This window comes from Filicampus tigris, chromosome 12, assembly GCF_054856515.1.
Source record: "Filicampus tigris isolate MCC_2025a chromosome 12, RoL_Ftig_1.0, whole genome shotgun sequence".
NCBI classification, from domain to species: domain Eukaryota; kingdom Metazoa; phylum Chordata; class Actinopteri; order Syngnathiformes; family Syngnathidae; genus Filicampus; species Filicampus tigris.
In genome coordinates this window covers 998,206-1,142,384 of record NC_141228.1, presented here as the reverse complement: position 1 = coordinate 1,142,384, position 144,179 = coordinate 998,206, and the positions used below count along the sequence as shown (strand labels likewise).

At 43.7% G+C, this 144,179-nt stretch overlaps 2 protein-coding genes and 1 non-coding gene across 6 annotated transcripts; 1 reads left to right on the top strand and 2 right to left on the bottom strand.

Moving 5' to 3' along the window:
* Positions 1-77,991: 77,991 nt before the first annotated feature.
* Positions 77,992-83,812, bottom strand: LOC147138017 (uncharacterized). 4 transcript variants are annotated; one of them, XM_086047450.1, is made up of 8 exons: positions 83,464-83,812; positions 82,257-82,732; positions 82,057-82,193; positions 81,844-81,928; positions 81,561-81,746; positions 81,074-81,295; positions 80,698-80,922; positions 77,992-79,864 (listed from the first exon to the last, which is right to left on the bottom strand). In XM_086047450.1, the coding sequence occupies exons 6-8, from the start codon at positions 81,196-81,198 to the stop codon at positions 79,834-79,836; spliced, it is 381 nt and encodes a 126-aa protein (XP_085903576.1). In that variant the 5' UTR covers positions 81,199-81,295; positions 81,561-81,746; positions 81,844-81,928; positions 82,057-82,193; positions 82,257-82,732; positions 83,464-83,812; the 3' UTR covers positions 77,992-79,833. The 4 variants fall into 4 exon arrangements, with proteins under 4 accessions (XP_085903576.1, XP_085903575.1, XP_085903579.1 ...); XM_086047449.1 differs by having other exon boundaries at positions 82,057-82,732; positions 83,370-83,812; XM_086047453.1 differs by lacking the exon at positions 82,257-82,732 and having other exon boundaries at positions 83,370-83,812.
* Positions 83,813-101,076: 17,264 nt separating this feature from the next.
* ntmt2 (N-terminal Xaa-Pro-Lys N-methyltransferase) lies at positions 101,077-139,991 on the bottom strand. The gene is made up of 4 exons (XM_086048050.1): positions 139,796-139,991; positions 125,742-125,914; positions 117,872-118,124; positions 101,077-101,333 (listed from the first exon to the last, which is right to left on the bottom strand). The coding sequence occupies exons 1-4, from the start codon at positions 139,989-139,991 to the stop codon at positions 101,077-101,079; spliced, it is 879 nt and encodes a 292-aa protein (XP_085904176.1).
* On the top strand, positions 137,613-137,685 carry trnav-cac (transfer RNA valine (anticodon CAC)). The gene has a single exon. It is a non-coding gene; the product is annotated as a tRNA-Val (tRNA).
* Positions 139,992-144,179: the final 4,188 nt, after the last annotated feature.

Here is a 144,179-nt window from a genome sequence, read left to right as displayed (position 1 = left end):
GGGGCCCCACAGGGAACTGTCTTGGCTCCCTTCCTGTTCACACTCTACACCTCAGACTTCAACTACAACATCCCTACCTGTCACCTGCAGAAGTTCTCTGACGACTCTGCGATTGTCGGCCTCATCACAGGCGGAGATGATCGGGAGTACAGAGAACTTACTCAGGGTTTTGTGGACTGGTGCCAGCAGAACCGCCTCCTGATCAATGCGGGGAAATCCAAAGAAATGGTGGTGGATTTCGGTAGGCGCCAGCACTCTTCACCTGCACCAGTGAATATCCGGGGAACAGATGTTGAGAGAGTCTCAACTTACAAGTACCTGGGTGTTCATCTGAACAATAAACTGGACTGGTGTGACAACACAGACGCCCTCTATAGGAAGAGTCAGAGCAGACTCTTCCTACTCAGGAGACTGAGGTCTTTTGGGGCTCAGGGGACACTCCTCAGGAACTTTTATGACTCGGTGGTTGCATCGGTCATCTTCCAGGGAGTGGTCACCTGGGCAGGCGGCGTCTCGGCCCGGGACAAGAAGCGGCTGGACAAACTGGTCAGAAGGCTCTGTCCTGGGCTGCTCCCTGGACTCTGTGGACTCGGTGGGGGACAGGAGGATGTTGGCCAAGCTGTCATCAATGCTGGACAACCCGGACCACCCCCTCCAGGGCACCCTAACAGCTCCTTCAGTGACAGACTGTTACACCCTCGCTGTGCAAAGAAGAGATTCCGCCATTCCTTCTTACCTGCTGCTGTCAGACTCTTTAACAAGAACATTGTGTAGTCTCTACAAACTGGCGGACATTAGTGCAATCGTGCAGTCCTGCACCTGAGCTCATATCGTGCAATACCCAATATTCCCCACTACTGTAATACCGTGCAATACTCAACATTCCCCACTACTGTTAGTCTAGTTTTATTTTTATCCAATGCTGTCCCTTACATTTCACTACAGCACTGCAGCACTGTCACTTACTAAGAGTATTTTGAGAGTATGTACAGGTCGAAATGAGTGTTCCTCATACTTTTTATGTAGATGTAGGTTGGTGTGTATATACATGTGTATAGACACATGTTACTGCGTATATTTACATAGGTTTGATCCTAAATGTTTGCCGTCAATGTTATACATTAATGGCCACATTATGCCGCCGTCCCTGTGTGACCTACATCTTTGCTGCTGTAACAATGAAAATTTCCCCACTGTGGGATCAATAAAGGCATTCTTATCTTATCGTAAAGCGTCACTACCGAAACAGTCACAACCGAAACGTTTCTGTAGTGACATAATGGTTTCGGTAGTGACAATATGTGGACCATCGTGCCGCTGGAATACAATAAATATTTTTCTGAAATAAAATACAAATTTCACACATTTTCCAACTCTGAATTTCAACCAATTCAGTAAAATGGCCCATATATAAAATAGTGTAACGAGTGGTACATACACACAGTGGTAGTAATATACACGGCCATATCGCCTGTTAGCCTAACGAGGCTATTCTAATATTGGTAAATAAACCTTAGTACAATGAAATTAGTGATTTTACAAACTAATGGAACATTTTATAATAAGAACCACTACGTTTCTTGCCAGATGCACGTCGTGTTGATGCCAATAAGCAAAAATGAAATGACCGTAATGACAGACCAAAACAGTCCCTTAACCACCTACACCTGCACAATTTGCATTTGAATTTCAATGGAGGGATCATTACATATACTATGTCCCCTAATAATGTTTATTGTAGATGGAATTTGAAGAGACCGTAGGTCAGAGGTGCCCATTACGACGATCGCGATCGACCGGTCGATCGCAAAGGCATCGTGGGTAGATCACCAGCCTATCATCCGTCCTCACTACTGTATTGCTACATTCACACCAACTGCGTTGGGAGCGTTTCTGGCGGTGCGTTTCAATTGGAGTCAATGCAGTTCGCGCGTGCGGGCGCCGTTGCATGCGGGCGCCGTTGCGTGCGGGCGCCGTTGCGTGCGGGGTGGTGCGAATGATGCATTTGAAGCGGTGGGACCCGGAGCAAAGCACCAGAAATCCGCCCATTCACTTCACTAGGCGTGTATAAACAATCAACTTTTTTCGGGTATACTATGTCACACACAGCCACACAGCGTCCTGTTCACTCGGCGACTTTTTTTTTTTTTAACAGTTCTTGAACTTTACCAAGACAGCAATATTAATAGCATTAGCATAGTGTGCAAAAAAGTTGACCTGTTTTCAGTGTTGGGGGTAACGCGGTAAAAAAGTAACGCAGTACAGTAATACATTACATTTAGGCAGTAACTCTGTAATGTAACTTGTTACTCCGACTTTTTTTGTAATATATTACAGTTACTGACTGTGGTTACGCGTTACAAATTTCGGGACTATAATACATATGTTGACATATGAATTTTACATTTAACAAGTAGGTCTGTTCAACATCACTTGATCATACGTTATTACTTCCAGCAATACTTAAATAAAAACTTCCTGTCGCACTTGGAGCTTCACGTAACAACGTGAGTGCGCGAGTCAACTCTATGTCATGCAATTCGATTGTCTTTACACCATTGACAACACCTAAGAGGGCTGAGAAGTTATTGTTTGTGACAATAATCACTGTCACGGTTTCATAAAATAAAATGCAAATCATAGACACAAAATACAAGTAGGAACAAACCTAAGTAAAACGAAGCGAATAAACTGCAAAAAAAATAAGTCACTGTGCTTTTTAGATATGATTTAATTAACTTAGTGCCATCAATTGCCATATGTAAAACGTAGTGATTCTGATTGGCTGTTCACAATCAAAATGCAAATCATCTGCCGGTGACAAATGACGTCACGCTATGGCACCATCAATCGGACAAACTACAATAGACGCCATTATTCGAGTCGGATGCGCTCGTTTCTTATTATACTTTTTTTTTTCAAATCACCTCGAAACGTTGTCTCCATGTAGTAAAAGAAAATTAGAACTGAACTTTCAATTATTATAAATAGAAAAAATAATAATGAAAAAGGAAAAATAACATAGGCGGCACGGTGTTCGACTGGTTAGCACGTCCGCCTCACAGTTCAGAGGTCGTGGGTTCGATCCCGGCTCCGGCCTCCCTGTGTGGAGTTTGCATGTTCTCCCCGTGCCTGCGTGGGTTTCCTCCGGGTACTCCGGTTTCCTCCCACATTCCAAAAACATGCATGGTTGGACTGTCTAAATTGCCCCTAGGTGTGATTGTGAGTGCGGATGTTTGTCTCTGTGTGCCCTGCGATTGGCTGGCAACCAATTCAGTGTGTCCCCCGCCTACTGCCCAAAGACAGCTGGGATAGGCTCCAGCACGCCCGCGACCCTTGTGAGGATAAGCGGTATGGATAATGAATGAATGAATGAAAAAAACATTTTGTCAGGTCACTTTTGACTTCAATACATATTTTTGCTTTTATTACACATGCCCTGTCTATCTATCTATCTATCTATCTATCTATCTATCTATCTATCTATCTATCTATCTATCTATCTATCTATCTATCTATCTATCTATCTATCTATCTATCTATCTATCTATTTATCTATCTATCTATCCATCTATCTATCTATTTATCTATATATACCTTGTTAGACCAATTATCGATTATATGTTATGCATCACTATTATTTGTATGTAAATGGCAAATGGACTGTCACTTGTATAGCGCTTTTCTACCTTTGGTACTCAAAGTGCTTCACACTGTACCTCATCTACCTCCTGATGACGCAGCATCGGGAGCAACTGGGGGTTCAGTATCGTGCTCAAGGATACTTCAACATGGTCACAATGGCCGGCCGGGGATTGAACCCACAACCTGCCGGTTGGGAAAGGACCACTCTACAACTGAGCCATGCCGCCCCCCAGTGTGTAAATTAATTTGAGAATAATGATAATTTCATTTGTGGTTTACAGTCTGTGATTATTTATTTACTGGACAAAATATCAGTTCCAATATTTATATTAAAAAAATAAATCTTATTGATACAAATATTGATCAAAGGGAGTGATGTCCCACCACACCATAGAGTCGAAACATTTAATATTATAGACCACACTATAGAGTTAAATATGCTCATAAATTAACTTTACCAGCTAGAGTATGGCAGCAAATTTTGCACTTTCCTTTTAAGGTCTTGAAATCATCCATCCATCCATTATCTATACCGCTTATCCTCACAAGGGTCGCGGGCCTGCTGGAGCCTATCCCAGCTGTCTTCGGGCAGTAGGCGGGGGACACCCCGAATTGGTTGCGAGCCAATCGCAGGGCACACAGAGACAAACATCCGCACTCACAATCACACCTAAGGGCAATTTAGAGAGTCCAATCAATTTACCATGCATGTTTTTGGAATGTGGGAGGAAACCGGAGTACCCGGAGAAAACCCACGCAGGCACGGGGAGAACATGCAAACTCCACACAGGGAGGCCAGAGCCAAGATCGAACCCACAACCTCTGGTCTTGAAATCATTGTTAAATAAATGAATCCCTGATTTTTGAAAAAGTAACTTAAAAGTAACTTAAACTTGAGTAACGCATTACTCTACAAATAGAGTAATATTGTAAAGAAACTTATTACTTTCACATGCAAGTAACTAGTAATATGTAATTTATTACATTTTGGAAGTAACTTGCCCAACACTGCTTGTTTTATATGCGCCGAATGGAGCAAATGGGCGGATTGTTGTTACTGCAAATTTGCTTGAGGCTGGCTATCAGCAGCTACTTTCTACTTCTTACAAATAGTAAGGAGAGTAAAAACATTTTTTTTGTTGTATTCTGCTATATAGGTTGATGCAGTCATGCAAGTTACACCAGCATATACAGCACATATAAACATAATTCTCAATATATTTATAAATAATGTGTTTTGCATTTTTAGTAGGGTGGTAGATCATTTTGACTCGGTCATGTCATAAGTAACTCTCAGGCTGACGAAGTGTGGGCACCCCTGCCGTAGGTATACCCACCGAATGCGTGCAACCCTTTGCTTCAACGTATAATAGGCTATATCGCATATATGCCTATAAAACCACAATTAATTTTAACACACGTTGTCAAACACGCGTATACAATACAGTACCTTCACAAAGCCAACTTTTGCATGCCCTTTGAGTGCGACGTTTTGTAGCTCAAAAGGTGCTTGCCTGTGGATGTGCTTATGCGTGAAAGTTGTTGTTGCTTTTTTTTTTTTCCAGCGGGACATAAAAAAAATTAAAAAAAAAATCCACTGGCCGAAATAGTCTTCTGCAGGTTAAAAAAAATATATATTTTTTTACTGGCGGGAATGGGCTTCTTCCAAAGTAACAAAAAAAGTTTTGTTTTTTTAACCTGCGGGAATGGGCTTCTTTCATAGAAATTTTTTATTTTTAATTTTTTTTACTGGCGGTTTACTATTTCATTTTATTTTTTTTTACTGGCGGTAATGTGCTTCCATACAAGTGTGTGTATCAACAGTTCTTTTCGATTGAATTGGAAATTGGAGAAGTGAAAACTTATTCAATATTTTAATTGTTGTTAAATCTAACATGAGGAGACTGCACGATTTTTTATATTTTTGGCTCAGATCAAAAATAGGACATTGGCCACAAGACTGAGTTGATATTAATATTTTAATGCTGCATTCGGGGAAGGTGGGAAATTGGGCTTTTCCGATTTCCGACAAGGCAAAGTGCACTAGAACGCCCCTTTGAACTGGGAGGTCTGGGTTGTGAAATCGGCAAAAAAGGACCCCGGTTCCTCCCGTTTACAATCGACTTAAACTCTTGAATTTGACTGGAAAGGATTTTGTTCTCCCCAAAAAAATCACAACGATAAATATTGCCATTACTTTCAAATAAATCCAAAACACAAATTATAACTCTTTCAATCCAGACTTTTTTTTTTGTACAAAGTTGTATTTTTTAATGTAATATTAGTATTGTTCCAAATTATTATTTTATGAAGAGAAAAGTTATACATATGGCATAATTTCCATGATAATGATTTCTTTTCGTCACCACGGTCTCCGCTTTCACTGCTACGCCGATGACGTCCAATTGTACATCTCGACTAAATCCATCACCTCTACTACCCACTCCACTCTGTCCAACTGTATTTCTGATATTAAATCCTGGATGCAAACAAACTTTCTTTTCCTCAACTGCTCCAAATCCCACCTGCTGATAATTGGCCCTAACTCCCTCACACAGACTGCCTCCAACTTCAACCTTACTCTTGACAACTCCACCCTGTCCGCCTCCTCTCACTGCCGGAACCTTGGTGTCCTCTTTGACATTAATCTTTCTTTTGATCAACACATTACCCAAATCACCAAAACCACTTTCTTTCACCTCAAGAACATTTCTTGCCTCCGACCCTCACTTTCCTTCACTGCTGCTCCGACCCTCATCCATGCCTTTATCAGCTCCCGCCTTGACTACTGTAATAGTATCCACTACGGCACAAGCTCCAAACTCCTCAATAAATTACAATACATCCAGAATGCTGCCGCCCGCCTCCTCACTCACACCCGTTCCCGTGATCATATCACTCCCATCCTTAAAAACCTCCACTGGCTCCCCGTTCCCCACCACATCCAATTTAAACTCCTCCTACTCACCTACAAAGCCCTTCTCAACCAGGCCCCCTTCTACCTCTCCGATATTCTCCACTCATACACTCCTCCCGCACCCTCCGCTCCTCAAATGCGAACCTCCTTGCCATCCCCCGACCAAGTACAAAACCTGGGGGGACCGAGCTTTCTCTGTTGCCGCCCCCACCCTCTGGAACTCCCTTCCACAACACATTCGTAACTGCACAGACCTCATATCCTTCAAAACACTCCTCAAGACTCACCTATTCCGCCTTACTTTTTAACATCACTTAATCTTTGCTATTTTTTCTTCTTCTGTTGGTTTTAAAACTGTTTTCGTTTTAACAGCAGGTTTTATTTTACTCACTTATTTTTGCTGTGAAGCGTCTTTGAGTGATATGAAAAGCGCTATACAAATAAAATGTATTATTGTTATTATTATTATTACTATTATTATCATTATAAGGCCTGTTGATGAAACTTTGAAAATTTAAATGTCAACTTTGTAATTATAGACTTCCAACTGTTTTAAATATGTTATGAGGAATAAAATGCCAGAATGACATTGGTTGCTCTCAGAAGTAGGCATTCCGTCCCAGGGATGGAACCATATTTAGTCCATCGGTCCATCTGTCCATCCCCGATGGACGCCCATTTTGGGGATGTAATATCGTCCCTAATCAGGTCAAGTACAGACTGGCCTGTTGTGTTGGGTTCTTTTAAAAAGTAAGACCACTGTTCTGTTCTGCACACACACAGGCATAGTCTGCCCTCATAGGCATACTCATAGGCATAGTCTGCCCTCTAGTGGTTCAACAAATGTAATACCTTGAATTACATCACAGGACGACCATTTCACTGATGAGCAAAAAGGTGAGTAGCAATTTTGTTTCGTTCACTAACTCGTAACATTTACAGTACATACCTTATCCCCTTGCATGCGAACTATGTCCATTTCTGGGACATCTGTAGATCTTAAAAATATCCAAACCGGCATTCATGCTCATGCCAGCATCGCTCTACACTTAAAGCTACGACCCGGAAGTGGAAGTCTTTCGTTCTTCTCCTAAAATAACGTTGTGTTATTTTGCAATAATTATTTTATTTATAACGCAATAAAAACTGAAAACGTTTTGAGTTATGAGGCAAAAGTTTTGCAATAAAACGCAAAAGTATTGCATAAGACACAATCTTAAACATTCTCTTGATGTCCCCTGGCGGGCTCCGTAATCTGGTGAGTGACGGTGGTTGTGTTGTATTGGCAGCTATATGTAATCTTGGTTGACACTTAAATAGCTGTAAACAATTCAATCCACTCATGATACTCCCAGCCGGTAAGTGAATGTGAATAGGTAATTAGCCAGATAATGAGCTTTAAATAATGTTTATGAATTATGAAACCTCTGCCGTTAGCATCTCTCCCAAGATGTCCTGCACGGACGCTTTTTTTTTTTTTCTTGGGGCGGCTGGGGGTATATGGACTGACGGAATGTAAAGACGGAAGTCCTTTAAAAGAATGAGGACGGACGTGGTCGGAGGATGATTATCTATATGAATAAGGACGGAAGGATGACGATGTAAGGGTGCCCAGGTCGCGGACGGAGGATGGACTGGCAAAATAGGTTAAAGTGCCCATCCCTGGTCGTTTCTCCAAGTGCCTCTTGGCCATGTTTTCACTAACAAGTTCATTTTATATATTTTTTGATCAGGAAAATGAAACAACTCTTTTCATTTTCTATTTTATCAATACATTTGGGAGGAATTAGGAAATAAGTGACTCCATGATTAACGCCCCTTGTTAATGAGGAGAATGGCTGCGCCCTCTACTGTTCTATCCTTGTTCGGTCGGAGTCACTGGAGGAACCGATTCCAAACTCTCCATTGGAAATCATTGTACTTTCATTGCTTAAAATGTCCAAAAATGGTGATCAATTGGCACCAAAATTTATGTGGACATCCCTACTCATGCCCACTTCAACATATCAAAAGGATTAACCTCTATGTGGCTGATTTATGAGAATGAGGAAGTGTGGAAGTTAGCAGAGCTACATAGATTTATGATGGGAAGAGCGCACACTGCTTCTTTGCTAAAGAAACCCCAACTCTGCTTCTTTGCTGATCACAGTTAACATGGGCGAGGCATTTAACACCAGTCAGGATATTTACAGAGACTGAAGTGGGAATGAGTGGACGTGCACATTTATTTGGATGAGGAATGGCCACAATTTTTCGACCGACAACACGCCGTCCAATGGAATGTAACAGCCGAAATGGTACGTTCCAATGCGGCCATACTCGGCTGTGGAGTCTGATGCGCACGTTCAAGACACCCCCGGTGTTCGATGAGGTCTTACCTCACTCTGATGCCGCTTCACTCTCGCGGCTGCAAGCGGTGTCGGACAATGCACGTGACTGCTTGGGAGGCAACCCCGCGACATCAAAACGCAGGCTCATGATCACCTCCAAACGCTGCGCGGACAGTAAGGAGCTAATGTTGTTGTGCTAACGCCTTTTGTTTTAACGGCCTGAAGCTAGTTGTTGCTATTAGCTGTACCGTTATTCTACTGTTGGCCGGGAAGGGGAGGCAAGGGGAGGGGGGGAATAAAGATCTATGCTTGCCTGATTGCTTACCCGCTGCCAGTCGCCATCTGCCTCCTGAGAGTTGACATGAGTTTAGCGTCGCTAAATGTCCGAAATATAAGCAGTCGGGGTTCATGTGCACATTCATGCTCTTGTCTGCTTCAGCCTGTGTAAGTGGGGAAGCGATCGCCACGGTATTTTGGACTTTGTGGAGGTGATCATGATGACATCACGTTTTATGTCAATAAATCCAAACTATTGTGCAGTACACTTATACTTTCACAGGTTGAAGTGGACAAGAGTAGTAATGTGCATTTGCATTTTGGTGGCGATCGGTCGCCGTTTTAGACAACAGAACTGACAAAGCGAGCAATATTACCACGCTTGCCTCCCTCCCGTGACGTAGACCGCCGAGAATGAAAAAATAACAAGCCCAGCCCCAAAAAGGGGCAGGGCAATTTGTCGTAAATCTAATCACAAAAAAGCCCTTAAATCACTACAGAGTCTTTTGAGGTGGGCATATTAGTACCGATGTCATTTTTACATGCAAACCTTTTATATAAGTGCCAATGTTAAGCTCATCCAAGTGTCCCTTTAAGGACGTTCATCTAACCTTAGAACAATCGTGCCCGACTTCTGTTCAATTTACAGTTTTGCCTCTGCAGGCAGATTGTTATAGTAGTCAAACGACATTTCCTCTAATTTTGAAATAAAAATAATCCTCACAAATCAAATGACAATGACTCAAAGTTCAATGCTTTTCAATGAGTGGAGAGTTTGTTTTCATCGATTAGTCAGCCATATTGACTTGTAATGTCATTTTGACGTAAGCCTGGAAAATAGGGTTGCCAACCGTCCCTTGAAAAACATCGAATGTGGAAGTGCTGCATGCATACACTCCATTCAATTCACAGCAGCTTTCAGGAAGGACTTTCAGGACAGGATCTCAACCAAAATCCTTCTTTCTGGAAGATATGGTCTTTGGTCCTATTTTGAAAGACAATGTACCGGTGTATGAACGGATGTTAAACATCCTGTTATTGTTTGCTAAATATCTCATCCACAGCTCCGAATGGAGAAAGACAATCCCCCTTTTCTCAGACTTCATGAAGGACCTCACAGACAATCACCTTGTCTCCTTTAAAGTAATTAAAAAGAAAAATGCAATAGCTCTATTCAGTGCATACACCCAGGTGTTCCTGATTACCTCTGACCTTACAAACTTTGGGATGTACGTGTTTTATTATTTTTTTATTTGTTTACTATTTTTTATTTTTCTTGTTTTCATCCTTTTATTTATTTATTTAAAAATCTTTATTATTCATTTCCTTACCACTGATTTGGTATGTTTTGTTCTGTTTTTTTCTGGCTGTGCATGATGGTTGTTCATCTTTACATTTGACATTCTCATGTTCTATTCATTGTGCCAAATTGTTTGTACATTTTGGGAGTTAATAATAAAAAAGAAAGTCCATCGAGTTGTAGAGGGACGGACTTTGTCCTGTAATATCGTGAGAATCAAAAATAATCCATAAAATGTCGATGGAATTAATCAACAACAGTTGCATTTATATGACGATTTAGGGTAATGGTCCTAGGTGTGACCAATGGGCTGACAGCACATTCATGCACGAATATGACAATACAGAATACGATTATCTTATTGGTCGAAGTACTGTTGCTTGCCAAAGCTTTTTTGTTTTTTTTAAATGTTTTTTTTTTAAATTAAACTTCCAAATTCAAAAAAGCATCACAATAATAACAGAATGATAATTAGATAACATAAAATAAATAAATAGTAATAAATACATTAAAAATAAAAGAAGAAAGAAAGGGGATTTTTAGGGGCTTTCAGCAAGGTTTAACTGCTTTACTAATCTACACAATTTCACAGCATTTTACATCATACGTTTCAAGGATGAAAAGTAATGACATAGTTCTTTATGAAAAACATAAAATTTAGATTTGATGCATCTATTTTTATGTATGAAATATTTTCTGAGAATGAAATGTTTTAATTACTAGGTCATGGGATGACTCTGACAGAAATACCATACAAAACATTTTCTTTTGACAGAATAGAAAGATTGGGCAATTTAGGGAACAAGCAGTCATACAAATATTCCCAGAAGGCATTAACAAATTTGCAGTCATAAAATAAGTGTCCAGTGGTTTCAGTGTCCTCATCACAGAATAAACAGTTGTTGTGGTCCAAATTAAAGCGAATCCTTAGAACTTCAGAAGATGGGTATACCCTATTAAGATTTTCCTAATGATTTTCCTTTGCTTTTGGGGGAATGAGAAATTTAAAGAATTTACATTTGAAACTTCTAACTTCTTCTTTTTAGAAGATATGTAGAGTTGAAATTCTGTTTGATGAGAATGAATACAGTTTTTTAACAAAGATTTGTCACATTATGACATTCGGTAGATTGGAATCTGTGATATTGTGTCCATCCACGCAAAACAAAGGAAGTGATGGGTTCACATTACTTTGAAACAAATGACAGAAAGTCCTTGATTTATGAACGAGTTCCATTCTTACGCTGTCGATGTAACCCGAATTCCCGCATAAGTTGTATTTAACCGTTAAAGAAGCACTGGGCAAGATATCGACCTTAATAAAAAATTTCACACTTCTTTTGATGAAACATTTTTTATTGGCACAAACTTTTAGGATGATGGGATCAACCCTGGCACACAAAAAAATCCATACATTATCTATACCGTTTATCCTCACAAGGGTCGCGGGCATGCTGGAGCCGATCCCAGCTGTCATTGGGCAGCAGGCAATTGCAGGGCACACAGAGACAAACAAACAACCACACTTACAATCACACCTAGGGGCAATTTAGAGCGTCCAATCAACCTACCATGCATGTTTTGGGAATGTGGGAGGAAACCGGAGTACCCGGAGAGAACCCACGCAGGCACGGGGAGAACATGCAAACTCCACACAGGAAGGCCGGGGCCGGAATCGAACCCACGACCTCGGAACTGTGAGGCGGACATGCTAACCAGTCGACTGCTGTGCCGCAAAACAAAACAAAAAAAAAATACAAATGTCCTGAATTGCTTTACGGCAGTGTGTTTCAAACTTTTTGGAGTCAAGGCCAAAGCTGGGTACTTGACCATTTTTTGCAGTGGGGCACAGGAGATATAATATCGGTGATAAGTAACTACTTCAACATAGAAACTCCAGCTAGTGCGAATGTTGCAAGAGGCGGAACCAAAGTGGCCAGGTTCAATAGCTGATGCAACATTTGAGAACGAAACATGTGAACGAGCACCAAGAGTTTGCGGCGGCAGCGAGCATTAACAAGGGGAATTGACTGCAACAACAAACCCTGCTCAATTTATATTGAATGCAGCACCTTGTAACTTGCACATTCACGACACTGGTGTGTGGTGACTGTTCAGTATTAGCCATCGCTATTGGCCCAGAGCGGACACTCTTAACCAATGGCGGAGCTGCTTTTTCATGTTGAATGAAAAAAAAAACAGTGGGGTGCATGAGATATAATGTCGGCGATACGGAACTACTTCAACATAGAAACTCCAGCGAGTACAAGAGCTAAGTGCAAAATTTGCGGTGCGAAAGTTGCAAGAGGTGGAACAAAAGTGGCCAGGTTCAATACTTCAAACCTGATAAAACATTTGAAGACGAAACATGTGAACAAGCACCAAGAGCTTGCGGCAGCAGCGGCAGCGAGCATGAACAAGGGTCATGGACCGCAACAACAAACCCTGCTCAATTTTGGATTTTGGAGTTGAACTTGTTGGATTTTTTTACTGCTTGTTTTTGGGTTTTGAAAGTGGATTTGGGAGCGGAAGTTGTTGCGATGGGTCACTAATACTCAAAACAAACTTTTATAATTATGCTTTTGTAATTAATCCGACACAATCTCTCTCAAAGATACCTTGTGTATATTATTTCTTATTTTTTCCTGTTTCACAAAGGTTTTTAAGTCTGACAAAGCCATGATAGCAATGGTTTTACATCCAAGTGAGTATGCAGTTCTTTAGAATTACAAGAAAAAAATGCTCATATATATCTTTTTTTTTTTTTCTAAAGTCTGGTAGCGGTACAGTATCGGCATCAGCCAATACCGCACAGTTGGGTATTGGAATCGGAATCGGGGCCAAAAAATGGCATCGGAACAACATTAGCATATTTCCAGAAGTAGGGAACGCCAGAAGTAGTGCATGAACTCCATTGATGTGGCAGCGTCATCCTTGAGTCAGTGCTGCGCGCTGTGTTCGTTCTTCTTTCAAGAAGGCATCCCATGTTAGTAAAGACTCACACAAGTTGATTGAATTTGCTCATCTATTTCTTTCAATCTCTGAAATACAGGAATCAGACAAGGTCAGATCTGGGCTTCTTTTCTTACCTCTCAAAAACCTACACCTGTGGAAGGCGACGTGAGAAAAGGGCGCTGTCGAAGATGCAACCCTCACATATACAATGTTGTCCTGACAGATAAGTCTAATCAAAAATGTTGGTTCTGATCTTATTCATCTATGGTTTATCACTTCAAGGACCAGGTCGTTTGGCTGCAGACATCCTTGGTTACTACTACCCCTGTCAGATATCCCTCAAAGCCACATTCCATTCTACTAGACAAATTGTATGCGTGCACTTATGTGAAGGCCTGTTGGTGTGTGTCTTACACAAGAAACAAATAGTTTTCTTTCTTCCCTTCCCTTATGTGTTTAGCTATTTGTGTGTGATGACCATAAAGATGTAATGCAATTACCGTCTGATAAACATATGGCTAACATATTGGCAAATATGAAGCCATCCATCTAGAGTACAGGTGTCAAACTCAAGGCCCGGGGGCCAGATCTGGCCCACGACATCATTTTATATGGCCCACGAAGGTAAATCATTTGTGTTGACTTGACATGTTTCTGACTAATTGTCTTCACTTTTTAAACTACATATGAGATATTGCAAGCATTTGTTACCAATCCCACCACAAAATAAATTGAAAAATAGTTGATCAAACTATTTACTGGCAAAACCAGTTAGCAATCAATTTGTTCTGTATATGTGTTAATATAAGGCAATCATACATTTATATGAGTTCGCAGTCGTAACGGCCCTCCGAGGGACACCAAAACTGTAATGTGGCCACCCACAAAAATGAGTTTGACACCCCTGATCTAGAGTCAGTAATTGCCAGCCCGATTCTAATATTGGACAAATCCTTCAATCCCCCTCCTGGGGGCAGTGAAAGAGAAGTTAGCCCGGATGGAGGCCAATAACATTATCGAGGCTGTGACGGAGCCGACGGACTGGTGCGCCCCAATGGTGCCTCTCCCCAAAAAGTCTGGACAAAGCTGAAGAAATGACATCTCAGCTCAACGCTTCCACAGTTTTCTCGTCCCTGGACGCTGCTTCAGGGTTCTGGCAGATTCTGCTGGACAAAGATAGCCAGTGGTTGACCACATTCATTACCCCATATGGACTGTTGGAAAATTTCATCAGGTCACTCACTTGGGATGTAAGCTCAATTGTTAGTTCAAAAACCACAACCATTTTCCAATGTGTGTTCGTTTAATCTTTCAAGCATCCAATGTAAATCAACACTCACACAAGTTGATTGAATTTGCTTGTCCATTTTTTTCAATCTCTGAAACACAGGAATCAGACAAAGTCAGATCTGGGCTTCTTTTCTTACCTTGCGAACACTCAGACCCATGGGGGCGAAGTGAGAAATGGGCGCTGTCTAAGACACAATATATAGTGTTTGTGCTGTCAGATAAGTCTGATCAAAAACATTGGTTCTGATCTTCTCCATCCATGGTTAATCACTTCAAGGACCAGGTCGTCTAGCCTGGAGCCATCCTTGGTCACAAGGACTTCTAGCTCTGTCAGATATCCCTCAAAGCCACATTCCATTACATTAGACAAAGCTTTATGCGTGCAGTGATGTGAAGGCCTGTTGGTGTGTGTGTTATACAAGACACAAATTGTTTTATTTCTTCTTTCTATTGATTGTTATGACTACTTATGTGTAAGGACATTTAGAGGTTTGTGTGTGATAACCAAAAATGTATAATGCAATTAGCGTCTGATCAACATATGGCTAATATTCAGCCATCCATCTTGAGTCAGTAATTACCAGCCTGATGCTAATATTGAACAAATTCTTCAGCCCCCCTCAAGGCCTCATTTACTGAGCCTGGCATAGTTTGAAATTTGGTAATTTGTAATTGTCGCAAAAAAATTATATGTAGAAAAAAACAACTCAGACAAAACGTCTCCCTTTTGGGATCACCAGTGCCCCTGAGATCTTTCAAAGGAAGATGGTTGGGACTCTAGAAGGGTTACAGGGAGTAGCCATCTACATGGCTGACAGTAGTGCACGGCAGAACAATGACTGAATATGATGAGCGGCTGCAGAAGGTAAGGGATGGTCTGGAGGCTTCAGGACTCAAGATGAACACAGAGAAGTGTGTGCTTAGAAAAGGGGACGCTGCACTTCCTTGGTCAGCTGATCAACAAAGATGGTGTGTGGCCCAACCCAGACAAGGTGTCTGCAATCAACAATCTTGGCCAGCCAGAGAAACACCAAGGAGCTGCGAAGCGCGTTAGGCATGATAACTTTCATTCATTCATTATCCATACCGCTTATCCTCACAAGGGTCGCGGGCGTGCTGGAGCCTATCCCAGCTGTCTTTGGGCAGTAGGCAGGGGACACCCTGAATTGGTTGCCAGCCAATCGCAGGGCACACAGAGACAAACATCCGCACTCACAATCACACCTAGGGGCAATTTAGACAGTCCAATCAACTTACCATGCATGTTTTTGGAATGTGGGAGGAAACCGGAGTACCCGGAGGAAACCCACGCAGGCACGGGGAGAACATGCAAACTCCACACAGGGAGGCCGGAGCCGGGATCGAACCCACGACCTCTGAACTGTGAGGCGGACGTGCTAACCAGTCGACCACCGTGCCGCCCGCATGATAACTTATCTAGGTAAATATATCCCAGACATGTCTACTGGCCCAACCCCTGTATGAACTGTTATAATCAGGTGTGGTTGTGGAGCCCAGCACAGCAGACAGCCTTTGACAGAATCAATAAGCTCCTGACAACGTCCTCTACCTTGATGTACTATGATGTCAACAAGAGGACAGCAATTTCAGTGGACGCAAGCAGCTATGGGATTGGTGGTGTCCTGTTGCAGCTCCATGGTGATTACTGGAGAACGGTGGCGTACTGTTCAAGACAGCTGACCGATGCTGAGTCGAGGTACACTGAAAAAAGAGTGCCTGGCCAGCATATGGGCATGTGAGAGGTTTCAGACTTACCTATACAGTAAGTATTCTCTAGTCAGGAATCATATTTGCATTGTTCAATTTTTCCTTATAACAGAATTTCCTTATGTGGGAAATGACTGCGGTACATGTCCTGTATGAATGTGCAAGTATGTTAACAAAATACATGTATAACAACACAACAAATATAATGCGATAAAATATTTCCCCCAAAATTTTTATTAGAGAAAAAATGCACTATAAAGTACAGGTATATGAACAAAATACAGGCAAAATACAAAATACAGTAATATATAGCAAACATGGTCCAAATACTGTTGAAAAAAATACTGTAAATACTGTAACACTAATGCAGTAAAGTACTGTACTTAACTACAGTAAACTGTACTGTACTTTTTCAGACTCTATTTTGAGTTGTTATGTTGGCTTCATTCTTTGCTGTATGAAAATGTTTGTCTGCGTAAAAAAAAGTATATAATTCCCCTTTCGTCAAACTTTTTTGACAGGTCTGTAGTCTGGAAGTAAACCGGACGTGACGTCATTTTGTAGTCCATAAACTCCGCCCTTTGGATGACGTTATTTTGCAGTCTATAAACCCCACCCCTAACCACGCCCCTTTGTAGTCCATAAGCCCCACCCCCTAACCGCGCCCCTTTGTAGTCCATAAGCCCCACCCCTAACCACGCGTCTACATTTATGGTTGCTGACGGTTGGAGGTTCATAAGCAGACCATTTGGGTACGTTCTTCTTAGGTGTGCAACAGAGGAAGGGGACTTTTTTAAAGTTACAAAAAAAAAAACACACCAAGTTACATTGTACGCTCTGTTTACAGACAAGCTAGTGATTAGAGTCCCTTTGTCACTTACCTAATATGTAGGGAACTTGTTACACCTCAGTACTGTTCTGAAAAGAAAAATAATACATATTAATCATTCCGATTTTTTTCAAAAGTGAGTTTATTATTATTCTAGACTAGTTGCCCCTCACCCATCCTAAATGGACACACATTTTGATACACAAAGCTTCTCAAGAAATTGCCGGTAAGCAACCGTTTGTCTACATTCCTCTGATTGACTCCCCCGACTGCATTGCTCACATGTGCTCACACAAACACACACGCAAACGCACTCATACACATGCATATACAACTACGTTCACATGCACACAGCCACACAATCGCACACACACGCCCACGTACACACACACACACACACACTCGCACACGCATCCCCTCAAGGCATCTCCTCAAGGGAGGGCTGCATACACACACACACATGCCTTCAAAAAGCTTGTTGCTAGCTCTGCTGTTTATCAGAGTTTGAGCTACACTGTATTTACTAACTCTACATGGATTGAAATCACTCCCTTTGAAGAACACAGGTCAAACATTTACACGTCATCTCATTACAATACGTGCTATGTGCATATGATCTAACTTGGAGAACTTGGATGTTTACAAATACATCATACCAAAGTATTTTATATAAAAAATATAGATATAGGCATAACTTAGTGTTCTATTTGGCATTTTCATGAATATGCACGAAGACATAGTTACATTTGAAACAGGTATAATGGTTTCACAGATTGTTATTCAGGAATGCATGGATGGCTAAAATCCTAAAACAAATAGATAATAACATAAACTAGTGTTATTCATGAATGCATGGATAGCTAAAATCCTAAAACAATAGCTCACGACAACATGTGCAAGTGTTATTCATGCTCGTTCAGTTAAATGTAAAACATGATCACATTTAGCTGACATAAACTCGTTTTAGTCATGAAACTAGAGGAGTATTTTAAAGTATGTACTTATCGTCCATTTTTTGTGGTCTGTTTGTCTCTGAGTTTCTTTGAGATGGTGCTCTACTAAGATTCTTCTTCTTCTCGTGCCACTCCGTTCATATCGTTCATACCTCTCTGCATTTGACTCTTAATTTATGATTTGAAAGGTCATGGGTTATTTGGAATTTTGGGTTTTCTCACCCATCCTGACGAGATAAAATCTGTATAGGCCTACACCCACACATTTTTCCAAGGCGAAAAGTATAACCACTGATGAACAAAGCACCTCATTGTAAGACTTATCATACGCACACACATTTCTGGGGAGCCCATTGACACCTGAGTGAGGCCTATTTGTCTGAATTTTAAGAAGGCATGCAGGTTCCGAGCACAGGTGAGGGGCAACAGTTTTGTGCTGACACCAGAAAATGTGAAGAGGCCTACGCTTAGACTTTTCACGTTTATGTTGCCTTAATTGTACACTAACCTGATGATTGTATGAAAGATGCTCTAACAAACTGTATTAGAACAATAAGGGTTGCTATTCTCAGTCATTAAAAAACATAACCAAGCATGCACAATAGTGTACAAGTGTAGTTCAGGTGTTTCATAGGTACATGTGTAGATGATGTGGTATTACGCTGAGATGAATTCAATCAGGTGGGCACTTCACGATTGTATGGGGAATGTCCTAACAAGCTGTATTAGAACAATAAGAGTTGCTATTCTCAGTCATTAAAAACATAACCAAGCATGCACAATGGTGTACAGGTGTAGTTCAGGTGTTTCATAGTCAAATGTGAAGATGACTTGGTATTACTCCAATGATTCAGTGGGTGGGTGTTGTCTTCTTTCTAAATAAATCCTTGATTTTTGATTAGCTTTTGATCCACACCCTTTATGAATAGAAATACATGTCCCTCAATCATGATGCACTCAGGTAGATCTGTTTTACTTTCTGTTTTAGTGTGTGTTAATGTGCTGCATATGAGGGGAGGGTCTAAAAACATGTCTACCCCAGGCTATACAATGAGTTTCATGTTACAGGCGGAAGTATGATGTCATCCATGCCCTTATTTGGGCATGCCAGAAAAGATGGCGGCTGCCAAAAACATGTCTGTACATGCCTTGAACGAGGCGGAAGTATGAGGTCATCAAATGCCCATATTTGGGCATGCTGGAAAAGTTGGCGGCTGCCAAAAACATGTCTGTACATGCCTTGAATGAGGCGGAAGCACGCTGTCATCCATACCCATATTTGGGCATGCCGGAAAAGATGGCGGCTGCCAAAAACATGTCTGTACATGCCTTGAACGAGGCGGAAGTATAATGTCAGAGGAAGCCCTTACTTGGGCATGCCGGAAAAGATGGCGGCAGCCTAAAAACATGTCTGTGCATGTCTTGAACGAGGCGGAAGTATGATCTCATCCATGCCCATATTTGGGCATGCCGGAAAAGATGGTGGCAGCCAGGACAGGCCTAGAAACATGTCTGGACTTGCCCGGGGGTGACATCACTGTTCAAAACATGTCTGAACATGCCTTGAACGGAAGCATAATGTCCATATTGGTCATGCCGAAAGGGGGCGTTAATCATAAATGACGTGTTAAAGGGGCGGAGACTAGTAAGTGCCAAAATGGCGGACAGGAAACAAAGCAGGGCTAGGGAGGGGCTTATGGACTACAAAATGACATCATCTAGGCGCGAGGTTAGGGTGAGGCTTATGGACTACAAAGGGGCGTGATTTAAACCGGATATGGTGTCATAAATGGCCGGGGTTTATGGACTAAAAAATGACGTTACGTCCGGTTTACTCCCGGACTACAGACCTGTCAAAAAAGTTTGACAAAAGGGGAATTATATACTTTTTTTGCTTATCATACAGTTTTGTTGCTAATTGCAAGTAACTGTCCCGTTGTGCATACAAAAGCATTTTTGATGCCATAGCTTCCTTGCTGGACGGTGGCTTTACATCAGGACGTTTTCAAAGTCCCGTACATATGAGTTTTTCCGGCTCCTAGTGTCTCCTGGATGTTTTTTACTTTGTGTCCAGCTTGGCTTAATAAGTTGCATTTCATTCTCTTTCTGTGGTCATTACCTTGCTTCTTCGTTTGGATGCCATGATCTACAGACGAAAATGTAAATGGATAAAGTTCAAATCTTTTGCAATTTAAGTAAAACGCATGCCAAAGAGTAACTTACATGTCGCCGTTTTGGATCCGATGATGGCGGAGCGTTCAAAGTTTTTCCGTAGTATCGAGCAGGAACTGCTTGAGTTTGTGCTACTGCGGCCTTCGCTATGGGTTCCGGGTCCCGGATACAGTACCAGAACTTCGTTGTAAGGAATCGATCGTTAATGTAATATAGTAGTAGAAAATTTAATGCATACGTTTTTTTTCCAGATGAGGGAATTTCCATTTGACAGAGGTCCGTAGGTGCGAATACTTACTGTACCGTCTACCACACTAGGATTACCATGGTATATCAACCTACCTAGAACTCCCAGGCCTGGTCATTTAACCAGGAAGGGGTGTGTCGGGGGATAAGATGACCTATTGTTATGTTAAAGTGTATTAGCCCCTGCTTTGCAATGCAATTTTTTTATAAACTGTCGTAAGTTCTTTTTGATTCGCCAGTACTAGAAACCACATGAACATAGTTCCAGACCAGCCATGATGCCTCAAACATCCACGGAAGACCTGAGAATCTGCTTTCACAGGTGACATGCTTATACACTTGTTTTTGGCAGCAAATGATTGTCGTAGGGTGTTATTATTATTGTTATTATCATTGTGGTTATCGATGCTGTCTGTTTGAACATTTTGCAGTCTGTTGTATCAAAGCAGTCTTGAAGAGCAGAGTAGGGCCACACTCTTACCTGCTTCAAAACTGGTTTGGCAACTTCTGTGTGCTGTCATTAGCATAACAGTGATGTGATCAGAGATTCTGATGTGGGGGAGGGGTAATATTTTGTGCAGTTCATTGAGTGTTCTTGTCAGTGTTGCTGGAGTTGAGTTGGAACAGCAACTAGTAGAATCGTGGTAAACTCCCTCAGCAGGTAGAATGGATGGCACCTTTTGATCATGATCTCCGCCACCGGTAAACAGTGTGCGCATACTACCAAAGCATCTCAACACCACACATTATAGATGTAAACAGACTCCACCACCGCAAGTCTTTCCTCCATTTGCATTGACCCTATCCGCTCGATATCATGCTAGCTGCATGTTTGTAGAGTTTGTAGATTTCCTCCAAAGTTGCCATGAGGCTATTCCTCAAGTTAAGGGCCTGAAGATTTTAAATGATTGTTGGAGAATCGTAAGTTATTAAAGAAACTGCCGGATTGGATTGTGCAAAGGTGGAGTCACATTGTTGTTGATGAGATGGACAGAAGACAGGAATATCCTAGCTTTGCTCATTTTAAAGAGTTCATGCAAAGGGAAGACAAAGTAGCCTGCAATCCCATTGCCTCACCATTCTCAATGAATGAAAGAGTTTCAGAGGAAAGATATGTTAAGAGAGCAAGGACTTTCTCAACAACTGTCAAACAAGTCCAACGCCTCTGTAGCCACCTTTAAACCAAAACCACTTTGTTTATTTGCAGAGATGATGTACATGGCATAGTGAAATGTTCCATGTTTGTAGCAAAGACCATGGACGAAAAAACGACATTCATTCGTGAAAATTACCTGTGCTTCGGATGTCTAAGAAAGGGTCACATAAGCAAAGATTGCAAGACCATTCCTGTAGCAAGTGCAACCAACATCACCCTAATTGTCTGCATGTAGAAAAGGTAAAAGAACCAAGGCAAAACGAAAGGGAGATGTCTCACAAAGTGCACGCAATGTGGATGGCACAAATGTAGAAGTACATAAAGTCATGTCTCATGTACTAACAAGGAAATCTTCTGCCACATCCAGCATAGTTCCAGTATTTGTCTCAGCTGTTTCACACCCTCAGAAGGAAATACTTACCTATGTCTTACTTGACACCCAAAGTGACTCCTCTTTTATTTGAGGAGATTTGGCTTCTGAACTGAATGTTGACTCTAAACCAGTGCAGTTGAAATTAAGTACGATAACTTCTCTCTACCCTGTTGTAGCGAGTAAGCTTAATTGCAACTTGAACTTGACGTGGCTATGACTCTAACACCCAAGTCCAAATTGATCGTTTATTCTCGAGAATTTATCCCCGATGACAAGTTTCATATCCCCACCAGAGAAACTGCACTTCAGTGGCCCCACCTGAAATCTCTAACAAACAAAATGAAGCCCTAGATGTGATTACTGGAAATGTTAATGAGCCTTTTGCCAAAAGAACTATTCTGGGATGGAGCATAATTGGGTCAGTAAATCCCCACTTGAACAGACTAGGCAATCAGAGCTATGTTCATCGTGTCACAGTAAAGGAAGTATCCATACCGTTAGCAGCTGATGTGCTTAAAGTTTTGAAGTCAGATTTTAATGACAGAAACTGAGGTATGTGTCTCAAGATGACATTCGCTTCGTACAGCTTCTGAGTGACACAATATTACAAAGACCAGATGGACACTATGAGGTGCCACTCCCTTTCAAGGACACTCTCCCTCCAAAACTTCCAAATAATAAGAGGCTAGCTATTGTCCGACTGCAGCACCTTAAGAAAAGATTAAAGACTGACAAGCAGTACCATGAACTTTATACAGCCTTTATGACAGATGTTATTAGTAATGGTGATGCAGAACTGGCCCCATTTGGAGCTGAAATTGAGACTGTGTGGTACATTCCGCACCATGGGGTGTACCACCCGAAGAAGCCTCGGTTGAGAGTAGTGTTTGATTGCTCAACTAAATTGCTCGGTATCTCATTAAATGATACACTCCTCACCGGCCCTGATATGACTAACTCGTTGGTGGGAGTGCTTTGTCGCTTCAGAAAGGAAGCTGTGGCCATAACGTGTGACATCCAAAGAATGTTCCATCAATTCTTTGTCAGTACAGAGATGCACAACTACTTGTGGTTCCTAAGGTGGGAGAATGGCCAATTAAGTACAAAACCCAAAGAATACAGGATGGCTGTGCACTTGTTTGGTGCCAGTTCTTCTCCAGGTTGTGCAAATTTTGGCCTTAAGTATTTAGCACAACAATATAGATCTGATTACCCCAGAGCTGCAGTTTTTGTGGAAAGGGACTTTTATATTGTTGATGGGCTGACCAGTGTTCCCTCAGTCCAGGAAGCCCAAGAGCTCATTACCGAAGCTCAAGATTTGTGCAAACTTGCAGGTATACGCTTGTGCAACTTCATCTCAAACCATAGTGGTGCGCTTTCTTCTCTGGAGCCCTCAGAACGAGTTGAGGCCACTGAGCCTCTCGACCTTAACTCAAACACAACATCACAAGGATATGTGCTTGGTATCCAGTGGTCAATTGAAGATGATACTTTCAGCTTCAACACCAGCACAAAAGAGCAAACCCCCACTCGCCGAAACATACTATAACGTTATTGTCCCTTGAGAGACCAGCAGTTGTTTTTTTCTTCCGGTTTCTCCCAACTTCTTAGTTACGTTGGATAGTAAACAGCCATTCAGAATTATCCCTACTGTCCAACTCCTGATTGGTTAAGAATTGTGGCACAATTATAACGCCTGAATTGCAAGCGTGAATCAACATGTTGTAAGAGAGAAGAAGCAAGAGTAAAAAAAACTTGTGCGTGCGTGTGGACAGGTTTATACACGCGAAACGCCTTTTTGAACGCACAAAACATGCTTTTTGTACACGCGAAACACTTTTGTATGTGATAATTCACATTACATACATGCGAAACACATTTTTGTATGCGATATTTGACATTACGCTTACATAATTGTGGCATCGATCTAACACCATACTGGCGTCTTTGAAAGTGTGTGTTACACAAGTTTCGCACGGTGTTTGTTGTCGTCAGAAAAAAGGTTTCCAAGGCAACCGAAAAAGTTTTTTTCAAAAATTTCATTGGCTGTTGAATGCGTCAATCACCTGCAAGTTTCGCAGTGTGGTTATCACTGGCACAAATGACGAATCATCGATATGGAGGGGTGGAACTATGTACGCAAAAATTGTTCATTGGCTGCTGTTGAACTGTTGACACAGTAAACATTAGTTTATTGGATCAAGTGAGGTCCATAAAAGTTATGAACAGAATCGGTGACAAAGGGGCAGCCTTGGCGGACTTACTGCTGGCAGTGCGGACCAGGCTCTGACATCAGCGGTACAGGGACCGAACAGCCCTTATAAGGGGGCTCGGTACCCCGTACTCCCGAAGAACCCCCACAGAACTCCCCAAGGGACACAGTCGAACGCCTTCTCCAAGTCCACAAAACACATGTAGACTGGTTGGGCAAACTCCCATGCACCCTTGAGGACCCTGCTGAGGGTGTAGAGTTGGTCCACTGTTCCACGGCCTGGACGAAAACCACATTGAATCCGAGATTTGACCTCCCGACGGACCCTCCTCTCCAGCACCCCTGAATAGACCTTACCAGGGAAGCTGAGGAGTGTGATTCCTCTTTAATTGGAACACACTCTCCGGTCCCCCTTCTAAAAAAGGGGGACCACCACCCCAGTTTGCCAATCCAGAGGCACTGTCCTCAAAGTCCACGCGATGTTGTAGAGGCGTGTCAACCATGACAGCCCCACAACATCCAGAGCCTTTAGGAACTCGGGCGGATCTCATTCAACCCCGGGGCTTTGCCACCGAGGAGCTTTTTAACTACCTCAGTTACTTCAACCCCAGAGATAGGAGAGCCAACATCGGAGTCTCCAGGCTCTGCTTCCTCAGTGGAAGGCGTGTCGGTGGAATTGAGGAGGTCTTTGAAGTATTCTCCCCACCGACCCACAATGTCTCAATTCGGGGTCAGCAGCACCCCAACCCCACTATATACAGTGTTGATGGTGCACTGCTTTCCTCTCCTGAGACGCCAGATGGTGTATCAAAACTTCCTCGAAGCCGTCCAGAAGTCATTTTCCATGGCCTCACCAAACACGTTCCACACCCGAGTTTTTACCTCAGCTTGGCAACCGAAGCTGCATTCGGCTTGGCCAGCCGGTACCTGTCAGCTGCCTCCAGAGTCCCACAGACCCAAAAAGGCCTGATAGGACTCCTTCTTAAACTGGACAGCATCTCTTACCGCTGGTGTCCACCAGCGGGTTCGGGGATTGCCGCCACGACAGGCACCAACCACCTTGCGGCCACAGCTCCAATCGGCTGCCTCAGCAATGGAGGCACGAAACATGGTCCACTCTGACTCAATGTCCCCCGCCTCCCCCGGGACGTGGGCAAAATTCTGCCACAGAAGAACGATGGAATCCCCAGGTGGAGCTGCTCTCCAGCACACCCTCCAAGGACTCCAAAAAGGGTGGGTACTCTGCACTGCTGTTTGGTGCATATGCACAAAAAACAGTTAGGACCCGTCCCCCTACCCTAGCGGAGGGAGGCTACCCTCTCATAAACACCAATGTATAGGCCAAGCCGGGGGGCAATAAGTATGCCCACACCTGCTCTGCGCCTCTCACCCTGGGCAACTCCAGAGAGTGGAAGAGTGTCCAACCCCTATCGAGAGGACTGGTACCAGAGCCCAAGCTGTTTGTGGAGGTGAGCCCGACTACATCTCGTCAGAACTTCTCAGCCTCACACACAAGCTCAGGCTCCTTCCCTGCCAGAGAGGTGACATTCCATGTCCCAAGAGCTAGTTTTTGTTGCCGGGGATGGGACCGCCAAGGTCCCACACGGCACCCGACCCCATTGGCCCCTCCCACAGGTGGTGAGCCCATGGGAAGGGGGACCCACATTTCCTTTTCGGGCTGAGCCCGGCCGGGCCCCATGGGTGCAGGCCCGGCCACCAATGCGCTATATAAATAATATTTTGATGGGGTTGTTTGGTGCATTCAGGCCAGGTGCCCTGCTTGGGACTTCAAGACTAAGGATGGTGCGCTATGAAGCCCACGGACCTAAGGACACTCTCTATCAGTAAGCCTTTTAACCTGAGCCATGGTCTGGTAGGTAGCGCTGAATGTGAGCATGTGGAAGACATGCTCACATTCAGCGCTGCCACCAATTTAACCTTCTCACTGGACATATGGGCATTTAAACATTATTCGAAGTAACCCATAAACCAAAGGACATCTGTGTGTGTAGGTGCCATTGACTCTTGGGTAGGGAGAGCAACCCATTTTGATTGAAAGATCTGTTGTATCTTTGGGTTGCTCTGACTTGAACTGGTAAACTGCAGTTTTGTAAATCTCATTTTCTGTTTCTTCATTTTCAATATAATTCCATTTGAAAATCTGAATTGTTTTTTGTATTTACTGTCTCTTCCCTCTGTTAGCCAAACCTAGATTCTTTTGATACAGCCCACTCACATTACATCTTAGTTGTAGTAATTCTATATTGATAGTGTCAACTAAACAACATGGGCATTCCATTTTTGTGAGAAAACTTCGACCAATGATAGAGTCCTTTAAGACCACCAATTTTAAAAGTGATTTACATTTGTCTTAGTTGTTCCAAACGTTGATATTATTCAAAGTGTCACTATCCTTAGTAATGTGCATGCCTAAATACAGAGATGGTCATTCCGTCCCTGGGATGGACGGACACCCATTTTGTGGATAGACGGATATCAGGCAAGTGAGACATTAGTAAACAATGCACAAAATGAGGAGAGAAGACACTCAACACAATATTGTCATTTTACTTGCGCAAGGAGAGCGAAGGGAACTACCGCAACAGTTCCTAGCAACCCTCTGATAAGCACCTCCGCCTCTTCGCTTTTATTTTCTTAGGAGTCCCTGATTACAAAGGTGTCCCAACTCTAAGGGAAAGGGGGTCGAAAGCAGTTGGGACATTCTGAGTTTGGTTTGTCTATGTGTGTGTGTGTGTGTGTGTGTGAGTCTTCATTATGCATGTCTTAAAGCAATAAGGCACGCAAAGCAAGATGGGCCCAGATCAGAAAAAAAAGGCTAAAGATGAACATCTATTCCTACAAGGCTAGATTAGAACGAGGCTAACGTCTAGACTACAACAAGGCTAAGGCCAGTCATCAAACTTCTATTCTGCATAATTCAAATGTGGGACAGCAAGCATCATAACATACTAATTATTATACATTATTCTTACAATGGAGGACAAGAAGTCTGAAGTACTGAAGTGCGTTTTCATTCGTCGCTCTCAGAGGTGGGTAATCCAGGTCCAGAAAGTAAAAACCCTGCCACAGTTTGGCTTCTAATCAACTGAGCTCGTTTACCTGCCAGTTGAGTGTTGGGTTAAATGTTACCATGTGTTTCAAGTTGAACTGAAACTCTGGTCAGAAGGAAAGATTTTGTCTCTGTGGCCAGTGAGTGTACCTAGCTGGTGGGGATTGTGAATGCCTGCCCGAGCTCTAATTTTAATAAACACTCAACAAAAATATGAACACAACACTATTGTTTTTGCTCCCATTTTTTATAAGATGAACTCAAAAGTCTAAACATTTTTTCACATACACAATATCACCAGGGTGGCACGGTGGTCGACTGGTTAGCACGTCCGCCTCACAGTTCAGAGGTCGTTGGTTCGATCCCGGCTCCGGCCTCCCTGTGTGGAGTTTGCATGTTCTCCCCGTGCCTGCGTGGGCTTTCTCCGGGTACTGCGGTTTCCTCCCACATTCCAAAAACATGCATGGTAAGTTGATTGGACTCTCTAAATTGCCCCTCGGTGTGATTGTGAGTTCGGATGTTTGTCTTTGTGTGCCCTGCGATTGGCTGGCAACCGATTCAGGGTGTCCCCCGCCCACTGCCCGAAGACAGCTGGGACAGGCTCCAGCACGCCAAGCGACCCTTGTGAAGATAAGCGGGATAGATAATGGATGGATGGATGGACAATATCACCATTTCTCTCAAATATTGTTCACAAACCAGTATAAACCTGCGATAGTGAGCACTTCTCCTTTGCCATCCCACCTAACAGGTGTGCCATATCAAGATACTGATTAGACACCATGAATAGTGCACAGGTGTGCCTTAGTCTGCCTACAATAAAAGGCCAAAAGTGCAGTTTTATCACACAGCACAATGCCACCGATGTTGCAAGATTTGAGGGAGTGTGTGATTGGCCTGCTGACAGGAGGAATGTCAACCAGAGCTATTGCTCATGTATTGAATGTTCATTTCTCTTCCATAGGCCGTCTCCATCATAGGCGTTTCAGAAAATTTGGCAGTACAGTGGTACCTCTACCTGCGAACGTCTTTTCTTATGAAATTTTCAAGTTACGATACCCCTCAACAGGAAAATATGGCCTCTTGTTATGAAAGAAATTTCAGGATACCAAAGGTAAAAATACAGTATGGGCTGCTACTCGCATTCCTGAACGCAACATACTCATAGCTGCTCTGCCATTGGCTATTACCTTGCGTCTTCCTGGCATTGGCTAAGATGGACCTCTACCGTATGTGTCTATGTGGATAGATAGATAGATAGATAGATAGATAGATAGATAGATAGATAGATAGATAGATAGATAGATTGTGTCTATGCAGCATCCTCGGGCCATGCGGTGCTCCGATAGTTTTACGTAACTGTATTAACTTTTACAGTATTCGCTATGGACTCCAAGAAAGTGATGGAAGAAGGAAAAGAAGAGTTTTTTGTCCATACAAAGAAAGCAAGAGATAATAGAAAAGTAAGAAAATGGGATGCGTTTGGTTGATCTCACCAAAGAATATGACCGTAATGTATCGACAGTCGCCATGTTGTTAAAGCAAAATAAGGCCATATAGGCAATAAATCCTTCCAAAGGCCTCACTATAATTTCGAAGAGGTCGGTAGTGAACGATGACTCATTCACACTTAAAAAAGCCACACAATTTCACCATTCATTTCCAGTGGACCGGTGTTATTGCCCCTTGGTCTCCCCAGTGCTGCCGCCATCTTGGACAGTGATATGAGCTAGACTGGGGATACTAACCCGGAGGCCTGCCCAGTGCGGCGGCCATCTTGAACAGGGACATTAGCTAGCCTGGGGAAACTCACCCCGAGGTCCCCCCAGTGCGGCAGCCATCTTGGACAGCGACATTAGCTAGACTGGGATACTCACCCCGATGTCTCCAGAGTGCGGCGGCCATTTTGGACAGGGACATTAGCTAGACTGGGCATACTCACCCCGAGGTCTCCCCGGTGCGGCGGCCATCTTGGACAGTGACATTAGCTAGACTGGGGATAGTCACCCCGAGGTCTCCCCAGTGCGGCAGCAAACTTGGAAAGGGACATTAGCTCAACTGGGGATACTCACCCCGAGGTCTCCTCATTGCCATCTTGGGCAATGACATTAGCTAGACCGGGGATACTCACCCCGAGGTCTCCCCAGTGCGGCGGCAATCTTGGGCAATGACATTAGTTAGACTGGGGTAACTCACCCCGAGGTTTCCCCAATGCGGCAGCCATCTTGGACAAGGACATTAGCTAGACTGGGGATACTCACCCTGAGGTCTCCCCAGTGCGGCAGCCATCTGGGACAGGGACATTAGCCAGACTGGGAATACTCACCCCAAGGTCTCCCCAGTGCGGCGGCCATCTTGGGCAATGACATTAGCTAGACTGGGGATACTCACCCCGAGGTGGCCATCTTACACAGGGACATTAGATACTCACCCGTGAGGTCTCCCCGGTGTGGGGACCATCTTGGTCAGGGAGATTCTAGAATGGGGATACTCACCCCGAGGTCTCCCAGGTGCGGCGGCCATCTTTGTGAGGGATATTAGCTAAACTGGGGACAATCATCCCGAGGTCTCTCAGTTGCAGCGGCCATCTTGGTCAGGGACATTAGCTAGACTGGGGTTACTCCCCCCGAGGTCTCCCCGGTGCGGCGGCCATCCTGGACACAGACAATAGCTAGACCGGGGATACCTGCCCAGAGATCTCACCTGTGGGGTAGCCATCTTGGACAAAGACATCAGCTGGACTAGGGATTCTCACCTCGTGGTCTCCGTGGTGCGGCGGCAATCTCTGTCAGGGACATTAGCTACACTAGTTATACTAGCGCAGAGTTCTCCCCGGTGCGGCGGCCATCTTGTTCAGGGACATTTGCTTGACTGAGGATACTCGCCCCGTGGTCTCCCTGGTGCGGCGGCGATCTCTGTCAAGGACATTTGCTCGACTGGGGATACTCGCCCAGAGGTCTCCACGGTGCAGCGGCCATCTTGGTCAGGGATATTAGTTAGACTGGGGTTACTCACCACGAGGTCTCCCCGATGAGGCGGCCATCTTTGACAGGGTCATTAGCTAGACTGGGGATACATGTTCCGAGGTCTCCCCGGTGCTCCGGCCATCTTGGACAGGGACATTATCGAGACTGGGGGTGATCACCCCGAGGTCTCCCTGGTGTGGTGGCCATCTTGTTTGGGGACGTTAGCTAAACTGGGGATACTCACCCCGAGGTCTCCCGGGTGCGGCTGCCATCTCTGTCAGGGACATTAGCTAGACTAGTTATACTAGCGCGGAGTTCTCCCCGGTGCGGCGGCCATCTTGTTCAGGGACATTAGCCTGACTGGGGATACTCGCCCCGTGGTCTCCTTGGTGCAGCGGTGATCTCTGTCAGGGACATTAGCTCGACTGGGGATACTCGCCCCGAGATCTCCCTGGTGTGGCTGCCATCTTTGTCAGGAACATTAGATAGACAGGGTGTACTCACCACTAGGTCTCCCTGGTGTGGCGGTCATCCTGGTCAGGGAAATTAGCTAGACTGGGGTTCCTTAACCCGAGGTCTCCCTGATGAGGCGGCCATCTTTGACAGAGTCATTAGCAAAACTGGGGATACACGCTCTGATGTCCCCCCGGTGCTTCGGCCTTCTTGGACAGGGACATTATCTAGACTGGGGATACTCACCTTGAGGTCTCCCCGGTGTGGCGACCATCTTGGTCAGAGACATTAGCTCAACTGGGGATACTCACCCCGAGGTCTCCACAGTGCAGCGGCCACCTTGGGAAGGGACATTAGTTAGTCCGGGGATACCCACCCCGAGGTCTCCACGGTGCGGCTGTCATCTTGGACAGGGACATTACGACAGTCAGGGACTGGGGATACACGCCCGGAGGTCTGCCTGGTGCGGCGGCCATCTCGGTGAGGGATATTAGCTAGACTGGGGACACTCACCCCGAGGTCTCTCCGTTGCGGCGGCCATCTTGGTCAGGGACATTACCTAGACTGGGATTACTCGCCCCGAGGTTTGCTTGGTGCGGCGGCCATCTTGGTCAGGGATATTAGCTAGACTGGAGATACTAGCTTCAAGGTCTCCTTGGTGCGGCAGCCATCTTGGTCAGGGACATTAGCTAGACTGGGGATACTCGCCTCGTGGTCTCCCTGTTGCGGCCGCAATCTCTGTCAGGGACATTAGGTAGACTTGGGATTCTCGCGCAGAGGTCACCCCGGTGCGGTGGCCATCTTGGTCAGGGACATTAGCTAGACTGGGGATACACGCTTTGATGTCTCCCCGATGCGGCGGCCATCTTGTTTAGGGACATTAACTATACTGCGGATACTCACCCCGAGGTCTGCCCGGTGTGGCGACCATCTTGGTCTGAGACATTAGCTCAACTGGGGATACTCACCCCAAGGTCTCCCCAGTGCAGCGGCAATCTTGGGAGGGGACATTAGCTAGTCCGGGGACACTCACCCCGATGTCTCACCGGTGCGGCTCCAATCTTGGACAGGGACATTATCTAGAGTGGGGATACACGCCCGGAGGTCCGCCCCGGTGCGGCGGTCATCTTGGCGAGGGATATTAGCAAGACTGGGGACACTCGCCCCGAGATCTCTCCGTTGCGGCAGCCATCTTGGACAGGGACAGTATCTAGACTGGGGTTACTCAACCCGGGATCTCCCCGGTGCAGCGGCCATCTTGGAAAAAGACATTCGCTAAACTGGGGATACTCGCCTCGTGTTCTCCCTGGTGCGGCTGCCATCTCTGTCATGGACATTAGCTGGACTGGGGATTCTCGCGCAGAGGTCACCCCGGTGCGGTGGCCATCTTGGTCAGGGACATTAGCTAGACCGGGGATACACGCCCAGATGTCTTCCCGGTGCGGCAGCCATTTTGGTCAGGGACATTAGTTAGACTGGGGATACTCGCCCCGACGTCTCACCAATGCGGCAGCCATCTTGGTCAGAGACATTAGCTAGACTGGGGTTACTAGCCCCAAGGTCTCCCCGTCGCAGTGGCCATCTTGGACAAAGGCATGAGCTAGACTGAGGTTACTCGCCCCAAGTTCTCCCCGTGCAGCGGCCATCTTGGACAGGGACATTAGTTAGACGGGGGATAGTCACCCCGAGGTCTCCCCGGTGTGGCGGCCATCTTGGAAAGGGACATTAGCTAGTCAGGGGATACTAACCCCGAGGTCTCCCGGGTGCGGCTGCCATCTTGGACAGGGACAGTATCTAGACTGGGGCTACACGCACGGAGGTCTGCCCTGTGCGACGGCCATTTTGGTGAGGGATATTAGCTAGGCTGCGGAAACTTGCCCTGAGGTCTCTCCCTTGCGGCGGCCATCTTGGACACGGACGTAAGCTAGACTGGGGATACTTGTCCAGAGGGCTCACTGGTGCGGCGGCCATCTTGGTCAGGGAAATTAGCTAGTCTGGGGATACTGGCCCTGAGGTCTCCTCAGTGGGTCGGCCAACTTGGTCAGGGACATTACCTAGACTGGGGATACTCGCCCCGAGGTCTGCCCGGTGCGCCGGCCATCTTGGACAGGGACATAAAATAGACTGGGAATACTTGTCCAGAGGTCTCACCGGTGCGGCGGCCATCTCTGTCAGGGACATTAGCTAGACTGGGGATACTCGCCCCGAGGTCTCACTAATGCAGCGGCCATCTTGGTCAGGGACATTAGCTAGACTGGAGATACTCAGCCCATGGTCTCCCTGGTGCTGCGGCCATCACTGTCAGGGACATTAGCTTGACTGGGGATACTCGCCCAGAGTTCTCCCCGGTGCGGCGGCCATCTTGGTCAGGGACATTAGCTGGACTGGGAATACGCGTACAGAGGTCTCACCGGTGCGGCGCCCATTTTGGTCAGGGACAGTAGCTAGACTGGGGATACACGCTCCGAGGTCTCCCCGATGAGGCAGCCATCTTGGACAGGGACATTAGCTCTACTGGCGATACGCGCCCTGAAGTCTCCCCGGTGCGGCTGCCAACTTGGTCAGGGATATTAGCTAAACTGGGGATACCCGCCCTGAGGTCTCCCCGGTGCGGAAGCCATCTTGGTAAGGGACATTAGCTCTACTGGGGATACACGCCCCGAGGTCTCTATGTTGCGACAGTCATCTTCGTCAGAGACATTAGCTAGACTGGGGATACTCGCCCCGAGGGCTCACCAATGCGGCGGCTATCTTGGTCAGGGACATTAGCAAGACTGGGGATACTCGCCTCGAGGTCTCCCCGGTGCGGCGGCCATTTTGGTCAGGGATATTAGCTAGACTGGGGTTACTCGCCCCTACGTCTGCCCGGTGCGGTGGCCATCTTGGTCAGGGACATTAGCTAGACTGGGGATACTCCCCCAGAGTACTCCGCACTGCAAAGTCCATCTTGGTCAGGGACATTAGCTAGACTGTGGATACAAGCCCCGAGGTCTCCCTGATGCCCCGGCCATCTTGGTATGAGACATTAGCTAGACTTGGGATACACGCCCCGAGTTCTCCCCGTTGCGGCGACCATCTTGCTCATGGACATAAACTAGACTGGGGATACTCGCCCCGAGGTCTCCCCGGTGCAGCAGCCATCTTGGTCAGGGACATTAGGTAGACTGGGGATACTCCCCTCCCCCGAGTTCTCCGCGGTGCAAAGGCCATCTTGGTCAGGGATATTAGCATCACTGGGGATACACGCACCGAAATCTCCCCGGTGCGGCTGCTAACTTGGTCAGGGACATTAGCTAGACTGGGGATATTCGCCCCGAGGTCTCCCCGGTGCGGAAACTATCTTGGTCAGGGACATTAGCTAGACTGGGGATACACGCGCCAAGGTCTCCACGTTGCGGCGGCCATCTTGGTCAGGGACATTAGCTAGACTGGGAATACTATCCCCGAGGTCTCCCCGGTGCGGCGGCCATCTTGTTCAGGGACATTAGGTAGACTGGAGATGCTCCCCTCCCCCGACGTCTACCCGGTGCGGCGGCCATCTTGGTCAGGGACATTAACTACACTGAGGATACTCGCCCCAAGGTCTTCCCGGTGCGGTGGCAATCATGGACAGGGTAATTAGCTCGACAGGGGATATTCGCCTTGAGGTCTCCCCAGTGCACAAGTCATCTTGGTCAGAGACATTAGCTACACTGGGGATACACGACCCAAGGTCTCCCAAGTGCAGCGGCTATCTTGGAAAGAGACATTAGCTAGACTGGGGATGTACGCCCCGAGGTCTCCCTGCTGCTGCGGTCATCTTGGTCAGGGACATTAGCTAGACTGGGGATACTCGCCCAGAGTACTCCGCAGTGCAAAGTCCATCTTGGTCAAGGACATTAGCTAGACTGTGGATACTTGCCCTGAGGTCTCCCTGATGCGCCGGCCATCTTGGTCTGAGATATTAGCTGGAATTGGTATACAGGCCCAGACTTCTCCCCAGTGCGACGACTATCTTGGTCAGGGACATTAACTAGACTGGGGATATTCGCCCCAAGGTCTCCCCGGTGTGGCGATCACCTTGGTCAGGGACATTAAGGAGACTGGGGATACTCCCCTCCCCCGAGGTGTCCGCGGTGCGAAGGCCATCTTGGTCAGGGACATTACCTAGTATGGGGATACTCGCGACAAGGTCTTCCCAGTAAAGAAGCCATCTTGGTCAGGGACATTAGCTTGACTAGGGTAACTCGCCCCAAGGTCTCCCTGGTGTGGCTGCCATCTTGGACAGGGACATTAGGTCGATTGGGGATACATGCCCCGAGATCTCCCCGGTGCAGCGGCCATCTTAGTCAGGGACATTAGCTAGACTGGGGATACACGCCCGTGGTCTCCACGGTGCGGCGGCGATCTTGGTCAGGGACATTAGCTGGACTGGAGATACTCTCCACGATGTCTCCCAGATGCAGCGGCCATCTCGGTCAGAGACATTAGCTATACTGGGGATACACGCCCCAAGGTCTCCTTGGTGCGCCGGCCTTCTTGGTCAGAGACATTAGCTAGACTGGGGATGCAGGCCCCGAGGTCTCCCCAGTGCGGCGGCCATCTTGATCATGGACATACGCTAGACTAGGGATACTCCCTCTGTGGTCTCCCGGGTGCGGCGGCCATCTTGGAAAGAGACATAAGCTAGACTCTGGATACACACCCCGAGGTCTCCCCAGTACGGCGGCCATCTTGGTCAGGGACATTAGCTGGACTGGATATACTCGCCCCAAGGTCTCACTGGTGCGCCGGGCATCTTGGTCAAAGACATTAGTTAGACTTGGGATACTCGACCCGAGGTCTCCCCGGTGCGGCGGGCATCTTAGTCAGGGACATTAGCTAGACTGGGGATACACGCCCGTTGTTTCGCCGGTGCGGCGGCCAGCTTGGTCAGGGGAATTAGCTAGACTGGGGATACTCGACCCGAGGTCTCCGCGGTGCGGCGGCCATCTTGCTCAGGGACATTAGCTAGACCGGGTATACTCGACCCAAGGTCTTCCAAGTGCAGCGGCCATCTTGGACAGAGACATTAGCTAGACTGGGGATGCACGCCATGAGGTCTCCTCAGTGCGGCGGGCATCTTGGTCAGGGACATACGTTAGACTGGGGATACTCGAACCGAGGCCTCCCCGGTGCGGCGGTCATCTTGGAAAGAGACATTACTCAACATTCAACATTCCCCACTACTGTTAGTCTAGTTTTATTTTTATCCAATGCTGTTCCTTACATTTCACTACAGCACTGCAGCACTGTCACTTAGAGTATTTTTTCCTCTGTACTATGTACAGGCCGAAATGAGTGTTCCTCATATTTTTTATGTAGATGTAGGTTGGTGTGTATACACATGTGTATATACACATGTTACTGCGTATATCTACATAGGTTTGATTCTAAATGTTTGCCGTCAATGTTATACATTAATGGCCACATTATGCCGCCGCCCCTGTGTGACCTATATCTTTGCTACTGTAACAATGAAAATTTCCCCACTGTGGGATCAATAAAGGCATTCTTATTCTTATTCTTATTCTTAGCTAGACTCTGGATACACGCCCCGAGGTCTTCATGGTTCGGCGGCCATCTCGGTCAGGGACATGAGCTAGACTGGTTATACTCGACCCGAGGTCTCCCCGGTGCGGCGGCCATATTGGTCAGGGACATTAGCTAGACTGGGGATATTTGCCCCGAGAACTCCGCAGTGCGGCGGATATTTTGGTCAGGGTTATCAGCTAGACTGGGGATACTCGCCCTGAGTTCTCCCCAGTGCGGCGGCCATCTTGAACAGGGACATTAACTAGACTGGGGATACTCGCGCTGAGGTCTCACCTTTGCAGGGGCCATCTTGGTCAGGGACATTAGCTAGACTGGGGATGAACGCCTAGAGGTCTCCCTGTAGCCGTGGTCATCTTGGTCAGGGACTTTAGCTAAACTGGGGTTACCAGCCCCGAGGTCTCCCCGGTGCGGATGCCATCTTGGACAGGGATATTAACTAGACTGGGGATACACGCCACGAGGTCTCCCTGGTGTGGCGGCCATCTTTGTAAGAGAAATTAGCTAGACTGGTGATACACGCCCCAAGGTCTTCCTGGTGCGCCGGCCATCTTGGTCAGAGACATTAGCTAGACTTGGCATACACGCCCAAAGTTCTCCCTGGTTAGGCGGCCATCTTGGTCAGGGACATTAGCTAGACTGGGGATTCTCGCCCCGAGGTCTCCCCGGTGCGGCTGCCATCTTGGACAGGGACATTAGCTCAATTGGGGATACACGCCCCGAGGTCTCCCCGGTGCGGCGGCCATTTTGGTCAGGGACATTAGCTAGACAGGGGTTACTCGCCCCGAGATCTCTCCGGTGCAGCGGCCATCTTAATCAGGGACATTAGGTAGACTTGGGATACACGCCCCTGGTTTCCACGGTGCGGGTCTATCTTGGTTAGGGACATTAGCTAGACTGGGGATACTCGCCCTGAGTACTAAACGGTACAGAGGCCATCTTGGTCAGGGACATTAGCTAGACTGGGGATCCTCGCCCCAAGGTTTGCTAATTGCGGCGGCCATCTTGGTCAGGGACTCTCGCTAGACTGGCAATACTTGCCCCGAGGTCTCCCCAGTGCGGAGGCCATCTTGGACAGGGACATTAGCTAGACTGGGGATACTCGCCCAGAGGTCTCCCCAGTGCGACGTCCATCTTGGACAGGGACATTAGCTCGACTGGGGATACTCGCGCCGAGGTCTCCCCGGTGCTGCGGCCATTTTGGTCAGAGACATTAGCTAGACTGGGGATGAACGCCCCGAGGTCTCCCTGGTGCGGTGGCCATCTTGGTCACGGACACTAGCTAGACCGGGGATGAACGCCCCGAAGTCTCCCCGGTGCGGTCGGCATCTTGGTCAGGGACATTAGCTAAACTGGGGTTACTAGCCCCGAGGTCTCCACTCTGCGGCTGCCATCTTGGACAGGGACATTAGCTAGACTGGGGTTAGACGCCGCGAGGTCACCCCGGTGTGGCGGCCATTTTTATGATAAACATTAGCTAGACTGGGGATACACGCCCCAAGGTCTCCCTGGTGCGCCGGCCATCTTGGTCAGAGACATTAGCTTGACCTGGGATACACACCCCAAGGTCTCCCTGGTTAGGCGGCCATCTTTAGAGGGACATTAGCTAGACTGGGGATACACGCCCGGAGGTCTCCCCAGTCCGGCGGCCATCTTTGTAAGGAACATTAGCTAGACTGGGGATACTCACCCCGAGGTTTCCACAGTGCGGTGGCCATCTTGGTCAGGCACATTAGCTAGACTGGGAACACTCACCCCTAGGTCTCTCCAATGCGGCGGCCATCTTGTGGGAGGACCCAAAATCAATAAGAAGTGACCCATATTCAACATGAAGTGGCCAAAATCGACCCGGAAAAATTACAGGAAGTGACCCAAATGACCCAGAAATGGACCAGAAGTGACCCAAATGATCCGGAAATGGACCGGAAGTGGTTCCAATGTAATCGATGTGTATCGGGCAATTAACCCCTCGGAAAATATTATACAAGATATGACTCACAGACCAAAACACGCATAGATAAGGTCTATGTGTCCCCAAGTTTTAAGGTACACAATTATGAAATGGTATTGTGTGATTTCTCTGATCACTTATTCGCTCCCCAGCAGCCTCGGTTCCTAAAGGCTACTGGAAACTTAATACCCAGTGCCTTCAAAATGAAGAATTGATAGTGGAATTGAAACAAGAAATACATAAAATTGTTCAATTAAACATATTAACAAATTCAAATATTAAATTATGGGAAGTGTTAAAGAGTAGAGTGAGAGACTTTTTCAAATATACCCGGAAATGAACCGGAATTGACCCAAATGACCCGGAAATGATCCAGAAGTGACCCAAATGACCCGTAAATGAACCGGAAGTGACCCAAATGACCCAGAAATTAATCGGAAATGACCCAACTGATCTGAAAATGAACCGGAAGTGACCCAAATGACCTGGAAATGAACTGGAAGTGACCCAAATTACCCGGAAATGAACCAGAAGTGACCCAAATGACCACTCCGACAGCTGTTGAAAGAATTGGTTTGCATAACCAAAGAATTTTGGCACAAACAATCAGAAACCGTCTCAGGGAAGCTCATCTATATGCTCATCGTCCTCATCGGGGTCTCGACCTGACTCAAGTTCGTCGTCGCAACGAACTTGAGTGGGCAAATGCTCACGTTCGATCGCGTCTGGCGTGTTGGAGAGGTGTTCTCTTCATGGATGAATCCCGGTTTATACTGTTCAGGGCAGATGGCAGATAGAGTGTGTAATAAAACCAAACTGCACCTTTCAGAGTGGCCTTTTATTGTGTGCAGTCTAAAGCACACCTGTATACAAATCATGGTGTCTAATCAGCATCTTGATATGGCACACCTGTGAGGTCGGATGGATTATTTCGGCAAATGAGAAGTTCTCATTATCAAATATTTAGACTGGTTTGTGTACAATATTTGAGAGAAATGATATAGTGAATGTTGAAAATGTTTTAGATCTTTGAGTTCACCTCATAAAAATAGGAGCAAAAACAAAAGTGTTGCAGTTATATTTTTGTTGAGTGTATATAAATCACACCTGAGACGTTGAAGCGACTGCCACAACTGACCAACTGTGGCAACTCAGGAGACCAAAATATTGCTTGTGCTCTCACCAGGGCGATGTGTTGCGGAAACCAATTTGCCCGGAAGTTGCTGTGATGTCTCTGTAACGTTGTGGAGACACAGTAATGTCACAAAGTCGTTGCTTGAAAAAGTCTCTAAAATGTCTCTGAGAAAAATGTTCAAAGCTCGAAATATTTTTTTTTTCTTTGCGGAGCAGTTGACAATCAATGGCTACGTTTACATGGACACATTTATTTGGGTTAAATGCCTGATTGGAATAAAAAACCTTCATGTACACACCCCATTCGGAATATTCTGACCCGATCAAGCCCATTGCGATGAAGATTTTATTCAGAACGAGAGAGTTAGTTTGTTGATTGTGAATCCGATCGGTGCGCATGAGAAAACCTATTCCGACATTTCGGGACAAACCGTCTTTACCACACATGTCTGTGACATCAGTATACGCGTTTTTGTTACTGCAGAGCGACTGTTATATTGTTTGTTATTAGATTCAATAAAGTTTGAAAGAAAAAAGAGACGCAGAGCGAGCAAAGACATGGCGCGTTCAAGACTGAACTGGTACACTTGCAGCTCCGTTAGGAAGTGTTAACTCGACGTAAGAGCGCAAACGGGGAAAAATACGCAAAAAACGTTTAAAGTAGAAATGGATGGAGCAATGTTTTGTTGACACGGAAGTTGCCATGGCTTCTTTTACTGCTACTCCCGGTATATTTTGTCAATCTGCGCATGTCAAAATAATTTGTACCGCTCATAAGTGTGATGCATGAACACGCAAGTCCTAATCGGATCAATATTTTTACTGTCCATGAAAACAGTGTAAAAACATCTGATCATAATTGTAAATCTGAAAATAGCCGCTGACTTAATTTTGGAGCATTTTTTTTTTTCTTGCAGGTTAATCCCGGGGAATTGAAGCAATGGTTTTATTAATTAAACAATAAAAATATGACAGTATAATGAATGAAAAATTGCTTCTTTTTTATAGAATGAACAGTTTTTATTTCTTAAATTCACATTGTGTATAACAGCAGACTTTATTTTCTTGTCTATAAGCAAAGCTAAATTGATTAAAAAAAAAAAAAGCTCTACTGTAATGTAATTTTGAAAACATTTATTGTGCAGACTTCAAAATTCAAAACTCAGGACTCTATTGTGAAAACAAACAAATAAAATTACTAATAAATTAAATATTTCATATTGTCTTTGTATACTTTAACATTTTAGGCCATTGCTCCTGGTTGATGTACCAAGGCGCAGGCAGACAGATTCTGCGTCCTGCTGATACATTATGTGTGGTGGATGTCATCGTATTTCATTCTTAAATATGACAACAGCATGCATCAAACTCTGTGAATCATTGTAGAATTCTATTAATTGAATGCATTATTATTATCTTTATTATATTTATTAAACCCCTCCTGGGCCGTGGCCCAGCTATGCTGGGGGTCTGGTGCTGTCAATCTCATGTGCAGCATTTTGTTTACAGCTGCAGTTGTGCTCTACAAAGAACATTGAGTTGAATTTAGAAATGGACATCAGATCTCTCATGAGGAACTACTGAACTGCTCCACCGTTACAATTATTACTACCCATTCCCACTTGACATTAATACGCTTCCCCCACCTCTCACCCTGATGTGGCTCCACAGGTCATTTCAGTAATGAGCCATGTGGTCACCTCAGGCTCTTTCTAATCAGAGATCCAAGGCCCTAACTGAAACAGCAAAACATACTCTGAACCCAAGAGGTCCCTCCCACATCTGGCATCCATGTTTGGCAATGTCGCCACACTAGCGGAGATGTATGCCCTCCTGAGTTGTTTCACCTTTTAACTTGCTCTTGATTGGACACCAGATGTAAGGAGGCTTATTATTATTATTATTACCATTATTATTATAGTTCATTAGTTTAACTTCTCAGTACTGTAAATTAGTCAGTTAAAAAACAACTATCAATTCAATATTTTGCATGAACGAAAGTAATTGAATTAAAAGGAGTGTGATTATATACACTGATGTATTTCTGGCAAAATCTCATAAAGCATCACCCTTTCCGGTACAGTAATCCCAGGTGCCGTTGATTTGGTCAGTTTTACTTCAGAGAATTTCTATAAATTGTCTACGTTTTGGGTACTTTTTCGGGATTGTAAAGACCTGAAAGTTCGTTTGTGATTGTGGAGCATTTGTGCACACTTCTGCATATTAAGTACAGAGCATGTACACTCTTCGCGGTGTTCATTAAAGACCAAAACATGTTTTCTGGTTGGACAGCATTTAATTCATCCGTGCATTTTCTGTACCACTTACCGTCACGAGGGTTGGGGGTGTGCTGGAGCCCTTCAGGCTGTCTATGGGTGAGAGGCAGGGGTACACCCTGAATTGGTCACCAGCCAATCACAGGGCACTGACAATGCAAAGACGATCCTTGAGGAGACGGTGTGGACGAACGACATCAGCACATGAGGACTACAATTGATCATCAATTGGATCACCAAGAGAGCTCCTCTGATTTAGATTCAGCACCAAGTTGTTCAATGCAGGTACAGTAAACCACGGAATAGTCGGTACGGTAATATGCAGAATGTGGAACTTGTAAAAATACTTGCCAAAATGCGTGAACAATACTTTTTAAAACTCAAGCAAAAATGTATCAATCACAGGTTACTTTCCTGGAGTGGCATTTAAGTTACATCTACATTTAAAGGTCGCAATGGTGTGGCACTTCGAAGGTGACATAGAAGAAAAAAAAACCCTCTTGCGTTCCCTTGGAATAAACTTTCAGAGGTTACGTGTAAGATTTTTACAAAGATGACAATTTGTAAATCCTGTATTGTCTCCAGGATTATTATAGTTTTAGAATTTTAATTATAGTATAGGCTTTGCGTATGTCTGGCAGCTTTAAAACCACATGGGACTACCAATGAGAAGGTAGAACTCTTCATTCTTTCATTATGGCTGATGTAACTTTTTTTTTGACAGAGTGGATTGGACTGCCTGCTAAGTAAGGGTGGGCGGATCTATCCAAATATCGATATTATCGATACTAAGCAAGTACTTGGATCGGATCGATACTATTGCCCTGAGATCGATACTTCGATCCTCCACCAATTTCCTCAAAGCGCCGCAAATAGTCCACCCACCGTCCCCTCTCGCCCAGCGCCTCCTGCTAGTCTCTCTCTCTCTCACACTTTTCGCCCCTCCCCGGCAGAGAGGGCGATGGGAGAGCGAGAGAGCGGCCGGAACCTAAAGCAATAGAGAGCTAAACAAGAAGCGGAACCCGGTGTGGACTTTTTTTTTACAACAACAGAAAAGGACAGTGCCAAGTGTGATTTGTGTAATAAAGTGCTCTGCTACTGTGGTAACACCACAAATTTACACAAACATGAAAAATGCTCACCCTACAGAGAGCAACGAGCTGCAAGCGCAGTTGAGGGAGGAGGAGGAGGGGGGAGAGATCCCCAAGACAGAACACCCCGGCGGGCACAGAGACAACGTACTCTGGCAGAGGCTTTTCAGCTAAAAGAATCAACAATAGTTGTTGTCGTAGAAGTATTTTATTTTTTATCGTGTTAAAGGTTTTTACATTGTAATGCTTACTCTATTTGCACTTTCTGACTATTTTCAAAATATTGTGCAATGGAAGGTATTATAGTTGTCAATTTGACATTGTTATATTTGTATTTTCGTTACATTGCTGCTTTTTTCGGTTTGACTCTCTTGACTTTTGTTCTGAAACAGTTGTAGTAGAAGTATTTTATTTTCACAGGCCCGTATTTCACTTGACACGTCTATTTATTGTTGTCTGCAACAACACAGACAAAGAATAACCTAGCAACTTCATCCAATGCATATCCATTTGTTAACAATATGCCTAAACATCACAATTCACTGTATTAAGAAATTAATCAGCCAAACAATACATACAATACACATTCACACGTTTCATCACTAGAATAGTTAGCATATGAGCCAAAATAATTAACTAGTGTTCATCAATGTGACATCACTCACGATAACATATCTAGGCTATTGTGTACAGCAGTTCCCTGACATGAACCTGAATTATTAAACTCACCTTTTAATATTTACACACAACAACGTGGTGAAACACGGGCAATCTGCAACTACTGAGTTTGCTGGCACGAACAAACTACGAGCTGTGTCGAAGGAGGAAAGAGAAAAAAAAAAGTCACTCACTATCAACACTTAGCGCTCGAATAGCGTTCAATGCCTGTTCACAGTGTGGGACATCTCAGCACGACGTCGAAACTCAATGAATTCATCAAATGCCAACAATTACTAATAATAAAACAACGTGAGATTTCTAACATGAAGTATTTCTAATAAAGTGTGTTTTACTCCAAATAAATTTTCACCACAATCCGATTCTGAAAGCCACGAAAAGTGACGTGAAGTCTTCAGTCAGCATGTAGAACAGCCATGGGGTGGCAAACATTGAAATATATTACAGAAATAGTGTAACGAATTGTGTTATCTGTGTTGTTGTCCAATTTGTGTCATGGCAAATTGCTTTGTTTCCGAGGTTTTTGAATGCATCGTGCGGCTCGCTGGATGGGAGGGCATGCGAGCGAGAGTGGCGGGGGACAAACAGGAGAGCCGTTGCTTTTTTTGGACTGAACGGTTGTCGTACTGTATTGGCATCGGCTGCAGCCCTTATTAGCCGGTTGGACTAATAAAAACATGTTAATTAAACTACGTCTGACGGCGTGTTCTTTGAAGTCGCTACAATATATTTTAAAGCGTGACGTCTTCGGCAGGCGCGAAGGACCCGATCAGATCTGCTACCCACACCGGCTTACTGCGGGCTGCGGGCTGGATCTAATAATAAAGCAATATCATCCCAGGGGCCGTAGAAAACCTTCTAGACTTTGACAAATGTGTGATAACGGAACAAATTTCATTGCAACAGAAAAGGAACTGAAGGAGATTTTAAAGGAATGGAACTTGAACAAAATTGAACAAGCTCTTCAGCAGAAGATCGTGAAGTGGACATTTAATCATCCATATGGAGACCATTTTGGTGCATTATCCATCTATCATCTGCCGCTTATCTGAGGTTGGGTCATGGAGGAAAAAGTTTCAGCAGGGAAGCCTGGACTTCCCTCTCCCCAGCCACATCTTCCAGCTCTCCCGGAGGTATCCCAAAGCGTTCCCAGGCCAGCCGGGAGATATAGTCTCTCCAGCGTGTCCTGGGTCGTCCTCGGGGCCTGCTGCCGGTGGGACATGCCCGGAACCGCTACCAGGGTGGCGTCCAGGAGGCATCCTAATCAGATGCCTGAGCCACCTCAACATGGAGGAGCAGGGGCTCAACTCTGAGTCACTCCGGGATGACCAAATTTCTCACCCTATCTCTAAGGGAGAGCCCGGACACCCAGCGGAGGAAACCCATTTCGGCCGCTTGTATCTGAGATCTTGGTATTTCGGTCTTGACCCACAGCTCATGACCATAGGTGAAGGTAGGTAGGAACATATATCGACCGGTAAATTGAGAGCTTCGCCTTTCAGCTCAGCTCCTTCTTCACCACAACAGATCGATACAGAGTCCGCATCACAGCAGATGCTGCACTGATCCGCCTTGTCATCTCCTCTTCCATCCTACCCTCACTCATAAAACAAGACCCCAAGATACTTGAACTCCTCCACTTGGGGCAGAATGTCATCCACGACCTGGAGAGGGCAGTCCACCCTTTTCCGACTGAGGACCATGGTCTCAGATTTGGAGCTGCTGATTTTCCTCCCAACCGCTTCACACTCGGCTGCGAACTGCTCCAGCAAGAGTTGGAGATTGCGGCTTGAAGAAGCCAACAGTACCACATCATCTGCAAAAAGCAGAGATGCAATACTGACGCCACCAAACCGGACCCTTTCAACCCCTCGGCTGCACCTAAAAATTATGTCCATAAAAGTTAGGAACCAAATCGGTGACAAAGGGCAGCCTTGGCGGTGTCCAACCCTCTCTGGAAACAAATTCGACCTCCTGCCGGCAATGCAGACCAAACTCTGATATCGAAGGTACAAGGACCAAAGGCCCGTATCAGGGGGCTCGGTAACCCGTACTCCCGAAGCACAGAACTCCCCGAGGGACACAGCCTTGAGAAGTCTTGTCTGGACCCTTATCTAGGACCTGTTTGCCATGGGTGACCCTGCCAGCATAAAGCCCCAGACAATGGTAAGGTGACAGCTCATGAAGGGGATTTTGGTGGAATATGGGAAAGATTAATCCATCTGGTCAAGAAAACACTGCTCTCTGTAACTAAACAGTAAATGCTTCGATGATGAAGGCCTTGCAACATTGCGGTCCGTTTATTGCCTACCGCCTACAGCCGGGGTACCCTTACGCCATCCGTCTATCTATCTTTTTGTCCGGCCAGAAAAAGTGGTAATCGCCTATTGGAAGGGCCACCTAAGATTTTAAATGGGCTTACCGTCTCCAACTACAAACTTCGACAAACTCCATCTTAAAGTCAAGCCTATTCTGCCTCCTGGTATATTATACACGCATGATTGTATGCAAGATGCCGCTGGAAGCAAGTCCAGTGATTTATTGTATTCACTATATTCACTGATTTATTGTAGACAAGATGGGTTAAGGAGTATCTTCCGCTTCGCCAAGAGAGACAGAATCGCACCAGAAGGAATTTCAGGAAAGGGGACGTTGTCTTGGTTGTAGATTCAAATGCAACATGTGGATCCTGGCTCATGGCAAGAGTAGTGGAGACCCGCCCTGGAGCTACAAGGTTGGTTCGCAGTGTCCTTCTCAAGACCAAAACAAACACATTGGAAAGACCATTTAGTAAGCTAGTTTGCTAGTTCCTGCCTCGAAGTAAGAAACAGTTAAAGGACGAACAGTTGGTTTAGAATCAAAAGCTGTATTGAATGGAGCATTTTTTGGTGTAGAAATTTGTCTCCAAAGTATATTATTGTTGTATTGTTAATTTTTCATTTATAACAATATGGGCCAGTATGTTGGAGCCAATATTTGTTTGAATATAATTTAAAATGAGCAATTGTGCCACCTACTGGCCAGATTGTGTTCAAGCCAGCACACATTATAGTGTGCACGCAGGCTCGTGAACACCCCCAGTTGATTAGAACAGGTGTGCTCTTTAGGAGAAAAGTTTGAATGAGAAACTTTGTCAACTGTGCCAGTCGGCTAGTTTTTTTTTTTTATGACAGCACTCTATTTAGATTATTAACTTTTAGAGTAATAATCAGAGTAAGAGGGCCATATTCATAAACATTGTCAGGCCCCGCCCCGTTCCGCCCCCCGACCCAAAAAAAAAAATGGCGTTTGTGATTGACGTTGCTGTGGGAGAGACGTTAACGGCGAAGGCGAAGGCCTTCATTCATTCATTCATTCATTATCCATACTGCTTATCCTCACAAGGGTCGCGGGCGTGCTGGAGCCTATCCCAGCTGTCTTCAGGCAGTAGGCGGGGGACACCCTGAATTGGTTGCCAGCCAATCGCAGGGCACACAGTGACAAACATCCGCACTCACAATCACACCGAGGGGCAATTTAAACAGTCCAATCAACTTACCATGCATGTTTTTGGAATGTGGGAGGAAACCGGAGTACCCGGAGGAAACCCACGCAGGCAGGCGAAGGCCTTCATTATTTTTATTCCACTTTTTAACACATTTCTTGGTGTGCGACTCCTTCCACATTTTTCACCCGATTCACATCATTCAAGTTTCAAAACATTCAGAAAATTCATGCCTCCCAGGGTAGTATTTTTTTTCAGTACCCAAATTTACCGTTTCCCCAATATTTTCCACTTTTCACATTTCCCAGTCCATTTTAAAATTCACAAAATTTCATCATTCAACTCATTCAACTCACATTGGTAAAACTTTTCAACACACGCACAATTCCTACTTCCCAAAAATTCAACTTATTCACCCGAAAACCCCCCACAAAATCCCACCATTGATTCCCATTGCTATATTCAACAATTCACATTTACATCATTCCAATTTGAAATTCACAACATTCATCTCATTCAACTCATATTGGTCAACCTTTTCAACACACCCCAAATTCCTATTTAACACACATTCAACTCATTCACCCTTAAAAACCCCACACAAATTCAACTATTGACCAATCATTTCCATTGGCACATTGAACTTTTCACATTTACACCATTCCAATTTCCACAAATTCAAGTCATTCAACTCATTCAGCTCAAATTCAACTTTTCAACGTTCCCCAATTCCTACTTAACACACTTTCAAATCATTCACACTTAAAAAACCCACAAAAATTCAACTATTCACCATTCATTTCCATTGGCAGATTTAACTTTTAGCATTTACACCAATTCAATTTCCACAAATTCAAGTTATTCAACACATTCAGCTAACATTCAGCTTTTCAACACAACCCAAAAATTCCTACTTTCCACACATTCACCCATTCACACTTAAAAAGCCCACAAAAATTCAACTATTCACCATTCATTTCAATTGGAACGTTTAACTTTTGACATATACACCTTCCCAATTTCCACAAATTTAAGTCATCCAACTCATTCGACTCACATTCAGCCTTTCAACACCCCAGAAATTCCTACTTCCCACACATTCAACTCATTCACCCTAAAAAAGCCACACAAATTCACCGTTCATTTCCAGTGGACCAGTGTTATTGCCCCTTGGTCTCCGCAGGGCGGCGGCCATCTTGGGCAGGGACATTAGATAGACTGGGGATACTCACCCCGAGGTTTTCCAAGTGCGGCGGCCATCTTGAACAGGGACATTAGTTAGACTGGGGAAACTCACCACGAGGCTTCCCCAGTGCGGCGGCCATCTTGGGCAGGGACATGAGCAGGATTGGGGATACTCACCCCAAAGTCTCCCCAGTGCGGCGGCCATCTTGGACAGGCGGCCATCTTGGGCAGGGACATTAGCTAGACTGGGGATACTTACCCCGAGGACTCCCCAGTGCGGCGGCCATCTTGGACAGGGATATTAGCTAGACTGGGGAAACTCACCCCGAGGTCTCCACAGTGCAGTGGCCATCTTGGGCAGGGACATTAGCTAGACTGGAGATACTCACCCCGAGGTCTCCCAAGTGCGGTGGCCATCTTGGACAGGCGGCCATCTTGGGCACGGATATTAGCTAGATTGGAGATACGAACCCCGGGGTCTCCCCAGTCCGGCGGCCATCTTGGTCAGGGACATTAGGTAGACTGGGGATACTCACCCCAAGGTCTCCCCAGTGCGGCGGGCATTTTGGACAGGGACATTAACAAGACTGGGGATACTCACCCCGTGGTCTCCCCAGTGCGGCGGCCATCTTGGACAGGGACATTAACAAGACTGGGGATACTCACTCGGAGGTCTCCCCAGTGCGGCGGCCATCTTGGACAGGCTGCCATCTTGGGCAGGGACATTGGCTAGACTGGGGATACTTACCCCGAGGACTCCCCAGTGCGGCGGCCATCTTGGACAGGGATATTAGCTAGACTGGGGATACTCGCCCCGAGGTCTCCCCGGTGCGGCGGCCATCTTGGACATGTATATTATTTAGAGTGGGGATTCTGACCCAGAGGTCTCCCCGGTGCGGCGGCCATCTTGGACAAGTATATTATTTAGAGTGGGGATTCTGACCCAGAGGTCTCCCCGGTGCAGCGGCCTTCTTGGACAGGGACATTTGCTAGACTGGGGATACTCGCCCCGAGGTCTCCCCGGTGCAGCGGCCATCTTGGGCAGAGACATTAGCTGGATGGGGATACTCACCCCAAGGTCTCCACATTGCGGCAACCATCTTGGGCAGGGACATTAGCTAGACTGGGCATACTCACCCTGAGGTCTCATCAATGGGCCGGCCATCTTGGGCAGGGAAATTAGCTAGATTGGGGAGACTCTCCCCGAGGTCTCACCGGTGCGGCAGCCATCTTGGGCAGGGATATTAGCTAGACTGGGGATAGTCACCCCGAGGTCTCGCCAGTGCGGCGGCCATCTTGGGCAGGGACATTAACTAGACTTGGGATACTCACCCCGTGGTCTCCCCGGTGCGGCGGCCATCTTGGACATGTATATTATTTACAGTGGGGATACTGACCCAGAGGTCTCCCCGGTGCGGCGGCCATCTTGGACAGGGACATTTGCTAGACTGGGGATACTCGCCCCGAGGTCTCCCCGGTGCAGCGGCCATCTTGGGCAGGGACATTAGCTGGATGGGGATACTCACCCCAAGGTCTGACTGGTGGGGCGGCTATCTCGCACAGGGACATTAGCTAGACTGGTGATATTCACCGCGAGAACTCCCCGGTGCAGCGCCCATCTTGGAAAGCGACATTAAATAGACTGGGGATACTCACCCCGAGGTCTCCCTGGTGCGGCGGCCATCTTGGTCTCGGAAATTAGATAGACTGAGGATACTCACCCCATGGTCTCCCCGGTGCAGCGGCCATCTTGGAAAGCGACATTAGCTAGACTGGGGATACTCACCCCGAGGTCTCCCCGGTGCGGCGGCCATCTTGGACAGGGACATTAGCTAGACTGGCTATATTCACCGCGAGGTCTCCCCGATGCGGCGGCCATCTTGGAAAGCGACATTAGCTAGACTGGGGATACTCACCCTAAGGTCTTCCCGGTGCGGTGGCCATTTTGGACAGTGACATTAGCGAGACCGGGCAAACTCACCCCGAGGTCTCCCTTGTGCGGCGGCCATCTTGGACAGGGACATTAGCTAGAGTGGGCATACTCACCCAGAGGTCTCCCCATTGCGGCGACCATCTTGGGCAGGGACATTAGCTAGACTGGGGATACTCTCCCTGAGGTCTCCCCAGTGCTGCAGCCATCTTGGGCAGGGACATCAGCTAGACTGGGGATACTCAACATTTAATCATGTAATTAAATTATTATAATGATTACAATGATAGCATTGATAAATGTAGCTCTGAATAAACGCCCCCCCCCCAAAAAAAAAAAAAAAAAAAAAACATAAGTATTGTTGGCTGCATCATAAGTATTGTTGGCGTCAAGAAAAGAAAATGAATTCGTCTTAGGTTGCTTTATGATAGGAAAAAAACCAAATATTTCAAAAATCAAAGATGTTGAAACACAGTAATATTTAAAAATATAATACAGGCCCCTATACAGGTGCCTTCTGCAATTTCATTTTGAAAAATGTACCTGTGCATGTATGTGACAAATTTGAAAACAAGGTGGAGGCCTGATTATTTTTCACAAATCCATTAAAATCTTCAATACAGAAATACTGACAGTTAATGAAAACAGTTCTGTACACTTCAGCATTGTAAACTGGTTCATTTTCATTGCTATCAGACAGTAGTCTCTATTAATTTTGCATCAGCACTTATTTGCTATATGTACTGTATATGTTCTCTCTTGGATGATGGCAGCTGTAAGTGGATGACCGCGTGTGTGTGTGCGCGTGTGTGCATGTGTGTTACTAGATTTTAGTTGTTGCCTCTTTTCTGAATGGCTTTCGATCGATTATCTTGTGTTAAGTGCTTCATAAATACTGCTGAGTTGAGTTGAGTTGATACTTCTGCTGAGAAGGTGCAACGACATGTCTCCCTCTTTTTGATTTGAAAACCACATCTTTGGGGAACCGAAACAGGCTCACGCCGTCCTCCCGTTGGTTCAAACAAAACCCAGCAACGCTACCAGGGAGCATTACCCAAGTGAAACAAAAAAACGAAACGAATCAGAAGGCAAACTGTCTTGTTAGTTTGTGACTCTGGCCGAACTATATTTGCAGGAGGCATCAGGAGGAAGGACACACACGGCGGAGTATTATTGCGCACCTGTTTATTTGCCCCGTGTACAACCGGTCCCGATGCAAGGTTCCTACCCACCAATGTGACCTAATACTACATCCCCCTTTCTGAAGAAGGAATCTTTCTCGGGAAGATGCATGCACACATAGCCATAGCTATTATACAGTGCCAGTAACCAAACTCAAAACAGTACTGTATTCTATCAATTAGCTGAGGAACACCTTTCAGCGTACAAACACATTGTAACTCAGTATATGCCTTTAACAACCAGCAAACATTGATTTGTCGGTGTACTCTACAGTAGTAACACAACAAATAACCCTCTTGAGAAAAATACAAAAAGTCAATTACTCATTCAGTAAGTATTCTCTAGTAAGGAATCATATTTGCATTGTCCAATCTTTCCTTATAACTGAATTTCCTTATGTGGGGAACAACTACGGTACATGTCCTGTAGAACGTGCAAGTATGTTAACAAAATACATGTGTAACAAGTTAACACCAGCAATATAATGCAAAAAAATATTTTCCCCCAAATTTCAATTAAAATTTGTACAGTATAACAAACATGGTCCAAATACTGTCGAAAAAAAAAACTGTAACACCAACGCAGTACAGTACTGTGCTTAACCACAGTAAACTGTACTGTATTTGAATGTTGATTTTTCTCAGACTTAGGAAAAAATGAGTCTATTTTGAGTTGTTGTGTTGGCTTCATTCTTTGCTGTATGAAAATGCTTGTGTATCATACAGTTTTGTTGCTAATTGCAAGTAACTGTCCCGTTGATCGTCACTGATGTCTGGATGTCTAGTGATTCTTGTGCATGCAAAATGCACGTTCATTTACGCCACTGTACTTCGTCCGTCGAGCGGCAAACAATTTCCTCTGAGCAGACAAACTGCCGGAATTGTACTGAGCCAGAATCGATTCCTTGTTTTTCAAAGTCTCGTAGATTTGAGTTTTTCCGCCTCCAAGTGTCTCCTGGATGTTTTTTACTTTGTGTCCAGCTTCGCTTAATCGGATGCATTTCACTCTCTTGTCCACCGTTCTTCGTCATTTGGATGCCATGATCTACAGATGAAAATGTAAATGAATACATTTTAAATCTTTCGCAATTTCAGTAAAACGCACGCCAAAGAAGTAACTTACACGTCGCCGTTTTGGATCCGATGATGGCGGAGTGGTCAAAATGTTTCCGTAGTATAGACCGGGAACTGCTAGAGTTTCCGCTACTGCGGGATTTGCTATTGGTTCTGGATACAGCACCGGAACTTCCGTTGTAAGGAATTGATCGTTAATTTAAGATAGTAGTAGAAAATTTAATGCATACGGTTTTTTTTCCCGGGTGAGGGAATTTCCGTTTGACAGAGGTCCACAGGTGGGAATACTTACTGTATCGTCTATGGGGTAGACTGCCCAAACCCTCCAACTGAGTGTGAGGATTATTTTCCCCCATTCTCACTCAGCTCCTATAGCTATGAGCAAACAAAGTCTTTCAAGTATGCAGGAGCCGTCCGCACTCTTGTGGGAAAACGCTTTTGCTGGGCATTGTTGCAGACTATGTCTCTTCGCATCACCGCATCGTTTGCATTGTGTCTGTTTGTCCTTTGGTGCTTTGTACTGTCCCTCCATATTGCCGCTGCGTTTGTTTAGGCCGCACACCACCACGGTGCCGCGCATGCACGCTGTCAAGCTTAGTGTTGGCGATGTCAACTTTAAAGTTAGACTTTAACATTTCCTGTTGCTTCTTGATGAGCTCACTTTGACAAGCTCTGTTAATTGATTTCTCCAGTGTTAATTCTGGGTCCATCTGCAGTTGTTCTGATAAATGTTTATCTCTCAAGCCAACAACAAATCTGTCTCTCACCATTTTGTCATGAAGAGCTCCGTATCCACAATACTCCGCGAGACAATGTAGTGCCATGTGAAAGCCATTTGCTGACTCTCCCTCTTCTTGTTGCCGCATATTAAACTTTGCTCTCTCGAAGATGACATTTCTCTCTCCCGGTCAGTCAATCCGAAACAGTGTACTGTTCCTTTAAAAGGCGCCGGTCAGCAATCCGAAACAGTGTACTGTTCCTTTAAAAGGCGCCGTGCCTGGCAGTGCGCTCCGCGTAGGCAGAGGGAAACGGCTGGCAGCAGGGGACTGAATCTACAAAGTTGTTTTGAGTAACACTATTGACTTTATATTTTACTTTAATTTAATCCACCTTGAAACATGAAGCATCGTAGTAATTCAGCCAAGTTTCAGATAGATTCATTTTTTAGGCACGGTTAAGATGTGACGTCATGGTTAGTGATGTCTCCATGAAATGAGATATTAAAGCCTCTCCTCATAATTTCCCCCAAATACTGTATTTATTTCTACCTGCGACGTAATCGCTTGATTGTATAAATGCCCCAACACGCTGGACCACATTTACATGCGCAAACACAACGTCGGTGTGATGTCGTCTTCGTCGTTCTTCTGCGCATGCGGGCCACTTTGACGACACATGTGTTCATACAGCAGACAAGACAGAGGTCACATTCATAATGTAATATGAACGCTTACACAAAAAAATCAGATTTTTTCAAAAAATTGGAATAGAGCATTAAGACCTGCGGTGTGAACCTAGCCATGGAAACATTCTAGATGGTCGGTGATAAATAAAAGACTTATTTAATCGATCAATGACCATTTTGGTGAGTTTAAAGTTATCACACCATAACTTTCTTGTAATGCTACATGTGTGGATGTTAGCTCAATGTTACCATCGTAGCTCGGTGGAAATGATGTGTACTAAGCGCACAATTTTATTAATTTGATTTATATGGACACATTTATTTGCGTTACGCGACAGAGACAACTTGGATTCCGAGAGGGGGTGAAGGGGAGGTGGGGCTTATACTCCGGTGCGACTTATATATGTTTTTATTATGCATGTATTATGCCTTTTATGAATGGCGCGACTTGTACTCCGGAGCGACGTATAGTCCAGAAAATACGGTACCCAACAAACTGATGGATAGTTTTGAACTAGTTTTGAAATCAAAAAGCCACTGCAAACTGTTTTTCAATGTATTTTAAAGAAGGGATTTGTAACAAATTCTTGCATTAGCTCATATGTTGTGCTAACAGTAAAGACAATTTCAAAGAAACTCATCAAGTCAATACACATGATTTGCCTTCGCGGGCCACATAAAAAGATGTTGCGGGCCAGATCTGGCCCCCGGGCCTTGAGTTTGACACCTGTGTTTTAGAGGGTGATTCTATAGTCACCCATAGGTTTTGGGGAGCTGTTGAGCCAGGCACTTTTGGCATTAATGGATTAATAACATTTCGAAACATTAATAGTTCTTCAGAACTATGAATAAGGCCTTGTCTACACGTAGCCGGGGTTTTTTAACAACCGTATATCCCCCCCCCCGCCTGAGTTGGAATACACATTAAAAAAAGGCATCCACACGTAATCACAGGAGTGCGTTTTCAAACGCACGCCAAGCCTCTAGGTGACAGTAGTTAGGCAAATACTGTCCATTCAGAAGAACCTCCGTCTTTTGACGTCACTTCGACGAAACCAAAACCACGACGCCAAACTCGTTTGGGAGAACCGACAAGAGGTAAGAATTGCTTGCTAATTGCTAATGAAAACACAAGTCGCGCAAGTGACGTCAAAGCATTGTTGTCGCACGGTGATGAGGTAAATCTCTGGCTATACCCGTCCAGACGAAAACGCGGATCAGGAGATGTCCGGATATATCCGCAAATCTCCACTCCGGCCGGAGTTTTGCGTTTTCACTGAAAAAACTCCAGGGGCGTGTGGATGATAGGTCTAACCTCAGGCTTATATCTTTTTAAAAACCCCGGCTACGTGTAGACAGGGCCTAAGAATGGTGACCCGGTCCTCTCTCTCAACTCCCTGGTATGTTGCATACTCCTCAGTATGTCTACATGAGTAATGATGTCTCACTTCTTGAGCACCGCAACTCTCTCTGTGCATTCAAGGCATGTTGGGGTGCCCCTGTGCTCAACATAAAAAGTATTTCATCTCCTTTCCATTTTTCTTGAAATTGGATATTCTCATCGCCAAACTTTCTCTTTATGGCAGGTTTTGAAAAAGACATGAGCGGGACTGGGTGACAGGATATATTTTCCTTCCACTTAGTGCCACTTCAGAATTATGTTTCGCCAAAAGCTGACATGAGTTTGAGCTATGATAAGTCAGAGGTGTCAAATTCAAGGCCTGGATGCCAGATCTGGCCTACCACATCATTTTATCTAGCCTGCAAAAGCCGATTATGCTATCAACTTCATGTTTCTTGCTAAAACAACAAAATTGCAAATTGTCTTCACTTTTAAAAGCATCGAGCTATTGCAAGCATTGTTTGAGACCAAGATCCCTTTTAAAATAATTATATAATATTTGAACAAACAGTTTTTCTGGCATCTGATTTCAAAACTAGTATTCATCGATTTGTCGTGTAAATGTAAAGGACCACGGGAGGTGTGACAGGGTCTACAGATCATTACCAACTATAGAGGCTGTGAGATAACACCAGGAGACCTGAGTGTGTCGCTAGCGGAGGAGCTGAACTGCTTCTTTGCCCATTTTGACTGACCTCAACCGACCACGATGTTTGTCTCTGTGTGCCCTGCGATTGGTTGTCAACCAATTCGGGGTGTCCCCCGCCTACTGCCCGAAGACAGCTGGGATAGGCTCCAGCACTCCCCGCGACCCTTGTGAGGATAAGTGGTGTAGATAATGGCTGGATGGAAGTAAAATAGAAACATAACAAAATAAAAGAAGTGACATGAGACCTGTCACAGCAAGACACACAGGCAGGACTGGGGGCTTACTAGGACAGCGGTAACAAAAAAGGGGGAGGATCCAAAATACACAGCACCAGTGACGCAGCAAACAAAATGAGTTCACAAAAAGAATCATCACCAGGAAACTGCTGCCCTATCGGGGCCCCCCAGCACCTGTCGGACAACCCAAAAACGAAAATGAACGAAATAACGAAAACTAAAATTAAAAGGAAGGTGGGGCCGGTCGCCATGTTTTCACTAACAAGTTATTTTTTGATCAGGAAAATGAAAAGAGTTGTCATTTTATCAATACATTTGGGAGAAATTAGGAAATAAGTGACTCCATGAATAATGCCTCTTGTTAATGAGGAAAATGGCCGCGCCCCCTTGCGTTCTATCCCTGTTCGGCCGGAGTCACAGGAATAACCGATTCCAAACCCTCCATTGGAAATCATTGTACTTTCATTGTTTGTAACGTCAAAAACGGCGCTCAATTGGCAGCAACATTTATGTGGAGATCTCTACTAATGCCCACTTCAACATATCAAAAGGAGTAACCTCTCTGTGGCTGATTTATATGAGAATGAGGAAATGTGGAAGTGAGCGAGGCTACATAGATTTATGCTGGGACGAGCGCACACTGCTTCTTTGCTTAACAAAAATAAAAATAAAAACACTGCTTCTTTGCTGATCACGGTTAGGATGAGCGCGGCATTTAACACCTGGCAGGATATTTACAGACACTGAAGTGGAAATGAGTAGACATGCACATTTATTTGGATGAGGAATGGCCCCATTTTTTCGACCAAACACGCCGTCCAATTTGGAATGTAAACAGCCGAAAAGGTACGTTCCAATGCGGCCACACTCGGTTGGCACTTTTTGTTTGATGAGGGCTTACCACTAGAACGCCCAGAAGGCGGTCATTTGACTACTTATGCTTTACATTTGACGATGTCACCCCGCCACATCACCTGCTATTTTGGCAAGGAATGGTCAATTTACAAATTAAAGTCATCTACTTGTAGCCAGCAGAATTGTTTGTCAAATATCACCCAAATTTTTCGTTCAATAGTTGTTTCAAAAAAAGTTGTAAAAACCCCTGGCCGTGCTGCAAGCCGGCGTCTCTCTCCTGAGAGTTGACACAAATTTAGCGTCGCTAAATGTCCGAAATTTAACCAGTCGGGGTTCGTGTGCGCATTCATGCTCTTGTCCGCTTCAGCTTGTGAAAGTGGAGGAGCAATCGCCACGGTATTTTTGATTTTGTGGAAGTGATCATGATGAGATCACGTTTTATGTCAATAAATCCTAGCTATTGTGCAGAACACTTTTATACTTTCACAGGTTGAAGTGGACAACAATGTTATTATCGTAAACAAAAACGAACGAACTAACGAAAACTAAAATTAAAAAAACATTTTCGTTTACGAAATAAAATAAAAACGAAATGTTTTTTGAAAAACGATAACTAAAACGACATTGTCTGCTCACAAGACTAACTAAAACGAACGATAATCGTAGCAAAAATACCATTCATTTTTGTCTTTTTAAGCTTTTGTGATAATTTAAAATGTAAAACACCGCGCTGACGGTTTTACGACAGTTTTACAGCCGTACAGCACCTCGACGTTTGAAGTGACGTAATGCGTTTACAATTAGGTCTGATGGGTATAAAACAAAACTAAAACATAATGCCGAAAGTTGGGAGAAAACGACAGAGCCCCATTTGGGATTATTTTGATTATGATTGTCATGTCATGTCATCTTCCAAACCGCTTATCCTATACAGGGAGTTGCTGGAGCCTATCCCAGGCGTCAATGGGCGAAGGCAGACTACACCCCGAACTGGTCGCCAGCCAATCACAGGGCACACATAGACACTGTCACTGAGCGGGAATCGATCCCACGCTGCCCGCACACAACTCAGGCGTGTGTACCACTACACTATCAGCGGACTTTGATTATGATTGTGTCTTGGACAAAAGCAAATGCATTGTCACAGAGACGGGTCTCGTGCGGCATATTGCTCGAGGGGTAAAACCTCTCTCTCTCTCTCTCACCCTCTCTTTCTCTCTCTCTCTCTCTCTCTCTCGCTCACGCACCTACACACTTTCAATATGGAAGGACTTATATTTGTTGACATATATTCTGATGTTAAAAGTCTGCACTCTCCTGTTCAATTGCCACGTTTTTATGTTAATTTATATGTTGCTTGTTTCATCTGCATTTTCACTTTAGAAGCAGCATTAATGCACTGCACTTTTCTTGGCCTTATTGCACTTAAATTTTAGTGAACTTTTATGTTTTATTTGTTGACGGTTATTCATACATTGTTAGTAAGTTAATACATTTTTCAAATGGTATCTTTATTTGAATAAATAACACTTGTTATTTAACTAAAACTAATAAAAAGTAAACTAAAACTAAGCATTTTCCCCAAAACTAAAACTAATAAAAACTAACAAATCTATTCTAAAAACGAATTAAAACTAACTGAATTAGAAATAAAAAGTAAAAATGAAATAAAAACTAAACTAAAATGAAAAATCCAAAACTATAATAATCCTGGTGGACAAGATTAGTAATGTGCATTTGCATTTTGGTGGCGATCGGTCACCGTTTGAGACAACAGAACTGACAAAGCGAGCAATATTACCACGCTTGGCTCCCTCCCGTGACGTGGACAGCTGAGACAACATGACATAAGCCACGCCCCAAAAAGGGGCGGGGAAATTTGTCATAAACCTGATCACAAAAAAGCCCTACAGAGTCTTTTGAGGTGGGCATTTTAGTACTAATGTCATTTTTACATGCAAACCTATTATATAAGTACCAATGTTAAGCTCATCCAAGTGTCCCTTTAAAAGAGTACACAAACCAAGCCGGCGACATCCGAGTCATTTTCTATTTCATCAATAAATTTGGGAGGAATTAGGAAATAAGGCTAGGTTCACACCGCAGGTCTCAATGCTCAATTCAGATTTTTTGAAAATTGGCCTTGTATGCTGTATGAGCACATGCGTCGTCAAAGTGGCCTGCATGCGCAGAAGAGACGACGTCACACTGATCACGGTTAGGACGAGCGAGGCATTTAACAGCAGTCAGGATATTAACAGAGACTGAAGTGGGAATGATGAGACGTGCACATTTATTTGGATGAGGAATGGACCCAGTTTTTTGACAACACGCCGTACAATGGAACGTAACAGCCGAAATGGTGTGTTCTATGCGGCCACACTCGGCTGTGGAGTCGGTGCACACGTTCAAGACAGCCCTGGTGTTCGATGAGGTTTTACCTCTCTCTGACGCCGCTCCACTCTCACGGCTGCAAGCGGTGTCGGACAACGCACGCGACTGCTTGGGAGGCAACCCAAGATCACCTGTGTGTGATCACCTCCACACGCGCGGACAGTAAGGAGCTAATGTTGTTGTGCTAACGCGTTTAGTTTTAACGGCCTGAAGCTAGTTATTGCTATTAGCTGTACTGTCATTCTACTGTTAGCTAGGGAGGGGAGGAAACGGGAGGGGGGGGGAAAGATCCATGCTTGCCTGATTGCTTGCCCACTGCCAGTCGCCGTCTGCCTCCCGAGAGTTGACACGAGATTAGCGTCGCTAAATGTACGAAATATAACCAGTCGGGGTTCGTGTGCGCATTCATGCTCTTGTCCGCTTGTGGAGGTGATCATGATGAGATCACGTTTTATGTCAATAAATCCAAACTATTGTGCAGAACACTTTTATACTTTCACAGGTTGAAGTGGATAAGAGTAGTAATGTGCATTTGCATTTTGGTGACGATCGGTCGCCGTTTTAGACAACAGAACTGACAAAGCGAGCAATACTACGCTTGCCTCCATCCCGTGACGTAGACCGATGAGACTGAAAAAATAACAAGCCCAGCCCCGAAAAGGGGCAAGGCAATTTGTCATAAATCTAATCACAAAAAAAGCCCTTAAATCACTACAGAGTCTTTTGAGGTGGGCATTTTAGTACTAATGTCATTTTTACATGCAAACCCATTATATAAGTGCCAATGTTAAGATCACCCAGGTGTCAAACAGAGCTGGGCGTTCTGTCTATGTGACGGACTAGTCCGTCGGTCCGTCACTGACAGACGCCCATTTTGCTGATGGTTGACGAATGACGGAACAAATTTTAAAATAGACAGATTAAACGTGACAGAAACCCCTTTATTTAGTTCATCATCCGTCATCAATCCGTCATTAGTCTATTTTTCGCGGCAAGGCTGTGATGGCCACGGCAAGGGCTGCGAGGAAAATAGTGAGTTGTTGTTGCTTTGGGGACATATTTGAGTGAGGGACCAGGCTGGGAAGAGTCTTTTTTTTTTTAATTTATCTTATATTTGGGGGGGAAGAGGCTTTCAAATCGCAGTGAGTCAATATTTCTCTTCAAACCTCGTCCAGGGGTGGGGCTGGATGTTCCTTGTCGCCCATTGTATTGTGTCTTAAAAGACCGCTCTGCTTGTCTGACTGGGCTCCACTTGATTCTACTGGGAATATAGAGCTCTTCGTGCCTACGAGCCACTTGTGTGACTAGGAGCCTCTCAGTCACACTGTTTATATGGAGAGCTGCACTGTGCCAGTGCTTCTTTCTGATTGGTGGCCCTCATCAGAAAAAGGGCCATCCAATCAGTGCGCGCCGTGTGCGGCAGCCCTCCCATCAAGTTTTTTTTATTTTTATTTTTTAATAGATGGGTACTATTTTTTTTTACCCCCGGGGAAAAATGACGGATGACGGACGACAGAAGGATATCCTCGCTGCTGACGGATGACGGATGCTCAATTTTTAGTAAAATGCCCAGCTCTGTACAAAAATAGGAAAAGCACAATAATCTATAAACAATAGTAAATGATCAATACTCAACAGTAAATCCAAGAATGAATAAGAAAACTAAAATTAACTACTAAACAAAATAAATGTATGTATATATATATATATATATATATATAAAAAAAAAAAAAGCCAGATGGACAACTTGGTACACTCGTTAATGAGGGCAAGGGCATGCTGAACGGGCAAAGCTGGGTGTTGCCCTGCCCGATTCAAGGTACAGCTAGGGCGCAGCCATCTGGAGTAGGGTTGCTAACATGCAACCCAAAATGACACGAGTCCGATAACCAGAGCTGGGCAGTCCGTCCCTGGGCCGGACCGGTTGGACCCTACAGGGGCGGAGGGGTTCGGTTGACAAATTTTAAAAAATGGCTGGCGTAAACGGCATTAATTTACAGACCAGTTGAATCACTGATAACACTTGAAATTATATCACTCCGAGCATGTCGTTGTGCACTGAGCAAATCACAGGGCGAATAACTATGCCTGGAGAAGTAGGTCCATACACTAAATGGGTACTTACGTGAGTATGTAATGGCGCATTTGAAGCATGACCACAGCGGGTTTGAATAGTAAGTTAGCCATCTAATTGTCTTTAATTAAACCTCTTCTGTTAGCATCTCTCCCGCAGGGGCATCATGCACGTTTTTTTTGGGGGGGGGTTGGACAGAGGTCAGAACGGGCGGGGGCCTACAATGTTTATGAATATGGCCGGGGGGTCGCCGCCAGAAGGGTACAGGTGAAGGGTGGGGGGTCGCGGCCGGACAAGAAAAAAAGGGTCAAGTGCCCAGCTCTGCCATTAACTGTAGCCATTCTCTTAAAATTAGGTTTAAAAAAAGGGTCTTACAAGAGCCAAGACAGCAGTATGGCCCAAGACAGCGGCGAGCGGTACCAACACTGAAAAATAAACAAATGTAATTCATAAGTATATACAAAGCAAAATTAACAAACACAACATTAAAATTTCCTTCAGCAGAAAAGGATAGAGGCCTCACAACAAGCGACCACAAGAAACCTGCAGCCCAGCTCCACAGATGATGGCTGGAAGAAAACAATTCTTACTTCCCTCTGAGCCAACTACCGAAGGCAGACAGTCAGTGCCTTCCCTGTCAGAGGCCCTTGTGAAAGACTAAAGCGAACACCTTAAAGTGGAAGTCTATCCAAAAATACTTTTTTCCAGAATATGTTCTATGCGGGCCCACTATTCTAAACACAGCATTTTGATTAATATTGCATTTGTGGAATATGAGAAATCCAACCATTTTTAGCTAGCTCAGGGGGCGGCCATTTTGTCACTTCTGTCGACTAAAGTTGACATCGAAGTTGCTCAGGGCTCAGATAACGCCCAATCATGGCTCAGCTTCAGAAAACAGGTGAGCCGCCCGCTAAGATGGCTAAAAGTGCGTGCGTTTTGCTACTTGCTTATATGTTTGGGTTGACTTCCCCTGTAGAGTACAGTAAACGTTATCAGGTTATTTGTAATTTTGTGAATATTTTGTTTTTAAAATGTGTGCCACAACTCCTTGTGCAGTGAACGTAAGAGGAACACTTGAATGTCTGGTAACCTTATGAACAAAGCTACACCATACTCACATACTCTGTTATAGAAGAACAGAAAGCACCCATCTCGAGCCAAAAAAGGACTCATTGTTGTCCTTTCCTCCAACCTCTCCTCAGCAACCTCATCTTCATGTTGGAATGTCGCAAAGACAGCGATTTTAATTTGGTTTCAACTCAGATGAGTAAAGATACCTGGGATTTTGAATGAGAGAAGTTGTTACCTTATTCCTACCTTCAATTTTTAAACCCTTCTCAGAATCCCGCCTTGACTAGGGAATACCGCAATTCATGTTCCATGAGAAATTACTCCCACACCGTTGCATGATTACCGGTACTCAGCAAACACCTGGCTGCAGACACCCAATATTTGTATCATGTTTATGTGCAATCTTGGCTGTAATCACATTTGCTGCATGACATGGCTTTACACCCAAATAGGTATTGTTTTTAAGACACCCATTGTTACATTCATTTAGGTATACCGTAGATAGTATTGTATAATAGATAATTGGGTAAAACAGACCATGAAATCATGATATCCATCCATTATTGATACCGCTTATCCTCACACGGGTTGCGGGGCATGCTGGGGCCTATCCCAGCTGTCTTCAGGCAGTAGGCGGGGGACACTCTGAATTGGTTGCCAGCCAATCGCAGGGCACACAGAGACAAAAAAAATGCACTCACAATCACACCTGGGGGCAATTTAGAGCATCCAATCAACCTCCCAAGCATGTTTTTAGAATGTGGGAGGAAACCGGAGTACCCGGAGAAAACCCACGCAGGCGCGGGGAGAACATGCAAACTCCACACAGGGAGGCCGGAGCTGGGATCGAACCCATGACCTCTGAACTGTGAGGCAGACGTGCTAACCAGTGGACCACCGTGCCGCCTGAAATCATGATATGTTTTGCCATATTTTCCTTGTGTGCTGTGAAGTGGCTTAGAGTTATCATAACAAAAACGCTGGCTTCATTTACAAAAGAAAAGCCACCATTTTTTTTTAGATGTGTGTGTGATGTAGCTCTTTTGGGGCCCAGACCAACATTATTATCTTTACCAAGGCCTCAAGACAATTTTGTCTTAACATAATCATTGAGCATTGTTTACTTCCAAAAGAATTGTTCCCCCTTTTATTGGATTGAGGCACCTGCATTGTTTGGTGTCTCTCCCTGGTAAGCGTCTAATGCAATGCAGAAGATTTGCTCATTAGCAACAGCAGCGTTGATCACAGTAGCTCTGTGTTTCCGATCTGCAGCTAGAACACAGACTCTGTTCAGTTTCTGAATTGTTGTCTCAGAACAGAAAGATGAGTCATTATGCATGTTTTGCTGTTCTCCTGTCTGTCCTCCTGCTTGCTCAATTAATTCTGGTTGTTCATTGTGATTTAAGGGTGTTTAATATTTTCCATGCACTGGGTCCAGGACATTTACAGTTGGCGTCAGCGAGATACTATTGGTCTGAGAGGAGCCACTTTGAAGTGTTCGAAGTTTCGCCACATCTGCAGGCAAGATGTGTACAAGGGCCTAGGATTTGGGTGTGGTGAAGAGACATTTTAGAAGAACAGAATTTCTGTCACGCCTACATGTCACATTGTCACATGGCAATGAACAGAATTTCTTAACTCTTTCATAGGACCTGTTTGTCAAATGGCAGAGGAAAGTCCTTGAGTAGTCATTTAATTTTGTGTCGAGAACAGTGGCGGCGCTAGACTTTTATCCTTGGGTAGGCCAGGGGGTGGCCAAGGCTATTTCAGGGGGTCCACAGACTATAACAATAAATATGTTTCTCGATTTATCAATTGCAATCCGAGTGTCAAATGTTGAAATGTACATACTAAGCATACAGGAGATTAGATTTACGTACATAATTTGCAGTTTATTAACAATGCTGAAAATGTAAAACAATTTGGCAACAATTTTCCAATTATGCATTAATAATAACTAATTATTAAAAAAATGGTGAAAACGCACCAACACATTCATAGTTACTCACACGATCCCCCGCCCCCTTCTCTCTCATCAATACCTTAATGCAGAAAATGTAAAACACAACTTGGTAACAACTTTTCAATAATTCATTAATAACTCATTTTTACAAAAGTGGTGAAAATGCACCAACACATCATAGTTACTCACACAATATCTATACCTCCCTCACTACCAACCTCCCTCCCTCCCACTCTCTCATCAATCTCTCTCTCTCACACTCACACACAAACGTACGCACCCCCCCCCCCCCCCTACATACACACGCACACACACCCACGCACGCAGTGTGCAGGTTTTAACTATGACTCGGGGTAGTGTTTGACTCCTAAACTATCCTTGGTCTAAGACTTAGACCAAGGGTAGTTTGGGACCTTGCGATGATGCTCCGACCTGGTGATGATGGGCTGTGCTGTATTGTGCATTCTGTCTCCTGACTAGTCCCAGGACCAGGAAGGGAGCGGCCACCTTTGTCTTCTGTGTCCTCCCTCAATGGAACTACATTGTATAAATTTTTTTTTTTATTGTGTAAGCAAAATAAACATACAAACACCCTAAAAAAAAACACACATAAAAAATAAGGGTTTCTACGCATTTAAAATTTCCAGACCCTAATTCCAAGACTTCTCAGTATTAAAGACAGAAATCTTTGAGTAATGAATAATAAAACCTTTGATTAATAAGATGTGTATCATGTGAATAGATTATGGAATTCATCATGAAAATAATTTGTTATAATTCTTCTAAATTTGTATGTATTGAATATTGTATTTAGTATCACACAAAATGTATGTGTATGAAAAATAATCAATCCAAACATCTTAAGATAACTGATAACTATTAAGATAAATACATTTCTATACAATTTTTTCCATTTTCCAGACTACTACAGATCTAGCAATATAGAAAATCAAGTCAAATCAAATCAAGTTTCATACTTTCCATACTACCGTAGGAACCATGTAACTTAAAATTACTACTGAAGTGAGCATGTGACTGCTTCTATGCTCTGACCTGGTGAAGGTCTGTGTGTATCAGATTCTCTCTGGGTTCACTCAAGGGCACTCAATTTACTGTTTTTCACAATTTATTTTTCTCAGCAATCTGCAGAAGACAATACAGACACACAGTTTGTCTTCAAGCTGGCACATCTGCTCCCCTCAGCAACTGTCATCGTATTGTCTCTAAAACAGCATTTTTACATTTAACTTCTACCACACAGCATCCTGTTCACTCGGCTGCTTCTTTTTTTTTAAGATATCAATGATCACTCGGACACAGATGCTTCTTCTTCAGCAGCTCAAGCGAGAATGAAGCATAGCGCCGAGAGCTCCCTCTTCCGTCCTGAGCAGACATAACTAGTAGATCACAGATGACATCCATCAATCCATCCATTATCTTGTATAGGTATAGGTATGTCAAAATGTTCTCATATAATAATCGTGATAATGTTAATGCTAGTTGTAATGATTCTATTTCTTTTTCTAGACGCTCTTCCTCTGACATCGGCAAATAAAGTGTGAAAGTCTTTGTTAGTTTTGTCTTAACTTTGTCTTAAAACAGCTTACCTTAACTACAATCCCGCATTGCATTTTATCCAAAGGACCTTGTTGATGTTGTGCAAAGATAAAGTTAACGGCAACGACTTCTTCCTCTCTTAGGGAGGCAACTAAGAATAACTTTTACTTTCGCTTTGCACGACGACAACAAGCGTTTAAAGAGTGGTAAACAATCCACTCGCTATACTCCCATTCACATCCAAGGGTATGTGAATAGGAAATTTTAAGAGGAAACAAAGACTTCCAGACGTCGTTTAAATGTATATGCTGGTAGAGATTTGTCCCACACATGGACATACTTCGCATGCAAAGGGATAAGTGCCATGGTTTTGTTTTTGTTGTTCACTGTTGCTCCAGCGGGAGGAGTGGGTGTGTGCTCAGCAACACCTGTTCGCTATCACAATCACAGGACTATTTAAAGTGTATATCTACCCAAACATAGTTTTTTTAAGAATATGTTCCCAGCAGGCCCACGAGATGAAACACGGCATTCTGATTAATATTGCGTTTGTGGAATATGAGTTAAGCAGCAAAATCCACCCGTTTTTAGCCATCTCAAGGGGGCCATTTTGTCATTTCTGTCGACTGAAAATTACATCACAACTACTCAGGGCTCCGGTAACGACCAATCACGGCTCAGCTTCAGAAAACAGGTCAGCCATGATTGGTTGTTAGAGGTGAGGATGGAGTTTGAAAATAAAGAAATAAAAACCTGCAAATACAAAACATGTGTTGCATTGACATATGTGACACGAGTTACAGTAATTGTTTTCTTTCAGCAAATTTGGCCATTGATGCACGAATCATTCTTGGCACAGATGGCTCAATCAATCCCCAAAAACTCATGAAGTGCCGGTAACTAACCCTAACCGTTATCAAGAATGGAAAACATGTAATTTAATCAAACAAACATATTTCTAGCCCCCTGACCTCTGAAATGCATGAAACGGTATCATTTAAGGGACTTATAAACTACGCTTATGTTTGGACTTCATGAATGGAGCGAACTGCGGAGTCTCTTCTGTGGTGCATGTGAGTGTATGTGTGTCAACGTATGATTCAGACTACAGTGAATAAACACACTAATGTAGATTAAACTGGGGTGGAAATGAAGGAATGAGTGTAGAAATGTAATGTGTGTGCGTGGTGTGCATCACCAGGGTCACCATGTGCACTGAGAGGGTGAGCGGGTGCACAATTGGTCACGTGCGTAGCTGAAAGGGAAGATTGGTCCTAATCAACAGACACCTAGACCTCCGAAGGGCTACATTATGTTAGTAAGGTACATCAACATTAATCTGACTGATTTGCGCTACATTAATTTGACCTTGGCTCGGGTTGTACACAGCTTTACACATTGGACGTCTTCGGCAGAGATCAAAGTCAGTGTTACAACAATTACATCATGTCAGGGTGTCCACCTTGCATTTTAGTCCGAAATGTTTCTGTCTTTTGTCTCTTGAATTTTCACCATCTTCAGGCCCTGGCAACCCAAATAGCTTAACTATTTTTACAGACCTTCCTGCAAAAACTGTAGGTGACATATGCGCGTTGGGCCATATAAACACCCGTTAGCATTTTTGTTTTTCAATGTGTTTGCATGAGGTGCAAAACGTGAATTTTGACTCACCAATTACGATGCAGATGTGTTAATTTCGAACCTTGTATTTGTGCAGTCAAATGAAGTATACAACAATAAGTCATTGCTACACGAACATTCATTTTTCATGAGAATTTTGAATTTGGTTTTGCTGAGCCTATTGTCACTGGAACCACACATAATTTCACATTTCACTGCTTTTACAATTTGGCTTAGAAAACAATAGTACAGTGGTATCTCTACTTACGAACGTTTCTTCATACGAAATTTTCAAGTTACAAAACCCCTCAACAGGAAAATATTGCCTCTTGTTGCAAAAGAAATTTCAAGATACAAAAAGTAAACAGCATGGGCTGCCACTCGCAGCTCCGGAGTTTCCTGAACGCAACATACTCATAGTCCTCCCAGTCCTCCCTCAAACGTCTCGAGTTGGTCCAAAATTCTGCTGCCCGCGTACTAACTGGAGCTCGGAGGATGGAGCACATAACACCAATTCTGGTCTCGCTTCACTGACTCCCAGTGCATTTTAGGGTTCAATTTAAGATTCTCTTATTTGTCTATAAGCCATTAAATAGCCTGGCCCCGGCGTACCTCTCCGAGCTCCTCCACTCCTACACACCTTCCCGCAGCCTCAGGTCTGCGGACCAGGCGCTGCTCGAGGTGCCAAGGACCAAGACGAGCCTCAGCAGGGATCGAGCCTTTTCAACTGCTGGTCCTTCCCTCTGGAATGACCTCCCATTGGTTGTTAGGCAAGCCCCCTCTCTGTCGATTTTTAAAACCCGGTTGAAAACACATTTCTTTTCTCGGGCTTTTGATCAGACCTGAAATGTTCTGCTCTTTTCCGGTGTCAATTGTATATAGTGTTTTATGTCAATTTATTGGCTTCATTATTTATATTTTATTTGTATATTATTTATGTCTATATTTATTAATACATGTATCACAGCCTTTTATTGTTTTTGTTCTATTTATTGTATTGTTTGTAAAGTGCTTTGTTACAGCTCTAGCTGTTATGAAATGCGCTATTTAAATAAAATTGTATGGTATTGTATTGTATTATACTTCACATCAACTGCGTTGAGAACGTTTCTGGCGGTGCGTTTCAATTGGAGTCTATGTAGTTCGCGCGGGCGGGCGTATGGTGCATTTGGAGCGGTGGGACGCGGAGCGAAGCACCAGAAATCTGCCCATTTGCTCGCTCGGCGCGTCTAAAACAAGTCAACCTTTTGGCCATTTGGCCTCACCGCAGCCAATATTCATCGGACACAGCCTCACAGCGTCCTGTTTACTCGGCGTTTTTTTTTTTAACAGTTCTTGAACTTTACCAAGACAGCAATATTGATAGCATTAGCATAGTGTGCAAAAATGTTCACTTGTTTTATACGCGCCGAATGCAGCAAATGGGCCAATTGTTGTTACTGCAAATCTGCTTGAGGCTGGCTGTATCAGATGCTACTGTCCGGACTATGTGTCACTGGCTGATTCCATTCAGTGCAAGTTATCAGAGTACGGTAATTACAAAACATTTTTTGTTGTTGTATTGTGCTATATATAGGTTGATGCAGTCATGCAAGGTACACCAACATATACGGTACATATAGAAATAATTCTCAATATGCAGTATTTATAAATAATATGTTTTGCATTTTTAGTGGCGGCACGGTGGGCGACTGGTTAGCACGTCCGCCTCACAGTTCAGAGGTCGTGGGTTCGATCCCGGCTCCGGCCTCCCTGTGTGGAGTTTGCATGTTCTCCCCGTGCCTGCGTGGGTTTTCTCTGGGCACTCCGGTTTCCTCCCGCATTCCAAAAACATGCTTGGTAAGTTGATTGGATACTCTAAATTACCCCTAGGTGTGATTGTGAGTGCGGATGTTTGTCTCTGTGTGCCCTGCGATTGGCTGGCAACCAGTTCAGGGTGTCCCCCGCCTACTGCCCAAAGACAGCTGGGATAGGCTCCAGCACGCCCCGCGACCCTTGTGAGGAGAAGCGGTACAGATAATGGATGGATGGATGGATGCATTTTTAGTGGGCGGTAGATCATTTTGACTCGGTCATGTCATAAGTAGCTCTCAGGCTGAAAAAGTATGGGCACCCCTGCCCTACATCAACATCATTGCAGATAGAGAATAATTAAGTGATCTTTAAAACTAGTATATTATTGTGTATCTTAATCTACAGTAAATTTAATACATATTGGATAACTAAAATAAATATACAATCAATATTCAAATGTGTCAACATGAAAATAAAAGTGAAAGTATTGTTTATTAATGCTTATGTAAACGTTTAATTTGCAGATTTATGACAAGGCTATTCTAAACAGCGAGGGCCCTCTGCACCCAGGGAGCAGAGGACATCCCTCAGAGCGGACTGAAAATCAAAGCTCACATAAGGTCAACATTCAGAGTTCACATAAGGAAGTTCGTTTTGTGAATGTTTTGTTATATGTTTGTTCAACACTGTATATAGTTAAGTATTGTTTTTGTAGCGAAAGGGGGTTGAATATGAAAGGGAGAATGAGTCAAATGTCATGTGATCAGAAGGACAATGGTGACTAAGAATAGCATTAGAGTAACATTCATCATAATGTGAATGGTGTACTCAACCCAACCAAAAGGAGTAAGATATTGAGTAAGATGAAAAAAGAAGAAGCCGGGGTGATATTTTTGCAGGAGACCCATTTGATAGAGAAGGAACATGCTAAACTTAAAAGAAATTGTTACAACCTAATATTCTCTCTTCTTACAAATCAGGGCACCGGAGAGGGGTGGCTATTCTAATTACGGGGAGAATCTCATTCATCCCTGTCAATTTATGCGTTTTCCCCGTATTTTATACGTTTTTTGATATTTTCAAATTGTGTATGTCGTATAACAGTTATTGTACAGGGAAAAAAATCATTTAAAACCCCTTTTTGTTAGACCGATCTCGTCTTGCCCATTTCGGCTCTAACCTGGAGCGTCCGTTAGCAATTGCAACCGTAAACTTCGGTCAACTTTCACGAGCATAGCACTCTTCGCCCCACCAAACAATCCCCCACCCGACCCCCTGTTGAGCGATAAAAACTGTGTAAGATTTGACATAGAAATGTCCGGTCCGTTTCCTCCACTTGTCCCGCTGAGCGAGAAATACTGTGCCAGATTATATATAGATACTTTGTAAGATTATATACAGAAATGGACGGGCAAATTAGAACTTTTGTAAGATTCAGCATAGCCTGAGGTTGACAGGTATGCTCATTTGAAAAAGTATCGGTGTGATAGGCGACGGAGAGGGGCGATATATCTTGGTTAAGGGGAAACTTGAGAGGGAGATGGTGTCTTTTCTTAATATTTATGCTCCACCAGGCTCAGAGTGGAATTTTTACAGACAGATGTTTGATTTGATGACATCACAGACAGAGGGTACTCTGATTGCTGGGGGTGATTTGAACCAAAGACAACACCCACAGCTAGATTCCTCTGGAAAAGCAATACAAAAAAATATGTCTAGCAAAAAAATAAAGGGTCTATTATGTGAACTGGGAATGGTAGATGTATGGAGAGATTTACACCCCTCCAGTATGTAATATAAGGCGCTGGATGGCGAGCAATTGTTAATAACGGACTCACACAGGACTGTACAAACAACTGGCTTGCATTCACATAACAATGCTGTAAAACTAAGCATTTACTGCAGCAACAAAACAAATATTAAACAATACCAACGTATCACATTACTCATTACAGTGAGTATCTTTTTGATCACTCTGCCATAGCGAGATGTTCTAACTGCATGATTCTTTTCAGCTGGTGTTAGTGTCTGAGTAACAACTTGCGGTGGTGGCAGTGCTGCCACTAGGTGGTTCCAAGTCCAGTCTTTCATTTTCGCAAACATCCTCCTTGCACTTAAAGCGAAGGTCAACCCAAACATATTTTTTTCAAGAATATGTTCCCAGCAGGCCCACTAGTTGAAACACAGCATTCTGATTAATTTTGTGTTTGTGGAATATAAGTTAAAGAGTGAATGCACTCGTTTTTAGCCATCTCTAGGGGCGGCCATTTTGTCTTCTGTCGACTGAAAATGACATCACAACTGCTCACAACGACCAATCACAGCTGACCTGTTCTCTGAATCTGAGCCATGATTGGTCCTTGTGAGCAGTTGTGATGTAATTTTCAGTCGACAGAAGACAAAATGGCCGCCCCCAGAGATTGCTAAAAACGAGTGGATTAACACTTATTCCACAAACGCAATATTTATCAGAATGCCCTGTTTCAACTAGTGGGCTTGCATAAAACATATTCTTGAAAAAAATAGGTTTGCATTGACTTTCGCTTTAAGCAAATGTCTTCTGTTTCTTCTCAAAACATTGCCTTGAGGTGTGCGTACAATGTAGGAGCGAGGCAGACTGTGGTTACTTTGAACAACTGCTGGTTGCCACTTACTGCCCACTTTGACTCGGACGGATTCTCCCTCTTCCAGTCCAAGAAGGTCCTTTGCTCCTCGGTCATAATAATGTTTTTGTTTTTGCTGTCTTTTCTTCAGCTGCTCATGAACACCTTCATGCAGCTCCGGTTTCAACAGAGTAGCACTTGTTTGAAGTTTGGTTTTCAGCTGTCTACTCATTAACAGCTGCGCAGGTGAAAGTTTCATTTAGAAATGCTCTGCTGAGCGTGTCAGCAATGTACAAGTCTTTTCCGGGCTTGTAGGACACCTGCAGGTTAAATGCCTGCAGCTCATCAGCATCCTTTGTAATCGTGGTGGTGCCTTTTGTAGTCCTTTTTTGAACACAGCCTCCAAAGGTTTATGATCTGACTCCACATTGACTTGTTTTCCATGCAATTGTTTAAATTTTTCACATCCATATACGATCCTCCTTTTCTATTTGAGCATATCTCTTCTGAGTGTCTGTCAGTGCTCTAGACCCGTAAGCCACTGGCTGTCCTTGCATCAGTGCAGCTCCCAAGCCTTCCGAGCTTGGATCTACAATGTCATTTCTTTGTTCACGTCATAGTATTTGAGTACAGGTGTATTCCCTTGCACACACAAACAACGTGGTTTTAACAGTGGTAATCTAGTATATGTTAATACTGCTCATTCGTACCACCATGAGCGCACGTCCAGCACAATAATTAATCTGGCCGTGCTGAACGTTCGCTCCCTTTTAAACAAAACTTTTATCATAAACGACCTGATTTTAGACAATAATTTACATGGTATACTTTTGTCTGAGACATGGCTTGGCACAGATGCTCCAATTGCTCTCAACGAGGCTTGCCCACCGAATTTTAACTTTTTATTTTCTACAAGGGATGGCAAAAGAGGAGGCGGGACTGCATCAATTTTTATTAATACTCTTTTATCAAAGGAGATCATTTTTAACAGCTATTTATCGTTTGAACACCATGCCTTTGTTTTTAGCAGTCCCCCTATTCTCTGCATTACCGTCTATAGACCTCCCCATCATTCCACTTCTTTTATTACAGAATTTTCAGAATTCTTATCCATTTTATATTCCAGTTATAACAGGATATTAATAACTGGCGATTTTAATATACACATGGACAACATCTCGGACCCACTATCCAGAGATTTTTCAAACCTTTTAAACTGCTTGGATTTTAAACAGCACGTCTTGCAGCCAACTCACAACAGAGGACACACCCTGGATTTGGTTATAACCTATGGCTTGTCTGCTGGTGTGTCCTCTGTTGTTGACTTGGCAGTGTCAGACCACTACTGTGTCTATTTTAACATCGCCAGTTTTAACCATCTAGCAGTCCCGGTCAGAACAGTGAAGAAACGCTACCTATCTTCTGAGGTGGCAGCAAATTTTATCGAGATCTTAAAAAACACTCCTGCTGACATTTTACCTGCACCCTGTGATCTTATTGTTGACAATTTTAACCTACATCTTAAATCATCATTAGATTCAGTAGCTCCACTTTTAATTAAAACAACAAAAACAAAGACTGTACCCCCGTGGAGAAACAATGCTATCAAAATATCAAAGAGAAAATGCAGGAGTGCAGAGAGGAGGTGGAGAAAAAGTAAACTTACAGTACACTATGAAATTTTATGCGAACAACTGAAATCTTACAATAAAACAGTAAAACTGGCAAGATCTTCCTATTTCTCAAACCTCATTACAGTCAATAAAAACAACCCCAGGGCTCTCTTCTCCACCTTTGAACTTTTAACTAGTTCTGATTTTAATAAGTCCCCACAGAGACCAACAGATGCTCTCTGTGAGGACTTTGCAGACCACTTCAGAAGTAAAATCGATGACATAAGATCCAGTCTTTTAGCCCGTCAAAACACAAGTTTTAATAAACCCGGACAATCATATTTACATGAGGAAACACTGGAAAGTTTTGCCCTGGTTGATGCAAGGACACTTGTTCGAGTTCTCTCCCAGGTAAACCCAACAACCTGCCTTTTGGATCCAATTCCCACATTTCTTTTTAAGACATTTTATGGATTTTTTGAAGAACAAATCTTAAATATAGTCAATTGCTCTCTTCAGACAGGCGTCTTCCCCGCTGCCTTTAAAACGGCGGTGGTGAAGCCCCTTCTGAAGAAGAGCGGTTCTGACCCGAGCGTTTTTAAAAACTACAGACCCGTATCCAACTTACCGTTTTTAAGTAAGATTTTAGAAAAACTGGTTTTCATCCAGTTGAATCATTTTTTAAATACAAATAATATTTTGGAGAAATATCAATCTGGTTTTAGGATGAACCACAGTACGGAGACTGCTCTTTTAAGGATCTTAAATGATATTAGGTGCACTGCAGACGTGAGAAAACTCACAGTCTTGGTGCTACTGGATCTAAGCGCTGCTTTTGATACAGTAGATCACCAAATTTTATTAAATAGACTTAAAAATCTAGTGGGCATCTCTGGTACTGTTTTTGACTGGTTTTATTCCTATCTCACAGACCGATATTTCTTTGTAAGTATGGATACTTGTTCCTCTAAAACTCATGAAATTAAATGTGGGGTTCCTCAAGGTTCGATTTTAGGCCCCTTACTTTTTAATCTTTATATGCTTCCCCTCGGGGATGTCATCAGGGGACACGGCATCAGCTTTCACAGCTATGCTGATGACACGCAGCTGTATATTGCCGTGTCTCCTGATGACACAGGACCCATTGATACCCTTTTAAATTGCATTTTAGATATCAAGTCATGGATGGCAGATAATTTCCTACAGCTCAATGAGGACAAGACCGAGGTCTTAGTTATCGGTCCCGAAGGTCAGAGAGAGAAGCTTTTACCAAAACTACACATTTTTAATCCCTCACACTGTGTGAAGAACCTTGGCGTCATTTTTGACTCTGAGCTCAGTTTTATTCCTCATATTAAAAATGTAACCAAGATTGGTTTTTATCACCTTAAGAATATCGCCAGAGTCCGCCCGTTTCTCTCTCAGGCTAACACGGAAGTGCTGATGCATGCCTTTATTTCCTGTCGTTTAGATTACTGTAATGCCCTGCTCTTTGGCCTCCCGAAAAAGAGCATTTCACCACTGCAACTACTGCAGAATTCAGCCGCTCGGGTGCTGACGAGAACCAGAGGGCGGGAGCACATTACGCCAGTTTTGAAATTGCTGCATTGGCTCCCTGTGTGTTTCAGGATCGATTTTAAAGTACTTTTATTAGTTTATAAATGTGTTAATGGTCTTTATCTGATTTGCTTTTATCATACCAGCCCTCGCGGATCCTGAGGTCCTCTGGCGCCGGCCTTTTATTTATTCCAAGGGTGAGGACCAAAATGCATGGCGAGGCTGCATTCAGCCATTTTGGTCCTCACCTTTGGAATAGCCTGCCAGAGGATGTCAGGTCTGCAGAGACTGTTGATATTTTTAAGAGGAAGCTCAAGACACACCTTTTTAGTTTGGCTTTCAACAACTTTTAGATAATTTATCTTTTCTTTTGATTGAAGATAATTCTATGTTTTGCTTTGAATGTTTTAAAGCACTTTGAGTTGCATTTTTATGTATGAAAAGTGCTATATAAATAAAATGTGATTGATATTGATCACTAGCATCTTTAGCTTTGCAAAACTTTAAATCTGTTGTGAATCCCAATGCCATGCAACACCATCCTCCAAGAGCTGTCTGAGAGGAGCACTCACCTCTGACAAGTTAGGAATGAACTTTGCCAAATATTGCACCATTCCAAGAAATCTCATCAGTGCTCCTTTGTCCTGAGGTTAGGCATTTCTGTGATGGCTCTTATTTTACTTGGATCTGGCTTGAGACCTTCAGTGCTCAGTATATGTCCAATATACTGGATTTCTGTCAGTCCGATTTTACATTTGTCTCTGTTCAGTCTTAAGTTTATGCTTCTCACTCTGTTAAGAAGCTGCTTCAGTCTGTTATCATGTTGTTCCTTGTCTTTACCCCACACCAGAATGTCATCCATCACATTCACAACTCCTTCTATGTCCTCCAGCCGCTATGCAATGCACTTTTGAAACACCTCCGGTGCAGAAGAAATACCAAATGGAAGTCTCTTGAACCTGTAACGACCAAATGGCGTGTTAAATGTGCACAGCTTTGAACTGTCCTCATCCAGCTGTATCTGCCAGATCCCTTGGTTGGCATCCAGGACTGAGAAGATCTTTGCAATTGGCATTTCTGCATCCACTTCCTCTGCTGTTCATAGTGGGTAATGTTCTCTTTTTATTCCTTTGTTGAGGTCTTGGGGGTCAATGCAAATCCTGAGTTTTTTTTGTTGGGTCTTTGAACTGTTACAATACTGTTAACTCAATCTGTGGGCTCTTGTTTGCTTTTCGACAACCCCAATCTGCTCCATCCTGTCCGGCTCAGCTTTTATCTCATCCTTTAATGCAATTGGGACTTTTCTCGGCGGGTGGACCACAGGTGGTACTGCCGGATCAATCTTGATATGATGTTGTCCAGGTACACATCCTAATCCTGTGAAGACATCTTTGTATTCAATGAAGATATCAGTGTCACTGACTTTTTCCACATTGTAAAGTCTTTTGAGCACTCCCATTTTTGCACAAGAATCTCCCCCCAGTATAGCTGGTAGGTTTGACTCAATAATTTGAAATTCCAGTTGATGAACTTTTGTCTTGTACTCACAATTCAGTATAGCCTTGCCTAAGGCTCTATCTTGTGGCGAGAGTATGTCACTAATTTGAAGCTGGATTTCTTAATTGCATGTTCTGAAGGCACTTGATTGAAAGCTGATAGTTGTACGTTGCAATCAGCACCAGTATCAAGCCTGAAGACAATCTTTTGGCCATTAATTTTCAGCACTTCTTTACAATTTTTGTCATCTTTGTTTGACTGCCTCCTGTCACGACGCTTTCTTTTTGACTTTATTGCTCCAATGAACAATTCATCTTCTTCCTGTTCTATCTCATCTACTTTTCTGTCCGTCTTGTTATGATGGTCTCTGGGTTTTCTTGACTTGCACACACGAGTGTAGTGGTTCTTACGTGAACACAGTTTACATGTTTGTCCATACGCAGGGCACTTGCCGTGTTCATGTTTATTTCCACATTTGCCACATTCTTTTCCACCATTATCCTTGGGTCTTCTCGCCTGCTTAGTTTTAGCAACTTTATTCACTGCGATGTCACTTTCTTCGTTAAGTGCTTTCATGGGACTTTGTGTGGCTTCGTTGACTCTGCATGTCAATTGGTCTGGTTAGGCTGAGGTCTGGCTCCCTGAGTAGTCTCGCTCAGACTTGTGCATTATCCACTTCGCATATAATACGATCTCTGATAAGGGAGTCAGTGAGCTGTCCAAACTCGCAATCCTTCGCCTTATTTTTGAGATCCGTCATATAGGCATCAATGGTTTCATATTTACCTTGAGCCCTTGTGAAGAACATGTGTCTTATATATGTAATGTTCCTTCGCGGTTCACAGTGTGCACAAAATCTTTCTTTTCGCACACACTTCCTCTTCATCAAAGACCATTGTATTAAATACCTTTATAGCATCGTCTCCAGCCACATGTAGGAAAGTTGCACACTGAACCTTTTGAGACTTCTCGGAGATGCCGCTAGCAATCAGGTAGAGCTCGAACTTTTGGATCCAGGACTTCCAGTTTTCCGCCAGATTTCCTTCGAGGCATAATCCGCTTGGTGGCTTTAGTTGCTCCATTGTTTTACTTCTGACATCATGTAATATAAGATGCTGGATGGCGATTGATTGTTAATAACGTACTCAGACAGGTTGGAAGATTAATGTATTTTTATTTGTGTCTTGCTCTAACGTACATAGCTGGTTCTCATACATAGTACATAGCTCGTACTGGACACTCTTAGTACTACACATGACACAGTAAGGACTACACTAATTATTCATCATCGCACAATATATACTCAAGGATTGATTACTTCCTGATGTATGCTAAGGATATGTATCGAGTTGAAAAATGTGATATTGGGGTAATGGATCTTTCAGACCACAGTCCTCATTATTTAACATTTCGTCTGGTAAATGAGAAAAAAAAAACAATAATATGGAGATTGAACCCAAATCTATTAAAAGGACAAATAAAGGAAGGAATTGTGAAAGAACTTGAGATGTAAAAAAGGTGCTGTGGGATGCATGTAAGGCTGTTATGAGAGGGAAGATAGTAGCTAAATCAGCACATCTTAAAAAGTAAGGCAGTTTAAACTAGATACTCTGAAATCGGATTTAAAACCGCTAGAAAGTGAGCATAAGAAGAATTTGGAAGGGAGCATAAATCAAAAAATTAAAAAAGCGAGAGCGGAGATAAATTACATTTACACGCAGGAGATTAAAAAAATGTTATTGTTTATAAAACAAAGCTATTATGAAGTAGGGGGTAAGTCAACAGAATGGTTGGCATATAAATTGAAAAAAACAGGAGGCAGGAGTTTAAAAGCATTTTATTTGGGAAAACCTGGAATTACTTTTACCAGATTTGGAGATACATACATGTATAAAATAATGTTTGTTGGCAAGTAAGAAAGTGTTTACCAGAAAGTGGAAGAACACTGAGATACCGAGATTGGTTGAGGTGATACACAATATATATGTGATGGAAAGATTGACATTTGCTTTGAGACTACGGGGAGATAAATTTGATATAATTTGGAAAAGTTGGAAGGACTACATAGCACCAATTAGATTGGATTTTATTTGACTTTGTACCCTAGTTAAAAGCTACAGAAGTTGACATGTTCTGTTGTCTATTTTCAGAGTTGGGCACTTGACCCTTTTTTGCCGATCCGACCGCGACCCTCCACCCATGACCTGGGTACCCTTTCGGCCGCGACCTTCCGGCCATATTCATAAACATTGTTGGCCCCCGCCCTGTTCCGCCCCCGGCATTTAAAAAAAAAAGCGTCGGTGATTGATGTCGCCGCGCAAGAGATGCTAACGGCTAACGGTTTATTTAAAGATCGTTAGCCTGCTAATTTACCATTTAAGTCCACTTACCTTATTATGGGCTTATTATGGTGGTAAGTGTTTCGTCAAACCGAAGTGGGCTAACGGTTTGACGACCACACGTTGTATTTGTGCATTTGTCCCACGCGAGCTGAACTCTGTTAAAAGGGCCAGTACACGGAACCGCGTTACAAGAGTTCATTCTGCTTTGGGTGCAAATATTTGAATTCTATACACATGCCCACTCGAATCCGTATTGGAGTCACCACTATTTTAAGACCAGCAGTAAAACACTGTAGAACAGAACAGCAAACAATTTATTCTGAAACAGCGTGACCAGCAGTAAAACACTGGCGAACAAAACAGCACACTATAATCTATTGTGAAACAGTGTGGACCACTTTAAACACGAACATTTCTTTATTTTTAATTTTATTCGGCCCCCTGATGCTTCTCCTCCTCCTCAAATTGCCCATTGTACTTAGTTGGTGTACCTCAATAGAGACATGTTCCCCCTTGAGGAAGATCAGCTTTTCAAAGCTGGCACGAGCCAGGGAGGCCCTCTTTGGCCGCAGGATGTTGCCGGCTGTTGAAAAAAACCCTCTCCACAGCAGCGGAGCTAGGGAGTGGGGTGTTGTATTTAATAAATAAGTCCACCCATGCCTCCCTGTGCTCCTTTGGAAAGAGGGCCCAGGAGAGTGGTTCCTGTTTGGGCTTCCAGTCTTGGATGCTGGCCCTCAACACCTCATCCACATCATCCACATCTTGGGATATCTCATCCTCGTTGATGATGTCCAAACAGCTCCCTGTAAGCATCATTAGTTTTATTTCCATGAGTGTGGTGGGTGTGCTGGAACCTAGCCCAGCTGATATCAGGCAGGGTATACCCTGAACTGGTTGCTAGCCAATTGGAGGGCACACATAGACACTACCGGAGCTCGGCAGCGACCCTCCGTCCCCGGTTTCCGTCCTGCATATTCAATCGACCCATGTGGTCCCAGCCTGTCCTTTGCCGGCGACAACCAATCGACGTCAATTACATAATTTTTACGTCACACACAGGTGCTGCACGAGCAGACACGCCACCAAACAAAGAAAAAATATCAAACAAAAACAAGTGACACACACGCACAGCATTGTCATCGGTGAAATAAAAAGAATATGGGACACGTCATTGCGTCTGTGGGACCGCAAGGTACACCACACCCTTTTTTTTGTTTCCTTACTCGACCGCGTGTCAGGAGTGCGGCACCTGCATGTGACGCGGTATCGGCAAAGTCCGTTCTCGACGCTGGTTGGCTGACTCCGACCGACTGGGACCACGTGGGTCGATTGAATATGCAGGATGGAAACCGGTGATGGAGGGTCGCTGCCCAGCTCTGCAAACTACCATTCACACACACAAGCACACCTAAGGACAATATAGAGTGTTCAATTAATTAACCTACCATCCATGTTTTTTTGGAACATGGTAGGAAACCGGGGTACCTGGGAGAAAACTCATGCAGGCATGGGAAGAACATGCAAACGCCACACAGGAAGGCACATCATTGGTTGTTTAAAGAGAATGGTTTAAAACAATTTTGAAAAACAGACGATAATTTGAATCGTTTGAACACTGGTATACATAAACCCTTACTGGAAAACCCGGCGCTGGTAGCTCATCACGCCAGGCTGGGCATGCTGGGCCTTGGCTGCCAGTTGTTTCGCTCTCGGCCGCACCATGGCCTTCAGCTCCCTGAGGATCCTGCACTTGATGACGTTGCCTTGGTTAGGGGCGATCTTCATCAGGATGGTTGGGGTGAAGGAGGCGTAAAAGGCAGAGGCCATAAGCAGGTCTTGGTCCTCAAAGAGGGGGCCAAACCTATAAATTCATAATAAATCTCAGTTTTAAAAGGTGAGGTATTTCTACATACACGCACACACACGCACACTCACGCACACACACACACACACCCACACACACACAAACAACACTATAAACAGTAACATTTATGAGAAAATATTATACACACCTTTTGTCAAAGTTTTTGAGAAGGGACTGGATAAGGAGCTCTGCATACTGCAGGTCATCACCCTTCTGCTGGTCCTGCAGCAGCCACCTCTTCAAGACCAGGGGTGTCAGGAGGAGGATGCCCATGTAGGCATTGTCCTCCCCCTGCAGGGGCTCTGCATACTGCAGGTCACCCTTCCTAGACTTAGACTTGACTTAATTGATCCCTTTGGGATGACTCCCTCTTTGAAATTTGCATTTCCAGCAGCAATAAGAACAAATAGGCAAAAAAATAGGGAGAAGAAATAGTCATGTAGACAGGAAAAGCAGAAAATAAGTAAAGAAACACTTAAAACACTTTAAAAATTTAAAGGAAAATAAAAGATTAAAAAAAAATTACAAAAATAAAACTAATCAATAAATTGATTTATTCCACATTGAATAAGATAAGTGCCCTTTATGTATAGGCACACCACAGTTGTAAAAAAAGGACGCTGGCAAACACAGACCGGTAAAACATCTGCAGTCGTTTGCAGCAGATGTTGAAGGTGCGCAGTCTCCTCAGGAAGTACATCCTGCTTTGCGTCTTCTTGTATAGGTGACTAGTGTGTCTTGTCCATTCCAGTTTGTTGTTGTCCACCACCTCCACCTCAGCTCCCTCTAACGGGACTGGTCGCGGTCCTGGTCTGGACCTCCTAAAGTCAATGTCAAATATCCATCCATTCATTATCCAAACCACTTATCCTCACAACATATTTTTATAATTAAAACATGATACGTTTTCATTCCTACCTTCAACTCCCTGCATGCCAGGGTTCCCTTCATCCTCCTCAAGCTGGGCCGGTCTATCCAGTGCACAGTCATGCCCAGGAAGGAACTGTGGAAATATTAAATTATTTTGATAATTGAAGATGTGTGTTTAATGTTTTGATTTTTATGGGCATATAAATGTATAAAGTAGATTATAATTGAACAAATTTATATTTAATATAAGTGTTACTTTACCGGTTGTGCACCAACCGGCTTTCAACAGTGGTTGCCACCCACTTCTGCTTGTACAGCAGGTTGTTCAGCTGCAGCTTGGCCTGATCCATAAGCTCATTCAGTTCCCTCCCCAGGGTCCTCCTGGACATGAGCTGGAACTGAGGAAATGTGAAACTTAAACCTAAAAGAAGATTAAACTGACCCAATTTAATTTTCCTCACCTTATGACAATCTTAGTTTACGTGTTTTGGCTGAACTGTTTCGTTATACATTTCTCTATGGAAAGCTGGAGCCTCTTGGAGGAGTACTCCTCCATGGAGTGGCCACGGCCACGCTTGCTGTTTCCAGCCAGTGCAGCTATGAGGCCGTACTTCAGTTCAGGGTGCATTAAAACAAAAACTTAATTGTAAAAATCATGTTTATTACATTATTATTATTATTATCAGAATGAATTGTACAACTTATTTTATACGTCGTTCATTCTTTCACTAAGTAAGAAAGTCTCACTTTTAATTGAAATAAATGTCATGCTTGTAACTTGCGCATTGTTAGTGCCATGTAAGATGCGACCTGGAAATTGAGGTGTAGGTCACCACCAGTGCTTTTGCAAAGCGGTTGCATACACTTGGCCATGCCAGTGTACACTTTGCACTTTTCTGCCTCTTCACTTTTCAAAAACTTTGAAAAGATGTAATACCTAAAAGAAACAATTGAATTAAATAGTTAAACAGGTGAGTGGTGCAATAATTTTCTTCAAATAAACTAAGAGATGCGACCAGCTCAAATGAAATATTATAGGTACGTGACATAATTAAAATATTTTTATCGGCAAAAATGTCCCTGAAAACATTTTTAAAAAAGGAAGCAAACTGCAACGTGGCGTTATTTTGCGGTGAATCGCGTGATATCACGCCACATAGCGTTATTTTGCCGCAAATTGCTGGAGAAACAGCAGGAATCACGCCATACCTGACCGCGAATGCTACCGTGATAATCAAATTCTCTCTTGCGTTGGTGATGATTGTCGCCAAGTAGAAGTCGACATTTAGGCATGATGCCAAAATAAAAATGATTTTAAAGAATGATGAAAGCGAACAATAATAACCCCGTTTCAAACACAAAACAATTTAATGGGTCATTTTGTTTTAAAGAACACAATGGACAGGACGACAATCTCCCCTACAAATTTTTCTTGCGATAAACATTGAAATACTGCATAAAAATCATCACATCTCGAGGCAACCAGGGGATTACAGTATACGATACTACTGTGTAACGTATCAAAAAAGGAATGCAGAAAACTGCGGGTGGGGGTAGGGGGGACACGTTTTTACCTGCAAGAGCGTTTTTTCCCCTAAAACGTCGTCAAGGGGAACGGCGAAAAAAATTGTAGCTTACTTGAATATTATTAAAAATGTATTATCTTACTTCTGGCAGTTCTCCAGGTAGCCCTGTAGCATCCTACTGGCTTCTTCCTGGTCCTCACTATCAGCCTCAGCCTCCGACTGCTCCAGCAGTCAAACGATATGCTGCTGCTGGCGTCACTCGCCGGTGTGCTGGAGCAGACACTGCTCGCGCTGCTGGGTCCCTCGTCATCATGTACAGCACCACTTTTAGAACTCGCGCTGTATTTGTTGAATGCTTCCATTTTCTCTGTTCTCTCTGTCTGTTTGTGTCCTTCTCCTCCTCCTTCTCCTTTTTCTTCTACTTTGTCAATCGTCTTTGTGTCATTCTTCTTCCTTTCTACTCTTAGTGCAGACCGAACATGTTTTTATTTTTCCTTTTGCAGACCAAACGCGCCTACGGAAGAGGATTAGTGCCAGTGGGGGGAAAATAGGTTGGCAAGATTCTCACTTTTATCTCATAAATATGACTTTTCATAATTCCCACTTTGAAGTCAGAATTCTGAGAATAAAGTCAGAATTCTCGCTTTAAAGTCAGAATTCTGAGCATAAAGTCAGAATTCTCACTTTTATTTCAGAATTCTGCGAATAAAGTCAGAATTCTGAAATAAAAGTGATAATCTTACCAACCTTTTCTTAGAAATTCTCAATGTTACATGCTACAATCCAAGCTTTAACTAAAACTTCTAGTGGACACCCCAAGCATGGTGAGTTTACAGTATATGGAATAGGTTTGACTAAGTAAATTAATTCTTCTTTGTTCCTTATTCATTTTTTAAATACCTTTGTCTTATCCAGCAGATTTCCCTAGAAGTTATCAGTGTTACATGCTACAATCCAAGCTTTAACTAAAACTTCTAGTGAACACTCCAAGCATGGTGAGTTTACATTTTACGGAATAGGTTTGACTAAGTAAATTAATAAATTTTTCCTTATACATTTTTAAAATATCTTTGTCTTTCTTACCCAGCAGATGTCTTAGAAATTCTCAGTGTTGCATGCTACAATCCCATCTTTAACTAAAATTTGTAGTGGACACTCCAAGCTGGGTGAGTTAACATTTTACGAAATAGGTTTGACTAAGGCTAGGTTCACACCACAGGTCTTCATGCTCAATTTGGATTTTTTTTTTAAATCTGATTTTTTTTGTGTAAGCGTTCATATTACATTATAAATGCGACCTCGGTCTTGTCTGCTGTATGAACACATGATCATTCTTAATTCATCAAAGTGGCCCGCATGCGTAGGAGAGACGTCACTCCCGACGTGTTTGCGGAAGTAAATATGGTCCAGCGTGTCGGGGTATTTATACAGTGAAGCGATTAGGTAGGTAGCAGAAGTAAATACAGTATTTGGGGAAAATCACGAGGCGACGCTTTGATATCTCATTTCATGGAGACATCACTGATGATGACGTCACGTCATAGCCGTGCGTAAAAAATGAATCGATCTGAGCTGAATTACTACGATCGCCATAAATGTCCACTTTATGCTTCATGTTTCAAGTGGGATTAAATTAAAGTAAAATATAAAGTCAATAGTGTGTGAGAGAAATCAACAATTACATTAATATCATGTTAAAAGTTTCATTTTCCTTGAATGTCCTGTGGTGACCGTTTGTTGACCTCACCCACATAGTCTCCATATGCAGTAAAATGTGCCGTGCAAAGTGTCAAACAGTGTCAAGAGAAGACGTTTAACCGCAGACTGTTGCAAAGTGCAGATTAGAGGAAGTACCGATATTGTCATGTCTCTGCATCTTTGAATGCATGCAGCTTGTACTAAATAAAAAGAGCATGAGAGGGGCACGGAAGCTGGCAGACTGGGAGAGAAACCACCTTGAGTGGCCTCCACTGTCCCGCGCCTAAGAAAAGTTCATCTTGGCTGGTCTGAGTTGCTTTTTACAGTCCTCTATTAGGCTTGTCTCGGTCTTCCGAGTGGACCTCCCTGACATAGTGTTACTCAAAACAACAGATTCGATCCCCTGCTGCCAGCACTTTCCCTATGCCTACGCAGAGTGCATTTGGGGCTCCGGATGACGTTAATGTTGGATATATGCTACCTGGCCGTTCAGACCACCGTCACATTGGAAACGTATCTAACCTAGGACCACATATGAAAGCGACCCAGGTCGGATTTGAAAAAAAAGTCGTAATTGAGCCGTTCAGACTGTCACAAAAAATCAGATACAGGTCGCATATGGGCAAAAAAAATCTGATCTGTGTCGCATTTGCCTGCGGTGTGAAACAAGCCTAAGTACATAAAATCTTTGTTCCTTATACATTTTTTTAAACATCTTTGTCTTATCCCGCAGATTTCTCTAGAAATTCTCAGTGTTACATGCTACAATCCAAGCTTTAACGAAAACCTCTAGTGGACACTCCAAGCATGGCGAGTTCACATTTTATGGAATAATTTTGACATTAAATTAATTCTTCTTTGTTCATTATACATTTTACATTTTTATCTTTGTATTATCCAACAAGTTTCTGCGCCCCCTGGTGAGCTCCTCAATGGACCCACTCCAGTTCGCATACCAGCCTGGCATCAGTGTGGATGATGCCATCATCTACCTCCTCCACACTTCACTCTCCCACCTGGAGAAGGCGGGGAGCACTGTGAGGATCATGTTCTTTGATTTCTCCAGTGCTTTCAACACCATCCAGCCCACCCTACTGGGAGACAAGCTGGAGCGGGCGGGGGTGGCGCACCACCTCACCACATGGATCCAGGACTACCTCACAAACCGGCCACAGTATGTGAGGATACAGGACTGTGTGTCTGACGTGCTCCTCTGCAGCACGGGGGCCCCACAGGGAACTGTCTTGGCTCCCTTCCTGTTCACCCTCTACACCTCGGACTTCAACTACAACACCCCTACCTGTCACCTGCAGAAGTTCTCTGACGACTCTGCGATTGTCGGCCTCATCACAGGCGGAGATGATCGGGAGTACAGAGAACTTACTCAGGGTTTTGTGGACTGGTGCCAGCAGAACCGCCTCCTGATCAATGCGGGGAAATCCAAAGAAATGGTGGTGGATTTTGGTAGGCGCCAGCACTCTGCACCTGCACCAGTGAATATCCGGGGAACAGATGTTGAGAGAGTCTCAACTTACAAGTACCTGGGTGTTCATCTGAACAATAAACTGGACTGGTGCGACAACACAGACGCCCTCTATAGGAAGAGTCAGAGCAGACTCTTCCTACTCAGGAGACTGAGGTCTTTTGGGGTTCAGGGGACACTCCTCAGGAACTTTTATGACTCGGTGGTTGCATCGGTCATCTTCCAGGGAGTGGTCACCTGGGCAGGCGGCGTCTCGGCCCGGGACAAGAAGCGGCTGGACAAACTGGTCAAGAGGGCCGGCTCTGTCCTGGGCTGCTCCCTGGACTCTGTGGACTCGGTGGGGGACAGGAGGATGTTGGCCAAGCTGTCATCAATGCTGGGCAACCCGGACCACCCCCTCCAGGGCACCCTAACAGCACTCCACAGCACCTTCAGTGACAGAGAGTTACACCCTCGCTGTGCAAAGGAGAGATTCCGCCGTTCCTTCTTGCCTGCTGCTGTCAGACTCTTTAACAAGAACATTGTGTAGTCTCTACAAACTGGCGGTCATTAGTGCAATTGTGCAGTCCTGCACCTGAGCTCATATCGTGCAATACCCAATATTCCCCACTACTGTAATACCGTGCAATACTCAACATTCCCCACTACTGTTAGTCTAGTTTTATTTTTATCCAATGCTGTTCCTTACATTTCACTACAGCACTGCAGCACTGTCACTTAGAGTATTTTTTCCTCTGTACTATGTACAGGCCGAAATGAGTGTTCCTCATATTTTTTATGTAGATGTAGGTTGGTGTGTATACACATGTGTATATACACATGTTACTGCGTATATCTACATAGGTTTGATTCTAAATGTTTGCCGTCAATGTTATACATTAATGGCCACATTATGCCGCCGCCCCTGTGTGACCTATATCTTTGCTACTGTAACAATGAAAATTTCCCCACTGTGGGATCAATAAAGGCATTCTTATCTTATCTTATCTGAATTCTCAGTGTTACGTCCTAACTGTACTGTAAAATTTCCTCAAAACTGGAGAACTTCAGTTGTCTCCGAAGATCAGCACATGACCTGGCAGAATATGGGCAACCTTCTTGCAAACATAGATTGGCTCTCTGTGGGTATGCACATGACGCATGTCCCTTAAACTGGATGTCAACATTGCTCTGTATCAGGCCATCATCAGTGTTCAAGCGGCGTTGTCAGGGTTCAACATGATATAAAGGCGTGGAAGGACCCAAATGCTTGAGGGCGAGTCTTGAGGACAGTTTAAGAGATTTTAATGAATTGGCAAGCGATGCAGGGAAATACAATGGACGGGGTGACAAGGCTTGGCGACAAAGCTTGGCTTGACTCAGCTCGGCGTGACTTGGCTTTGCTGGAATTGGTTTGGCTTGACTTGGTTGAGAGTTGACTTGGTGTGGTGTGGCGTGGCGTGGCAGAGAGAGAGGACTTGACATGGCAAAGAGTTGACTGGACGAAACGAAACTCGGTGACATAAACAGTCCTTGATGCCTCTATAGACACCACAACAAACAGCAATGACAACCGACAGTAACAGAGAACAATGACCCGACCAGGACTGAACAAACACTAGGAACTTAAATACAAGCATACTGGCAGGACAACAAGAAACACCTGGACAAGACACATGAGGTAAGAGGGAGCTGATTGGCTAACACTATAGAGTGGAATGCACACAGGTGGACACAATAATCACTGACGAGACAGACACAGAAACACTGAGAAAAACATGACACCAAAAAAAAACAAAACCAACACAGACCAAACATGACAGGATACAATACACAACTATTTTGTGTGTATTTTTTGTATCAAAATCATAATCATACATTTTAAATGGATTCAGTTATACTTGTGGTTAACTGCAGAGCTGCGGTCCCACTAATGCAATGATGTGCCCCATGTTTTTTTTTACCAATCAGCGTCTGTGTGTGACGTGAAGATTACAGTCTCGACGCCGATTGTCTGTCGCCGACGAGGGACAGACTGGGACCACATGGGTCATTTAAATATGCAGACAGGAACTCGGTGGCGGTTAGGCAATGCCCAGCTCTGGTTAACTGTAGGACTGTAAAGATAATAGCACATTTACAACCTAACGGTGTGGCACAAACCATCACACCGTGAGCTTTCACATCTATTAAAAAAGATAGCAGACATAGCAGATCTACAAGCGTACAATGTGACATTACCTTACATTACCATAAACTTGTAGATCTTCCATTTCTGTTTTTTTTTCCATGTATAAAATTTACTACATGGAAACGTTCATGATGATGCAATTGTGACTAGTCTACCTGTTGGATCTACTTGTAATAATTTGTTTTTTTTCTTTCCCGTTGTCTTCTTCAGCCTGCAACGAACCTGGTTCAGTACCTGAGCACAGCAACAACGCAGCACTAATTTGTTCTTATGCTTGAGGAGGACCATCAGTACTCACAAACATGATGTGATAATAAATGAGGCAGCCTTGGCGCACCCATTCCTTTTGGGTGAAGTTGATGGATTCTTCAAAAACATTTTGTCATGTCATGTCATCTTCCAAACCGCTTATCCTATATAGGGTCGCGGGGAGTTGCTGGAGCCTATCCCAGCCGTCAATGGGCGAAGGCAGACTACACCCCGAACTGGTCGCCAGCCAGTCGCAGGGCACTCAAAAACATTTTATGTATTTGATATACATTACCATTAACCATGCTGCAGAGGATTGGGAATTTATTCAGAATGTGATCTTTCACATTCCAGGACAGCAATCAAATGCAACGAAGTTGATGAGAGCACAACTTGCTACAATGTAGTAACGCTCACATGTAGAGGTGACTAAGGGAGGTGATTCATTGTTTTTAGAAATTGTTGAAGAATACATTTAATTGCATTGCTGTTAATGATTTTTTTTTTTTTTTAATGTAATTGTACAAATCCTCTCATTTTTATCCTCTCGTCATTAAATATTCTCACAATTCTGTATTCATCCGTGAAAGCAGACTGCTTATTTTTGGTTTTAATCAATCTATTTGCAAACATCTGCTTTTAGTTTGGAAAAATAATAATCAACAATTTTGCCCATTTTCATCAGATTAATGAATAAAATAATTGTTAGTTGCAACTTTCCTCACCTTCCAGCAAGGGAGTGTAAAAGGAATACAACAATGGATGTTTGTTTGTTGGGTGTAATCATTTAATCGTGTCATTTTATTTAATGTTTACAAGTATAAATGCGGCGGCACGGTGGTCCACTGGTTAGCACGTCCGCCTCACAGTTCAGAGGTCGTGGGTTCGATCCCGGCTCCGGCCTCCCTGTGTGGAGTTTGCATGTTCTCCCCGTGCCTGCGTGGGTTTGCTCCGGGTACTCCGGTTTCCTCCCACATTCCAAAAACATGCATGGTAAGTTGATTGGATACTCTAAATTGCCCCTAGGAGTGATTGTGAGTGCGGATGTTTGTCTCTGTGTGCCCTGCGATTGGCTGGCAACCAATTCGGGGTGTCCCCCGCGTACTGCCCAAAGACAGCTGGGATAGGCTCCAGCACGCCCCGCGACCCTTGTGAGGATAAGCGGTACAGATAATGGATGGATGGATGGATGGGTGTGCCGCGGCACACAGTTTGAAAAACACTTAATCAAAGGTATGAGAAAAAAGTAAAGTTTTTAAACCTGATTTAAAAGCATTTATACTCAGGGCTGACTTCACTTCTGTTGGCAGCTTATTCGATTCGTGTACAGCGTAACAGCTAAATGCAGCTTCACCATGTTTACCATGGTGTTCTGAAGCATTTGACCCAAAGGTAACATATACCCAAAGGTAACATAGAGACTGAACAGAAGGGGCCCAAGGACTGACCCTTGAGGAACCCCACATGTCAAGGCCATCCGATCTGATTCAAAACTTCCAAAGGTCACAAAGTAACTCACTTCCTCTAAGTAAGACCTAAACCATTTTAAGACTGTTCCATTTAATCTCACCCAAGTTTCCAGCCTGTTCAACAGTGTGTTATGATCAGTTGCATCAAATGCTGCACTGACATAGTTTTTTGTTCCACTGTATCAAAATCTGTCATGGTAACCAAATTATTCCTGGGTGATTTTAAGTGCTGCATCATTTTGGAAATTTGCTGGTTTGTCATGATGTTTGAACTGATAGATTGTACTTCTTCACTAAAGAAGCAGGCAAATTCATACATTTATCTGTTGAGAGGAGTTCTGGCGCTATTTGATTTGGCGGATTTGTGAGTTCGTCGACCACAGCAAATAGAGTGCGTGTTTTGTTTAGGTTCTTACTCAGGATTTCAGAAAAGTGTTGTTTTCTAGCTATTACTAACTCTTTGTTAAAATTACAAAGACATTGTTTGTACAGGTCAAAGTCAACTTGAAGTTTAATTTTTCTCCACTCACGCTCCGCTTTCCCGCACTTTGATTTCAAAGTCATTACACTCGTAGTGCATCTCCCAGGTGTTTTAGGTTGCCATGAAATTGTCTTAATTTTGAGAGGAGCAACAGCATCCAGGACATTTGATTTTCCAGGTAAATCTATCCAGAAGTTCATCAACAGTCTCTGCATTCACAGATGTTGAGGCAGCCATAATTTTCATAAACATATTGCTTGTGTCCTCGTTTATATATCTTTTCTGAGTAGACACAACTTTTGGGATTATTTGTACTTCAAAGAACACACAGAAATGTGCTGAAATCCAGATTTTCAACTGATGAGATGTCAACACCTTAAGAGATAATGAGGTCCAGAACGTGACCTTGAGTACGTGTTGGACTTTTTATATGTTCGGAGAGACCAAAGGTTTCAAGAATAGAATAAAGTTCTTTGGTATTTTTACCCTAATTGTTGTCAACATGAATGTTAAAGTCACCAGGTATGACCAGGTAGTCATAGTCAGTACAGATTACTGACAGCATTTCTTCAAATTCCTCCATAAACTTGCCTTTTTGTCTTGGAGGTCTATAAATGATTACAACAATAATCTTTGGTTCACCTTTCACTAAAAAAGTAGGCAAGACATGAGAGGGTGGCTATTGTTAACATGGTGTTGCAAATCGATTATTTTTTTTTTTTTTTACATCGATGCAGGCGGCACAGTGGTCGACTGGTTAGAGCGTCCACCTCACAGTTCAGAGGTCGTGGGTTCGATCCCGGCTCCAGCCTCCCTGTGTGGAGTTTGCATGTTCTCCCCGTGCCCGCATGGGTTTTCGCCGGCCACTCCGGTTTCCTCCCACATTCCAAAAAAAACATGAGTGGTAAATTGATTGGACACTCTAAATTGCCCCTAGGTGTGATTGTGAGTGTGGAGGTTTGTCTCTGTGTGCCCTGCGATTGGCTTGATGCTTGCAATTGTTTTCATCCATCCATCCATTATCTCCCGCTTATCCGAAGTCGGGTCGCGGAGGCAGCAGCTTCAGCAGGGAAGCCCAGACTTCCCTCTCCCCAGCAACATCCTCCAGCTCTTCCGGAAGGATCCCAAGGCGTTCCCAGGCAAGCTGGGAGACATAGTCTCTCCAGCGTGTTCTGGGTCGTCCTCGGGGTCTCCTGCCGGTGGGACATGCCCGGAACACCTCACCAGGGAGGCGTCCAGGAGGCATCCTAATCAGATGTCCGAGCCACCTCAACTGGCTCCTCTCGACGCGGAGGAGCAGCGGCTCGACTCTGAGTCCCTCCCGGATGGCCGAACATCTCACCCTATCTCTAAGGGAGAGCCCGGACACCCTGCAAAGGAAACCCATTTCGGCCGCTTGTATCCGAGATCTTGTTCTTTCGGTCATGACCCACAGCTCATGACCATAGGTGAGAGTAGGAACGTAGATCGACCGGTAAATTGAGAGCTTCGCCTTTCGGCTAAGCTCCTTCTTCACCACGACAGACCGATACAGGGTCCGCATCACAGCAGACGCTGCACCGATCCGCCTGTCGATCTCCCGTTCCATCTTACCCTCACTCATGAACAAGACCCCAAGATACTTGAACTCCTCCACTTGGGGCAGAATCCCATCCCCGACCCGGAGAGGGCACGCCACCCTTTTCCGACTGAGGACCATGGTCTCAGATTTGGAGGTGCTGATCTTCATTCCGACCGTTTCACACTCGGCTGCGAACCGCTCCAGCGAGAGTTGGAGATCGCAGCTTGAAGAAGCCAACAGTACCACATCATCTGCAAAAAGCAGAGATGCAATACTGAGGCCACCAAACCGGACCCCCTCGACACCTCGGCTGCGCCTAGAAATTCTGTCCATAAAGGTTATGAACAGAATCGGTGACAAAGGGCAGCCTTGGCGGAGTCCAACCCGCACAGGAAACGAATCAGACTTACTGCCGGCAATTCGGACCAAACTCTGGCATCGGTGGTACAGGGACCGGACAGCCCTTATCAGGGGGCTCGGTACCCCGTACTCCCGAAGCACCCCCCACAGAACTCCCCGAGGGACACGGTCGAACGCCTTCTCCAAGTCCACAAAACACATGTAGACCGGTTGGGCAAACTCCCATGCACCCTCGAGGACCCTGCTGAGGGTGTAGAGCTGGTCCACTGTTCCACGGCCAGGACGAAAACCACATTGCTCCTCCTGAATCCGGGATTCGACCTTCCGACGGACCCTCCTCTCCAGCACCCCTGAATAGACCTTGCCGGGGAGGCTGAGGAGTGTGATCCCTCTGTAATTGGAGCACACCCTCCGGTCCCCCTTCTTAAAAAGGGGGACCACCACCCCGGTCTGCCAATCCAGAGGCACTGTCCCCGATGTCCACGCGATGTTGAAGAGACGTGTCAACCATGACAGCCCCTCAACATCCAGAGCCTTTATGAACTCCGGGCGGATCTCATCCACCCCCGGGGCTTTGCCACCGAGGAGCTTTTTGACTACCTCGGTTACTTCAACCCCAGAGATAGGAGAGCCCACCTCAGAGTCTCCAGGCTCTGCTTCCTCAGTAGAAGGCGTGTCGGTGGAATTGAGGAGGTCTTCGAAGTACTCTCCCCACCGACCCACAACGTCCCGAGTTGAGGTCAGCAGCACCCCATCTCCACTATAAACAGTGTTAATGGTGCACTGCTTCCCCCTCCTGAGACGTCGGATGGTGGACCAGAATTTCCTCGAAGCCGTCCGGAAGTCATTTTCCATGGCCTCCCCGAACTCCTCCCACACCCGGGTTTTTGCCTCAGCAACCGCCAGAGCTGCATTCCGCTTGGCCAGCCGGTACCCGTCAGCTGCCTCCGGGGTCCCGCAGGCCAAAAAGGCCGGATAGGACTCCTTCTTCAGCTGGACAGCATCCCTTACCGCTGGTGTCCACCAGCGGGTTCGGGGATTGCCGCCACGACAGGCACCGACCACCTTGCGGCCACAGCTCCGATCGGCCGCCTCAACAATGGAGGCACGAAACATGGTCCACTTGGACTCTATGTCCCCCGCCTCCCCCGGGACGTGGGAAAAGTTCTGCCGGAGGTGGGAGTTGAAACTCCTTCTGACAGGGGATTCTGCCAGACGTTCCCAGCAAACCCTCACAATACGTTTGGGTCTGCCAGGTCGGACCGGCATCTTCCCCCACCATCGGAGCCAACTCACCACCAGATGGTGATCAGTTGACAGCTCCGCCCCTCTCTTCACCCGAGTGTCCAAAACATGCAGCTGCAAGTCCGATGATACAACTACAAAGTCGATCATTGAACTGCGGCCTAGGGTATCCTGGTGCCAAGTGCACATATGGACACCCTTATGCTTGAACATGGTGTTCGTTATGGACAATCCGTGATGAGCACAGAAGTCCAGTAACCGAACACCGCTCGGGTTCAGATCGGGGGGGCCGTTCCTCCCAATCACACCTCTCCAGGTCTCACTGTCATTGCCCACATGAGCATTGAAGTCCCCCAGCAGAACGATGGAGTCCCCAGGTGGAGCGCCCTCCAGCACACCCTCCAAGGACTCCAAAAAGGGTGGGTACTCTGCGCTGCTGTTTGGTGCATAAGCACAAACAACAGTCAGGACCCATCCCCCCACCCTCAGGCGGAGGGAGGCTACCCTCTCGTCCACCGGGGTAAACCCCAATGTACAGGCGCCAAGCCGGGGGGCAATAAGTATGCCCACACCTGCTCGGCGCCTCTCACCCTGGGCAACTCCAGAGTGGAAGAGTGTCCAACCCCTCTCGAGAGGACTGGGACCAGAACCCAAGCTGTGCGTGGAGGTGAGCCCGACTATATCTAATCGGAACCTCTCAGCCTCACACACCAGCTCAGGCTCCTTCCCTGCCAGAGAGGTGACATTCCATGTCCCAAGAGCTAGTTTTTGCTGCCGGGGATCGGACCGCCAAGGTCCCCGTCTCCCGCCGCCGCCAAGCTCACACGGCACCCGACCCCTTTGGCCCCTCCCACCAGTGGTGAGCCCATGGGAAGGGGGACCCACGTGTCCTTTTCGGGCTGAGCCCGGCCGGGCCCCATGGGTGCAGGCCCGGCCACCAGGCGCTCGCCATCGAGCCCCACCTCCAGGCCTGGCTCCAGAAGGGGGCCCCGGTGACCCGCGTCCGGGCGAGGGAAAACGTGGTCCGTTAATTTTACTCATCATAAGGGGTCATTTTGAGCCGTGCTTACTCTGGTCCCTCACCTAGGACCTGTTTGCCATGGGTGACCCTACCAGGGGCATAAAGCCCCAGACAACGTAGCTCCTAGGATCATTGGGGCGCGCAAACCCCTCCACCACGATAAGGTGACGGCTCCCGGGGGGCAATTGTTTTCAGACGATCTTTTTTCATTTTCAGTGATAAAACTCATGGTTACGAAGTCGCAGCAGAAGAATATTTCCGATAATGCGGATGTACTGGCCTCACAGAACCTTTCTGCTAACCAGCTAGTTAAACACCTCCACACAATAAGTCACTGACGCCAGGATGGGTTTAGACCTTCTCTTTATATGGCAGGTGTGAAACTGTAACAGATACAGAATGAAAAATGAACGAAATGTACGCAAGTCTACTATTCACAAACAAAATGGCGGCACAGTCGGCAATGTAAATAGAACTTCTTAATTTGTAATTTGCAAGCTTGACTATCTAACATCAATCTATTATTAATTACTTAAAGATACTCACCGCCTGACCCATCCAAACACGATCTGTGTTCACCAGTTCAAGTGGCTTCCTTTACCGATATAGTGTTCTCTTAACAACCTGAGGCTCTCTCTGACCTTGTTTTTTGTATCTCTGAATATGAGTCCTAAACTTGTGTTGTCGAGGAGTGTCGCCAACGCACAATATGCGTCAGCATTAAGCTTGTCATCCAGGGCCCTGGCTTCCTCCGACAGGGGGCCCATTGGCTCGATCAAGATAGTCTCCTTCAAACCCACTCTGTGCATACAGCACAAAATCCTTTCTTCCCAGAGCTTGTACTCCTCTGCTCTCCTGTCGAACGTGAGCCACTTGCTCTTGCCTCTGTTCGCCATGTCTCGTGTGCTTGTAGCTCCGCTTTACCGCCCGTTAGCCTAGCTTTAACTTCCCGTGGTGCTCCCGCCGCTAAACTAGCTATACTTTGCAGCGAATTCGCTATTGTTGCTCCGCCGTGCTAATGTGCACTTCGTCTTACACTCAGAATCTATTCTCGTGACTCTGGGCCCATATTCTGATAAAACTCACGGTTATGAAGCGGCGCAGGCTTATACCTTTTTTCCTGGTCGCAGCAGAAGAATAATTCCGATCAGAGCTGGGTGCTTGAAACTTTTTTGCCCATCCAGCCGCGACCCTCCACCCTTGACCTGGGTACCCTTCCAGCCACGACCCCCCGGCCATATTCATAAACATTTCGACCTAAAAAAACGTGCATGATGCCCCCGCGGGAGAGATGCTAACGGAGGAGGTTTACTTAAAGAAAATTAGCTGGCTAACTTACTATTCAAACCCGCTGTGGACACGCTTCAAACACGGCACTTACTCACGTACTTACCCATGTAGTGTATGGACCTACTTTTTCAGGTGTAGTTATTCGCCCTGTGATTTCCTCAGTGCACCGTGACATGCGCGCAGTGATATAATTTCAAGTCTTATCAGTGATTCAACTCGTCTGTGAATGAATGCCGTTCACGCAATAAAAAGAAGCTGTGCTCCGAGAATTCTCCAAATTATTAAGTTGTGAAAGACACAACAACCCAGCTGCGTGTACTTACTTCCATTGCGAGCCATGGGGTTGGTTTTGTCGTATTTGTCGCAAGTTACCGGTACTTATTTTCCACACTCCCCTCCTTCACACTTCCCGGCCTTCAAAATAAAAGCATGCCAGCAAACCACTACACAGTAGGTTTGCTACGGGGTATTTCCGGAAGTAGGGAAGTGCATGATGTGCCAGTGTCATGCTAGAGTACTGCGCGCAGCTTGATTTTCCTCCCAGACAAAATTTGTTTTGAAAGAAGCCTAAAAAGAAGCCTTTCACAGAGTAGGCTGAGATGAAATTGAGCACGTCACATGCATGAGGGCCAATTAGTGGGCCGGACTAAAATCCACTTCCGGCCATGACTAAGTCCAGCCATTTTTTTTAATTTGTCACCCCACCCCTCCGCTCCAAAAATGGGCATCCGGCCGGGCCGGAGGGTCCGACCGGTCGGGACCAGGGATTCCGATAATGCAGACGACTTTTCTCTTTAGCCAAGTGGCGTACCTACTTTATTCAGCAACACACACGAACTACTCTTCTCAAGAGCCAAGTACAGAGAAAACATATAATGCATGCACACTTTGTGAGTTGGATTGATTTAAGGAGGAATATTCGAACCTGTTACGATGCCCTTCATCTAGTAGTTGTGGGTCCTAAATGTAGGAGGCCAAAACATGCCTCACTAAAATTAAATTACATTAACAGACTAACCACTAGAGGGCAGCACAAATAGTGGTAGTTTGTTGAAGTTAGTAGTCGAAAACGTTAATGGAAGCCCATTTAAAATCATAGGTGGACGAGCCTATAGGACCGTGGAAGGGTACCCCAGCTGTAAGAAGTAGGCGATAAACGGACCGCAAATGTTTTGTAAAATGCCCAGCTCTGATGATTCGTAAAGTCATAATACAAAATATAATACGTCAGTGTTAAAGAAATGCATGTAATTTCAAATAGATAATCTAATGAAAATATGTATTGATTTATTTGTTTTTTCATTCATTCATTCATTCACATCTAAAAATTAAAATATAAATAAACTACAGAAAAAAATTTGAATGATTGGAAAATCATTGCAAACATTGGAATAGATGCGCTGGACTTGCAAGGGATGCTGTTATGACTGGTTGTTTAAGTGATGTATCAGTTGCTCTGCAGTTGCTAGGGTCCTTTTATGCGTTGTCCTTTATGATGTCATATAAGCCTGAAGTCTTACAGTTTAAAAGTTTGAGTTAGGCAGTTACTCATTGTCAGTACGTCACACCTTCTTCGAGTGAGGATGCAAACTCTCTTCCAGTCCTGATCTCTGTTGTTACTTTGTATTTTTGTGGATAAAGACTTTTTACTCTTCAACTCTGTGACATGTCTGCGTATGGGTCTAAATCCCGATACTCACATGACAGATGCACTGCCTTGAGCCTGGGACACGCTGCAGGCAATCACACACTGCCTTGCCCTCTTTTAGTTCAAGTTTGAGCAAAATCGAACCACCGTGACAAAATCGCATCACACCTTTGAAGCCAAAGCCAATTAGAGTCCAGCATCTTTTCAGCGAATGAAATACAAGCTGAATGCCTTTTGGCACCCTTGAGCTTTTCAATCCGTCCTACAACGGAAACTGCGAGGACCAGCAAAGCAGATGATTCATCTTGTCAGTATATTTGCATTTACTTGATTACTGCTGTTGTGCACCAAGTTTGACATTGGACAGCGCACAATAAGCAACAACTGAGATCTGGCCCAAAAAGAAAGGATGTACGTATGTCAGGATGCTCCTCATGCAAATTGTCCCAATGAAGTAAAAAAAAAAAAAATAAATAAAATGTGGAAGTGTTTTTACGGTTCCCCACGTCTTCTATCGGACGCCTTGGGTGTAGATGAAACCTTGATAAAACACAACATTTAATTCGATTTATTAAATTTAGCCTTGAGACGATGTTAACATAACAGATCCATTCTATCAAAATGAGAATGAAATACAATGAGGTGGACTTTCTGGTGTGTTTTGTGTCATTGTCCTGCTGCAGAACCCAAGTTCGCTTGAGCCTGGGGTCACGAACAGATGGCCTGACATTCTCCTTCAGGATTTTTTGGTCGACAGTAGAATTCATGGGTTCATTTAACATCGCAAGTCTTCCAGGTCCTGAAGCAGAAAACAGCCCCAGACAATCACACTACTACCACTATATTTTACTGTTGGTATAATGTTCTTTTTCTGAAATGTGGTGTTACTCTTACGCCAGATGTAACAGGACACACACCTTCCGAAAAGTTCGACTTTTGGTCTCGTCAGTCCGCAGAGTATTTTCTCAAAAGTCTTGGGGATCATCAAGATGTTTTTTGGCAAAAGTGAGACGAACCTTAATGTTCTTTTGGCTCAGCAGTGGTTTTCGTCTTGGAACTCTGCCGTGCAGGCCCAGTTTCTTTCTTATGGTGGAGTCATAAACACTGATCTTAACTGAGGCAAGGTAGGTCTGCAGTTCTTTGGATGTTGTTGTTCGGCCACTCCTGGGAAGTTTCACCACTGTTCTATGTTTTCGCCATTTGTGGATAATGGCTCTCACTGTGGTTCGCTGGATTCCCAAAGCTTTAGAAATGGCTTTACAACCTTTACCAGACTCAAGATCTCAATTACTTTCTTTCTCATTTGTTTCTGAATTTCTTTTGATTTCGGCATGATGTCTAGCTTTTGAGGATCTTTTGGTCTATTTCACTTTGTCAGGCAGGTCCTATTTAAGTGATTTCTTGATTGAGAATGGGTGTGGCAGTAATCAAGCCTGGGTGTGGCTAGAGAAATTGAAATAGAATTTGAATTCAGTCATTATTCATTCATTAATTCATGTAGGTTTGGATTTTTTTTATCCTTAATAATAAAGACCTTCCTTTGTGTTATCTTTGACTAACATTTAAATTTGTTTGATGATCTGAAACATTTAAGTGTGACAAACATACAAAACAATTAGAAATCAGGAAGGGGTCAAACATTTTTTCAGACCACTTTGTAATTGAGTATTTAATTAATTTGTGCGCATGCATGCGAGCGAGCGAGAGAGAGAGACAGACAGACAGACAGCGAGCGATTGAGCAAGCGCAGCCCAGAAAGATGCATACAGTATAGCATGATCGATCCACAGATCCACAGTCTGTCTCGTTGTGCTGCAAGACGTAGTCATTCACATCAAGAAGGCTGCAAAATTCACGAGCAGCTGTGTGCTTCTCGACGGTCCGGTATGGCTGGTGGGACTTGTGGGACTTAAATAAAGGAGCCACGGTTACTATGTCGTCCATTGTGCTTCGGAAATCAAGAAAGTGGTTCTTTTCCACTTCAAGTAATGTCCCGCCTGTTCTCTGACACGTGGTGTGAGGGACATGCGAATGCACAAATTAACACCCACGATCAGACTCGCGCGAGGCACTCCACGCCACAGTTCATATCACGGCCAGTGGGAACAGTACGGCATTCGATGGAAAATCCCACTGACTGCAGTGTCAACTTTCCACCAAGAGAGGGCTCTATTGACTGTGAAAGGTTCATGAGTGGTTTAGATGGCCTGGAAATATCTGTGTGAATGGCATATTGGTGCTTGCAAATTTTCCGTCAACCATTTATTTGTGATTGACTCTTTCCCCAGCCATAAATCAAATCGAATCACTCTAGTTTAAAATATACCAAAGTTGGTATGTTTCATTGGATATTTTTTAAGGAAATGCTACATTACCATTATGACAAGTTCATATGTAAAACGACAAGAAACTCATTATGTCCATACCCTCTAGAATTTAGCCAAACCATATTGAATCGTAATCCCACTGAATCGAACCGAATCATTCCACTTTTTGAACTGAAAATTGAACTGCCCTTGAATCGTATTGCACCCAATGTATCAGGTGCCCAGATCAACTAATCTTATTGGAGAGATTCTCACTCCTTTGAATTTTTAAATCAAAGTTATAATTTACAATTTATACTTTTTAGTAAAGATTAAGAATGGAATAAAAGCTATTTAAATTTGGGAATATCCATCCAGCTGTAGCCTATCCCAGAAAATTTAGGCCAAGAGGAATTACATATTGGGCTAATTGCCAGTCAATCAGAGGGCAATGGGGCAATGGCCAGGTATTGAGCCCAGGTCAGTCATGTGAAAGGCATCTAATCAAGTAATAATCAAGCATACTGTCGATGACTGTGAGTAATCTAGCAATTATCAATGTGGGGAAAAGCATTCTAAAACAGAAAGGTCGCACAAAAAAAGGTGTTTGATGCCTCTTCCTGTGTTTGATCCATCTGTCCAAAAACTACTGACACTCAACCACAACATTAAAAAAAAAAAAAATTAAAGAAAGGAAAACTGTAGAATCTGTGCATTGGCACCTACTTTCAAACGGAGTGCATTTGTCTAATCAAATGGCCTGGTTGCTACATTTTATTTCATTGCAATCATCCATACAGGCATGATGACTTCTGGGAGGCCGTCCTGCCTCTCAACAGCCAAGATCTCTAGGCCAGCCTTGTATATAATGCTCTTCATGATGTCCAGGTGTCGACTTATGCTGCTGTCAATGGTATCCAGCTTGCACCCCTGGCGTGCCATATTGTCTTTTATAATAATGACACCATTGAAACGCAAACTCTTCTTACAGCGAATAAGGAAGTTCATCAGGTCTTTGTCTGTCAGGTGGCCTACAGAGAAAGAAATAAAAAAGATAGTCATGAAGATATTACTTTTCTGGACACTTAGGGGCATATTCTCCCGTTGGCGGTTTAGTCAATTCCTTATGCGCGATTCTTGCGTGCTTTCAAGAGACGGCGATCCTCAGTTGACAGTCTCAATTAATACATTTTTAAAAACAAGAAAGTTCTTCTTTCAGTGATAATTTTGCTGATTTTAGATTTTTGTCAAGGTACCGTTTCGGTATCGAGTTATTTTATGCAGGTACAGTATAGTATCGAAGTCAAAATGTTGGTATCGTGACAATACTAGTCCACTGGTACTCATCCTTTTTCACCATTTAGTATGATATAATGGCGACACTGTGCCGTCATTGTAATGTAGTAGGGACACATATCCAGCCGTTGGGCAGTCAGTGAGCATAGAGTATAGGACAGGTGTGCCCCTCCGCTCCGTCATAATGTCAGCACAAATTAATAAGTCCTATTACTGCCTGCATGCCCCTCTGTCATATGGTGTTCCACAAGTTTCTATTTTGGGACATTTTCTGTTCTCATTATATTTGCTGCCCCTGGCTTATTTCCTTCCACTGTTATGTGGATGTCCCTCTGAGCAAAAAAGACGCTTACTTCTTAAGACCAATTTTGTCCTGTCTAGAGGATATCACAAAATTTCTTTAATCTCAACAAAAAGAAAACAGAACTATTGCGTTCGGTCCCAGTGGCTCCTCTACATTCCACCCTGTTGACCTGGCTTCATATCTAGAGCCAACAGTCTTGAACTTGAGTTTCAAATTGGTCCTTCCCTCTGGAATGACCTTCCTTTAAATCAGGGGTGGGCAATTCCAGCCCTCGAGGGCCAGTATCCTGCCTGTTTTCCATGTGTCCCTACTGCAACACACCTGATTAAAATGATCATATTATCAGCAAGGTCTGCAGAACCTGGATAATGATCCTGATCATTTGAATCAAGTGGATTGCGCCAGGGTGACATAAAACATGCAGGATACCGGCCCTCGAGGGCCGGAATTGCCCACCCCTGCTTTAAATGTTATGCAAGCCCTGGAGGGGTTTGGGCTTGGGTTGGTGGTAATGGCTTAAAGGTGTGCAGTGCTACAACAATAAATGCAAATCTACAGTGTTTTGTGTCCCATCAGTATTGAATGACCTTTTAGCTTTAGTAATGTGGTTAGCAACCAAGTGTGACGTGCTCAAGGCACATTTGACAAATCAGTTTTGAAGGCTTCATTGACTCATTGGAAAGGTGCTTGCCGCATTTTGTGCAGACGGGCTTTGTTCGTGCGTGGTAATCATCCGTCACTGTAAATCCATATTTCAAGTAGGTCTTTTGGTATTGTTTGTGAAATTCACATTCATTTTTCTTCTTGGGCATAGGTTCTTGTGCTGAATGCTCACTGGGCTTGTTTCCCATTACAAAGAAAATTTCCAAATATGTCTGTTTATTTCATTCAATTTGCTAGCTTGTGAATTTGATATTAGCATTGCACGACCGAGAATACTTGACATGCGTCAAGAATCAGTCATAGATGGATATAAAAGAGAGAATCCATTTTTTCAGCTACATATAATAAATAAACCTATAGTACTATAAGTTTCTTTCATCTGGGTGGCTCACCGCTGGCCGGTCCAAAGTGTCCCGGTGGTTGGGGACAACTGCTTTAGACTCTTGATTTAATGTGAAAGTGTGAATTATCGACGGATGCCTTGTTGATATCTTGTCTTGTCTTGTTTTATGTTACCTGCCAAGGGACTACGAATGTAAATGAGCAGTTTGCTAACTTGGGTACATTTACACATGCGGCAACAGTGTTTATTAATGTGCATTGTCCTTTTAAAAAAAACATTTGAAAATGTAAACACTGACATAGTTTTATTGAAATAAAGTGTTGCTTATTGATATTTCCATCCATCCATTATCTATACCGCTTATCCTCACAAGGGTCGCGGGACGTGCTGGAGCCTATGCATATTGATATTTATGTTTCTTAATTATTGTGAGAAATCATTCACATGATCTTGTCATATCATTACTACTATGATACTGATACTACTACTACTATAAAAAGACCAAATTTGTTATTTCAGGAAGTGGTTATAAAACTGGTAGTCCTTCGCATTAATCCTTACCCAAGTAGTAGCTCTCAGTTTCAAAAAGGTCGGTAACCCCTGTTTTAGATGTTGTAGGGCACAATTTTGACTTTGACTTTACAATAGCTTTAATTAAATAGACAATACAAAAAAAAACAGGTTACAAATTACAATGACCTTAATCAGCTTAATTTATATTTTACTTACACTTTTGCAGAGCTGGGCATTCCGCCTATATGACGGACCGGTCCAACTATCCACCTATGACGACATATTTTGTAGGCGATAAACAAACAAACAAGGGAAACTTGAAAAAAAATGATCGGACTAAGCATAGTCGAAAGCCCATTTTTTTCCGTCTATGTAATTGTCTATTTTCACAGTGAGATGAGGTTTCAGTAAAAATAGTATTGTTGCACATTCATACAGGACATATACCGTACTCGTTTCCCACATAAGGAAATTCTGTTATAAGGAAAGATTGAACAATGCAAATATGATTCCTTACTAGAGAATACTTACTGTACTTTGCGTGGGAGTTCATCGTGAGCGAAGAATATAGCCAAATGCATTGTTTATGTTTTTATATTCCGCCCCTGGCCAACAGATTACCGGTTGGATTTTTCAATGAGGAATAGTGACTACCGCCGCCGATGGTATGGAAGGGTATTCCATCTTATGCATGCGCAGAAGGTACTTTAATGGTCAGCGTCTCTGTCTGTCGTTGCGGTGTATTTTTTAAGCATGATGTGCCGACAGCCGGCCGGACGCCCAAGGGGTAAGCGTCTGTCACTGTTGGCCAATGTTGTTTTGGTCTAACTAGGCCTTAAGAGTGTGGCCAGAGAGGGCCTCATCTGCTCTTCAAGAGTGCTATGATACAACAGACTTGGAAATGTTTAAACACAATAATTAAGCAATAATCTCAAACCATGACCTTCTATACCACCAAGTGCATTGATGATGTGACCCACATAAAAAAACGTCACCACCCGGCTGACCAGAAGCCATGGCAGACAGGGGATGCACACAGGCTGTTGAAGACCAGAGACATCGCCTTCAGAGCTGTGGATGAATGCAGTCTGAGAACGAGAGCCAACCTGTCCCGTGGCATCAGAAAAACCAAACAAGACTACACCAAATGATCACCTCCCACTTTAAAAACAACAGAGATGCACACAGACTATGGCAGGACATTACAAACCTATGAGAGCAACACCTCTCTGCTCAACACTGGGTTTTTTTTACATGTATTGGACCATTTTTTACACATGCAGTTTATTTTGTGTGTATTTGATAGGATCCTGGTGCTTAGTTATTTTGTTCTTGGTGTATTCCTAAAAAGAAAAAACATTGTGATCAGATTGACTTAACATTCAATTTCTTTGTATGTGCTGTATCTGTCAGGCCGTTGCACACTTATTTTAGCTCTTCAATCAACAAGAACAGAAAAAAAGTGTGTGTTGATTTAATTTCTTGAGTTACTCAGTGGCACGTTGTCAGTACGTCAATCCTTTTTTGATTGAGGATGCAAACTCTCTTCCGGTCCTGATCTCTGTTGTTACTTTGTAATTTTGTTGGGAAAGACTTTTTATTCTTCAATTTCCGTGTCATGTCTGCGTAGTTGTCCAAATCCTCACGTGACAGAACGTACTGACCGGTCGTGGACCCAGCCGACTCAGACACAATCCCTTAAGCCGAAGACGTCACCACCTGCTGCTAAGCATCCCTCCACGTCCAATCAGGGAGTGATTGTCTCACCAGCTGCTGTTTTGCCTTTTCACAGGGAAACGCTCGTGTCGCTCCTCCGCAATGGGTCGCTCAGGCCGTCACAAGTCCCGGTCTGCCTCCAACCGCCCTCAGCCTGCTGGCCACCCCCACGCCCTTCGTGTAAGCTCTGTCTTTTCTTCCATCTCTCTCTCATCTTTGCCATTTACTTCTCCTAGATTTTTTGTGATGATGATCCCTTTGTGTTTACTCCAGAACCCTTCTTATGAGACCCTGGCTTGCGCGCCTGGTTGGCCATTCAGACGGGACCCCCGCGGGGTGGCCAACGTAGGCACCCGAGTAGAGATTCTGGTTCCTCCCATAATACAGCCTTTTCCAAGTCAAGTCATTATGAAAATATACCCAAGCCACTACACTCCCCGACTTTTTCAGCACCTCGTTCATAGCATACTTCTTCACCTAGTCCCGTTCATCCTGTTTCTTCTAGTTTACCTTCCTCACTATCTGTACTCCCAACCCATTGTGTCTCGTATGCTTCCCTCTATGGTGGCAGGCTGATAAGGCAGGGCCCCATGCCGGCGCCTCAGCAAATGCAGGCCCCCTTCCCGGCACCTCGGCAACTACAGGCTCTCATGCCGGCTCCTTGGCAGTGCCAGGCCCCCATCCTGGCGCATCAGCAAATGCAGGCCCTGTCCCGGTGCCTCGGCCGTGCAGGCCCCCTTCCCGGCGCCTCAGCAAATGCATGCCCCCATTCTGGCTCCTCAGCACCACCAGGCTCTGACTCTGCCGTGGCAGCGCAAGCTCTGCGGCTTCCCTCGGATTCTGCTACGGCAGTGCAAGGCCTCCGGCTGCCCTCTGCGAAGGCGGAGCCTCCTTCCGATCCTGCTACAGTGACACAAGGCCTTAAGCTGCGCTCTGACTCTGCTCCTGTAGTACAACCTCTGCGACTGCCCTTGGATTCTGCTATGGTAGAGCAAGCTCTGCGGCCTAGTTTCGGTTCTGCTACAGCAGCACAAGACCTATGCTGATTTCTGACTTTGCTAGGGCTGTGCAAGGCCTGAGGCTGCCTTCATCCCCTGTGTGGCCCTCTGGTTGCCCACCAGACTGGCACTGTCAAGAACCTCACTTCTGGCCTTCAGGACTGCCACCTGATTGGTCCCGCCAAGAACCTCTCATCTGACCTTTGGAACAGGCACTGGATTGGCTCAGCCAAGATTCTCTCACGTGGCCTCCAGGTCATCCACCAGACCGGTCCTGCCACAAGACCCTCTCATCAGACCTGGACGCCCACCGTACTGGCCCGCCAAGAACCTCTCGTCTGGCCTCTGGTCGCCCACCAGACTGGTACTGCCAAGACCCTCTCGTTTGGCCTCCTGGACGCCCAACGTACTAGTTCCGCCAGGAACCTCTTCGTCTGGCCTTCTCCAATCTGTCGTTGATTTTGGTTTTGATTTAGAATTTAGTCCCATGTTTTCCTCATGATTCTTTTATACGTGTCTGTCTGGTTAGGTTATTGTGTCCATCTGTATTCGGTTACCAGATCCCTTGAAGTACTCAATCAACTCCCTCTAACACTTTGTGTCTTGTCCAGGCGTTCCTCGTCTCCTCAGTTTGTATTTAGTTCCTTGCTTTCCTTCAGTCTTTGTTGTTTCCGACTTGGAAAGAAACGAACACATTTTCAAAACAACGTGTGTGGGTTGTGCACGAGTATACAGGCAAACTGCAAGCAACACTGCTGCAGTGACGTGCTTGCGGATGTCCCCGCGGGAGTATAAAGGAGCCTGAAATGGGCAAATGACAAGAATTGCCTCCAAACACTTCAAATGCTCCACTACTTACCCAACTGTGGTTTGTAACCCTCAAAAGTTGTTCTACCTTTTCCGAAGGCCGTCGTATGTCGGGTTACAATTCAAATTCGAGTTCATGCATTTCTTCTGGAGTCTTCCCTACTAAAACAACTGGCAGGACAGGAACAAATACTTAAGAAGTATAAAAATAAATATATACCGTATTTTCACAACTATAAGGTGCATTTAAAAGCCTAAATTTTTCTACAAAATGGACGGCACGCCTTATAATGCGGTGCGGCTTATGTGTGCACCGAGTTCCAATATCTGTGACTGTTATGTGACTTTGTTGAGCGCTGCGTTTGACTGACTGGGAGCATTTGCTGCCAACACGCTGCTTAAATAGAGAAAATGCGGACGTGAGTGAGGACACCATGTGGACGTTAAAGGGAGAACGGTGGGCGTGATAGAGGATGCTAAAGGCACGCCCCAGTAGTGCTGGTCTGTGCATTCACTGTGCATCACAACATTGAAAATGGCACCCATGAAGAGACACGCCTACAAAGCACAGTTCAAACTTCAAGCTATCAGCTAGAGAACGAGAAAGAGAAAGAGAAAGAGAGAGAGAGAGAGAGAGAGAGAGAGAGCGAGAGAGAGAACTGAGAGAGAGGGAGAGAGAGAGCAAAAATGCTTGCAGAAGAAATGAAAATTGAACATTTTCAAGAAGGTCCGTCTTGGTGCTTTCGCTTTATGAAACGGCGCCATCTATACATCCTGTTAAAGTGTGGGTCTTTATAATAAAAAACACGTCCAGGTTCTTTGCTTTGGCCCAACTGGCATTTATTCGAACATGCATCTTATCAGGGTCAACAACCTGTTACACATTTGGCTTCCACTCTCTCAACAGTGCATGATTGGCTTAATGTATATTAATTAATACTTGTGTATTACGGCCTTTTATTGTCTTTATTTATTCTCTTCCTTTTGGAAAGTGCTTTGCTACAGCTCTAGCTGTTATGAAATGCGCCATATAAATAAAATTGTATTGTATTGTATAACTGATAACAACAACAACATATAACATTGTTACACATCCGGGCAAGGACCACCGTGGTGCGGCAACTTCCGGCGGATTACAAGGAAAAGCTGGCCATCTTCCACTCCTAGTAAAAAGATTGCCGACAAACGCATCTGGGCCAACCACATCACCAACATGGACGAGGTGCCGCTCACTTTTGACATCCCGATGAACCACACTGTGGAGAAGAAGGAGACCAGCGCGGTAGTGCTACGCACAACGGGGCACGAGTAGTCGGCTTTTACTGTTGTGCTTTGTTGCCTTCGGTAATGGACAGAAACTGACACCAATGGTGATTTTTAAGCGCAAGATTGCTGCCGAAAGAAAAGTTTCTGGCCGGAGTCATTATCAAGGCCAATCAAAAGGGCTGGATGAAGGAGGAGAAAATGAGGGAGTGGCTGACTGTGGGTGATTTTCCCCAAATACTGTATTTATTTCTACCTCATACCTAATTGCTTGCTGTATAAATGCCCTGGCACGCTGGACCACCTTCACTTCCGCAAACACGGGAGTGACGTCGTCTCGCATGCAGGTTACTTTCGTGACACGTGTTTATACATCAGGCAAGACCGAGGTCGCATTTACAACCATTTAAAGCCATGACCTCGTTTACGGCGCCGCGCGAGTGGCAGCCCGCTACAGCAGCTCCAGCTTACCGGTGAGCCTTTTCGTGTGTTTTTGTACCTTATTGTTACTCTACCTCATACCTTTTTCACATAATTGATAGTCGTAGACTTGCGTAGAAATGGACACCCAAACTGCGGTATTCTTGCTGCTGCTGGTGGCTATTTTTGCGCAATCGTGTCCGGCGACTTGGCTCCGAGCCGCGCCCCCATTGTTTACAGCCGGAATCAGCTGTTAGCACTCTGTGCTAACCCCGCGCCGGCTCCCGGGGCGAGACCCGATATCCCCCGTGAGCTGAGGAGGAAGACACGGGGATCTCGAGCGGGGGTTAAACGCCGGGAAAGGAGGAGACAATACCATCCCGTCCTCCTGTCTGTTATCATGGGGAATGTTAGATCCCTCCCCAACAAGATGGACGAGCTAGCTGCTCTTACCCGGCATGAGAGGGACTTCCGGGAGGCTAGCCTGATGCTATTCATGGAGTCGTGAATAACAGCGCTAACGCCGGACGCGGTCGTAGAATTGGACGGCTTCCAAATCATACGCGCGAATAGGATGCTGGAGAGTGGTCAGAGGAAAGGAGGAGGGCTGGCTGTGTTTGTGAACGATAGGTGATGTAATCCTGGGCACATCACGATTAAGGAGCAGCTTTGCAGCAGGGATATTGAGCTGCTAGCTGTTGGCATGAGGCCATTCTACATCCCGCGAGAGTTTAGTCATGTGATCGGGCTGACCGTCTACGTCCCCCCTGCTGCCAACAACTACACAGCCTGTGATGTCTTGACTGCAGCTGTGAGCAGGCTACAAAAACAGCACCCAAATGCCCTGCTACTTATCTCTGGTGACTTCAATCATGCCTCCCCTTCCTCCTCTCTGCCTTCATTCACACAGTATGTGACCTGCCACACCAGAGACAATAAAACGCTGGACCTTTTCTATGCCAACACCAAGGAGGCATACACATCACTGCCCCTTTCCCCATTGGGCAAAGCTGATCACAACCTGGTGGCTCTCCAGCCTGTGTACAAACCTCTGGTCCGCAGGCAGCCAGCTGTGACCCGCACGGTTCAGAGATGGTCTGGAGAGGCCGAGGAGGCCTTAAAGAACTGCTTCAGTACAACTGTGTGGGAAGTATTCAGCAATGCTCACGGGGAAGACATTAGTAGTCTAACGGACACTGTTACAGACTATATAAATTTCTGCATGGAGAACACCCTGCCCACTAGGACAGTAAGGTGTTTCTCCAACAACAAACCATGGATCACACCAGACATAAAAGCTCTCCTGAAGGAGGAGAAGAGGACTTTTGCGTCAGGCAACAAAGAGGAGCGGAAGATTGTGCAGCGCCAGCTGAAGAGGAGGATCAGAGAGGGGAAAAGGTCCTACAGGAAGAGGATGGAGGAGTAGGTGCAGCAGAATAATGCCAGGGGAGTCTGGAGGGGCCTGAAGACCATCTCAGGCCACGGACAACCAAAGACCCGGACTAGGGGGGACCTGCAGTGGGCAAATGAGCTGAACCTCTTTTTCAATAGGTTCGATCAGATGCCTGCCCCCACTCAGTCTCTCCTGCTGCAGCCTCCACCTACTCCTCCTGCTGGGTGTGTCACCCCCTCCCCTCTTTACTCCAAAGTCTCCAGCTCCTAGCTACACCAGACAGCCACCACTCCCTTCTGCCCAGCCTTGGCCTTCACAACATCTCAGGTGAAGAACCAGCTGAAGAAGATGAAGGCGAGGAAGGCAGTGGGTCCAGATGGCATCAGCCCCTAGCTCCTCAAATCCTGCGCAGACCAGCTGTGTGGAATTGTCCAGCACATGTTCAACCTGAGCCTGAAACTGGGCAGAGTACCCCAGCTGTGGAAAACATCCTGCCTGGTCCCGGTGCCAAAGACCCCCCCACCCAAAGGAGCTAAACAGCTTCAGACCAGTGGCGCTGACGTCTCACCTGATGAAGACCCTGGAGAGACTAGTCCTCGTCCACCTGCGCCCCCTGGTGAGCTCCTCAATGGATCCACTCCAGTTCCCATACCAGCCTGGCATCAGTGTGGATGATGCCATCTACCTCCTCCACACTTCACTCTCCCACCTGGAGAAGGCGGGGAGCACTGTGAGGATCATGTTCTTTGATTTCTCCAGTGCTTTCAACACCATCCAGCCCACCCTATTGGGAGACAAGCTGGAGCGGGTGGGAGTGGCCCACCACCTCACCACATGGATCCAGGACTACCTCACAAACCGGCCGCAGTATGTGAGGACACAGGACTGTGTGTCTGACGTGCTCCTCTGTAGCACGGGGGCCCCAAACAGAACTGTCTTGGCTCCCTTCCTGTTCGGACTTCAATTACAGCACCCCTACCTGTCATCTGCAGAAGTTCTCTGACGACTCTGCGATTGTCGGCCTCATCACAGGCGGAGATGATCGGGAGTACAGAGAACTTACTCAGGGTTTTGTGGACTGGTGCCAGCAGAACCGCCTCCTGATCAATGCGGGGAAACCGAAAGAAATGGTGGTGGATTTCGGTAGGTGCCATCACTCTGCACCTGCACCAGTGAATAACCAGGGAACAGATGTTGAGAGAGTCTCAACTTACAAGTACCTGGGTGTTCATCTGAACAATAAACTGGACTGGAGCGACAACACAGACGCCCTCTATAGGAAGAGTCAGAGCAGACTCTTCCTACTTAGGAGACTGAGGTCTTTTGGGGTTCAGGGGACACTCCTCAGGAACTTTTATGACTCGGTGGTTGCATCGGTCATTTTCCAGGGAGTGGTGACTTGGGCAGGAGGCGTCTCAGCCCGGGACAAGAAGCGGCTGGACAAATTGGTCCTGGGCTAGCTCCCTGGACTCTGTGGACTCAGTGGGGTACAGGACGATGATGGCCAAGCTGTCATCAATGCTGGACGACCCACCGCCTCCAGGGCACCCTAACAACACTCCACAGCTCCTTCAGTGACAGACTGTTACACCCTCGCTGTGCAAAGGAGAGATTCTGCCGCTCCTTCTTGCTTGCTAATGTCAGACTCTTTAACAAGAACATTGTGTAGTCTCTACAAACTGGCAGACATTAGTGCAATCGTGCAGTCCTGCACCTGAGCTTATATCGTGCATTGTAATCAACATTCCCCACTACTGTTTTATTTTTATCCAATGCTGTTCCTTACATTTCACTGCAGCACTGCAGCACTGTCACTTACTTAGAGCATTTTTCCTCTGTACTATGTACAGGCTAAAATGAGTGTTCCTTCATACTTTTTATGTAGATGTATGTTGGTGTGTATATACACATAGTTACTGCGTATATTTACAAAGGTTTGATCCTGAATGTTTGCCGTTAATGTTATACATTAATGACTACACTGTGCTGCCGTCCCTGTGTGACCTATATCTTTGCTGCTGTAACACTGAAAATGTCCCCACTGTGGGATCAATAAAGGCCTTCTTATTCTTATTCTTAAAATGTTCCTAATGTGAACGCTTACACACAAAAAACAAATCTGAATTTAGCATTAAGACCGGCATTGTGAACCTAGCCAAAGATACCGGATGTTTTTTTCCACACGTCTCCGTCGCTGTTAATTTGTGACTCCATGCGCATTCATCTCACAGCCGCTGCGAAAAACCAAGTGAAGCAAATGAACTCCGGGCTTGCCATTATTCCCGGAGGCTTAAAGTGACACTTGGGTGAGCTTAACAGTGGCACTTATATAATATTTTTGCATGTAAAAATGACATTAGTACTAAAATGGCCACCTCAAAAGACTCTGTAGTGATTTAAGGTCTTTTTTGTGATTAAGTTTACGAAAAATTTCCACGCCCCAAAAAGGGGCGTGCATTATGTTATGTTTTCGGTCTCAGCGGTCTACGTCACGCGAGGAAAATGGCAAATGGAGCTTTACGTCCCCTTCTTCCCTCCCCGGCTAAAGGTAGGATAATGGGATGGCTAATAGCAACAACTAGCTAGCTTCAGTTCGTTAAAACAAAAGGCGTTAGCACAACAACATTATCTCCTTACTGTCCGCCCAGCGTGTGGAGGTGAAGATGAGCTTATTTCTTCATGTCGCCTCGCAAGCAGTCGCGCGCGGTGTCCCTGCTTTTTGCTTGCAGCCGCCACCTTCTGCCTGAGTGAAGCGGCGTGAGGGTGACAAAAGCCCTAATTGAACAGCGAACGAAAAGTTCCAGCGACGCAATAGGCAAGAATCCTCCGCCACTTGTGGTAGAAGCTTGAGGATTGCCACACACTGTGTTGATTGCCACCCTGTTTTAAGGTAAAAGTCAGTGTAGGACACCCTAAGTGTCATTAAACTGACTCTTCATCAAAAGAATGGGGGAAAACTAACAGTAAAATCGGTGATATAAGTGATCCTAAACAAAACCTCACATGCAAAGATTGGATGTTTGTGGAGTGTCACTGTCCTTCCAAAATACAACTTAAACCTTTGGATAACAAAATATGACTTTGCTGGCCAGAAAATAACAATAATAATAATAATAATAATAATAATAAACTATGGCAAATGCCTGTGTACACTTAAATTCTGGGTGTGTGTATGTTTGTGCAAATCGGTTGTGAAACCCTGTGTGAAGTGTGTAAGTGAACAGAGTGATTGTGATTTAAAATACTACTAGGTATTTTATTCCATATAATGTAGTAGGATAATGAACAGCAGACTGGTGTGGATGCAGAAGCAAGGATTCTCCACCTGAAAAGGTTGTAGTGAGAATGACCACAACAGGAAATTTGAATTGCTGTCCTACTGATAAAAATCCAGTTTTTAGAACACCCTCGGTGTTAGCAAGCTGGACCAAATTGTCTATACAATGGGGAAAATAGGTAGTAAATTTAAATCATAAAATGCAATGTAAGGATTGGAAGTTTGTTGAAAAACAGGATCCTGATAAGATCCAATATTTAGACGCATCGATAGCTGAACACGTTTTTAATGGTTAAGTCAATTACACATAAAGTAGCCGTGTTACAGGAGTCAGTCATATAGCAGAAGCGTTTAATGGGCAAAAAGTAAGAAACGAAGATAATGTGACTTGAGCGGCCGCGCAGACATCAGGGAGGGGCACCTGGGCCCTCTGCTCCTCTCTTGTCTGACACTGCGACAAGGCGGAACAATTCTTGTCCATTATTATAACATTTGGCTGAAGAAGAGCACAAAGTAAGCAAACATAAACTACGGATGTAGAAACAAGTCAAATATTTGGGACGCAATCTTAGTGTTGGAATCTTAGTGGGGAATAGAAAAACAAAAACAAAATGCAATTCTCCAGGCTCCAAAACATCAAACGAAGGGGTGGATGATGTCATTTTTTAGGTCTAACAAATTGTTGCTGAATCTGGGTTCCAAATTACGCAGGAATCATTGGTGAAAAAATGACATCACCTTTAAGGGAGACCAATGAAGCAGGAAAGTTTTTTGTTAAATAAAGCAAATTTTAGTGTTAAGCACAGTATTATCTTAAATTATGGTGACCCCTTATTCAGTTGATAGATTGTAAAGGTCATTTTTCGACCTCAGTTTTGGTGCGGCAAGATAGAGACAAAACGGAACTAATGGGATTTTTTTTTTTTCGAATTGGACGGTGCATTGCCGCACTGTGGAAGAGCAGTTATTGCAGCATCCATTGCTGTACAAACAAGTGCAGCAATGGATGGGTGCCTCAGTTTCCAGTTGTTGGCAGGATGAAGCAACACTGTCCCACGCTCCATGTGGGACTCCTGGATGAATGCCTTGGGAAAATGCGAAGCTCTGGTGTCCTCAATTTCACTATCAATTGCTGTTTTTGCAGCTTCTTGACCTTGTGTGGATGTTGTTTGTTGTATTCCTTGTCTGCGCTCTCTCCTTAACAGATTGATGACAACAGCACTCCCCCCATTTGGAACCGAATGGCTCAATTGTATTCTTTACTGGATCGTGACATTAAAGGTGATGATGATGATGATGGCGTATATTGTTACATGGCTGATTCGTTTCCAGATTTAGGTGACTGTGAATGCAGATTAACGGTGCTTCTGAGGGTAAATATTTTGTTTTCATAAGAAGTAAGAGGGGTGAATATATTTGTTTTCATAATAATGGGTGAATGAAATTGGATGAAGGGTTTGAGCAAGTATATGATAAACAGGAGGGAATTATGGAATAATTGTTCTTAGGTTATACCATATTTACTCTTATAATTATTCTAAGGTATTTTTTCAGCATTGTAAACTTGTTTTAATCGTGTAAATCGAAGTTGCTTGTGAAGAAAGTGGAATGTGAGTAGGGCGCAGCCGCAAAATAGGAACGATGCTCTTATTGAAGAGCATCCCGTGGTAAGACGCTGAGTCCTTGGGAAAGAATAAAACAATAACAATGGACTGTGCAAATATAAGAAACACAGAGGGGAATGTAAGAAGAATGATGTATATACTGATTCATGTGTTAGATTTTTCATGATTAGGCTTGTTAGCTTTGTAGGTTTAGCTTTATATTATATAAAAACAGGGTGGAATGTAAGAATAATAATATATTTTTACTATTCATGTGTTGGATTCTTGTGGACAGGGCTTGTTAGCTTCATTAGCTTGTGGGTTTAGCTTTAGCTTTTTCCAAATCTACGCCCAACTTGCTTGATGTGCTTTGCTTCCGCATGTATGCTCACACACACACACAAACACACACACTCACCTACACACACACACACACCCACCACACCTACACACACACCCACACCCACACAAAAAACACACATACAAACACACACACACACAAAACAAGTTCATAGTGTTCCAGTTGCTTTCGCTCCCCTTTCCCTTAGAGCTGGAACACCTTTGTAATCAGGACTCCGAAGAAAATAAAAAGAGAGGAGGCGCGGGAGCCGGGCAGAGGGCTTTAGGAACTGTAATCGTACATTTCCCTGCGCTCTCCTTGCAAGTAAAAAGACAACTGCTATTGTTGTCGAGTGTCTTCTCTCCTCATTGTGTGCATTGTTTACTAATGTGTCACTTGGTGTGAACCTGACAAAAAGTACAATGATTTCCAATAGAGAGTTTGGAATCGGTTCCTCGCGTGACTCCGGCCGAACAAGGATAGAGCGGTAGGGGGTGCGGCCATTGTGCTCATTATCAAGGGGCATTATTCATGGAGTCACTTATTTCCTAATTTCTCCAAAATGAATGGATAAAATAGAAAATGGCAACTGTTTTCATTTTCCTGATCAAAAAATATATAGAATGAACTTGTTAGTGAAAACATGGCCATCCCCGGCCCCACCGTCCCTTTAACAAAGGAACTCCAACCACTGGACATCGGCGTAAATAGGGCATAGCGAGAGGGGAACGATGGATGACGGACGGTGAACACAGCTTCACAAAGACTTGGAAGCAGCAACGGGCAAGTTACGCCACACTTTGTGAATGGATTGTGGATACTTTGGCTAAAGTGTCTGCTTGGACAATTGTGAGAGCTTTCGCAAAAGCTGGCATCATTTCTGAGGAGCCGCATGGCAACGAGACTGACTCGGACAATGACGAAAGCGAACCTGTTTAATGGAGAGCTTGGCGAGCTGTTCGTTTCGGATACCGGAGATGAGTTTCTTTGATGGATTTGATCACTGACAATTACGTGAGTACATTGTTAAATGCTTCAATAAAAAACAACTGAACTCAGTTTTGCTCCCTCTGCTTTTTTAAAAACATACGTTAGCGTGTTTACTAGCGTATCGTCGCTGTCATGTGAAAAACACTTATCTTATTTCCATTCATTTTCTTATTTTTACCTGAATCATGTTTCCGCGTTACAGACATCACATTAAAGACAACATTGAAAATGTTTCCAAAATTGGAGATAAGTGTTTTTCACAGGACAGCAACGATATGTTTTAGCGTGCATGCATGCTACCGTGTGTTTTAAGCTATCATATGAGGGGAGAAGAAAAGGAAGGAGAAGAATGAGACGAATAAGATGGAGCGCTGGCGTTTGACACCAGGAAATTTGAAACCTGGATGCCGCAGCCGCTTCATTCGCGCACATCGGAGAGGGAGAGCTTTTGCTTGGAAGAAGACGACAACTGGCAAAACAAAAAAACAACAAAAAAAACGTTCGACATCGCAATCAAGTCGCCGACACTCCCCTTCGCGCAGACCGAACGTGTGCAATGCACAGCGTCCGTTCCCGCCGGGGCTCCCAATGGAAGCAAGTACACGCCGTTGGGTAACTACTAGTGGTGTGTTTGAAGCATGTTTGAAGCGTGTCCACAGCGGGTTTGAATAGTAAATTAGCCAGCTAATGAGCTTTAAATAAACCTCAGCTGTTAGCATCTCTCCCACGGCGCGTCATGCACAGATCTTTTTGGGTCGGTGGGGGCGGAAGTAAGGACGGAGAAGGATGAGGCCGGAAGGGAACCCAGGTCGTGAATGGAGGATGGACTGGCAAAAAATGATCAAGTTCCCAGCTCTGGATCTTTTATTGTTTAATACAACATATTAAAATTTGCACAAAAAAAAAAACGGGTCCCATACACTTCAATTACTGTCCTTTCCTTTTCACGCCATTTCTTTGTTAGTGCGCACCACATCCGGTTGAAGAAATCACACTATGTGGGCCATGATGTGTCAAGACAAGTCAAATCGGCTATGAGACACTACGTTTATCTGCGACATGTCTTTCGTCTTAAAATCCGGCTACATTCCTGCAGTCTGATGTCGGAATAAGACCTCATCCTGTGGTCAACTGTCCAGAAAGTTTTGTGCATCGTGGAACTTGCAATACCATGGAAAGCTGCTTTTGAAGAATCGCATGATAGGCAAAGCCTGAAGTACACTAAAATATCAACCCAGGCCTGGTGATGCAACTGACGTACCATGGTGTTTACTATAGGAATTGCTTACAGAGCATTTATTGTAATTTATTGTTTCAGAGGCTGCGACATGAAGTAGCAACTATTGTAACTGTGGATTAAGGGGGGTTACTTCAACTGGGCTGCAACAAGTGAGGGATAAAAAAAAAAGCAGGTGTCGCTGTTGAGCTTTGTGAAGGTGTCATGAGGCTAAATCAGCGAAACGTTGAGGAATTGAGGGTGCAAACCTGGGACATCAAGTATCACAACTGAGCTCTCTGAAGGTGACATGGGCCGAAATAATCTAAACATTGACAATGGATGGTGCCTACCAGATGACCAAGAAAGAAGCTATGCTTATTATTCAAGGGATTGCAGCATCCTAATCCTAGTAGCTCTACTTACATGCCACCCACTGCATCCAGATGACATCATACTTGTTTTTTGGAGGTGTAAATTCTTGTAGGTTATAGCAGTAGTAGGTCTCAATGCGGTCTGCATCATCACCCAGGTAAACCTCATGTGCATGGAGGAGGAAGTGCTCCATCATGTCCACCATCTCCATTTTCTCAAACACCGGGAGGAGAACGCCTTTGGTCACACGACCAATGCCGGAGCCACAGTCCAGAGCACAGTGAGTGTCAGCCTTCCCAGGGCCCTTAAAATGGAAAAAATGAAATGTACTGTCAGAATAAAATCCATCCATTATCCAAACCGCATTTCCTCACAAGGGTCAGGGGGAGTGCTGGAGCCTATCCCAGCAGTCTTCGGGCAGTAGGCGCGGGACACCCTGAATTGGTTGCCAGCCAATCGCAGGGCAGTCAGAATAAAATATTTTTGTAAAGGTTTGATATCTAGATCAAGATGATTTGCTCTCCTGAAAAGTGACTATTTTGGAGGCACAAGGTTTTGGCCCGATGCCAGTGCACTACAGACACTCTAGTAAAATACTCCCTTATTACTCTAGTAAAATACTCCCTTGGTATGTTATTATAGTTATTATAGGTAACAAATATGCCACGGGGACCATGTATCCCTGCCCTGGATACAAGAGACAGCCACGACTGCCGCAAAGTACTTCAGTCTCACTTCAAGATAATGGAATCAACAAGGAATCTCTGCCATTTGATTTGACAAAGATATGCTAGGAATCAGAAACAAACAAACTCCTGATAAGGAGAGAATTTTCGTCACCTGGGGAACTTCTATAGACAATAATGTGTTGTGGATTCAAATTGCCTTGAAACAGACTTTCTGGATACCTCACCAGCATAAAGTCTGAGGAATCCGCATTCATTCAGCAGGGGGCCAGACCCCGACGAACATGGCAGTGTTGGACAAAAACTGACTCAAGAGGTCAACATGGGGATTGCAGTTTTAAACTTTCTATGCATTTTGGTCAATCAAAATTACCTTGAAATGAAACATATTTGAATGTGTTTGTGTGTTGTTTACTGTGCTTATCCTGCTAACTTTGCATTGATTAATCTGGTTCTCTATGGTAATGACAAATTTCCTGGGCAGGTTTATGACATAAAAGTGTAGATATAGGCTTAAACTCATATCTTTACGTCGGATACGTTCAAAATGAGATGTTTTCAGCCAAAGCATAAAAATGGATGCAAGTTATAAATTGTGAGATGCACAAAGGTTTTAAAAAGGACAATTTAATAGAAATCTACTCAAACCTAACTTTAATGTCATGAATTGAGTCTCACCTGAAACTTGAGCTGAGGGGCGGACACTTCGCACCTCTACTACTTGCTGGAGTGGATAAAATGGTCTCGCCTTTTGTCCACTCGCGCTCTAGCTCCCAACCACTCAACCCTCTCAACAACCCGCTCGCTGTCTCTCTTCAACATCTCCCTTTTTTGATCTTCTGGCTGGATTTTTGATTGCGCTTCCAAGTCCGCCCGGAAACCTGGTATCTCCACCACCACGCATATGTGGTAGGTGTGCCGAAATCCATCTCTGGGGAGCAGAAGCTGGAGCAACATGCCAGCTTTGCCCCTTTTGCTTGAAGGCCAGCCGAATAACCCCCGGGTGGTCCTGGCGAACAGCCGGGACCTGCACTGCTCCGAGGCCACACGAGAGCCCAACCAAACTTTTGGTCCTACTTCCCGCTGCCTCCTTATTCTCTTTCCTTTTATTTTCATCTGCAAACGCGTGAATGTCCCTCACCTGCTCATCATGTGAGACTCCTCTTATCAAACATAAGTGACCACTTGGCAGCTCGCTAGGGCTTCAGTTGATGCATACAAATTTTGTAATGAACGCTAGCAAAGGATTTCATAAAGCCCTCCACCTTCACTCTAGTCATCCTTACACCTTCTCACGCTCATCTATTAGATGTCCCATTTTTCCCTTACCTCCCACTTATTTTTGATATTTGTTGTTTTCTTCCCTTCATTCATTTAGGCTTGCCATATTGTAGTATTTCTTGTATGTTTCACTAGTTGTAGTTATCGTCCATATACAGAAGTCAAGCGTGAATTATGTGTGTTTGGTTCGAAGTATTAACTTCTATTTTGATAAAAGAACTCACAACTTATTTTTTTGTAGCGCTTTCATATTTCAAGACTGATTTAATGAGGTTTTTCGTCAAAATCCCCTCTCAAGCTAAAATTTTGACGTGGAGCCCCTAGAGGTGAGCAAGAGTAATGCAGGCATTGTATTGGATAAATAATTATAAAAAAAACATGAACATGATATTGAAATGAGTTTTCATGTTGTCATTTAATCACTGACTAACCCAACATGAAATAAGTACTGTATATACTGTATTACAAAATCAAATGTTATTATCCCTCAAATTACATTTTTTTTGTTCTTATGCTTCCCTTCTTTCAGGAAGAATAGGCATGTTGTCTATGACATGGCATGACGTCTATAGGTGAGATGATGCTGGCGATTCCTGGGGCGCTCAATTTGGGTACCTTATAGAATAATTGTTCATAGGTTATACCATATTTACTCTTATAATTATTGTAAGGTATTTATTCAGCATTATAAACTTGTTTTAATCATGTAAGTTGAAGTTCCTTGTGACGAAAGTGGAATGTGAGAAGGACACAGCCGCAAAATAGGAACAATGCTCTTATCGAAGCGCATCCCATGGTAAGACGTTGAGTCCTTGGGATAGAATATAACAGTAGCAATGAACCGTGCAAATGTAAGAAAAACTGAGGGGAATGTAAGAATAATAATGTATATAATGATTTAAGTGTTATGATGCCTTTGTCTCACTGTATATTATGAAGGATAGAGGTTGATAGTTGTATTAAGTTCATTTTGTCTACTTTGTTATCTATATATTGATTGGTTCATTTATAACAGACAATCACGGACCCGGGGGACAGAATACAGGAGGAAAAACACATACAACATGCACTACAAAGGAGTCAGTATCCACATTGGGCAATAACAAAAGGCGCTGGGCAGGTCAGGAACAAAAATAACACAACACAGAGGGGAGGAAAAACAAACAAACAAACAAACAAGAACATAGAGGAATGGTAATGTTGCCATATGTGAGAGGGATTACGGAACGTATCCAAAGGGCAATGAAAAAATACAACATCAACACACCCGTCAAACCACACACCACTCTTCGCCAGATTCTGGTTCATCCAAAAGACAAAATACACCCGGAAAATAAATAAACTAAGATAAAAATGCCTTTATTGATCCCACAGTGGGGAAATTTTCATTGTTACAGCAGCAAAGATATAGGTCACACAGGGACGGCGGCATAATGTGGCCATTAATGTATAACATTGACGGCAAACATTTAGGATCAAACCTATGTAAATATACGCAGTAACATGTGTATAAAAAACACACATGTCCTCCATGTTATGTTTTTAATAAAACATAGAAAATATTCGTGGGTTGCTGTAGCTTTTATTGAACATGAACATTCGTCTTGGCTTCTCTTTCCATTGTGGGTTTCAGGAGCCAAAAAACATTGTTTCCTCATGCCTTCTATAAGAAACATTTCATTTAGTGTGTTTATCATGAAAATGTATTTTGTAACTAATTGTACACCTCCATGAACATCCAGGAAACGACCACTTTTTACTTGTGTCACACTTAATGTACGCAATAAATACTGTGGTAAAACAATGCTGACATTAAAAAAAAAAAAGAAGCAAGGTCTTTATTTGAAAGTCTGAGGTGATTTCTTATCATGACTAGGCTTACTCGAATTGAAGCAGCTTCTGTGTTGCTTGACAAGTTCTTCCTTGCTGGGGTCAAAGCCGCTTGTTAGAGGCGATGATGGCTTCTTCTCTGATATGTTGACCTCTTTTGTGCGCTTCACCACATCCTTTACCAACTCTGTGATGTATCCCAGATTAAAAAAAACATCAACAAAACATAAAACATTGTCAACATTGATCATTTTTTTTCTTTCAGAATGTATTAAGATAATTAACACATGAGTTCATTTAGCAGTGTTCTAAAGACTGCTGTGGCATTCATTATACTTGAAATTAGGCTGTGCATTATTTCTTTGCACCTAAACTTGGTGATGAGTGTAATTAAACATGGACATAAATGGAAATCTTGCATACACTTACGAAACATAAAATAAAAACCTTACGTAAGTATTTTCGGTAATATAATTTTTGGGGAAAGACAATAAGAGTACCCAGCCCTAAACGTAACACTGTTGCATAGTTTGTGTATATTTTGCATTTGCTGAAGTTCTAGACAACACCGTAGCTGTTGTTAGCTAGCATACCTAATTAAGTGTCCAAAATACTTAGGAAATATAAAATAACTAGGGCTGTCAAAATTAAAGCATTAACTATGGATATTAATTTAAATTTCATAACGCACAAAAAAATGTAACTCAGTTAACTCATTTTTATTTACCTCCTGTAATAGCTGACCTCAGCTCACTGTGCAGCCAAACATAGAGGAGAGTCACTGTCGCAAAGATGGGCATTTACATAGCTTTACTTTAAAAAGTTGCTTGATGGCTCATTGGAGAAATCCAAAATAATTTGCACACTTTGCACAGCCAAAGTCAAATATCACATTAGTTGTACGTCTTTGGTTCAACTGTTGTATTTTACTGGAAAAGAATCGTATTCAAGGATCAAAGAAAGCTATTAGAACAGTCTTTGAATCAAAATATCCTTTTAGTTTTTTTTTCACATTTACACAAGATTTTACTCAAGTAAATAACGGTTCCAAGCTTCGTAAAAAAAATGTAGTTGAAAAATATGATTAATCGCGATTAATTATGGAAAACTTTGCGATTAATTAGTTTTACAAAATGAATCGTTTGACAACACTAAAAATAACATTAAGTTATAATATATATATATATATAATTTTTACAAATGTAACATTTTTATTTGCAAAGACAGTAAAACTATCCAGCCCTTAATGTGTAACTGTTGTATAGTTTGTGTATATTTTGCATGTGCTGAACAGTTTTAGACAACACCGTAGCCCTTGTTAGCTAGCGTGGCGTACCTAATGAAATGTCCCAAATGCGTACGAAACAAAATAAAAAACGTACGTCGCTATTTTTAGTAGTGTAACTTTTTTCTTCCAAAGACAAGACAACCCAGCCAGAGATGTAACAGTATTGCATAGTTATTTAGCCTTTGCTGAACATTGGAAAAGCAGTGGTAAGATGGTGTAGCTGTAATGAAATGTCCAGCACATTTCCAAAATTTAAAAGTGAAAAACTTTGGTCAGTATTTTTAGAAAGATTATGTTTTGAAAATGGCGGCACGGTGATTGACTGGTTAGCCTGTCCGCCCCACAGTTGAGAGGTCGTGGGTTTGATCCCGGCTCTAGCATCCCTGTGTGGCGTTTGCATGTTCTCCCCGTGCCTGCGTGAGTTTTCTCCGGGTACTCCGGTTTCCTCCCACATTCCAAAAACATGCTTGGTAGGTTGGTTAGACACTCTAAATTGCCCCTAGGTGTGATTGTGAGTGTGAATGTTTGTCTCTGTGCGCCCTGCGATTGGCTGGCAACCAATTCAGGGCGTCCCCCGCCTACTGCCCGAAGACGGCTGGGATAGGCTCCAGCACGCCCTGCGGCCCTTGTGAGGATAAGCGGTATCGATAATGGATGGATGGATGGAAATTCAGGAGTTAGAGATTGGGACAGCCGCCTCCCAATAGGAAGTGACATAGAAAAGATTTTTATACATTCAGTTTAATAGTATCTCAATTAATGCCTTGTGGTAAAATAGATCATAACAAGATATGACTAAATATGCAAGGTCTGAAAACTTCATTGTTTTTTAAAATTTGATTTTCATTGTGGGACAGCAATTTCAACCAATTCGGTTGAATGGCTCATATAGTCGATAAATGTGACGTTGCCCATGTAGAAGCACAAAACATCGAGGACAGGAAAAAAGCAGCAGATGAGCTATTTAGCAGACTGAACAAGAAACAGGCAAAGATGGACAGAGACTGCGGCATAAATAGACTTCACACACTCCAGTCGCTCGGTGTGGCAGACTATTAACAAGCTGGCTAGAAGGTCAACAATTCCAGCCTAGTGTCCCTCACTTATTGAGTTGCCTGCTATTTTGCTGCTCCAAGTTGAATATGCTCCGCTTTAACGCGGTTTCAGTCGGGCTCGATCTCCCAAGAACTCTCACGATTACACGTCAATCATGGGTTCACTTACGAAACAAAAATATATTCAAATATATAGGAAAATAACATGCAATACATTAAGTAATATATTCCCATATATGAGATTTAGTCATTATATTTCACAATATATTGACATACTGTATAATCATAGACCATATATATGTATAGATTGATAAATATAGAAAAATGTATTGCAAACAAGATCAAAAGGAGGAGGAGGACTTTTTATATGTAACTGACTGTGCTACAACATAATGCAATATATAGTGCCAGACATGTGCCTATATATGTATATATGTATATATGTATATATATATATATATATATATATATATATATATATATATATATATATATATATATATATATATATGTATATATATATATATATATATATATATATATATATATATATACGTATATATGTATATATGTATATATATATATATATATATATATATGTATATATGTATATATATATATATATATATACATATATATAGATATAGATATAGATATATAGATATATATAGATATAGATATAGATATAGATATAGATATATTATGGCTGTCAAAATTAAAGCATTAACTATGGAGATTAATTTAGATTTCATGACGCACTAAAAACAAAAATAACTCAATTAACTCCGTTTTATTGACTTCCTGTAGCAGCTGACCTCTGCTCACTGTGCAGCCAAACTTATTGGAGAGTCACTGTCGCAAAGACGGACTTTTACGTAGTTTTACTTTTAAAAAGTTGCTTGACGGCTCATTGGATGCAAAATAATTTGCACACTTTACAAATGCAGCCAAATTCAAATACCATATTAGTTGTACGTCTTTGGTGTATCATTCAACTGTTGTATTTTACAGGAAAAGAATCGTATTCAAGGATCAAAGAAAGCTTTTAGAACAGTCTTTGAATCGAAATATACTTTTTTTCTTTTCCACATTAATCCCAAGATTTTACTCAAGTAAATAACGAATCCAAGCTTCGTAAAAAATTGTAGTTGAAAAATACAATTAATCGTGATTAATTATGGAAAATGTTGCAAAATAAACAAGGGAAAATAGGAATTAGCACCAACATTCAATATTACACACAAATAACGTTCATAATACAGTGTATCAATCAGATATACTGTCCAAATGCTGACGTTCCAAACAAATATATCAAATGAAAGTAACTTAATCACAGAGAACTGACAGTGTAGTGTCGCCATCTAGGGGCCACACAAAATAACTACGCTTCGTTACGACATGAAAATTCATGTAGGTGATTGAACGACTCGCGTACATCCAGCCCATCAATGCTTTTTGCAATGTCTCGGTGGTCGATTCTCAGTTTTTCTATTCGTTGTGTTTTGATGAGGCGCACCATGCAAAATTTCTCTCACAAATTGTAATGGAAAACCGTTTCAGAAAGCTTTGCAGAAGCCTGATAATGATCCTGATCATTTGAATCAGATGTATTGGAGAAAGGAAAGATGTAAAACAGGCTGCTTCGGAACTTTCGAGGATCACACTTGGGCACCCCTCTTGTAAAGCATCAACTTAAATTTGCATCACAGATCATAAATTGTTTGTCAACTTAAAACTTCAGTCATAATATGATTTTTTTTTCACACTTTTGTCACACTTACCACAAACCTCTTTAGAAACTGGCAGGAAGCCTCTAGATCCACATTAGATATTTCCACAAAGTCTCCCATCATTCCCTCTTCTGAGGCTGGCACAACGTCATAGAACTGTTGCGCTCTGTAGTAGAACTGTTTCTCTCCTTGGATGTACTCACATGTTACTGGAAACAGTTTCACTGTCAGGGCAAATAAATACATTGCATTACATTGTCACATATATGAAAGAGCAAATACTGTTTGTGAGTGCAATGTTTATTTTATTGTGGGAATGCTGAGAGATGAGCTTTCATACAACTGCTATGGTGCTCCATGCAGGGAGATTTCTGACATCTACACTGTTGGTAATGGTTAAAGGACTTACAAACAGGGCACCCGCCTTTATGTCAGGTGGACTCTCGACGCTACAGACAAAATTTTCTATGCCAAAGGCGTCTCCACAAAGAACACAATAAGCTTGGCGAAGAAGCTGCGGACACATCCAGGATATTCATGCTCACACACATGCCTGTCATCACCGCCTTCGTCTGAGTCCTGTTTTCCCCCATGATGAGACCTGAGCTGCGGAGCGCTCGAATGGACTGAGCTGCTAGTCAGACTGGTTGCGTTGCGTTTTCTCCCAGCGGTTAACAAGATTCACCACATATTTTCTTGGACGAGTATTTGGGCCTTCATGACCTTGCAACATGAAGTTTTTGAATTTTCACGAAAAGCTGTTGCCATGGATATAATCTATTCGCCAAAATTAAACCAATAATTTTGGGTGTCTAAACATGCATGAAATCTTATGAAACTTTGGAAACACATCAGGCCTGGCAACAGCATCAATATTTTATTAGGTTATTTTGAGATTTAAAAAAAAAGACTCAACAACGCATATACACATTTTTTTGTGAAACAGCACTGATTGTGTGTGTGATGTTTCTTGTTTGTAATAACATCAATGGTCAGAGAGACAACTACATCGGGAATAGCGGCCTTTTTTTCCCAGCTTACTCCCGCACGTACATACACGTAACTTGTCTGCTGTCCACTGACTATAGTCTCAAACCTTCACCAACAGAGGGTGGTAACACACTGTGAAAGAATCCTGAAATCCGGATTAACATTTAACTATAGGCAAACATTACAGTACCTGTCACCAAGATCTGGCAAAAGTTGGAGGGACATGTAACAGCCCAAGACCTACAAAAAGTCTCTGAATCCCTACTCTAAACTCAAAAGAAAGGAGGCCATTTTTAATTGTCCTTTAAAATTTTACCTCATTTTCTGTCTTTTACAGAGGTCATATTTTATCAAATATCTTTTAATCTAATGTACTTCATTAAAAAAAAAAAAAAAAATCCAATGTGTGAGTATCCCAACGTGCCAGTACCTCAACATTGCCAGGTACATAGATAATGTGGAGATAATGGAGATAATGTGAGTGTATATTCATTTGTTTTACAAAAAAAATTCTAGGTATTTTACGGAACAGTGTAGGATAGATCATGATAAGCCTGGCGCTTCGGTTTATTCCTTTTTTGTAACGTGCACTGTAAGAAACAAGAAGTTGAGTTTACTTAAAAAATATATATGTGGGAACTTTTTGTCTTACAAATAATGAGTAAACTTAACTTGAACTCTTTATGCTTAAGCAAGCTGTTAATATTGGAGGTACAGTACTACCACCACTTAATTATTTTGAATCTCTAATTATAGAGCTAAATGGGTATAAGGGCTGTCACTTGTATAGCGTTTATCTACCTTTGGTACACAGAAGTGCTTCACACAGAGTACCTCACTTATCTACTGATGACGCAGCATCAGGAGCCACTGGGGGTTCAGTATCTTGCTCAAGGGTACTTCACTATGGTCACAATGGCTGGGGATTGAACCAACAACCTCTGGGTTGGGGAGACGATCACTCCGCCTCAGTGCTTATCCATTCGTTTTGAGTCTGCAATACTAACCTTGAATTAATGACCGTTCGATACTAAACTCTCTTTGTAGTCTGAGTGTGCAATACTTGAACTTTATTCCTTTTAGTGTTAAATATGTTTTTTGAAGTTGCACCTAATGTATAGTAGGTCTTATTTGATTGCCATGCAGTAGAAATCTATAAGAAACATGCAAGACTTCCAAACATTATCTGCTCCTGCGAATACACAGATTAACAGTCGAGATGTTTTGTCCACAATATCAAAAATAAAATAGAATAAAGGGGGGTCAAAACATACAATCAAGCTAGCAATCAATGTTTTAACATTTTCCCGCTGCACACGAGCCTGTGTGCATGTTCGAATAATGAGGGAAATTGGTGGCCGAGGCTGGTGGAGGAAATCTTTAAAGAAACAATGAAAAATGTTTAAATGGCCGAAAAGGTTAGAAAAAAGCTAAGAAGGCCAGAGTTTCTCTGTAAAGAAACATTGTATTTTATGATTTTATTTACAATAAACTGCCCTGGTTTATATAAAATGTATACAATTTCATTTTATTTTAATTGTATTTTTTTTAAACTGTTATAGCAACAAGGATATATTGGTCATGATATGCAATCAATGTTTTGTAGTATCAGGAAAACAACAAGAACTGTTATTTTCTAATAGAATAGAGGGCATTTCACTACGAAAAAAAATCCAGAAGTTCTAAATACTTAATTTGTTTAAAACATGTAAACTCAAGACAACTGAGTAAATTAATTTCTTTATCACAAAATATTAACAACGTTTAAAATCAGTGTTTAGAACAAGTTACCAACAAGTGTGTAAGTTCAACGCGATACTTCTGAGTACCGGTAATATAAATGTTGGTTTACAGTGCGCTGCGGAAGGCCTCTGTGCACTGATGAGTTCTGTGTTGTGTTGTCGTGGGTGCGTGGCAGTGCAGAGAGAAATAAGTTGCGCCTTTACCCCTTTTTTAAAATCAAAGTTGGACAGCCTTATGCAGTGAAATATAGAAGATAAAACATACTGCATAACACTTGGTTTCCCAAGAATTCAAATCACAGCAAATTCGCCAACCAATGTTTTCAATCTCATTCAAACAACGTAAATAAGCAAGTCATTAAAAACAATATTAACTGAACATAAACCTGGGATGGCATATTGAACTATTTATAAAGAATGGAGGACGATGGCAGAGACACTTGCCTTTTCAAAATCAAAGATAGACTATACATCTACAACTGAAAAACAAACTACTTGCCAATGTTGAATAAATCTCCCTCACGCTTGTACTTAAACTTCAAATATCAGGTTAACAGATTCCAAAACAGTACAATACAATATACTTGAACAACACACTCTCTCCTGTTGTCCGCAATGATTTACAAAAACTCACATTGTTCCCTATCAGTACATCATGGAGCCTCTGCCAGTACAAGTGTCAAATATCAAAGCTACACTCATCTATCAATACAATACAATACAACACAATTTTATTTATATAGCACATTTCAAAACAGCTAGAGCTGTAACAAAGCACTTTACGTACAAACCACAAAATAGCCATAATACAACAAAATGGAATCAATAAAAAAACACTATATACAATAGACACCAGAAAACAACTGAAAATCTGTCAGTCTGAGGTCGGATCAAAAGCCAGAGAATAGAAATATGACTTCAACCGGGTTTTAAAGGTGGGCAGAGAGGGGGCTTGCCTAATATCCAATGGGAGGTCATTCCAAAGGGAAGGACCAGCAGCCGAAAAGGTTCAATCCCCTCTGAGGCTCCTCTTGGTCCTCGGCACCTCGAGCAGCACCCAGTCCGCAGACCTGAGGCTGCGGGAAGGTGCGTAGGAGTGGAGGAGCTTATAGAGGTACGCCGGGGCGAGGCTATTCAATGATTTATAGAAAAATAGGAGAATCTTAAATTAAATTAAATGCTATTATGCTTCACATAAAAGGTTTTGAATCCTTCAATAATCCACTATTTATCTCCCTCATAGTCACCAAAGTCTCAAATCATAGTATCCAAACTTGCTCGTACACACACATCAGGAGAGAGAGAGAGAGAGAGAGAGAGAGAGAGAGAGAGAGAGAGAGAGCGATAAAGCGGTGAAGGGATAAGTAAGAAAAATAAAACTAGAAATGATCTTTGTAATTTAAGTGGGTTAGGGTTAGAGATGTTTAAACAAATCTATCTATGGATATAATGAATACCTAAAATTTACCAGGTCTTATCAGGAAATATGAGTGATAGGTGCTTATGTTAACTTGAATAAAAGTCCTTCATAGATCACACATCAATCTCACAGAGAATCTGCAGAATGATGTCAGTCTGATCCAATGAAGGCTCATTGATTGCTTGTGGGGAACATAAACTCCTTTATTGACCTTTATTCATGCCAATAAAATACTAAAAAAATGAGCTTCATGCAACACAATATGAAAAGTCAACTTAATGCCATACAACATAGTGGGCAGCAAGAAAATGAGGAAAAAAGTTGTAGACCAAACAAATGGCCCTTCTTATCAGCTGAAGGGAGCAGAAAGACTCGGAGAGTCTACTGGGAAGAAAAAAAAAAGGACAAGCTTGGCTTAGAAGCCACACGCTAGTTTCGTGACCTTGCATGAACAGGATAACCAGTCACACACACTCCTCTCCCCTGATGTTCCCCTGTGATAAATGAAGCATATTATTTTTATGTAACCATCCCACCATCTAACAGCAATGCCCCCCATTTTATTTCCCTACTCCTTTTATCACCCCTCCTTTTTTCACTGCTGTCTCGAACACACAACAGTCAAGCTCGTAGCATCGCCGCAATATAGACCAAACATTTCAAGGTCGGAAGTTCCACGTCTCCTCACCTCAATCTGACACTCAAAATTCAATTCAAAACTTAAGAAAAAGCGCATCACGCTACTTGACAAAAGACAATAGAAAAATCACACAATCCATAGAAAAGTCAGCGTCATCAAATACTCATACGAGGCTATTACAACACAAACAATGCATACAGAATCAAATAAATAACATCAAATGACACTCAGAAAGCATGCGCAATCTGCTCGTAAAAAGCAACTCAAAATAAAGACTTCAACGCATGGCAGTTTACAAACAAGCTTACAATTATTGACAAAAGCATATCATTTTCAAACACTTGATTAAATGTTGGCATCCACTGATAGTGTAGTGGTACACACGCCTGAGTTGTGTGCGGGCAGTGTGGGATCGATTCCCGCTCAGTGACAGTGTCTATGTGTGCCCTGCGACTGGCTGGCGACCAGTTCGGGGTGTAGTCTGCCTTCGCCCATTGACGGCTGGGATAGGCTCCAGCAATTCCCCGCGACCCTGTATAGGATAAGCGGTTTGGAAGATGACATGACATGATATGATTAAATGTTGTTTATAACTGGTGACTTGGACAATCCCCGATTGCCCTATCTCGTGAAACTCTGTATATACGTCACAAGCCGTAGTTATTGGAGTCGCTCGCACACGCTGCTAATCAGCTGTGCGTCTCTCCGAGGCCCTTCAGCGGCACTCGGGTGCCCTCTTGGCACAAGGCTCCCAGGCCTTTTTGGTGGCTACCGCTGGCCAAGCGGTCACACCTTCACTTCCACTAAACTACGTTAAACAAACTGTACAGCAATCACACCAACAAGTAATAACAGCACAACGACACATTTAGAGCACTTTACACAACACTGCTTAAGTAAATAACGTCAATAACAACACACAAGCAACAAAAATATCAACTACTGCACAGCAATAAATTCCTGAATTTCAGAGCATTTATCTAATACTATTTTCAGCCACGCTCTTCAACTCTACAATATGATAGAAACAGCATCGGGAGATTTTGTGTAAACAGGCACTCCCTTACCTTTTATTTTTGCTGGCACCAGTCTCAAGAATATTGTAGAGTTAAGAGCAAGCCACGGAATCTCCAATGGACATCTGCCTTGGAAGATCACATCGGGGTCACCAAATTGTTGGAAAATTTCATCAGGTCACTCACTTGGGATCTTCCATCAAACCGCTTATCCTATATAGGGTCGCGGGTAGTTGCTGGAGCCTATCCCAGCCGTCAATGGGCGAAGGCAGACTACACCCCGAACTGGTCGCCAGCTCACTTGGGATGTAAGCTCAATTGTTAGTTCACAAACCACAACCATTTTCCAATGCATGTTCGTTTAATCTTTCAAGAAAGCATCCGATGTAAAACAAGACTCACACAAGTTGATCGAATTTGCTCATCCATTTCTTTCAATCTCTGAAATACAGGAATCAGACAAAGTCAGATCTGGGCTTCTTTTCTTACCTCGCGAACACTCACACCCACGGGGGCGAAGTGAGAAAAGGGTGCTGTCTAAGACGCAACCCCCACATACCGTATTGGCCCGAATATAAGACGGCCCTGATTATAAGATGACCCCCTCTTTTTCAAGACTCAAGTTTGAAAAAAGTTTTTTTGAACACCAAATTAATTTTTATACAGAAAATAATTATAGTACATCTGAAACAAATGATTATAACAATATATTTGAGAGAAAAAAAGCATGTTATTTTGCCTCATTCAAATCTTAATATCTGAACATTTAAATATGTAAAGTAAAGTGCAATCACATTCGTAAATGAATAGCTTCTGTTTTTGAAATGTAAATAAACCAATCTATTGTGATCAAACAACAAAATTGCAATAACTGCATTAATCATCAAAGTGAAGTCTAACTGTAACTGTAGTCTTGAAACAAATGTGAATAAGGAAAAACCTTGCAATAAAATAATGCAAACTGGTTTAACTTGAGAGTAGCTGAGATCTGTCATGACAGAACATTACTCTTCACAAACATTATCTGCCTCGCTGTGCGCACGTCATCCTCACGTGACAGGGGTTCGCTATGCATTCGCTTCAATGATATCTGGCGCCATCAAGCGTCGTGAATGGGTATAATGTCTAGACTCCGAATATAAAACGGCCCCCACTTTTTCAGTCTCATTTCAATGCAAAAAACACGTCTTATATTTGGGCCAATACGGTATATAGTGTTTGTTCTGTCAGATAAGTCTAATCAAAAACGTTGGTTCTGATCTTCTCCATCTATGGTTAATCACTTCAAGGACCAGGTCGTCTGGCCTGGAGATCCTTGCTCACATGGACTTCTAGCTTCGTCAGATATCTCTTAAAGCCACATTTCATTACATTAGACAAAGTTGTATGCGTGCAGTGATGTGAAGGCCTGTTGGTGTGTGTGTTATACAAGACACAAATTGTTTTGTTTCTTCTTTCTATTGATTTTTATAACTGCTTATGTGTAAAGATATTTAGCTAATTGTGTATTATGACCATAAATGTGTAATGCAATTACCGTCTGATCAACATATGGTTAATATTCAGCCATCCGTCGAGAGTCAGTAATTACCAGCCCGATGCTAATATTGTACAAATCCTTCAAAGGCATCCCATGTAAATAAAAAACTCACACAAGTTGATTGGATTTGCTATTTCTTTCAATCTCTGAAATACAGGAATCAGACAAGGTCAGAACTGGGCTTCTTTCCTTACCTCACGAACACTTACACCCGTGGAGGCGAAGTGAGAAAAGGGTGCTGTCGAAGATGCACTCCTCAAATATATGTCTGACAGATTGTCTAATCACTTTTATCACTTCAAGGACCAGGTTGTCTGGGCTGGAGACATCCTCGGTCACAAGGACTCCTGCCCCTGTCAGATATCCCTCAAAGCCACATTCCATTCCACTAGACAGTTGTATGCATGCAATTATGTGAAGGCCTGTTAGTGTGTGTTACACTAGACACAAATAGTTGTCTTTCTTCCCTTACTAGTGATTGTTATATGACTGCTTACAGTATGTGTAAGGACATTTAGCTGTTTGTGTCATGACCCTAAATGTGTAATCAATTACCGTCTGATCAACATATGGATTACATAAAGACATCCATCTAGAGTCAGTAATTACCAGCCTGATTCTAACATTGGACAAATCCTTTAAGACTTAATGAAAATAAATATTTGTATCATGCTCAAAACGTTTGGCCATGGCTGTAGAGTTAACGACTTTGGCCTTTGAACTGAAGATTTGGATAACAACCATGGTCACCGCTGTGAAAGTGTAAAAAGATAACGACTATGGCTTTGTGCGTGCTACTTTTGTCCCACCAACAAGGGAAGAATCCCATGCACCATCTCTGGTTTTTACTTTGTGCTATTTTTTTTTTTCAATAAATCTGAGCAACAAAGAAAAACTCCCATATGTGTTGATTTCTTCCCAAGATGACAAAGTGAGAAATCTGAGCACAATGAGTGTTGCAACACTTTTTTGTGTGGCCAAACCCCCTTCTTTTGATTGGATAATATTAACACCGCCCCCACATTATCTCTATTCTATGGACAATTCTGAATATCTGGCATTTCTGGTAATACCCACAATGCAGCGTGCCAAAAACAACCCACCGTATTGTATTGCTTTTGCCTGTGGCTAGCATATAAAGCTCACAGAAAATCATGCCAAGAAGATGTTGTGCGGTTGGATATCCCAACCATAACACGATGGAAACTAAATTATCATTCCATATTACTGTCATAGGGATTCAAGTGACACGTTTTAGAGCAACTCCAACGTCTTTATTTGCTTCTCTTCATTTCTCACAAGTTACCACATAGCCACGAGGCACTTCCTGTCAGGCATTTCACAATAAAATAAAAAGGTTACACCACAATTACTGCGTGGACGGAGAGTGGGACTGGACGGTGTGGAATAGAAGCTAACCAAGACCGCAGTGCTTTGTGGTGAGCACTTCTTAAGTGGTAAGAATCACTCTCGAATGTGAGAAAAATCACACTTTTGCCTCCAAAGTCAGATTGTTATAGTAGTCAAAATAATCCTCATAAATCAAAAAACAACTCAAAAGTTCAATGCTTTTCAATGAGCACAGAGTTTGTTTTCACCGACTTGACCACCATCTTGATTTGTGATGTCATTTTGACGTAAACTCGGAATTGTATAGGATTTATGAAATTTAATGTTATTGATTCTATAGCCAATTATTGTTCATATTGGTTTCACATTAGTTGTATTAAAAACATAATAAACGCCCTCTCTGGGCCGCCATGTATCTTCTTCTTCAGACAACATAAGGCATTGAGTTCAACGAGGCAATCGTTTGCAACCTTTGCCCCAGGCAACACAACATGGGATTGCGTTCAGTTGTATCAGATGGAATTATATCAGATGGAATATAATGGTCTACAAATTCAGGCACAACATATCTATGTGATTTCTCAACAGCTACAGCTGTAACAAACCATTTACCTTTAACATAAAATTGCAATAATACAAGAACAAAGTCAGTGAAAGCAGTTAATTAAAACACAAATTAATGACACTAACACACACAGCTGAGGGGTGGCGATTTGTGAAGGGCCTTGAAGGTGATGAGACGAATTTTGAACTGGATCCGCTGTTTAATGGGGAGCCAGTGAAGGTGTTGGAGGTCTGCGGTGACATGGTTGGTGGTGCGGGAGTAAGGAGACGGGCATCAGAGTTTTGGATGTATTGAAGTTTGTTGAGGGTTTTGCTGGCTAAGCCATAAAGGATGCTATTGCAGTAATCGAGTCGTGAGGAAATGAAGGCGTGAATCAGTGTTTCAGCAGCTCAGGGGGAGCGAGAGGAACGAATACAGACAATATTTTTTAGATGAAAGAAAGCTGTTTTTGTTACATGGTTGATATGGGTTTCAAATGAAAGAGACTAATCAAAGATGACACCAAGGTTACAGATATGGGTAGAAGCAGAGGTGGTGGAGCCGTCAATACAAAGTGAGAAGTCAGGGCAGGAGGTGCGAAGTGTTTTGGGGCCGGTAATGAGGATTTCTGACTTGTCGCTATTGAGTTTGAGGAAGTTGATCTGCATCCAGTTTTTTATGTCAAGCAGGCAGTTGATGATAGTGGAGTGGGTGGCAGTAGTAATGGATTTGGTGGAAATATAGAGCTGGGTGTCATCGGCATAGCAGTGGAAATTGAGACCATGGAGGCATATTATGTGACCAAGGGGAATCATGTAAAGGATAAAGATGAGGGGGCCAAGCACCAAGCCTTGCGGGACACCTTGGGGGACTGGGGCAGTGTTGGACTGAGATTTATAGATGGTAATGAAGTGGTGGCGGTCAGTGAGGTCTGATTTTAACCAGGAGAGGGCAGTACCGGTGATGTTAAGGGAAGACTCCAGGGTAAGGAGACTGGAGTGATTTATGGTGTCAAAAGCACTAAGGGCAAGGATGAGGATGAGAATATTAAGGGAGTGGGTATCGGAGGAGAGTAGGAGGTCGTTTGTGACTTTAAGAAGGGCTGTTTCTGTGCTGTGATGGGTTCTGAAGCCGGATTGAAATGGTGCATAGAGGTTGTTGGAGTCAAGGTGGCTTTTGAGTTGTGAAGCGACAAGTCATTCAAGTATTTTAGACAGAAAGGGAAGATTAGAAACGGGACGGTAATTTTGTGGGATGTCAGGGTCAAGGCCAGGTTTTTTGAGGACAGGTGTAACGGAGGCAAGTTTGAGTGCAGGGGGGGACAGAGCCAGTGGACAGGAAGGGGTTAATTACAAAGAAAATAAGTGGGGTGAGAGCAGGGAGACAGGCTTTGACTAGTGTGGAGGGGATAGGGTGCAGGGTGCAGGTGGTGGTCTTTATGCCAGAGAGTAATGTACCGAGTTCAGAGGGGGTGATTGGGGAGAAATGGGTGAGTGACCGGTCAGTTAATGGAGCAGTGACGGATTGTGGTTGAGGGTGGAGGAGGGGGAAGTGGCCAATTGGTTATAGATAATGTCGATTTTATTCCTGGAAGAATGATCGAAAGGAGTTGTATTTGTCAGGTGAGAAGGAGTGGGGGGTGATGTACATTGGTTTGAGGAGCGATTGGCTGGCAACCAATTTGGGGTGTCCCCCGCTTACTGCACGAAGACAGCTGGGATAGGCTCCAGCATTCTCCGCGACTCTTATGAGGATAAGTGGGATAAATAATGGATGGATGGATGGATGGATGGACATATAGCGCCACATAGTGATGACTAGAAATGTCTTTTTTTTTTTTTTGCATTTGAATGGACTGCACAGAGCCTGTTGAACGAATCCAACTGAACATTTGTTGGAAAAGCATCAAGACATTGATCTTGCTCTATGCCAAATATTGTGACTTTTTGGTGGCGTGGACATGACGGTGCCGCAAATCTGACAATTCACCATGACAAAAGCTGCTTGTAATGTGACCCTGATGATTTTATCTTATCAAATTTCTCACATTTGATGACAGTATAGGCCTGAAGACCTCTACGAACTGATTTTTCATCATAGTGGTAGCACCACCTACTGGCCAAAGGAAATATGTTTTAGTCCTTGATGTTTTTCTCTTAGCGGGTTAACAAAAATTACATCATTTGCTCCGAAGCCGACGTTCGTGAATTTTTGTGAAAAACTGTTGCCATGGCAATGCGCTGTTTGCCCATAAATCAACAACAAATCCAGTGTAAACAACATTTCTGAAGGGTTTAGAACATTTATTGTTTTCTTATTGTTTCGGGAATTGTTTCTTTCACTTTTCAAGGATCCCCTGTTAAAGAATTCACCATACTTCTTTCCACTGTAGTGTAAAATTGAGAAGGAAGATATATTTCAATACTGACTCTATGTTAAGTTGGGTTACCAGAGATAGGGCCTCACTGTCCGCGGAAGCACTGGCAATGCTGGCAGTTAGTCAATTTGACATCCCTGCTAACAAGAAATGCACTCGACTCCGTTTCCATAGTGTAGTGGTTATCACATTCGCCTAACACATGGTCCCTGTTTTGAAACAGTGTGGAAACAGGTTTTTCTGCCTATCAGAGCTTTGTTGCAAGTTTTGCGGGGTTAGTACAAAGGTTTAAGTATCACAGCAGTTTCCATAGTGTAGTGGTGATCACGTTCTCCTCACACGTGAAAGTTCCCTAGTTCGAAACTGGGTGGAAACATACCTTACTGGCTTTTTGATTTGCTATGAAAATCTGCGCCATGAAAAGGTGACATTCAAGAAATAACTCCGCGTCCAGGAATCAAAATCCTGTCTTCCTCATGACAGGCGGAGATACTATCCACCATACTAACGAGCAACACACACTGTTAAATTGGCTTACCGGAGATAGGGCCTCACTGTCCGCGGAAGCACTCGCAATGATGCCGGTTAGTCAGTTTGATCTCCCTGCTAACAAGAATTGCAGAAGGCTCCATTTTCATAGTGTTGTGGTTATCACGTTTGCCTAACACGCGAAAGGTCTCCGTTTTGAAACCGGGTGGAAAAAGGTTTTTCTGCTCATCAGAACTTTTTTGCATGTTTTGCCGGATTAGTAAAAAGGCTTAAGCATCGCAGCATTTTCCATAGTGTGGTGGTTATCAGTTTCGCCACACACGCGAAAGATGCTTGGTTCGAGACCGTGTGAAAACATACTTGACTGGCTTGTTGATTTGCTATGAAAAGCTGCACCATTAAAAGATAAAATTAAAAAAACAACTCTCCGTTGGGGAATCGAAACCCGGTCTTCCGCGTTATAGGCTGAGATACTATCCACTATACCAGGGGTGCTCAAGTCTGGTCCTTAAGAGCTCTTATCCAGCTTGTTTTCCATCTCTCCCTGCCTGCAACACACCTGATTCAAATGATCACGATCATTGTCAGGCTTGTGCAAAGGTTGCTGATGAGGGGATAATTTCAATCAGGTGTGTTGCAGGCAAGGAAAGACTGAAAACAGGCTGGATAGGGGCTCTTGATGAACTGACTTGAGCACCCGTGCATGATACTAACAAGGAACACAAATTGTTGAGTTGGCTTACCGTAGATAGGGCCTCACTCTCCGGCAAAGCTCTGGCAATGCTGGCAGTTAGTCAGTTTGACGTCCCTGCTTACAAGAACCGTCTTTTCTGTTTCCATAGTATAGTGGTTATCACGTTTGCCTAACATGTGAAAAGTCCCTGAGTGAAAAACGTTTTTTTTGCCCATCAGAGCTTTTGTGCTAGTTTTGTCAGGTAAAAAGGCCTAAAGACACCAAGAAGAGACAGAGAGCCAAGAGAAGGACTAAAATTCTGTACTTATTAACAATAATTCAGAGAATAAACACTAAACACTAAATCCAGGATTCTATTTCTAGCCTTTTTTTTCAGGTTCCCTTTTACATCAACCGGAGGATGTCAAATTCACCAAGGTCAAGGGAAAGAAAGTGTGTCTACTACATGTTGTGACACTGTTGGAATTACATCACTAAAAAATCTGCTGAGTGGAGCAGAGGGAGTGACATTTAACCTCCAATGTTATTTTGAATGTCGTCCACATATATCGAAAAGCAACTACTGGATAAGCTTCCTAGGCAGAAAACAGTAGTCTAAAGTCTAGTATAAAAATATGTTGGTTTTAATACCCTTGCATTACTAATTGAAATATTTGGAGCTCCATCCATCCATTAAAACAAAACAAACAAAAAAAGAAGTTCTTAGTGTATGAGACATGTACTTATACTTACGTTCTTAGCATATATATATATGAATGTTTTTCATGTCAAGTTAACCTTTTTTGCATAGAGTACACATACCATTTGATGTAATGCCAACTTTACTATCGCTGTAAATATCATAAATCTAAATGAATGCAATACATTTGAAGCAGTGCAAATTGGAGATAGAAATTATACTGTAATAATACAAATTCAGGTCATGTCAACAGGTAATTTCATTATCTATTCTAGGTGATATACTTTATGTGCTATCATGCTATGTAGGCCTATGCATGTTTCTTTTCTAAATCATTACATAAAAACGGTTAGTTTTGATACAATGATCATTGTATACATTAACCTGTATGCCTTTAATTTCAGGGCAGGAGTGGCTAATTAGTCCAGAAGATGAATTTACCTTTTAGTTGAAAACTGTAAATGATGATTTTATTGATGAGCATTCAAATGATCTGCTTATGAAAAGTGATTGTTGTCAGAGCTTTATAAAACAGAATTTAAGTTTGTGATCATGAAAAGATAGCAATAGACTATGTGATTATTCGATTGCTAAACGGTCAGAGCGCTGGGTAGGCCATCTTACCGAGAGGAATCTTCTCCAACAGGTACAGGTAGCTGGCAAAGAAGTCACTTCTCATTGTATGGTGCAAATGAAAGGACATGCTGTGGCGACACATTGTGTCATCTGTCTCTCTCCAGCGATCCCTAAATGCTTGGTGAGCTCCCTTGTACTCCAAGTTGGGTGGTGAGTTATTAGCTTCTTCAAGTGAAATCTCCATTTGAATATATGTGGCCTTGTTACACTTGACTAAATATCCAGTTGACTGGTGCCAGTGGAGAGAAGCAGTGTCACGATGCCTGTTTGGACAGCCCCTTCAGCTGCTAACTGCTGCTATATCTGCCAAGATGAAAGTTTAACACATGTCCTGTCGATGATCAAATCATTCAGTCATAAGCAGTACTGAGAAAGCGCTTACACATCTTACCGATTACTCAGTTGGCGCTTTAGCATAAGAGTGAGAGTGTCTCAGGACAAATAAGTTGAGCAGAGGTGAGTGAATTTTAGACTCTGAAATTCCAGAGAGTCCAGTAGAACATAACTCAACCCCTTGCTGCCATGTAATGTCGCTACTAAAATTGGCACATGTCTGATGTCTTAAAACACACTCCATTTTTTTTCTGGAACAGCTTGGCAGATATCATTGGGGAAAAAATATCTTTCTGATACCTCTAACTTCAGTATTTTTTGGTGTTAAGAGTAAAAAACAATGTTTCATCTCACTGAGATATATATCCTTTTGAATGAATACATTTTCAACTAAAGTTTATTTTGAAAATGATATTAATGATGGTTGGCCTTTTCCTCTAACTTGTCTGCTATCTACTGACTATAGTCTCAAACCTTCACCAACACAGGGTGCTAACACACTGTGAAAGAACCATGAAATCCGGATTAACGTTGAACTGTAAGCAAACATTACAGTACCTGTCACCAAGATCTGACTAAGGTTGGAGGGACATGTAACAGCCCAAGACCTACAAAAAGTCTCTGAATCCCTACTCTAAAATCAAAAGGAAGTTGGCCATTTTTAATTTTCTTTAAAATTTTACCTTATTTTCTGTCTTTTACAGAGGTCATATTTTATCAAATAGCTTCTAATCTAATATACTTCATAATTTTTTTTTTTTTTAAATCCAATGTGTGAGTATCCCAATGTGCCAGTACCTCAAAACCTTTTTTTTTCACGAATATGATCACAGCAGGCCTGCTAGTTGAAACACAGAATTCTGATTAATGTTGCGTTTACGGTATATTAGTTAAAGCGGAAGTCAACCCGTGATTGGTCGTTACCTGAGCCCTGAGCAGTTGTGATGTCATTTTCAGTTGACAGAAGTGACAAAATGGCCGCCCCCGGAAATGGCTAAAAACTGGTGGATTAACTCTTATTCCACAAACGCAATATTTATCAGAGAACCTTGTTTCAACTAGTGGGCTTGCGTAGAACATTCATCCATCCATGCATTATCTTCACCACTTTTCCTCGAAAGGGTCACGGGGAGTGCTGGAGCCTATCCCAGCTGTCTTCGGGCAGTAGGCAGAGGACACCCTGAATTGGTTACCATCCAATTGCAGGGCACACAGATGAAACATCCACACTCACAATCACACCTAGGAGCAATTTAGAGTGTCCAATCATCTTACCATGCATGTTTTTGGAATGTGGGAGGAAACATGGTTTCGATTTTCGATGCAACCTGTTTTCTAACTGTAGCCATGTGCAAAAAAACATCACCTCTGCTGTATTATGACAAATATTTTTCCAGTGTGTATTCGTAGTTGCTGTAAATGTTTTAAACAGCTTCATTAGAAAGCCAAAATATAAAATGTAAATTTGATACACCACAGATAAGAGTACATGGCCAAATGTGAATCATTAAAAAATAAAGGCTTGATCACATTCTATATATATATATATGTACATATATACTATATTCATTCATTCATTATTCATACCGCATACCCAGCTGTCTTTGGGCAGTAGGCGGGGGACACCCTGAATTGGTTGCCAGCCAATCGCAGGGCACACAGAGACAAACATCCGCACTCACAATCACACCTAGGGGCAATTTAGACAGTCCAATCAACTTACCATGCATGTTTTTGGAATGTGGGAGGAAACCGGAGTACCTGGAGGAAACCCACGCAGGCACGGGGAGAACATGCAAACTCCACACAGGCAGGCCGGAGCCGGGATCGAACCCACGACCTCTGAACTGTGAGGCGGACGTGCTAACCAGTCGACCACCGTGCCACCCTATATACTATATATTTCCAAAGAAATGGTGGTGGATTTCGGTAGGCGCCACCACTCTTCACCTGCACCAGTGAATATCCGGGGAACAGATGTTGAGAGAGTCTCAACTTACAAGTACCTGGGTGTTCATCTGAACAATAAACTGGACTGGTGCGACAACACAGACGTCCTCTATAGGAAGAGTCAGAGCAGACTCTTCCTACTCAGGAGACTGAGGTCTTTTGGGGTTCAGGGGACACTCCTCAGGAACTTTTATGACCAGGGGTTGCATCGGTCATCTTCCAGGGAGTGGTCACCTGGGCAGGCGGCGTCTCGGCCCGGGACAAGAAGCGGCTGGACAAACTGGTCAGGAGGGCCGGCTCTGTCCTGGGCTGCTCCCTGGACTCTGTGGACTCGGTGGGGGACTGGAGGATGTTGGCCAAGCTGTCATCAATGCTGGACAACCCGGACCACCCCCTCCAGGGCACCCTAACAGCACTCCACAGCTCCTTCAGTGACAGACTGTTACACCTTCGCTGTGCAAAGGAGAGATTCTGCCGTTCCTTCTTGCCTGCTGCTGTCAGACTCTTTAACAAGAACATTGTGTAGTCTCTACAAACTGGCGGACATTAGTGCAATTGTGCAGTCCTGCACCTGAGCTCATATCGTACAATACCCAATATTCCCCACTACTGTAATACCGTGCAATACTCAACATTCCCCACTACTGTTAGTCTAGTTTTATTTTTATCCAATGCTGTCCCTTACATTTCACTACAGCACTGCAGCACTGTCACTTACTTAGAGTATTTTTTCCTCTGTACTATGTACAGGCCGAAATGAGTGTTCCTCATACTTTTTATGTAGATGTAGGTTGGTGTGTATATACATGTGTATATACACATGTTACTGCGTATATTTACATAGGTTTGATCCTAAATGTTTGCCGTCATTGTTATACATTAATGGCCAAATTATGCCGCCGTCCCTGTGTGACCTATATCTTTGCTGCTGTAACAATGAAAATTTCCCCACTGTGGGATAAATAAAGGCATTCTTATCTTATCTTATCTTATATATATATATATATATATATATATATATATATATACATATATATATATATATGCAGTATATATATATGCAGTATATGCAGTATATATATATATATATACAGTATATATATATATGCAGTATATGCAGTATATATATATATATATATATATATATATATATATATATATATATATATATATATATATATATATATATATATAATGCAAAGGAAACTACGGTGTCTTAGATACACCAAAAATAACAAAATCGAACGTGCCGATTTGAACATTTTTAACATCGTTTTACCAGAAAATTCGTTTACTGTTCAAAATCGCTTAATCGAGCAAAACAATATTGCAGCATTTTAGAAAAATAATAAATACAAAATAATATGCCGTTTGCTCCAAAGCAGCTGTATGTTATAACAGCACGACACGTGCAGCGCGATCGAGAGCCGCACGGGAGAATCTCAGCGGTCCACCACTGTTTCTCATTCATTTATCTGACACAATTTACTTTAAAATATACCCACAACAGAATTTAAATAAACAAAATACCCAGGGCTGGGCAGTCCGTCCCTGGGCCGGACCGGTCGGACTCTCCGGCCTGGCCGGATGCCCATTCCGTGGGCGGTGGGGGGAGGGCGACAAATTTTTAAAAAATGGCTTAACTAAGCATGGCAGGAGGTGTATTTTAGTCCGGCCCACTATCGGCCCTTGTGCGTGTGACGTGCTCGCGAGGTGGTCAAAATTCATCTCGGCCTACTCGGCTTCTTTTTAGGCTTCTTTCTTCTCCCGCGTCAGCGCGAGCGACAACTGCTGTTATAGGGATTGTGGCATTGACCCCCCACCCCACCCCTCCCCGGCCCCTCTTGTAATGGTATGCCCCAGTTGCAGGTGGGAGGCACGGGTTAAATGGCGTGACAATGAGGAAATCCAAACACACTTGAGCGCACGTTGCTGTCTCACATGTTGCGATGACAGTTTCCCACACGGAGACGGATGCACCACGCAGCTCGTTGCTGCAAAGTAAGCATAAGCAAGCTACTCATCCACGTTCCCCCTTAGCCGCCACCTTCCAGATTGTTTTCGCAATATAATTAAATGCATTAAATGC

Coding starts and splice junctions, on each gene's coding strand:
- LOC147138017 (XM_086047449.1), bottom strand. CDS start 81,198: ATGGGCATCCTCCTCCTGACACCCCTGGTCTTGAAGAGGTGGCTGCTG. Junction 80,923..81,073: donor CTCAAAAACTTTGACAAAAG/GTGTGTATAATA, acceptor ATGAATTTATAG/GTTTGGCCCCCTCTTTGAGG. Junction 79,865..80,697: donor TACCAGCGCCGGGTTTTCCA/GTAAGGGTTTAT, acceptor TGATGCTTACAG/GGAGCTGTTTGGACATCATC.
- ntmt2 (XM_086048050.1), bottom strand. CDS start 139,991: ATGGAGATTTCACTTGAAGAAGCTAATAACTCACCACCCAACTTGGAG. Junction 125,915..139,795: donor GTTGGAGAAGATTCCTCTCG/GTAAGATGGCCT, acceptor TTGCCCTGACAG/TGAAACTGTTTCCAGTAACA. Junction 118,125..125,741: donor AGTTTCTAAAGAGGTTTGTG/GTAAGTGTGACA, acceptor TTCCATTTTAAG/GGCCCTGGGAAGGCTGACAC.